The sequence below is a fragment of the Megalobrama amblycephala genome, linkage group LG14 (genome assembly GCF_018812025.1).
Source record: "Megalobrama amblycephala isolate DHTTF-2021 linkage group LG14, ASM1881202v1, whole genome shotgun sequence".
Lineage (NCBI taxonomy): Eukaryota > Metazoa > Chordata > Actinopteri > Cypriniformes > Xenocyprididae > Megalobrama > Megalobrama amblycephala.
Window position 1 is genome coordinate 36,403,175 of NC_063057.1, and position 144,179 is coordinate 36,547,353.

The 144,179-nt window shown below is 37.9% G+C and overlaps 3 protein-coding genes across 5 annotated transcripts; all 3 read left to right on the forward strand.

The window, feature by feature from the left end:
* The first annotated feature begins 13,296 nt into the window (after positions 1-13,296).
* Positions 13,297-25,892, forward strand: LOC125245027 (nuclear factor 7, ovary-like). The gene is made up of 3 exons (XM_048155456.1): positions 13,297-13,873; positions 14,020-14,115; positions 25,597-25,892. The coding sequence occupies exons 1-3, from the start codon at positions 13,499-13,501 to the stop codon at positions 25,627-25,629; spliced, it is 504 nt and encodes a 167-aa protein (XP_048011413.1). The 5' UTR covers positions 13,297-13,498; the 3' UTR covers positions 25,630-25,892.
* A 1,934-nt stretch (positions 25,893-27,826) lies between these two features.
* LOC125245029 (zinc-binding protein A33-like) lies at positions 27,827-29,679 on the forward strand. The gene is made up of 2 exons (XM_048155458.1): positions 27,827-27,929; positions 28,498-29,679. The coding sequence occupies exons 1-2, from the start codon at positions 27,839-27,841 to the stop codon at positions 28,824-28,826; spliced, it is 420 nt and encodes a 139-aa protein (XP_048011415.1). The 5' UTR covers positions 27,827-27,838; the 3' UTR covers positions 28,827-29,679.
* Positions 29,680-30,049: 370 nt separating this feature from the next.
* Positions 30,050-103,991, forward strand: nup210 (nucleoporin 210). 3 transcript variants are annotated; one of them, XM_048155381.1, is made up of 41 exons: positions 30,061-30,133; positions 30,616-30,666; positions 31,470-31,606; positions 34,959-35,090; positions 36,186-36,282; positions 37,726-37,876; positions 38,034-38,166; positions 39,517-39,675; positions 39,870-39,938; positions 40,088-40,194; positions 40,968-41,108; positions 41,258-41,395; positions 41,510-41,665; positions 41,839-42,028; positions 45,834-45,979; positions 46,069-46,287; positions 46,813-46,986; positions 47,062-47,254; positions 51,276-51,382; positions 54,382-54,486; positions 54,639-54,740; positions 61,493-61,621; positions 61,804-61,931; positions 62,010-62,145; positions 67,292-67,354; positions 81,589-81,768; positions 82,330-82,410; positions 82,491-82,622; positions 89,349-89,507; positions 89,584-89,675; positions 92,001-92,175; positions 92,503-92,678; positions 94,543-94,763; positions 94,892-95,028; positions 95,207-95,315; positions 96,943-97,089; positions 97,187-97,437; positions 97,572-97,776; positions 99,883-99,999; positions 100,117-100,191; positions 102,779-103,991. In XM_048155381.1, the coding sequence occupies exons 1-41, from the start codon at positions 30,111-30,113 to the stop codon at positions 102,880-102,882; spliced, it is 5,547 nt and encodes a 1,848-aa protein (XP_048011338.1). In that variant the 5' UTR covers positions 30,061-30,110; the 3' UTR covers positions 102,883-103,991. The 3 variants fall into 3 exon arrangements, with proteins under 3 accessions (XP_048011339.1, XP_048011337.1, XP_048011338.1); XM_048155382.1 differs by lacking the exon at positions 30,616-30,666 and having other exon boundaries at positions 30,050-30,133; XM_048155380.1 differs by having other exon boundaries at positions 30,059-30,666.
* The last annotated feature ends 40,188 nt before the right edge of the window (positions 103,992-144,179 follow it).

Here is a 144,179-nt window from a genome sequence, read left to right on the forward strand (position 1 = left end):
CTAGTTTTCTATCCAACATGAACATATAGTCAATCAAAGCACAGTGACTCTCAAAATACTAACAGTTGATGGCATTATGAAAACTGCATTACTTGTCATGTTTCAGTTCTACCTGCAGAAAATATGAAATCCATTGTTTTTATAATTCAGTTTCCTTGTACTACAGTAATAGTATAATGCATGTAAGCCATTCTACATGTTTGGTTGAGTGTTGAATGTGTGCATTCTTGGCAACAGAAGTGAGTCATTACTTTATAGAATGTGCAGTAGAAAAAAGAAGAAGAAAGTAACAGAATTGCTCAGGGCAGCTACTGGTCAGATGAGTCCCCTATGCAGAACTTCAGTTGCCCCCTTGGTTGAAATCTCTTTCTGGGTTGGGTGTGTGGTGTTGATGTTGCCCTCATCGAGGTTGGGATGGTGTCCCCTTGGTAGCTAGTGCCCTGCGCAGACCACATATTCTGCATACATGGAACAGTGGTAGAGGAATTGTTGTAGTAAAAGCTTTACATGAAGCTTTTACTGAAATGAAAACATGAAATTGCTGCCATTGATCAACAAAAATCCAACATACATGGCCTTTGGTTACTGTTGAAGCTTTTTTCCACCACAGAATAAAAAAAGTATAAAAGGTAATTGTGACTTTTTATCTCACAATTCAATTTTTTTATTTTTTTATTTTGCAATTGTGAATATACATCTCACAATTCTGACTTTTTCCCCTCAGAATTGTGATATGTAAACTATAGGAATTGAGTTTAAAAAGTCAGAATTGTGAGATAAAAAGACATAATTACCTTTTTTATTTTCTATTCATGGCAGAAATAAGCTTTCATAGGTTCTACATATGTAAGTGAAAAAAACAGAGATGCACAGTCCAGCACACATTCTTCCTCCTCTCCTCTACCTCTTCTTCTCCCTTGTCCTGATCCAACTTCTCCTTTCCTCCTTCATCTATTCTTCTCCCTTACCCAGATATTATTTTCTCTCTGCTCCTCTGTGTTGTTCTTCATCCACACTGAACAAATCCGATTCAAAGAGTCCTATTTTACTGTGTATGTCCATGTAATGGAAAGAAGTTCAACCCCTGACTATTCCTCCAACTGAGATTGGGATCTGCTATTTCTCAACATTTCAGTGATCTGCTAATTAAAAATGCTTATCAATTGTTTCAGTATTTGTTTGATATATTTTTTCAAATACTTTTGAGCTGCTGTTGTTGCAAAAGTATATGTTTTATCCTATATTTAAAGATTGGAACATTGGGTCTTCATTTCTGACTTGCTGTGTTTAAGCATTTGCAAATAAGATGAGAAAGATCCATGATTTTGGTATGAGGTAAGCTTATATGAAAAGAAAATTGAAGCATTTAAGAAATGTGTTACAGTTTTTCTTGATTGTTTACACACATTTTCTGAAAGCATGCCTCATACTCTCAGAACTCTACACACAAATCAAAAAACACACACACAATGGGCAAAACCCCTCAATTCTCCTGCAAAATGAAACTTTACATTCAAAACAATGTTCTTTCTTCTCAAAATGGTATTTTGTTTTCAAATGACACACACAAACCATCATATGAATAGACATTTATAAGAACCAGTTGAACACTGATGTGCTCTATGTAAAACACTTCTCCATTCATCATAATGACTTTGGTCTTTATTTGGTTCAGTGTTACACTTACTACAGACAGTACATACATAAGTGTGTTGTAAAATATTTGTAGTAGTATATATATATATATATATATATATATATATATATACATACATATACATACATATATATATATATATATATATATATATATATATATGTATATGTATATGTATATGTATGTATATATAGTCAGAACACACAAATACACGGTAACAAATATATTTTATTTTTCCAACAAAAACAATGTACAGTGCACATCCCAACCAATGCAAAGTTGCACATACCGTACAAAACAACAGAAGAATTTACTGTATACAGTTACAGTAATAAAAAAAAAAAAAACTATGCTGTTCTGCCTCTGTTTCCATTGTTGGCATCCATTGCTCCAAAACAGAAGAGCTCACCAGTTGCCCTTTTATGCTAAAGCTCTGTTTGCTAATTGTAAAAATGTGTGACAGGTGTTTGCCCATGTGATGAGTCAGTGTGCATATTTGAATGGCAGTGTGTTCCTTGTGAAAACAAGAGATTTTTCTGCCCGAAAATTGTGCCAAATGCAGAGAATTGTGTGTAGTGTTTTGAAAAAAGTGTGTTTTAGAACTGCAATGTGAGTGTAAAGCAGGAATTGTGCTTGTAGTTTAGCAGAATTGGTTCAGGGGGTTGGTGCATGAGTTACATGTTGAGGTCATTGTGTCTCAAGTACCAATATTTGTGTGTAAACAATTGAGAAAAACTGTAATTGACTGCATTTTGTGTGAAAACGACATGAATTGTGTTAATGGTATGGCCACAACAGACAGATGTTCTGCTAAATGTGTTTAGAGTTTTGAAAATGTGACTACAGAATGGACAAAAGTATGTTAGCAATTGAAAAAAACTGTAGTTTAAAAAGTCAGAATTGTGAGATAAAAAGACATAATTACCTTTTTTATTTTCTATTCATGGCAGAAATAAGCTTTCATAGGTTCCACGTGTAAGTGAAAAAAACAGAGATGCACAATCCAGCACACATTCTTCCTCCTCTCCCATACCTCTTCTTCTCCCTTGTCCTGATCCAACTTCTCCTTTCCTCCTTCATCTATTCCTCTCCCTTACCCAGATATTATTTTCTCTCTGCTCCTCTGTGTTGTTCTTCATCCACACTGAACGAATCCGATTCAAAGAGTCCTATTTTACTGTGTATGTCCATGTAATGGAAAGAAGTTCAACCCCTGACTATACTTCCAACTGAGACTGGAATCTGCTCAATATTTCAGTGATCTGCTAATTAAAAATGCTTATCAATTGTTTCAGTATTTGTTTTATATATTTTTTTCAATACTTTTGAGCTGCTGTTGTTGCAGAATTAGAGGTTTTATCCTATATTTAAAGATTGGAACATTGGGTCTTCATTTCTGACTTGCTGTGTTTAAGCATTTGCAAATAAGATGAGAAAGATCCATGATTTTGGTATGAGGTAAGCTTATATGAAAAGAAAATTTAAGCATTTAAAAAATGTGTTAATTGATTGCATTTTGTGTGAAAACGACATGAATTGTGTTAATGGTATGGCCACAACAGATGGATGTTCTGCTAAATGTGTTTAGAGTTTTGAAAATGTGACTACAGAATGGACAAATGTATGTTAGCAATTGAAAAAAACTGTAACATCTGTAAAAAACTGTAATATCACAACAGATCATCAAAAGTGCACTTTTTTCAAACATTTTAGCATATTGTCAATTGTGTTAGTACAATACACAAAATCAGAAAGTATCCTTTTTACAACACAAAATTAGTGTTTCATCTATATAAATGTTTCATTCACAGTAACTGCCTTTCATAATGCTATTACTATCAAACTTTTGATTTGCATCTCTTTTCGTTCAGTTTAATACATTTATCTATTATTTAATCCAACTGGACTTAATGGTTAATCAATGAATCATTTGGTACACCTATAGATTTCTATAGATATTGATTTTATAGGCATAGTTTTATAGAACATATTTGCAATTTACGTTATGGATAACCAAATGTAACAAATTCTTTTCACATTATAAGCAATTTATCTCAGATTTGCCTAGATGATAACCACAATTTTCAAAGTGTGTGTGTGTGTGTTTATGCGTGTGCATCTGTGGTCCTGGTAAACACTGCGTTGTGAACCAAATGTCCCCATGAGGAAAACAGCTTATAAATCTTATGAAATAAAATTTTTATAAAATGTAAAAATGCAGAAAGTTTTCGGTGATAGGTTGTGTTTCGGTGATTAAACCAAATGTTCCTGTTATATATTACAATAATCTTGTGTTTGAAACAATGATTATGTGGACTGAAAACATGTGCAACTGACTGAAAGCATTCCATCAAGTTTTGAAAGAATGACTAGCTGCATTACAAGTGTGATCAGTTTGGATTTTTGTACTAAGAGTTTTGAAAATGTACACCTTACTTGTGAAAATAGTACCAAAGCGAATAAAAATAACTATAAATTACAGTGATGGTTCTAGTCTAATCTCTCTCCTGCATTTGGCCACAAGTTCTCATCAACATCAAATCAATAATCAAAAATATTATTAGTTTTTTTTTTTTTTCATTTTTGGCTATACAATTGAGAATATTTTAAAATAATTACTGCATAAATGCTTGGAATTTGCCATCATTCTGTTTTGAATGTGTTTTTAATCATTTTGAATGCAGTGTGTTAGCATTAGAAAAATGTGCTGAAAATACATAGTATTTTGCATGTTGTGGAGTACGAATGGGAAAAGAGTTCCTGAATTTTGAAAAGTGTGGTCACTGAATGCATTTTGTCTGAAAGCAATGAAAAATGGTTCACAGTTTGGTCTGCATTGACTTCTGTTTCGCTGACTGTGTGAAGAGTTTTGAAAATGTGGTTTCGGTATTGAAAAATGCTTGTTAGCAACTGAAAAAAACTGTAATAGCTAGAGATAATGCTAGTTAGCTATGAAAACTGAGACTTTATAAGAAATAGTATAAAGTTTGATTTAAAAGAAATGATATAAAGACATGATTTTTCTGAAGTCTGAGCTTATCTTGTAGTTTATATTAAAAACAAATCTAAATCACAAGTGAGCCTTCCGTGCAATGCAGTGAGCCAGTTGACTGACAGGAAGGCTAAGTCTGTCAAAATTAGACAGAGCTAAACCGACTCATCTTTGCAGGTGTTTTGATTGCATGTCATCTAATTGCTCATTTATATATTTCTCCTGAAATCAAAAATAAGCTCTTTTGTCTTTGAAATGTTCAGGGACAGGTTATTTTTAGAACACCATATTACTAGTTTCTGAACTTCATCTCTGTAGGCTGATTCGTCTTCACCTGAGATGAGTCCAATCACTGTGGTGTCATCAGCAAATTTAATGATTTTGTTGGTAGAATGAATGGAATTACAGTCCACTGTGTACAGGGCGTACAGTAAAGGGCTCAGTACACACCCTTGTGGAGAGCCGGTACTAAGCGTAATGATGGATGAGAGGTGAGAGCCAGTCTTCACCATTTGTGGGCGATTTGTCAGAAAATCCTTGATCCAGTAGCAGATGGAAGGGGAGAAGCCCAATTTAGTCAGTTTATTGACTAAAATATCTGGTACCATTGTGTTGAACGCTGAGCTGTAATCTATGAAGAGCATTCTTACATAGGTCCCATGCTGCTCAAGATGGTTAAGTGCCGTGTAAAGTGCTATATTGATAGCATCCTCTGTAGACTGGTTTGGTCTATATGCAAACTGGTATGGATCAAGGGTGGAGGACAGACTGGATCTGATGTGCTGTGAGACCAGTTTCTCAAAGCACTTCATGATAATTGGTGTTAGTGCAATTGGTCTATAATCATTCAAGTTATTTGTGGATGCTTTTTTAGGAACAGGGATGATGATAGCCGATTTTAAACAGAGTGGGACGATGGCTGATGTCAGTGAAAGGTTAAAGATCTTTGTAAAGACCCCACCAAGCTGATTGGCACAGGCTCGGAGTACTTTGCCAGATACTCCATCCGGGCCAGCAGCCTTCCTTGTGTTTATTGTTTTAAGCACTCGCCTCACCTCGTATTCCTGTAGAGTGAAATGGCAGGTGCTAGAGGTTAGTGGAAGTCCTGGGGATGTAATGGGTTTCTTAACCTCAAAACAGGCAAAAAAAACGGTTAAGTTCCTCAGCCAGTGTAGCATCAGCATAGAAAGAGCTGTGGATGTTGTTCTTATAGTTGGTAATGTTTTGAATTCCTTGCCACACTCTCCTCGGATTTTTGTCTGTGAGATGATCTTCAATTTTCTTTTTATATGCCTCTTTGGCACGTTTGATACCTCTTCTCAAATTTGCTCTAGCGGCACTGTACAAAGCCTTGTCACCAGATCTGTAGGCGGAGTCGCGTTTTTTGAGTAATGACTGGACTTCATATGTCATCCAGGGTTTCCGATTTGGAAACACCCGAATATTTTTGTTGACAGTAACGTTGTCTATGCAGACTTTAATATAAAACAAAACAGTTTCTGTGTATTGTTCCAAGTCCTGATGTGCAAATACTTCCCAGTCCGTTTGCTCAAAGCAGTCCTGCAATTGTTCAAGGGCTCCCTCCGGCCAGGTTTTTATGATCTTTGTGATCACCTTGCTTTTCCTCCTAAGTGGGGTATATGCTGGGAGAAGCAACAGTGAAGAGTGGTCTGATTTCCCCAGATGAGGGAGGGAAACAGCCCTATAGGCATTCTTTATGTTGGAATACACACAATCCAGTGTATTTTCCCCTCTAGTAGCAAACTAAACATATTGGGTGAATTTAGGTAGTACTGTTTTCAGACACGTCTGATTAAAGTCACCCGCTATGATGTGTACCTCATCTGGATGATTCCGTTGATGTTTATTTACAGTGGTGTGTAGCTGAGTGAGAGCTGCGCTAGCGTTGGCATCTGGTGGAATGTACACAGCAGTCACTATTACTGCTGTTAGCTCTCTTGGTAAATAAAACGGTCTACATAACACAGACAACGCTTCTAAATCAGGTGTGCAGTACGTGTCTATAATATTGGAGTTGCTACACCAGTCATTGTGCACAAAGATGCAAAGTCCACCTCCTCTACTCTTACCTGTGTCTTTGCTTCTATCCTGTCGGTGAATTGTATGTCCTGTAAGTTGAACAGCAGCGTCAGGAATTTGCTTGTGCAGCCATGTTTCGGTTATTACCATCACACAACAATCACGAACAAGACGATTTGTTGCAATTTGCAGCTCCAATTCTTCCATTTTGTGAGTTATTGATCTGGCATTGGTGAGAAAGATGCTCGGAAACGGTGGTTTAAACGGTTGTTTGCGTAGCTGAATGAATAGACCTGCCCGGCATCCTCGTTTCTGTTTCCTCTCCTTCCGCCGCCTGCGTCGTCTGCTGGATCCGACGACAATCCATGGAGATCCCGGTGATCTTGCTACGTCCTCCGGTATGTTGTGAAGTCGCTGAAAATCAGTTGTAACAGTTTGCTTGCACTGAAATCCATATGCAATTAAGTCCTGTCGTCCGTAGGCAATATGTGCGTTGCATATCTCAACAAATAAAGACGAAAACAAACATAAAACCACCCAAACAAAACACCAAACAGGAGAGCAAAAAGCCGCTGCGACCATGCGCGCCGCCATCAATTAGGGATCGAAGTTGTGATATTAATGTTGCCCACTAGAGGGAGCCACAGGATAAGGATTATTTTAAGCCCAATCCCTTTTCTATCTGTTTGTATCCATTTAAATGGAAATAAATGCATTTAGTTCATTTGTATATCTGTGTAAATCTGTGAAATGCTTATAGATAATTAGATGTTTTTTAGACCCCTATAATTCAAGTTGCCAGACACAATGCTGTCCATTTAAAATGAAGAGACAATTTTATGTCTTTTTTTTACTATAATATAACATTTCTATAAAGACATTTATTGTTGTGGTATGAGTAATAAAACAAACATTTATGTGTTAAAATGCAAGCATAAGGTAAGGAGGCAATACATATAGAAATAAATTATAAAAACGAAAAGGTGAAGATAAATGCTTCATAAAAATGTTTTGAGCTGCAATTTATCTTCACATTCTTTTGAAATTGTGAATCCTATGATGTGATTCAAGAGAAAAAGCTAAAATGATGGCACATCCCTCTGATCCCTCTGATAAATTATATTACCATAATGAAACATTTTCTTACAAACCAATGTGATTTCTTTTGATAAAATACATCATGAAATATAATCGTATATAGGTAACAGAGAAATTATAGCTATAATTAGCTTCAAGCTACACAATTAATAAGATTAATACAACACTTTTACTTAAAAGTCACTATCAGTCACCATTGAGTGTTTGTAATAACTTCTGACTGCGATCCAGTGTGGATTTTGGTCAAATGATGAGGCAGAAATATGTTGTTAGTAAAATTTTAGAAGAATTTTATGGGGAAGATACACAATTAACTTCTGTGAGGTGTGAAGGAAAAGTAATAGTAGTGTAACTAATTACTGTTGCCAGAAAGTAATAAGTAAAGTAATAATATTACTTTTGAAAGGAGTAACTAGTAACAAGTAATAAATTACATTTTTTGAGTAATGAGCCCAACACTGACTATAAGTGTAACGGTAGTAAACTTTAAGTGCACAGCCTGTTCACAGATATGTTTCTCTACATTAGACATATCAGTCAAAACTAACAGCTCTTGTGTTTCATTTGAGAAACACTGCCATTTAAATACCACACTCATTTCCTGATTAACTACACCGAGAGATCATGTGTGAAAACTCTTATACATAATTTGTTCTCTTGGAAATCAAAACTCAATGTTTTGAGAAAGAAAGAAATTATCCTTACCCCTTGCATTTCTGTTTAAAGTGTGTGTGTAACGAATGCGGACTCATGGTAAGATCCATTTGCAGCTTTTATTAAAGTGAGAGTGGTCGTACAGGCATGGTCAATCAGGAGCGAACAGGAACAGCAAGGAACAGGCAGAATCGTGGTCAAGGAACAGGCAATGATCAGGACAGGCAGATATCACTCACAGGTCGGTATACAAGCAAGAGGTCGAGGCAGGCGGCAGACAGGGATAAACAGGGTAACAGGCAGAACAGACAGGGAATAAACGCTCAGAAATGACACACAAGGTAATCAAGACTTCGCAGTAAGGTGGTGTATGTGACAGTCCTTTATAGTCCTGTAAATGAGCTGCACCTGGGTGTGGTGATCAGTGTGGTGTGCAAGGGTGGATGTGGCAGATGATGATTGGAGAGGAGTGTGAGCATGTGACTGGCAGGGGGGATGATGGGAAATGTAGTCCGAAACTTGACAGGGGCAGACGGTGATCGTGACAGTGTGTGTGTGTGTGTGTGTGTGTGTGTGTATACTATATATATATGTACCGTAGTTACAGGTTGTTGTTTTTTTGCCTTTGCCTTTGCAGTTCAGCACAGTATTCCATTTTTTTTACAGCATTAATTAGCATATGGGGCTAACTGGCTAACACAACAATGTTTTAAAGACTATGTTTTGAATCACACACACAGCACACATGGTCACCTGTAAATTCCATAATATGTTTGGAGGAAAATTTTGTCAGCAGGAATCACACATACATAGTGCAAACAGTTCAGGGGCTAGTTTCCTTCTACACAGAGACCAACATCTCAGAAGTCACTGCTGTGCAAGATAACAAACGTGAGTGTCAAACGACTTATATTGTTGACATAAGGCCAGTGACTGTGAAAGACACGAATGTGGGACTCGCAGGTTTCTTATCAGTGTTTGAGCACAATCTTATGCATAACAGAAGCAATGAAGATGAACTCCGATCAGTCTGTCCTCTCCAGATCCTAGACAGAAAAGACACAGAACTGTTCTGGGATCAGCACACAGGGCAGATGGCTGATAGTGAGCAGCGGGATGTGAGTGAATGGGAAAACTGCTCTGAGATCAGCCCACAGTGTAAGCGAATGAGGTAAAGCTACACAGTGATGCAGCTACATTCCATGAGCGTTATGATGTGAAACAGCAAAGCGGAGGGAAACAATGATCACATTCATTACATTCATCCGTCATTTTCCTCTCCTTTTATCTCACGCTTTCTCTCCTCCCTTTTCAAAAGATTTTACCTGCACCTCAACCAAAAAGTGGCCCTTTGAAGAGGCAGTGCTGACATCTGACCTCAGTTTGAGCTGCCAAACATGCCAGCCTGTAATGTCATGTCGTTTAAACATGTACAGTGGCCCCCCAAAACCTTTAGTTGCACTTTAAAATATCTGAATGTCGTTGTATTAAGATAACAAAATATCTATCATTTATTTTAAAGAAACATGATGTCAAGCAAAAACATTTGACAAAAAGATACTGAGTTTTAAAACAATAGATAAGTGAAGTGAAGTGAAGACAAAAACACTTTGTGTATGTCAGATGTCACTGGAATAAGATCATAGTTAATAAGACAAACTACACTGGTGGTTATTCTGCTAGGATGTCTGTGTGAACATGAGGAGAACTGGTTTCTTACATCCACTAACCCTGTCACCTTGATACCTGGTCATTAAAATAATTTGCAAATGCAAAAGCAAAACTAGTTCTGATGAAAGCACTAGCAGCATTTGATTTATAAGACAACACTTGGTTTGATATTTTGATGTCATGAAACGTAGGCCTAAAGTACATGAAAATGAGAAGATGAAATCAATTTTGAATTCTGTCATATCATAAAGCAGCGTTCCACAGGTGAAGTTTATGTTTCAGATCCTTTATAGAACTTGCAGATCTTCAAAGAGGTGCTAAAAATTACATGAAAATTTTTCAAAGTGTAACTAGTCATAAAAAAAAAAAAAAAAATCTGCATTGTCCTTTCCTGAAGCACAGCACCACCTGGTGGTATCTTAGCACACGTGCATGCAGTTTTGTGCAAGCTAGTTTTTCCCAATATTACACTAATTCTTCAGTTCCGGAACAAATCAGACGACAAAACTACCATCATTCCAACATATTCACCTATATTTGGATGCAACCTTCCTGCTTGCAATATGCTGAGTAGAAAAAGCCCTTGCCTATTACTCATTATATGACACCACAGAAACAGTATTAATATAAATATGATAGAACATATATATAACATAAATATTGAAAAGTCCCACATGTACTAATATTCTTAGCCTTTTTTTCTGGATTGCTGAGACAAAAATCTCAAATAATTATATTGCTGCCAGTTTTGGTTGGGACACAGTATAAGCGCATAAGTTATCGGATTAAAGTTATGTTGTCCCACGTCTCAAGAATTAGAGAAGGATAAAAGTACTGCAGTATCATAGGCATATAATTCAAGCCTCATCAAGTAGATCTTTGCTCTGTATAGCTGACTTCTTGCAATGGGAGACACTTCATGCATTTGCTCTAGGGAAAACAAATGTTTCTGTGTATCCTGCAGAAGCTGTGATCTTTTTGGAAGGAGTACACAGGATATTGTCACCTAACCTGTAGGGGAAAGATGAAGAAAATAATAGTTAGAATGTGGTTTCTGTGGTATGCAGCATGAAAGATCTGCCTGTTGTGTCTTGCAAAAGTCAGTTTCTGAAATATGACAGTTTGTATAATATATGTAATCCTGCCCGGCCTGTATGTGCAGGACTAGAACAATTATTGCCATAATTTGGTGTCAAAATTTTTGATAGTAATGTATAGGGAAAATGGAACATTGAAAAGGACTTTAATTTATTAACCCTTCCTTCCTTCTCTTGAATGTTACTGACATCAACAGGAACTCAAACAAAACTGCTCAGAGCTGCTGTTACCACACACACACACACACACACAGACATACAGACACACACACGCAAAATGTACTTATAATCTAAAGCTGTGTCTTGGTTGCTTGAAGGTACTTTAGCAAAGTAGCGTGCCAAGCACATCAATAACAGATATTTGCTGTGTTCCAGTACTATGTCATTAAAAGTATGTAGGTCTACTTTTTTTCTGATTGAAAAGTATATTTACTTTTGAGTGTGTCCACACTCCACATTTCATTTCATCTACACTATTCATTAATTCTTCCTATCATATTATTGCAGAGTAAATAAGTAGCACATTGATCTGCTATTCAAGGGCCAAACATGTTTTGCTATTGTACTATTCATACAGTATCTTCATAAAAGTTCACAATTTTGTTGCAGATGTATTAAAACACGGATAACATTCAATAAATCTTTTTGATTAAAACAGATATTGATTATTAATTATTCTAACTCTTTTTATGTTTTTTATACCACAGAGTCAAATTAACAGCACAAGATCATCATTTCTTCATTAAATGCAGAAGATATTGATTACAACTTCAACACCCTCGGACAGAACCATCAAGAATTTATCCAGAGACTGCATATCTGGACGCTCTTCAATAGCTAAGGCATTTGAAAGTATCGTATATATGAACAATAAACGGTGATTAAGTTGTGAACCCCTTTGTTAACAAAGGTGCTTTATAGTGAGAAACTGATGGTTCTTCCAGCTCGTTAAATGACTCTTTTCATAGCTCCACTCCTCTGTTATGCTACAGGTTTCATTCACTTCTACTTTCTCATTTCCTATGTATGCGTGATTTGTGTGTTTGCTTGTGTCTGTTAGTTTAGTTATGTGTTCGTGATTTAGTTAAATAAAACGAGTATAACAAGTTATGATTAATTATTCATATTTCCCTTTTTGAGCTAATTTGCTACAAAAATCTAGCAACCAGACAGAACACACTAACAACCAAAATATGATTTGATATTTGGTAAGCTTCCAGAGGGTCCTGCACCAGCCGGGCAACTACCATTTAATGCTAACGTATAGTTAAGACCTCCTTGGGTCATACAGTATATGTATTGCCTCTTTCACTTGTCTGCTCCCCAGGTCCATCTCCAATCTTTTAATGGATAAGACATTATTTGATATCTTTACATTTCTATTGTTTCATCAATTGTTTTATGTTTTATTATTGTTTTACAGTTTGAATTTGGTTTAAACACCATGGTCCATATATGCTATTTATTACAAGTCCTTCTATGAAAACTTATCCCATACCAAAGGTCAAAGGTGTGCGTGTTCACTATATCTTTCCAACAATGGTTGGACAGTAATGAAGGACATGTTAAAAAGCTTCTCTTTTTTTTGGTAGTCAAAACTTTAATTAAAGGTTTAGTTCACCCAAAAATGAAAATTATGTAATTAATGACTCACCCTCATGTCGTTCCAAACCCGTAAGACCTCCGAGGGTGAGACATTAATGACATAATTTTCATTTTTGGGTGAACTAACCCTTTAAGGTTTGTGTCTGAACAGAAACTGATTTGCAAAAATAAATATGGAGTACAAAAAGGTTTGACAACAGTCTCCCCTGAATGTAAATTATATGGAAATCCTAACTTGGTATAAAAAAAATTCTCAAATTATTTAGTATCTACTTTAGTTTAAAGTGTGCATGTGTCTCAATTCTTCATTCCCTGCATCAGGTTTCCTTTGAAAGAAGTTTAAATATACCAAAGAAATGAGAACCAAATGATAATAAATCACACCTGGCCAGTAAATCCATGTCAGACATCAGAAGCTCCACCTTCTCTGCACACGTAGCAGGAAGCAACTGTCATATTATGTTTCTCTTTTATATCACACTTATTGCTTTCTCAAATCCTGGACAAAATCATAAGGAAATGAAGAGAAAAACTTTGAAGAAAGGACTATTTCTGAAAGGACTCAGAATAGAGCAGACAGCACAGCTTTGGTGATTTTTTTGAATTTTTTGAAACCAACATTCAGAAAGTGAAAAAACAGTTTTGATTGTCTGAACTTTTACAAACAGTCCAAATGGATTCACTATGTGGAAGATCTTTCCTGTCCCGTGTGCTTGGAAATCTTCAAGATTCCTGTTCTTCTGTCCGTGTAGTCACAGTGTCTGTAAAGAGTGTCTTCAACAATTCTGGAGAACCAGGAACAATCAGGAGTGTCCTGTCTTCAGGAGAAGATCCTCAAAACAGGAACCGCCTTATAATCTTGCTTTAAATAACTTATGTGAGTCTTTCCTGAAGGAGAGAAGCGAGAGTTCATCTGAGAAAGTCTGCTATTCTCACAATGAGAAACTCAAACTTTTCTGTCTGGAGGATAAAGAGCCTGTGTGTTTAGTGTGCAGAGATTCACAAAAACATGCTAATCACACATTTCAACCCATCAGCGAAGTTGTTCCATCTTACAAGGTAGGACAATTTTTTCTTCTTTCATATGCGTAGGGCAACAAATAATATTTATGTATGCTTCTATTTCTCTGCACTATTGTGCTCGCTATGTGTAACATATATGAGCTCACTGATTTTCACATATTTTCAATTGTTAAATTCTATAGGAGGAACTTAAAACAGCACTGAAGTCCTTACAAGAGAAACTTAAATGCAAAGAAGAAATGAAAGGAGAGTGCAGTAAAACTGTTCAGCACATCAAGGTAAAGACACACACGCACACACACACACCTTATGAAAAAAAGGTGCATGGTCTCACTTTATATCCCACATAGCAAATGTTTTCTGGCCCAGCTCCGGGCCACACGATCACGTTTCCCTCGGCCCAAGTACCGCAAAGAATGACGGCCCTGAAGTGGCCCAGAACTGGATTAAAGACAGGGGTCACACATGGGCCATAACCGGCCCAAATCTCAGCCAGTTAATAACCCTTAACTGGCCCTGAAGTGGGCCAATACAGGTTTTATTATTGGTACCAATTCTCAGCCATATGTTAACCATATCACCACCACCCTTTAACCAGAAACCCCAAAAATGAGCCATAACCCAGCCTAATCTTACCCAAACCATGTGAACAAATGAGTCACAAGAAAATTCAATTCTCAAAATTAGTTTATTTAACAATATTGCACAAGCCAATAATAATAATAATAATAACCACATTCAGAATTGTGTAACTGTGTGAAGGCTATTTTATTTAGTACAATCAAAGCATATCTTATTACCACCTCATGAATATATGAATGAATCTAGCACTGAAATGTAAAGATATTATAATGTAATTTTACTCTCAACAAATATAGAGCAAATTAAAAAAAAAAATACTTTACAAACAAATTTACACATCAGAATGTTTGTATGTGTGAGGGAGAACGTGATCCTATTTAGGACTGTCTTCAGACAATTTTTTCCTCACAGCAGCTAAAAGACAAAATAATAATACAAAATTAATAAATACATATACAAACATTCATCCATCTACTGTAAATAAATGTAGGTAACAAATGAAAAATAAGGTTGCTTTGGTGTTTTTTACAGGAAATGATTGCCAATAATATGGCACTATTGAATGACTAACTGGCTTGTCAGAGTTTGACAACAGTATTATGACAAATAAGACCATTTTAGCAAACAAAAACCTTAAAAATGTTGAGATATGGAAACTGTGGTGTAAACAGAGTAACCAATGCACTGTTGAAGTACTGATAATGTAACGCATTCAAAGCATAACATCTTATTTCCACCTCAAAAAAAGTGCATTTAATTTCAAAATGTACTGGTCTGTCTTAAACAGTTACTTATTGCATAGGTTAATGTAAACTAACAATGACCTCCTACAAATACCAAAAACATGTCTTTGTTTATGTGACACAATGATTATTCCAGATTTGATTCTACATGACTGATGCAAATGCTTACGAAATAACAAATTGCTTTCTTATTGTTTTAAGAATGTCTACTAGCTAAAACAAAAATATCAGACATAGACCTATCCTGATTATCAAAGTCAGAGATTAGGTTTAGATATAATTAAATCTGATTGTACAACCTTTGAATCACTTTCAGTTAAAAAAAGTCAATTACTGTTGCTGATTTTGCTGTGATTTTTTAACATCAGTGGGCTACATTGTTCCGCACACTGGACAGGAAGCACCGCGCCTCGGACATCCCGCAGGCCGGTCTATCTCACCCCGGTCGCGTCAATCCTCATATCTGGGTTCTCAAGTTCAAGGGGCAGTGAATCAGCTACCTTGTAGGCAAAATTCACTTCAATAAAGAACTAAGTGGCATCCGAGTTTCATGTATTTCAAAAAGCCCCAAAAATGGGTTGTTATTCTATTTTTAAAGATAGCTGTTACGAGTGATGGAATTCATTAATCATAATAACCAAAATAATCTGCGAGTTTTAACCGCATTTGGCGGCTTTTTTGTAAACATTTTTAAGTTCAATTCTTTCCAAAAGGCCAAATATTGATTTAAAATATCTAACATAACATAACATCTAATGTTAGGTCGTACACAACATAACTTCACTTACCTAGAACAGCGGTTGTCCGACAGACGTCTTCACCCTTCAGTGGGAGAAATTTCAACCGACGCATCACGTGAACCTCATCCACCAACCAGAAAAGCTGCTGTTACCGTGGAGATCGCGCCAAAATAAACAATAGTTGACCGCCCAGTTGTAACTATAACTTTATTTTAAATAAACTGTTATGTAGGGGAAATATATATATATATATATATATATATATATATATATATATATATATATATATATATATATATATGTGTGTGTGTGTGCGTGTGTATATATATATATATAATAACTATCTTGTTAGGAAAATATATTATTTTGTTATCATATTTTGTTTGTATCATTTTTAAATCTGGACATTTTTTTTCAAATGACTCATATATATAAGTCAATTAATATTATTAATTATTAAAATCATTACATCTGTTTCAGAGAGAGGAGAGAGGGGGGGTAAATCTTGCCTTGAATATAGCAGGCCTAAATACTTACAATTGTCCAGTACACAGAGTATGGCACATAATCGCTACACTGATCTGGGCCACACACCTCACATCCACAATCGGCCCAAATGTTGTCTGCCGTCATGCATGCAGTGCCATCATTGCCACACATGGCCCACGGTTGGCTGACATGATGCATGCCAGTGCCGGCAACACGCCAGCAGTGCCATTATGAGGCCACATTTGGGCCAAGTCTGTTTGCTATGTGGGATTAAGTGTCTAACATGATCTCCTAATTAATGTACTAACATTTAAATTAATTTGATACAGTGCACTTATTGTGTACAAACACTTAATGCATTATGTTACTTTTGCCTCATTTATGAAGGAAATGCAAATTCACGTCTGTACAGTAGAGAGCGCAGCTCAAACAAACCTTTAGCTGTGCTGCCGCTGGCTAACACTTGTGTACTTATCCCCTTAACCCACCCTTAAACGCACCCATACCACCAAACCTGTCCTAACCTTACCACCTCAATAGCAGTACAAGTGTTTTGCAATACAACATCATGACAATGTATTGTGCTTAACAATTTTTTCATGTAAGTACATAGAAAAGTAAAATGAAGTGAGATCAAGTACAATTTAGCATACTTTTATAAGGTGTACTTATTACAGTAATGATATACTTAAATACTTTAAGGATTAGTCCACTTTTAAATGCACTTTTCCTGATAAATTTACTCACCCTCATGTCATCCAAGATATTCATGTCTTTCTTTCGTCAGTCGAAAAGAAATTAAGGTTTTTGAGGAAAACATTCCAGGATTATTCTCCTTACAGTGGATTTCAATGGCTACCAACAGGTTGAAGGTCAAATTTACAGTTTCAGTGCAGCTTCAAGGGCTTTAAACGATACCAGATGAGTAATAAGGGTCTTATCTAGCGAATAAACAAAATATCGCCTTGAACGTACTTTCTGCTTCCGCCTTCTTCATAACGCTTACGCTGAATGTTCTACGCCTTCCCTATTCTACTTACGGAACGAATGCGGAGCCAGTTTCGTTTTTTTCCGTAACTTGAATAGAGAAGGCATAGGACATTCAGCGTAAGCGTTATGAAGAATGCGGAAGCGGAAAGTACGTTCAAGGTGATATTTTGTTTATAAAGCATAAACGGTTGTATTTTTTTCCGAAAATGACCGATCGATTCGCTAGATAAGACCCTTATTACTCATCTGGTATCGTTTAAAGCCCTTGAAGCTGCACTGAAACTGTAATTTTGACCTTCAATCTGTTGGTAGCCATTGAAATCCATTGTAAGGAGAAAAATCCTGGAATGTTTTCCTCAAAAACCTTCATTTCTTTTCGACTGACGAAAGAAAGACATGAACATCTTGGATGACATGGGGGTGAGTAAATTTATCAGGAAAAGTGTATTTAAAAGTGGACTAATCCTTTAAGTGTGAAGTGATGTAACATTTTTGGGCACTTTTTTAAATTGCATATTATTTTTAAATAAAAACATATTGTAGTTTACATTTACATTAAATGCAGATAGCTGAGCTTTAGAGTGCTTTTTTGACCCACTTAGGACTTAAGTACATCTTTATATGTCCTTTCATACAGTAATTACTTCTATTGTCTTAAATATGAAATATGGTAAAGCATACTGGCAATGTACTGACAAGTATTTATGGTAAACTAAAATATACTTAAATATAAGTTCTTTTGAAATTCCATGTATTTAAAGCTGCTGTCCGTAACTTTTTTTGGTTAAAAATTATCCAAAATCAATTTTTTAGCAAGTACATGTCCAGCCAGTGTTCAAAACTATCTCTTTACCTTAGCCCGATTCACAACGGTAAACTTGTAATAAAGTTTTCTAATTCAAGTGGTACTGGTAGGTTTCCGCAGGAAATTTGAGCATGCTGCCATTCATCTTTGCGTCTTTACGTCACATCTGTTAAAGGGATAGTTCACCAAAAATGAAAATTTGATGTTTATCTGCTTACCCCCAGGGCATCCAAGATGTAGGTGACTTTGTTTCTTCAGTAGAACACAAATGATGATTTTTAACTCCAACCGTTGCCGTCTGTCAGCCTTATAATGCATGTCAATGAGAACTCCATCTATAAGAGTAAAAAAAAAACATGACAGACAAATCCAAATTAAACCCTGCGGCTCGTGACGGCACATTGATGTCCTAAGACACGAAACGATCGGTTGGTGTGAGAAACCGAACAGTATTTATATAATTTTTTACCTCTAAAACACCACTATCTCCAACTGCCTTCCACATCCGGTTATATATTATGTGCTATATTATGTGAGGATGCTGCAGGTGACGGATCATTTATAGCCTTTTCTCACAGCAACTGGAATAATTAAACTTATGATTTTGATGATAATTTAGTACATTTTAAATGTATTAACTTTAAATGTAATATCAAACAACACACTTCAGTTAAAATTATAATCAAGTATTTTACATGTGCTGGTCAACACATCAAATTAGGTGTTTTTCTTTAAAACACAACAAGATAATTAATAAATTAGATAATTAATGTGGTTCAGATAACATAATATTTTGAGTCTCTGTTGATTAAACCAATCGCCTTCATTGTATTAACTCACTGTATTAATTTAAATGAACTTTAAAGCAACCAGGTAACTTACTTTTTTAACCAAAAATTATTTTTTACAGTGCAGTAATACACTAAAAATATACTTTTATGGTCTGCAGTACACTAAAATGTACATTCAGTGCAACTAAGCACAATGGTAATTCTATAGGTAATTCTATAGTTGCTGTGGTTATATAACAACTATAGTAATATAAACAAATTACGTTACCCAATACTGTCCTAAGTTTTCTTTAATCTATAGGATATATTATACTACAATATACTACAGTTTACTGTAGTAAAAACTAAAGTATACCACAGTATTTATTACAGTTGATCAGTTCACTATAATTAATATTACAGTATGCTGTACCATTCATTTACAAAGTGTTGTTAAATACTATAATAAATACAGTATACTACAATTTACTATAGTATGGTTCAAAAACACTATAGTATTTACTATAAATTACTATAGTATTTTTTCACCTGGGACAACATTGGAATTCACGTTTCTACCTTCAATAGCATTTTAAGAGAATGATTCACAGTCACAAAACTGTAAAGTGTTTCTTTTCTTCTTTTTTTTTTACACATTTTTTACAAGATCCCCTTTCATGGGAACATCGACGCTGCGTACCGCATTGGGAACGCCTCTGCGTAATTACGTCTTGAAGCACTCGTGAAATCAACCAATAGTGTAGCGGGACGTCAGAGCGGGTGACGTCACTGACCAGGAAACTATAAAGCACCCCTGAGAACAAAGAACGCCAGCTTCTGTGTCTTCAGCAAGCGCTCTGTGTATTGTGTGTCTTATTTAGTGTTGTCTGTCATTATCTACAGCAAACAAAATATCTCTTCGTCCGAGGACAAGAGTATTTTAGTCACCAAGCATATATATCAGTATTATTTATATATATTGCAAAAGACACTATTATGGCGGAAAAAGAAAAGAGAGATAAGCAACAGTTTACTAAATGTGCTCCTCCCTGCCCTCGTTTCATCATGGGCGGGGATACACATGATATGTGTGTTGCTTGTATGGGAGTGGAGCATGCACAGGCAGCTCTCGAGGGATCTGTCTGCGTGCATTGTGAGAAGTTAACGCTCCGTGTACTCCGATCACGCCGCGCGTTCTTTGATAAAAAGGAGGACGCCGCGGCGAGTGTTCCCCAGGGCGCGGGTCCCGCTGCTGCCGAGGCACAGTGAAGACTTCACTCCTGGGGTTCACAAATGGATCTGGTGGAGGGGTTAGAGACGGGTCCTGTCCTATCTCGACCCTCACCTGCCAGATCTGCTGCCTCTTCTTTGGCTGCGGAAGCACGCGTAGAGGTTTCTTCCCCCAGAGCGGAGGCACCGGAGCTTCGCTTATCTGTCTCCGAAGAGATGGATGTAGCGAGCTCCGGGGCTGGAGATGAGGACCCGCCATCCGCATCTCCAGCATATGAGGAGCTTTTAAAGGTGTTGATTCAGGCGGTGGCTAAATTAAAAATCGAATGGCCAGAAGAAAGACCTGAAGCGCGAGTTAAAAGTAAATTAGATGATCGCTTTCTCCCCGCCCGAGCACAACCTCAGCCCCGGGGATTGCCGTTCTTTCCAGATCTCCACACTGAGGTGTCTCTGTATAGTAACATCATGGGAGGGAAAGAACACGGTTATACGGCGATGCCTCAGGTTGAAGAGACGCTCGCGAGCTATCTCTCGCCTTAGTCAGTATCGTCGTTAAAATCCCCGACTTTGCCCACCAGACCCCTGCGTACAACATCAGCGTTGGTGGGCAGGGCTTATACCTCAGCGGGTCAGGCGGTAGCATGTTTCCATACTATGTCGATCCTCCAGGCATACCAAGCTGACCTGCTGGGGAAATAGATCAGAGTGGTGAGGCGACTTTTGAGTGTATTCAAGAATTAAGGAAGGCAACTGACTTAGCTCTCCGGGCCACCAAGGAGACGGCAAAAACAATCGGCCGTTCTATGGCAGCCCTGGTGGCCACGGAGAGGCATTTATGGCTGAATTTATCAGATATTAAAGAACGTGATAAAGCAGTGCTCCTTGATGCGCCAGTTTCTGTTCAGGGCCTCTTTGGCGACTCCGTAACATTGGTCATCGAGAGGTTCCAGGAGGCAAAACGTCAGTCTGCGGCCTTTCAGAAGTTTTTCCCTCGCCGCTCTGCTGAGGCTGCTGAGCGGGAGCAGCCTCAGGCATCTACAAGCTCCTCATCTGCGCATAGAGCGCAGCAAAAACTTAGTGTTGCCACCCGTGCTCCCCCGAAAAGATCTTGGGGACCGGGTAGGGCAGCACAAGTGAAGCCTTCCCGGGGTAAAACAGATCTGCCGACTGTTATTATTGCCAAGAAGGCTTCGAAAAAGTCCTGACACGAGGGGTCCAGGACTTCCGAGGGCAGCCCCATCCGGAGAAGGTCCAGAAAAATTAAAATCTATAAAGTTGACCCATCTTCGGTGCCCTCAGGGGGCCATTCTGTCAACCCCGCCACCTCGTGTGTCTCGGGGCACAGCAGTCCCCCCCGATCCTCTGAGGAGGATCGGTCAGCGCTTGATTCGACTGTTCCCTGCCGGTGCGCCGCTTCAGGGCGTCGAGCCAAGTGCTCAAAAAACACCAGAGACCAGCCTCGAGAGACTGGCTCCCATAGTAGAATATTTAGAAGAATGGAAAAGTCTTCCCAATATTTCTCAATGGGTGCTGCAAATGATAAAAAAGGGTTACAAAATACAATTCGGGTTTCGCCTGCCCCAGTTCAACGGGGTCCTTGCTACAATAGTGGACCCCCAGCAGTCTCTGGTCATGGAACAAGAAGTGATGACACTTTTGCAAAAGGGAGCTATAGAGAGAGTTCCTCCCACCAGCATACAGTCAGGGTTTTACAGCCGATACTTCATAGTTCCGAAGAAGGATGGAGGGTTGCGTCCTATTCTAGATTTACGCATGTTAAATCGTTCAGTGCAAAGGCTCAAGTTCAAGATGCTAACACTCAAACAGATCACTACACAGATCAGGTCCGAGGACTGGTTTGTGACAATAGATCTGAAAGACACGTACTTCCATGTATCAATCCATCCTTCGCATTGGAAGTTCCTCAGGTTTGCTTTCGGGGGCGAAGCTTACCAATACAAGGTTCTTCCGTTTGGCCTATCCCTCTCACCCCGCACCTTCACGAAGTGCGTGGATGCAGCGCTGGCTCCTCTGAGACTCCAGGGCATCCGCGTGCTGAATTATATCGACGATTGGTTGATTCTAGCTCAATCAGAGCAACAGGCAGTTCAACATCGAGATGTAGTTCTGTCCCATATGAAGAGGTTAGGGTTGAGACTCAATGCCAAGAAAAGTGTGCTTTTACTGGCTCAGACTACCAATTACCTAGGGGTAGTTTGGGATTCCACGTCGATGCAGGCACATTTGTCCCCTGCTCGGGTGAATTCCATTCTCTCAACCGTGAAAGGGGTGAAGTTAGGCCAGTCACTCACTGTGAAACAATTTCAGAGAATGTTGGGTCTGATGGCAGCTGCATCCAACGTGATACCTTTTGGCCTGCTGCACATGAGACCCCTACAGTGGTGGCTCAGAACCAGGGGGTTTTCTCCGAGGGGAAATCCTTTTCGCACAATCAAGGTCACGCGACGATGCCTTCGTGCTTTGGCGGTGTGGAAGAAGCCCTGGTTTCTATCCCAAGGTCTTGTGCTGGGAGCTCCTTGTCGTCGCAAAATGCTAACGACGGATGCTTCTCTCACAGGGTGGGGAGCGATCATGAGTGGTCGCTCAGCTCAAGGTCTTTGGGAGGACCATCATCGATCTCGGCATATAAATCAGCTGGAGATGATGGCGGTATTTCGAGCACTCAAATACTTCCTCCCAGACCTGAGGGGCCATCACGTGTTAGTTCAGTCAGACAACATGTCGGTGGTCTCTTATATCAACCATCAGGGGGGTCTGAGGTCTCGCCAATTGTGCAAGTTAGCTCATCAGATCCTCCTGTGGTCCCAGGGCAAGCTTCTCTCTCTGAGAGCAGCTTATATCCCGGGACATCAAAATGTGGGAGCAGACATCCTGTCGAGGCAGGGGCCGAGGCCCGGGGAATGGAGGCTCCATCCCGAAGTGGTGGAGCTGATATGGAAAAAGTTCGGTCGTGCACAAGTCGACCTATTTGCCTCGAAAGAGACGTCTCACTGCCCGTTGTGGTTTTCTCTGACCCATCCAGCCCCTCTGGGGTTGGATGCTATGGTACAGACGTGGCCGAGGCTGCGTCTGTACGCATTTCCCCTGATTGATCTGCTCCCCGGAGTTCTGGAGAGGGTTCGCCAGGACGGGGTCTGTCTAATATTGGTAGCCCCGTTCTGGCCGACCCGAGTATGGTTCACGGATCTAGTATCCCTCTTAGAAGATTCCCCCATGGAGATTCCTATCAGACAAGACCTCCTGTCTCAGTTGGGCGGTGCAATAGTTCACCCGCGCCCAGAAATATGGAAACTGTGGGCTTGGCCCCTGAGGGTCTCTCAACTGAGGTTGTAGAGACCACGCTCCAACCACGAGAAAACTGTACGCGTATAAGTGGAAACTGTTTGCTACTTGGTGTAGCCACTCTCAAGTGGATCCGTTCCACTCTTCTATCAGTCAAGTACTGCAATTTCTCCAAGAGAAGTTCTCGGATGGTTTAACTCCTTCTACATTGAAGGTTTATATTGCTGCTATTTCCGCTTATCACGCAAAAATAGAAGGTCTTTCTGTTGGTAGAAACCCTTTAGTTGTACGTTTTCTCCGTGGTACTCAGAGGCTGAGGCCTGTTGTACGCACAAAAATGCCTTCCTGGGACTTAGCCATTGTGTTGGAAGGGTTAGCTGGGGCTCCCTTTGAACCTCTAGAGGAAGCATCTGAGAAGATCCTTACTCTCAAAACCTTATTTCTTCTGGCCATAAGATCCCTCAAGAGAATTGGGGACTTACAAGCACTATCGGTTGCTCCTTCATGTTTGGACTTTGCACCTGGAATGGTCAAAGCCTTTTTACATCCTAGACCTGGATATGTTCCTAAGGTCCCTACAAACGTCCCAGGGCCTATTGTGCTGCAGGCCTTCTGTCCTCCACCTTTTACGAATCCGGATCAGGAAAAACTAAATCTGCTCTGCCCGGTGAGGGCTTTAGACGCGTATGTCCACAGAGCTGCCCTGTGGCGAAAGACTGAACAACTGTTTGTGTGTTACGGTTCTCCTAATAAGGGAGGTCCTGCGTCTAAGCAGAGAATGAGTAAGTGGGTGGTCGAGGCCATCTCTTTTGCTTACAAATCGGCTGGACAGCCCCCTCCTTTAGCTGTCCGGGCACATTCTACCAGGGGTATGGCTGCCTCAAAGGCTTTGATGTCGGGGGTTCCCCTCCAAGATATATGTGATGCTGCTGGGTGGTCTTCTCAGCTTACTTTTGTTAGGTTCTATAACCTTGATTTGGGCTCCACTCCAGGGTCCTCAGTCCTGTCGTCCTGAAATAATAACACAACAGGCATTTGGTCTTATGGCCTAGTTGGGATAGCGTTCCCAATGCGGTACGCAGCGTCGATGTTCCCATGAAAGGGAACGTCTCGGGTTATGTCCGTAACCCTGGTTCCCTGAATAAGGGAACGAGACGCTGCGTAGCTTAGCCATACTCCCTGCACGCCTGTGAGAGTCTGCTTCATCCATAACAGAAGCTGCCGTTCTTTGTTCTCAGGGGTGCTTTATAGTTTCCTGGTCCGTGACGTCACCCGCTCTGACGTCCCGCTACACTATTGGTTTGATTTCACGAGTGCTTCAAGACGTAATCACGCAGAGGCGTTCCCAATGCGGTACGCAGCGTCTCGTTCCCTTATTCAGGGAACCAGGGTTACAGACGTAACCCGAGACGTTTTGTGTGAGTTCACGTGTTTATGTGTGTGTGAGAGAGAGTAGGGTGCATCACTGTTCGACTTGAGACCTAGATGAACTCTTTACAGTTGGTTTTGTGACTGTAAGTCATTCTCTTCAAATGCTATTTAAGGTAGAAACGTGGTCCCTAAATTTGCGAATATCAAACCTTCAACGTCAAACTAACTTTATGCCTGTATTTGCTTTCTTGGAGCCTATATAGTATAACTTACATCACAAAAGGTGCGAGTGTGGTCTTTTATATCACTGTACTAGTCCATTAAGCTATGTTAAGCGTTTTATATGTTCTGATGGCAGGGGAATCCTATGAAGTATGAGGGAAACCCTAGTACTACAACACAGCGCCGCAATATAAAGTTAAGAAAACTTAACAACAGAGAAAAATATATGTCTACCTCAGATTTAACATTTGATCTGTACATCAGCATCGGGGAATAACGTTATAATCTCATTCACTGGAAAGAAAGCTGCTTACATGTAGCCTACACAGGGAAAGTAACCGTAAAGGCACTGAATTAAACATAAATGCAGCTTTTGTGTCTTTATCAGCTTTTCTGCATTTATACTGGCCCTGATAATCATCACACATTCACTTACCACTTGCTCTATTTCTGTGAATCTGTTTTTATGAATGAATGATGACTTACTAGCCTTTGCTTTGGTCTTCATAAACAGCCACTAGCGGCACCTGCTGGTGAAGCCGACTAACAGCAGATGGCGATCATGCATTGGTACGTTACTGTTCTTCCTGCAGTTCCCGGATGTGAAATGTTGAATTTTCTGGTGAATTTGAACCACTGAATTTGTGGAAGCGAATTTGTAAAACGAAATAAAATGGACCGAAAATTGCTAGTTAAATATTATAGGTTGTATTTTTAAACAGAATTAATATTTTGGAAGTGAAATCTGAAAGGTGAATATAAATTACTGAATTTTTAATAATGAAAATGTGTGTGAAATGTTTTGAATTTAAATATTCATAGCTTAAATATACGACCATGTTGAATTTCAGCCCATAAAAATGCAAGCCTTAAAAATACAATGCATTTAAATGCAAGCACAGTTAATGTAATGCATATTTTTTTCAGTTAGTGCAATTCAACAAGCTTTTTATTTCAAAAACATTTGCCATTAATTTACTTCCATACACTTCTTTTTCAAAAGGGACAGTTAATCGTGGACTTGGATATCATGGAAATGCTGTCATCTCTGTGTGTTAAAGGATTAGTTCACTTTCAAATTAAAATTTCCTGATCATTTACTCACCCCCATGTCATCCAAGATGTTCATGTCTTTCTTTCTTCAGTCGAAAAGAAATTAAGGTTTTTGATGAAAACATTCCGGGATTTTTCTCCATATAGTGGACTTCAATGGAGTCCAAACGGTCAAAATTAGTTTCAATGCAGCTTCAAAATGTTCTACATGATCACATCGCTCATTTTCTAAAAAAACAAAAACAAAAAAACATGTTTTAACAACAAATGCTCATCTTGAACTAGCTCTCTTCTTCTCTATTTGAATTCCGGCAGTGTAGACATTGCTAAGTGTATTTCTGCCCTCCACAGGTTAAAGTTTGAACTAATTGTTATATACTTGCACTAGCATATTGTATATGACAATTTAGTTCAAACTTTGACCTGTGGATGGCAGTAATACCCTTAGCTGTGTCTACACTGCTGGAATTCAAATAGAGAAGAAGAAGCGAGCTAGTTCAAGATGAGCATTTATGGTTTAAACTTTTTAGAAAATGAGCGATGGTTTCTCTAGATAAGACCATTATTTCTCGTCTGGGATTGCTGTAAACTGTAATTTTGACCTTCAACCCAGAGATGGGCACTCGAGTTAGAGGCACTCGAGTCGCATTTTAACAGACTTCAGACTCGGACTCGGACTCGACCTGAAATGACTTCAGACTTGACTCGACTCGGCACAAAAGACTCTGGAATATTTTAAAAATGACTCAAGTCTTTTACCCTTAACTACTGATATAATAAATAAAGAATTTGTGTTGTGTTTAAATGGTTTTATAATATCTGCGTCACATATATTTCCTTCCGTGTCGGGGTAGATTGGACTCTTGCCATAGAATTTGATTATATATGTCTGTGCCATAGACTGTAAAAAAATATGGACGTAGTGTCCGTGACGTCAGCCATAGAGTTCTGAACAGCAGTTTTGACCATGGTCTGTGCGCATAAACTCCGAAATGTCATAATAAGAGTCCCATGCAACATGACGGGAGCCACCGTACCATATGTTCTTTCGTTTGGGTTTATTATCACGTCAGATCGACTAGATGCACAGAATGTGGGAAAACAATTAAAGACACCGGAACAACATCATCAAATTTTATGAGACATTGCATCCACAAAGGTTAGTCACATTAACTCACACAACTAGCTATTATACTGTGGTGTTGCTGCATGGCTCATTTGAATTGCCAGCCTGTTAAAATATGCACAAAAAAAATCTAGACTTTAAACCTAGCACTACATTTTATCAATCTTCGTATTATTTGCAGCTTTTCTATTTCTTAATGTGTGGCCATAAGAAAGAGAGATAGAAAGAGATGTTAATCCATTTATTACTTAAAGCTCATATTTTAACGTATCACAATCAGCATGTGTAGAGTTTTCTATTGACATTCTTAAACATTCCGAAGTTTGATATTTTCTGATAATGACTACTCATGTTGCCAGGACGACTGTTTTGTACATTGTAATGCATTATAAAGCAAAAAACTGGATGTACGTTATCCCTTACATCATAGGACCTTAATTTCAAATAAAACAGATTATAGAAAGATATCATTTTTCTATATAATACAACTAGGATAAACTAGGATTTGATTATGATAATTTTTTTTTTTTTTTTTTTTTTTTTTTTTTAATGACTCGAGACTCGACTTGACCCAGAGATGCATTGTGGAGCTTTGATTAATGTACCATATTACTTGGGCAATCTGACATTCAGAGTCTGGAAGAAGATGCAAGACATTGTCCAAAACAGTGAGTCACTAAAGATCTGTTCAGTAAATACTGGAGATATCCCACAAAAATAGACACAAAGCTAGATAGAGGGTTTGTAAACTGAAAAAAAAGTGAAACAACTGTCTCATTTATTTAAGTGCGTTTTTATATAGGTCTAATAGAAAAAATCATGGTTTCTGGTTTAAACCTGTTTTGTTCAGTTAGTCTAAAAGCAAATAACACTCCTCATCATAGAAAAAAATAAAAGAAAACAATTTTTTGTTTAAATAGTATTTTCTCTTGACACCAGAGTGTTAATGTGCAGAACATACTGACTAGAAGATATACATTTTATTATTACTAGTACATAACAGAAAATATGCATATTTTAAACATTAAGGTCTTTTGAAGTTGTCTTTATTTATAGTAAGTAAACTAAATTAAACTAAATCATCCTAATTCTGAAATATTTTATTTGAAATATATATTTAATAAATTAAAGAGATCTCAGTTGTGTTCATCTATGTAGTATTTCTTTCATGGTTCACTCTTGATGGTTCTCTTCATATCAGAATAAGAGCAGCTGCTGATTGTTTCCTCTCATCAGCTCCAGTGATTCTGGACCCAAACACTGCAAGTCCACAACTCATCCTGTCTGATGATCTGACCAGCCTGACATTCAACAAGAGCAGGCAACCGTTTCCTGATAATGCAGAGAGATTTGATTTATTTCGCTGTGTTTTGGGTTCAGAAGGGTTTAAATCAGGAAAACACAGCTGGGATGTGGAGGTGGGAAACAATTCAGCTTGGACTGTCGGAATAATCACAGCATCCTACCAAAGAAAAGGAGACAATTTCTTCAAAGCTGAGTGTTTCCCAGTGAAATACTGGCATAAAGTTGGCTTGACATTGGATGGTCCATATTTGCAAATTTAGGGACCGTCTCTAAAGTTACATACGACATTGTTGTACACGTCTAACTTTAATATCATTTGAAGATAATGACTAACAGCCATAAACTGTAATGTGCTCATGTAGGTGTCAAGCATGATGCACACCTTTAAGATTTTTTATATTTAATAAAATAAGCAAATAAAAAATATTGCTAATTTTTTACTACTGCATGAGCTTATATTTCTTTTAATATCAACAATCTAAAATTATGGTATGTGGTAGATTTTTGATATTTAATAAAATAAACTGTCAAATCATGTGTAAATATTACTATTTTTCACTACAGCATGAGTTCATATTTATTATCAACATTCTAAAAGTTGTGCATCACACCTACATGAACACTTTACAGACTGCAATTCATTCTCTTCAAACACTATAGAGCTTTAAATTATGGTATATTGTGTGTATGAGCATACAGTAGGCTAAGTGAAATATATAACGATATTTACATATGACTTGACAGTTTATTTTATTCAATATCAAAAATCTAAAAGGTGTGCATCATACCTGAAACCTACATGAACACTTTACAGTTGGTTTCATGACAGTAAAACCAACTCTACTGCTTTTTCTGCAGTTCCCAGATGTGAAATGTTGAAATTTGAACCAATGAATTTGTGGACGCAAATTTGAGGACGTGAAATAAAATGGACAGAAAATTGCCTACTGAATATTATAGGTTGTATTTTTAAACAGAAGGAATATTTTGGAAGTGAAATCTGAAAGGTGAATATGGATCATTGAATTTTTAACAATGCAAATGTGTGAGCTGTTTTGAATTGAAATATTCACAGCTTAAATATACAACCATGTTGAATTTCAACCCATAAAAATGCAAGCCCTGAAAATACAATGCATTAAAAAACAAGCATTGTTAATGCAATGCATATTTTTTTCAAGTAGTGCAATTCAAGATGCTTTTTGTTTCAAAAACATGCCATTATTTTACTTCCATATTCTTTAACATTTCTTATTAGCTACTTGAACTGTTAATACATTAAACAAAACATTAGGCTATAAGTTTGTCTGAAAATCTGTCTGTATTTCCATTTCATATATATCAATTACATTTTCATAAGGAAACACAGGCGGGATTTTTTGTTAAGAAACGATGTAAAGCCACTTCAAAACGGCAGAATAAAACTGCGTCTGCGCATCACTACACTGTGCCTTTAAGGAAACTCGTCACAGTTTCAGAATGACGGAGATCAAGTCCCAGCATGCATCATTCTGCTTCAATAGTAACCTACGGCGGGTATTTCCATGCGGCTATGTTCATTCAAAAAGTATGCTTTTTTTGTATGCTCCGTTAAAGTTTTTGCCTATTTTACTGACTTATATGTTTAATATTTACGTTTTTGTTCTTATCTGAAAATCTGAACCATTGAGTTTAGGGAGAAGCAATAATGAAAGTAACAGTCCCGGTTATAGTGACTGTGCAGCTCGCACGGCGTGAACTCTGAAATCGAGCGCCTTCTGTAGTATGATACACTGCACATCACTACCGTCACATTTTGTTCAGTGGTTTGAGGGATGTGGCGGGAAGTTGATCTTCTGCATGAAGCTACTGGAGAAACCGGCACACACACAATCTAACTACGAACAGTTTCATAACCTTAACTTGAAATATCTTGGTGAATAGTGAATCTGTGATCATGCTGAACATTCGTTCTCTCGCGGTGCTTTTCATTCTGATATCTGCATTCATCTGCAGTTTGACAAACGCTGCCAAACTCAATATACCTAAAGTTTTATTACCTCTTGCCAGAAGCACAAAAATCAATTTTACACTGGAAGCAACTGAAGGATGTTATCGCTGGTAAGTGCATTAAATGTATAGCTCTATATTTGTAAAGGTGTTAAGAAATACTGATGTATGTGTGACAATAAATGCATTGTTACTGTAACGATGAATGCAGAAAGCTCAAACACGTGGTGCTGCTGTTGTGAGGGAGGGTGTGATGCGTTTGTTCTGACTGCCATAGTTGCTTTTTAAGTTGCATTTTACTTTTTAAATTTGTGTACTTTGTAGATTAGAAAATATTTTAAGTAAATGTTTTATTTTTCATACGACAAGAGTTGCATTTTATTTTAACACTCTTATTGCACTCTTTTTTTCTTTTTTATTGCCCAGCTACCGACCTCACTCACCTCAGTTCAACTTCGGTAAAGTTGGTTTTATATTCGCACATTCGGACTTCTGATAAATTCAGACTTTCCAATAAATGTGCAATAAATTAATGTTTGCGAATTTTAAGCAGCGACATGATATTGACAACCAACGATTGTCAACTTACAACATTTTTCACAGTCGATCAAAATAGGCAAGTATTGTTTTAATGGCATATTTACTTGTGAATGTCCACTGAATGTCCAATGTAGTGTGATTAACAAGGCTATTGAATACGGATGTCCGAATGTGCGAATATAAAACCAACTTTACCGAAGTCTCAGTTCATTATTAATATCCGATTATCATTAATATCGGATCAAGTGATACTGGTACAATGTATGCCCTGAGTGCATTGTAAGATCCTGTCAAAATGCATACATTTCTAGAACCCTGTGTCACTTTCTGGAGCATTGTATATGCCAATAGGAAATCGATTGTTCTCTCCACAGGTCGTCCAACAGGCCGGAGGTGGCCAGTATAGAAGCAGTGGATGTGGATGAGCGTCAGTGCTCACATAGGGCCGTTCTGCAGGCCCGCTCCACTCAGCCATCCAGACTCACCAGCATCATACTCGCTGAAGATATTTGTGAGTGCCACCCAATGTTTTTATTATTGGTGCTGTAGCTTTGTAATTCCTTTTTAGTTTGTAATATTATTATACTTACAGAGACAATGTGCTATGCACTCTTATATCAGCTATTAACCCATCTCTCCAACACAATTACAGTGACCTGAGACTGGAGCTTTTGAGCTTCAGAAAGGATGCATAAAAGTAGTCCAAATGTGCTATCTAAAGCCATCTAAAGTGATAATATAACTTTGTGTGACCCAAATTTAAATAATTATTGATAATCATCCACTGCTATCGGATCATCAGAACTGGATCAGTCTGATTTGTGAGCAGCTCCTTCACAGGTGCATTTCCCGTACAATGATGTAACTCGCTGATTAACTACCATTGTATGATGCATCATTGGATAAACTAACCAACTAGTCATGACTGTCTCACGAAACAGTAGTAACATGGTCGTTGACACACTAAAATACACTGCCTGACCAAATGAAAAGTTGCTGTTTGGATTTAAATAGGCAAATTACTGCAATAATGACTGGATCATTATTGCAGTGATTATTATGTTTCTAGCATGTTATATGTTTGGCACCCGTCTTTCTAACCCGAATTAATGGATTGTGTAGCTTTTCATTTCTTAAGCAACCATGTAGGAAGACACATCATGGCCGTCTTCCAGGATTACAAAGCCAAGATTCATCAGGTTTAAATTGTGAAAGAATGGTTGAAGAATCATTTTCATGTATGAATTGGCATCTCTGAGTCCAGACCTTAAATTCACTGAAAGTCTTTGGGATGTGCTGGAGGAGACTTTACAGAGTGCTCACCTCTTGCATTGTCTATAGAAGATCTTGACCAAAAATTGATGCACCTCTTGTTGTGATGTTATTCCCATCAAGAGGTGCATCAATTTTTGGTCAAGATCTTGTTTTAAGATCATGTTTTTTTGTTTTTTTTTGTTGTTGTTTTTGTGGCTGGGCAGTGTATATAGATTAAATGCATAGGCCTATATATTTAAAGGGGTGGTTCATTGCGATTTCACTTTAACTTTAGTTAGTGTGTAATGTTGTTGCTTGAGCATAAACAGTATCTGCAAAGTTACAGCGCTGAAAGTTCAATGCAAAAGGAGAAATTGTCTTTTAAAGTTATGGCAGTTTAATGCCTACAAAAACGACCAGTTTGGACTACAACGAGCTTCTTCCCGGGTTGGTGACATCATAAACCCTGCAATTAACATAAACACTGCCCCCAGGAACATACAAGTCTTCTTCCTAGGGACCCTGGACTTTGGGAAAAAATGTTTAAAGTTTATATTTAATTCTGTTCCTGACAATTATAATGCTAATTTAGCTGTCTGTGCTGCACATTTTACGGAAGACAGCTTCCAGAATTTACGAGTTCAATGCTGGATTTACACGAAGGCTATTACTGAAAGATGGAGCATCTCCCACTTTAAAAGCAGAAGCTGCTGTTTATAGGCCTCAACCTGTATGTTTTATTTTTTTATAAAGTTATATATTTTCTGGGACGCAAACAAAGACCAACGCAGTTTGGCTACGCTCGCCAGTTAGTTAAATTCTATTTCAAACTTCTCCAACAAACGCCTACAAACACCAGCAAAACTTCTATGTAATCACACCAACGAACTTCTGTTGGTGCTTGTTGGCATTTCTGTTATCAGTGTACAACATTGTTTCATTATGGCTTTTATGTTGTGTTTACCCACATGCTCATTCATGCTATAAATTAAACAATACCTTTACAAAAATGCTACTACAGATGTATTCAGCTACAGTAAAGCTTTAATCAGAACACTGTGTGGCAGCAGTAACATTTACAAGTGACAGCATATCTAAACACTTTGACACAAATACAAACAAAAATACTTAACATTCATAAACGTCCATTAAAAGCTATGCTTACAGAGGTTCTGCTTGCCCCTCTTCATCATTACTGCTATCTGGGTCTGATTCGGGCTCAAATTAATACAGCAATATTGACGCCATTATTTACATTTCCACCAAGGCAAAGACTGGACTTTGACCAAAGCACATGCGACGTTTGCCCGTAATGGTAAGGGGCGTGGCGTTTCCGGACAACGTGAATCATGATAACATATTCCGGACAGTGAATCACAATACACAGGGCCAGCTAACCAATCTGAGCCCATTGCGTATTTCTGAGGGAGGGGCTTCATAGAACCAGGAGCTCAACAGAGTGTATTTAGGAGAAGGGAAACAGCGGTGTAGAACAAAGGTAAAATATATGAAAAATATGGTGTGTTTTTTTTAAAAGCGAAGCATTAAGACATGTTAAACTCGGCCCCATAAACACAGTCAAGCCTAGAAAAAAACCACTGAACCACCCCTTTAAATAAAATTATGTTTTCCGGAAACGCACCCCATGGTTTTGTGAGCTGAATCCACCAAAACTTCAAAGAACAATTTGTTCACAAGGAAGGAAAAGTTATTTTTCAGGAAAAATAACTTAAATTACGGTCCTCACACAAAGCTGCCATATACTTGAAATAGTTTTTAAAGTCCTTTAAAGCAATTCATTTCACTTGGCGACCATCTTTGCCTCTCGGGCAGCTATTTCAGTCATGCAAGTGCAGCTCCTATCTCTTTGAATGGGGAATCCAAAAATTCTCTTTGAAAAAATTCAAAGCTGTTTACCAAGCTTATGATTAAATTCCATATTTGAAATCATCAGTGAAATCTTGACAACGGTCTCAAATTTTGTTTCTAAATGCTCAAATCATGACAAAAAAAATGCATTTTTCAGGCTTCTAGCGGCTGCTTCACTGATGCAGTGACTTTACCAAGTGGCGATTGGCTCTTTTATTTAGAAGGCGGGACTTATTCCACCAGATTGCGTGTTGCACTTTCTCTCATTTATAGTAATCTGAGTGTACAGTCTTTTGTATATCTATAGTCTTTGGTTGTACGGACCACTTTAATGGTGCTCTTTTGTCATTTGAGCCTGTCCCCTTCACTTTCCTTCACTTTCATTATATTGAGATGTAAAGAAATCACCTTTTGAGTTTCACGGACAAGAGTATATTTGAGTTTCATGGACGAGTATATGCAATTTTTTTTTTGCTTTAAGTTTAGTAAACAGTGAAATTTGCATCACATTATAAAGGACAGCAAGATGGATAATGTGTTTTTAATCTAAGGCATGTTTTGGGTGAAAGGAATATTGGCAACATACCGATCAGGTTACTCTGAATGGAAATGACCTGATATCAATTTATAGTGCCTAAATAAGAGTTTATGTATAAGAGCAAATGTAGTTTCAGAGAAGTTGTCTATGTGGAAAATAGCTGTAGTTTAGTCCTCCTCAGTGTGCTGTGATCTGTGTTCAGTGACAGGACAGGTGCTGCGCTGTGATGCTATAGTGGATGTTATCAGTGAGATCCAGATAGAGTCCACCACGCGAGAGCTTCACCTGGAGGATTCTCCTCTGGAGCTGAAGATCCATGCACTCGATTCAGAGGGTGAGTGGAGCACCTCTTCACATGACGCACATACACTTCTGCTCAGTTTTGTTTTTGTTTAGCTTGCATCGCAAAGCAAAAACAATATTTTGTCTGTTTTTTAAGGTAATTGTAAATTAAAATCTAAAAGGAAGTAATTTTGTTGCATTATACCATTCCGGTTTCATTTTCAAATGAAAAAAATTATACTTAAAAAAATTAATACTTCAATTTAAATCAAGTGTGCATTATAATAATGCTGTATCTGTATCTATAATGCTGTATATTGTTGGAGGAATTAAGATTTTACAGTTCTTTCCACAGGCCAAACCTCAAGCTTTCCAAGCTGTATATTTAAGCATCTAGTTATCATTTGTATTCATCCAATTTAAGCTAAGGATGTGAACAAGTCGATTACAAAACTAACAAGCCATTCAAGATTTGAAGATTTTCTTTTTTTCTGTATGTAAATTAAGGTGCAATCTACAGTAGCTGAAACAATGCAATTACGTCTAACATCAGAATTATATAAATATTTAAGACTAATTGTGAAACGCTTATAGTATCATAATGTTTTTGACATGATTCTCATTTATTTTGTCCTGATCTCTTCATTAATTTAAAAAATGCTTGTAAATGTAACTTATATTATACATATAATGATTTGAATACACAGATTCTATGCTTTAAATTTCTTAAATTAAAATTCATTTTGATGTCATTTTTTGAGCAGGGTGATATACCTGTTTTGGTATCATAATGGAAAAGAGCATCATAATGAGAATAAAATATCTGAAAACAAAATTGTACATAGTTTGGTATAATATTTTGTTAATACAGGTGCTGGTCATTTAATTAGAATATCATCAAAAAGTTGATTTATTTCACTAATTCCATTAAAAAAAAGTGAAACTTGTATATTATATTCATTCATTACACACAGACTTTATTTTAAATTTTTATTTCTTTAAATTTTGATTATTATAACTGACAACTAAGGAAAATCCCTAGTTCAAGCTAGTTCAAGCTTCCAGAATGACTCTGACAGTGAAGATGGATTGCACACATGTAATTTGTGTTCAGTCAGGGTAAAAATATTCCTCATTTTGTCTTCAGGAAACACCTTCAGTACTCTAGCCAGTCTGTTGTTTGAGTGGACTATCGTGAAGGACGCTGAAATGGCAGGTTTCCCTGATTCCTACAACACGCTACAGTAAGAGCACATGCTTCCTGTGACCAAATAATGCTGTCTTTTACTTGGCAGTCCTGTTTTGTCCTATTTCCTCATGTTTGAATATTTAAAAGGTTTTTGTTTTTGTTTTTTTTCAGCATGACAAAATAAATATGAAATTCTTTATAAGCACCGAAGAATATACAGTACAGTCCAAAAGTTTGGAACCACTAAGATTTTTAATGTTTTTAAAAGAAGTTTCGTCTGCTCACCAAGGCTACATTTATTTAATTAAAAATACAGTAAAAAACAGTAATATTGTGACATATTATTACAATTTAAAATAACTGTTTTCTATTTGAATATATTTCACAAAGTAATTTATTCCTGTGATGGCAAAGCTGAATTTTCAGCATCATTACTCCAGTCTTCAGTGTCACATGATCCTTCAGAAATCATTCTAATATGCTGATCTGCTGCTCAAGAAACATTTAATGTGTACAATTGTACAAAATATTTGTGTACAATATTTTTTTTCAGGATTATTTGATGAATAGAAAGTTCAAAAGAACAGTGTTTATCTGAAATCTAATCTTTTGTAACATTATAAATGTCTTTACTGCCACTTTTGATTGATTTAATGCATCCTTGCTGAATAAAAGTATTCATTTCTTTAATTTCTTTTCAAAAAAATAAAAATAAAAATTCTTACTGACCCCAAACTTTTGAACGGTAGTGTATAATGCTACAGAAGCTTTGTATTTCAGATAAATGCTGTCCTTTTGAACTTTCTATTCATCAAGGAATCCTGAAAAAAAAAAAAAGTACACAACTGTTTTCAACATTGAAAATAATCATAAATGTTTATTGAGCAGCAAATCAGCATATTAGAATGATTTCTGAAGGATCATGTGACACTGAAGACTGGAGTAACGATGCTGAAAATTCAGCTTTGCATCACAGGAATAAATTACTTTGTCAAATATATTTAAATAGTACACAGTTATTTTAATTTGTAATAATATTTCACAATATTACTGTTTTTTACTGTATTTTTAATTAAATAAATGTAGCCTTGGTGAGCAGACGAAACTTCTTTTAAAAACATTAAAAATCTTAGTGGTTCCAAACTTTTGGACTGTACTGTGTATATATATTTTTTTAATCCCTTAGCTGGGGTAGACTCCATATTTATATGGACAGTTCAGCCAAAAATATAAATGGATATTTACTTGTCCTCATGTCATTCCGAAGTTGTTAGGCAACACAAAAACAGTTTTTGTCCACACAATGGAATTCGGTGGAGACAAAACATTAGACAACCATAAGATTGCCATTTATTATACCATTTATTGAAGTGACTGTAGATCTATCCTTCACATCCTCATTTTACATTCACAAAAATTTTTATATGGCATCTACCATGATTACATTCTGTTCTGACAAGCTTGACTGCACATGTAATTTTGACGTGTCTGTCTCTAGGGTCCTGAGGTTTGCGGAGTCAGCGTACACTCCTCCAGCGTATATCTCTGAGATGGAGCGAGTGGGACAACAGGGCGATATCATCCTAGTTTCAGGAATCAAAACCGGCCACGCCAAACTCAAAGCCAAATTACAAGAGACAATATATAAGGTCCATGTCTCACGTGATTAATTTTACACTTCATATGAATAGATTTTTGGCCGTTTTGAAAATAAATATGTTATGGCATAGATAAGAATATGTTAGCAAAAGTTCTGAATGTATTTTTCTGAATGTAGCATATTTTTGGTTGACTTCTGTTTTTCAGGACGTTGGTGCTGCTGAGGTCAGATTGCTGATTCTGGAAAACATTCTCTTGAGTCCCGCGTATGATGTTTATCTGCTGGCTGGCACCTCCATCAAATACAAAGTCCAGAAAATCCGTCAAGGAAAAATTACAGGTAAGCTTTTAGTAATTCATTTTGGTAAATTATTTTCTTTATTTTGTTATTTTGGCCAAAAATAACAAACTAATCAGACTGTATTCCATTACCAAAAATATTTACAAAATAAAATTATTAAAAGGGACTAAAATAATTTAAATTAAAGCTGCACTGTGGACATTTGGCCTCTGTATTGCCATCTAAACACTGTAGGAAGGCATCCCTAAAGGAGCTGGATTAAACACCCTTGCTCTGTTATCGATACATTGATAATCAATATAGTTTAAACTTAAAGGTGCCATCGAATGTTTTTTTACAAGATAATAGTAAGTAATATAAGTCTAAAGTGTCCCCTGAATGTGTCTGTGACGTTGCAGCTCAAAATACCCCATACATTTAAAAAAAAAAAAAAATTTAACTGCCTATTTTGAGGCATAATTAGAAATGCGCCGATTCATGCTGCGGCCCCTTTAAATCGCACGCTCTCCGCCCCCTCCCGAGCTCTCGACTCTATCACTGCATAAACAAGGTTTACACAGCTAATATAACCCTCAAAATGGATCTTTACAAAGTGTTCGTCGTGCAGCATGTCTAATCGCGTAAGTACAGTGTTTATTTGGATGTTTACATTTGATTCTGAATGAGTTTGATAGTGCTCCGTGGCTAACAGCTAATGCTACACTGTTGGAGAGATTTATAAAGAATGAAGTGTTTATGCATTATACAGACTGCAAGTGTTTAAAAATGAAAATAGCAACGGCTCTTGTCTCAGTGAATACAGTAAGAAACGATGGTAACTTTAACCACATTTAACAGTACATTAGCAACATGTTAACGAAACATTTAGAAAGACAATTTACAAATATCACTAAAAATATCATGTTATCATGGATTATGTCAGTTATTATCGCTCCATCTGCCATTTTTCGCTGTTGTCCTTGCTTGCTTACCTAGTCTGATGATTCAGCTGTGCACAGATCCAGACATTACTGCCTGCCCTTGTGTAATGCTTTGAACATGGGCTGGCATATGCAAATATTGGGGGCGTACATATTAATGATCCCGACTGTTACGTAACAGTCGGTGTTATGTTGAGATTCGCCTGTTCTTCGGAGGTCTTTTAAACAAATAAGATTTATATAAGAAGGAGGAAACAATGGAGTTTGAGACTCACTGTGTGTCATTTCCATGTACTGAACTCTTGTTATTCAACTATGCCAAGGTAAATTCAATTTTCAATTCGATGGCATCTTTAAATATTGGGAAAAAAGCTAATGGACCCAAAATATCCATATGGGTTGGCCATGTTGGACTTTATACCAATGGACATGCTATGTCTGTTGTTGAATGTGTCCTCCTCAATTTCAGAGCTATCCATGCCCTGTGATCAGTATGAACTTCAACTTCAGAACAGTGTAGTCACTCCTAATGGAAACTCAGAGGCCCCTGTCGCATACTTGGACCAGAGCAGCTCAACAGTCTTTGCCCTTCAACATGGACACACCAACATTGTGCTGGACCACAAGAGTATCCTTCACATCGCCTTTAAACTGGCATTTTCCCAGCTTCAATAAGAGACTGAGGTTCCACCGAACAATACCAAGTCTTTCATGAAGAAAGGGATGCTTCTGAAGCATGTTATGTTTAGAGATGATTGATTGTATTTGCAGCAGTTGATTTGATAACTTTACTTTGAGGTTTCCTTCATTCTGAATATCAAGGTCTTGGGATGCAGGGCGCTTCCCGACTTCCCAACAGCACCATCTATGTTGTGGAACCTGGATACTTGGGTTTGTCTCTTCATTAGCTTTGCATGGAGAAAAATGTCAGCATTTTTGACAACTTGTAATCTTAAGTTGATAAATTGATAAGTAAATTAATAAGACTTTTTAGTATAAATGAATCATGATTGAAACCTTTTTATCATCTTCTCTACTAGCATTCAAGATTCATCCTGAGGATCGCTGGGTCCTTGAAACGGGGAGGAAATATGAGATCTTCATTGAAGTGTTTGATAAGTCAGGCCACAAGATTTATCTGTCAGATGTAAGTTGAGTTTGGACTTTTAAAATGTGTCTTTGGTTTTAATTCTTATCAATGTGATTAAATGCATCTTCTGCTCATAACGCCCTGGATATACTTCGGTTTTTTATGTGTATGTATGCTAGTGTACACCCACAGTCGAACACACAGCCTTGGAAAGTATACTTCATTTGACTTGTACGCATACACAGGTGTTTGACACGTGTAGTTTTGAGCAATCTCTCACCACGAGTTACAACCCATGTAAACATCTTTTGCATTATTTCATGCTAGAGTTGTACAAATGAGGGTACTTTCTAACCTCTTCGCACAATCTTTCGTCTATATAGGCCTCCATTGTCACTGTAGTTTGCATGCATTCCGGTCTGTTCTGTTTATGTAGTTTTTATTTGACTGCCTTGTGAATCGACACCCCCAGGACACGGTTGCCAGCTTGTGGAAAACTGCAAAAAAAAATTAAATGCACACATGCGACCTGCACATACAAATATGTGCGGTTACAAAAATCTCTGATGCTCCCAGAAATAAGGCTTTTTCCACCGCTTTTTCCAATCGCGCAAACATGTTGTTTGTCATGGTTTAGATTGCAAATTCAAAAACCACTAAAGTAATTTATTACATTTAATTAAAAAACAGTGGTTTCCTCAATGGATACAAATGTGAAGTGATGCTTCTGTTCTTTTGAACATATCAGATGGAAATGGTTCTATATTAACAAATTGTTTTAACAATATTTTTTAGTTAATTTTTTTAAATTAAAACTCAAATTTTCACAGAATATCCGTATAGAAACCACGTTCCCTACAGAGTACTTTGAGGTTCTGGAATCATCTGTTAATGGATCTTACCACCACGTGAAAGCTTTGAAACATGGTCAGACCGTCATTGATGGCACACTGAAAGCAGTCGTTGATCAAGTAAGTTTTTGTCTCGTTACAAGGTGAACGTTTGTTTTCTTAAGCATTTAAAACTATAAAATTTACCCCAGTTACATGGATCTTCCCAGTGTTCAGTGTTGGTTTGTCGACATTATTCTAGTTTAGTGTAACCTCATTTGTGTCTTCAGACAGGAAGTGTCCATGCACTCTCTGTTCCTGTGCGTAATGAGCAGGATGTGGAGATCTACGACCCCATAGTTCTCAAACCTACCATCCTTACATTTCCATGGCAACCAAAAGAGGGAGCGTACCAGTATACCATCAAGGTATTTTTTTTTCTAAGATTAACGATTTAGCATTCTTTAGCATTCTAAAGTTTTAATCTAGTCTTCTATGCGTTGTTGAATCTGTACATTAATGTGATGTTGTGTCTGTTTCAGGCAACTGGAGGAAGTGGCAACTTCAGCTGGTCATCCACTAACTCAGCAGTCGCCACAGTTACAGTGAAAGGAGTGATGACCACCGTCAAGGATGTTGGAGTCAGTGTGATCTACGCCCATGACGTGAGAAATCCACTGCATTATGGAGACATGAAGGTGATGACAACGCTTGTGCTTCTACAAATCAATTTTTTTTTTAAATTACTGTTCTAGCTTGATCATTCTTGAATGTTTTTTTTTTTTTTTTTTTTTTTAAATAACACATTGTATTTGAGCATAGGAATATTGAGCTCTTCTCTCAGATAATTTGCTTTCTGTTGTTCCTGCAGGTGTATGTGATTGAGCCTGTGAGGATGGAGTTCAGCCCATGTGCAGTGGAGGCCCGTGTGGGCGTAAATTTGGATCTGCCGCTGCGAATCTTTGGTCAGCTAGCCGGAGAGAGAGTGATGCTCAGTGACTGCTCACACTTTGACATGCAGGTGGACATGGAGATTCATGGCATCTTTCAGTTGTTGGAGGGTGAGTTAAGTTGATGATAAAAAAATAGTTTCTTGCATGGAACCAAAGTCTCCGTTTGCATTGAACTTTCAGTGCTGTAACTTTGCAGGTACTGTTTATGCTCAAGCAGCAACATTACACACTAACTAAAGTTAAAAAAGTGAAATCGCATTGAACCACCCCTTTAATACTCTTATAGTTTTAGTTAATATTTTGAATCCGATTAGATTTTTATATTTTCTGCTTTAATTTTTCATTGTTTTAATATTTTTTAAATTTTTTTTTTTTGTCTGTTTATTTGTATACATTTTTATTTCAGTATTAACATTTATTTCAAGCAATGAAAAATGTTTTTAATGGTTTTAGTTAACTATAATAACCCTGATGCTAGTAAAATCTTTATATTGAATAATATGTGTCAAATATTGTTCTTAGTCTTTCCTTCCTGAAGCTACAAAAGTTTACATTGAATCAAATGAAAATAAATATAAATATATGGAAATAAATATATAAATATATTAAATTTGGTTTGTGTAACCAAATAACAGGTGAAATTGATATACATACTACTTGACTTTGATTAATGAACAGGCCGAAATACAGCGGGATTCTTATTTTGAAATGTGTGCGCTTTACTTTTGCTGTTCAAACAAGTTCAGATGAGGAAGATAAAAAAAATTACTTTGTTACAACCATTTACAACACATTATAATATAAGTAATATAAAGTAAACTTTGTCATAATTGATCAGCATTAGTTCATAAGCAATCGGTTGACAAATGTGCACTAATGATTTATTGCGAGCTGCTCTGAAGCACTGTTGTTGCGAGAGCCTGAAAGTGCAAAAGCGCCATCTTTTGACTTTAAAACATGCAGCGCTCACATTTATTTAATGAAATAAATTAATGTTAATAATCACATTAGGGAGTATCGTGATTCGTTTTTTCCATCCACAAAATATAAGACGCCTTTAAAATCACCATTAATACTCTTGTTATACCATTTAAGGTACTGAAGACTTTTTATGACCTTAAATTTATCTGATGAGCATGAGCGGAGTGGAATAATGAAAGTGATCAGCATGATTGATATTCAAAACGGTAAGCACGTGCTGCATTGTGTGTTTTATCTGCAGTCTGGAGAGACGGTTTCCCCTTCTGAATAATGAATATAGACAAATTTATATGAAGAAATAGGCAGTTGTCTCCTTTATGCAGGAGCAGAATGCGCAAGCTAGTTGACACTCAGCTGTAGTCCTTTCGGTGTGTTCAAATGCAGCTTTTTTGCACCAATGCGAGGCGACAACAGTCGGCTTTCATCAGCACTAGTTCTTTGGTGTCGGTTTGGTGTGTGATATTTTTCCCTACCCATTCATATTTTGGCGCTCTAACTCAGTGAAACTTTCAAATGCAGCATCTCAACACAGAAAATGATGTGATAGGCTACTGGTCACCAGTGTTGGGCACGCTACTTGAAAAAAGTAATTAGTTATAGTTACTAGTTACTTCTCACAAATAGTAACCGAGTGACATCATTATAAAAGTAACTAATTACCAGGGAAAGTAACTACTGCGTTACTTTAAAAAAAAAAAAAAAAAAGTCAAATATGTCAAATAACTTGGATGCCCTCAGTATTAAATATGTCTAAAAATAAATAATGCTTGATCCAACTCGTGACTCATGATCCACTCTTGCTCACGAAATGAAATTTCTCTGTGCTTGGTAGCCATTAAAGAAAATGCAGTTTCATATTTGTTTAAATTGGCCTATGTTAATTTTTAAATTTATCTATTTGATTATGAAAAGTGAACAGCATGAGTAAGATAGAATACATCATAAGATGCGCAATATATCGGGAGACATGGATTGGGTCAGACATGATTTTGACCACTTCATTAAGTTTTGTTTTGTAGAAAGCCTTTCTTTAAAGTGAATTAGTTTTGTAAAAATTGTATCTTAATTTTAATCAATGTTTCATCAACCAATTGCCTGGATTTAATAAATAAGAAGCAAATATAGCAGACAATATTATCATGACATGGAGGTGCCGGCGTGATCACTTGCACGTGAACTGGAGCGCGTCTTACAGGCTAAATGAACTGAAACTCAGCGTATAGGCTATTTGCCTCACAGACATGAGAAGTATATCTATAGAAAGGTTGAAATGTCTACTTTTAAACTAAATAATTAAAAACTAAAAGAAGTAGGCTACTCTCTGATTATGTAATCTGAATGAAATGTGCGTTCTCTCTCTAGGCGCGTCCACTATGTGGACATCTTTGCAGCCGACACTGATTCAGAAAACATTAGTTTATTAATAAACAATTAAAATGTCTCCTTGCTGTTTTTTGTCACGTTCATAATCATTACTTTTGCCAGTTCTTTATGGCAAGCTTTATGAGTGCGTTTGAGTGCTATATCTAGCCTATATTACATAAACACTCATTTTTATGGTTTATTCTCTCCAGTATTTAAGAAATTAAATAAATGTGATTAGTCAACTAATGGCTTAAATGAACAACTACTAGTCGACTAGAAAAAAAACTTATTTCACATATTTTTGATCCAGCATGTCACAGAGGGTATTTTGGTCGGAACTCGCACTCCGCTTGCATGCTCTGACACACACACAGAGAGAGAGACAGAGCACATCGTACATTATTATCAGTTTAAAATTATATTTGTGTATGACTAACCTGTACTATTTCTTTACAACAAAACGCTTCGCAGGTCTATCATCTCTAGTCACACACCAAGCATCATCAGTTAGCCTATGTGTCCCACTCCAACACACACCAGAGAAAAAACTTTGCAGGTCCTATGGCTGAGAGAGAGCCTACTCGGTTGAAACTGAGCTCAATTTTAGTAACGCAGCATTTTATTGTCAGTAACAGTAACGGCGTTGTAAGGGGGGAAAAAGTAATCCATTTGATTACTCGTTACTGAAAAAAGTAACGCAGTTAGTAACGCCATTTATTTATAACACCGTTATTCCCATCACTGCTGGTCACAGAACACGCAAATAACATGCAAATTTTACAGTCATAACGTGTGAATTTGTATGGTCGCCAATGGCGACCTCAGCGAAAATATCACTCGCAAATTAATATTTTTAGTCACAAATGCAACCGTTTTTGAATTTATTTATTCTGCTGAACACAAAATATCTTTTTTGTGTTCAAAACGTGACAAAAAACTGTATTTTCCAAGCTGGACCATGTGCAGTTCTAAGCACGTGTCTCAGAACACTGTTTGAACCTGAGCTTCCAACGGCTGCTGCAGTGACGCAATGACTTTACCAGCAGCTGATTGGCTCTTTTATTTAGAAGGCGGGACTTATTCTGCCATATTGCGCGTTGCACTTTCTATCATTCATAGTAATATGCACTGTCTTTGTATATTTAAAGTCTTTAATGGAACACAAAACTAGAAATTGATGAGTTTTCATACAGCATATAGTTAAATATATTTCCATATAATTAAATCTATTAAATATATGCGCTGCAAGTTTTTAATTTTTTTTTTTTTTTTTTAAACTAGTTGTTTTTACTTAAAAATTAAGACATACAGGTTATGCATAATAATGGGAACATTTTTTACAGCAGGTAATTTTGAAGTCCTAATGGTCTTCAAATGTGAATGTGGCGAAAATTACAAACACTATTTTGATACTCAGTTTGTGTTATTTAAGGGATAGAAATATGATTTCGTTGTATTAATATTTGCAGATTTATCAGAAGCAAAATGTTATGTAATTAATCCAAGTCTGTGTAGAGTTCTACTCTTGCAGTATTTTGAGCATTTGTGTGTGTTTGTATGTTTTTAGGTAGACTTCCTCCGGGTCAGGGCCACTGCAGTGGGGTTCGCGTTAAGGCCTTGACCCCCGGTTACACCAACCTGTTGGTTAGCTATACCCATAGTAATGTTCACCTCAGTGCGAAAATCACCATTGCTGCCTACCCGCCTCTCAAGGTAAGATGTTTTAAAGTAATATTTTAAAGATGGAGCAGCCATGTTGCCATGAGTACTGATCTGTAGATGACCATGCTTGTCTTTCGCAGCCGGTTGACCCTGTATCTGTGGCTGTGGTGACATTGGGCTCCTCTAAAGATATGATGTTTGAAGGAGGCCCCAGACCGTGGGTGCTAGAACCATCCAAGTTCTTCAGAAACCTGACCGCTGAGGACCATAGCAGCGTTACACTGTCTCTGCATGGACCCACCTCACGATCCTATTCCAGACATTTGGTCAGAGCCACATGCAGAGCTCTGGGAGAACAGGTAGAGATGTCTATGATGTAATATCCTTTAGGCTACGTTCACACAGCAGCAGAATGGTTGTCAGTCCTGTATTTGAGTCCTTAATACTGTTACGTTCACACACAATACGGTTATTTACGGGAGTGACAACCGCATTCTATAACCAAACTCACACCTGTAAATTTTCAAACTGATGATGGTTAATGAAGATTTTATGGATGATCTCATGGCTCAATTGAACTCTATTGTGTCAAAAGTGATAAGACGTTCAGTTTTATGGATATCACTATCTTTGAAATGACTTTGGTCACTTTCGCTATGGTTACTAGAAAGAGAATACGGGCTTGACTCTTGTTGCACGTTCGTACAGACGGTATTCGAGACGCTGCTGTAAGTTGCTGTTTGAAAGAGACATTTCAGGACTCACACCTGGAAGTAAATGCGGTTGTCAGTCCCAAAAACTGACAGTGTGAACGTGACCTTAGACTATCCACTAGGAATGTGGACTTGGAATATGTTTGAAATGCTCAAATTGTGTCTTCGCAGGTCTTAGCAGTGACTGTTGGAAACCAGCCCACCATGACGAACCCCTTCCCTGCTGTGGAACCAGCTGTTGTGAAATTTGTGTGTGCACATCCGTCACGTCTCACACTGACCCCCATTTACCTGAACCCACAGCTGGACGTGTCCTGCCCTCTGCTGCAGCAGAACAAACAAGTGGTGAGCAGTCAAACTCTCACTATCTGTAGTCTTAACATGACAGGAAGTTCAGTAGTGTTTGTACTTGTTCTGTAGGTGCCAGTTTCAAATTATCACAACCCAGAGCTGGATGTGGCGGCTTTTGACCAGCAGGGCAGGAAGTTTGATAACTTCAGCTCTTTGAGTATGATCTGGGAATCCTCCAAAGTTTCCCTTGCAAGCATCGAACCGACCATGCCCATGAAACTACACATACACGAGGATGACAGCAAGCAGAAAAAACTTCATGGTACCTTTTTATAATGAATAATCAGACCACTGATAATTATGAAATGCACATATGTATTAGGGATGGACGGTATGTCAAAAATCCTAACACTGAGTAATTTTATATTGCGTTTCTAGCATATCACAATTTATTAGGGATGAACCAATACCATTTTTTAAGGACCGAGTACGAGTACCGATACTTTTTTTCTAGTACTCGCTGATACCGATACCGATGCCCGATTTATTAATTTCTTTTTTTTTTTCTTTTTTTTTGATGTTGCAGTTTTCCAAGCACAACACAGTGAAACTAATGAATGTAGGACATTCTTTATTATTACTCTAATGAAAAAGTAATTATTTTTATGTGCTTGTCACAAACTTAAAGAACAGAAATTTCACAGTGTCCAATAACCTTCAAAGGGCGCATATATTACACTGTGTGCAGAATTATTAGGCAAGTTGATTTTCTGATCATATTTTTTTTTCCAAGCACATTTTACCAATTCCAATCCACATCAATCTTAATAACTACTATTAATATTGTTTTTAATAATTTATAAGTGATATATAATTGTTCATGAAGGCTGGAAATGAAAAATGCCTTATATTCAGGTGTGCAGAATTATTAGGCAGCTTTTACAGGCAAAAATGAGCCAAAAAAAGATATTTAACTCAGACTGAAAAGTCAAAAATTATTAAATACTCATGAGAAGGACGCAATACTAATGCAATACTAGAAATTGCAAAGTTAAAGCATGACCAAGGGACAGCAAAATGTTCATTGGGTCAGCGGGGTCATACAAAAACAGGTGGAAAAAAAAAGACACATGTTAACTGCAAAAGAATTAAGTTGAAGAATTAAGTGTGAAACCATCAGGAACCCTTTAGTGTCCAGTGCCACCATTTTCCAGAACTGCAATCTACCTGGAGTCTCCAGAAGTGCAAGGTTTCAGGATCTCAGAGACTTAGGTTAGCTAAAGAATCCTAAAAAATGACCCACACTTAATAAGAATCACAAGCTGAAGTGTTATAAAATACATGAAGACTGGGTTTTTATAGGCCTTATAGACAGACAGCTTGAGAGTGACTCTTGAAGGACCAGCACCACATCCTCTTGTACCACTGTTTGAAGAATTTATCTTCTAGATTCTGGAAGATAAATTCTTCAAACAGTGGTACAAGAGGATGTGATGCTGGTCCTTCAAGAGTCACTCTCAAGCTGTCTGTCTATAAGGCCTATAAAAACCCAGTCTTCATGTATTTTATAACACTTCAGCTTGTGATTCTTATTAAGAGCGGGTCATTTTTTAGAATTCTTTATCTAACCTAAGTCTTTGAGATCCCTACACCTTGCCCTTCTGGAGACTCCAGGTAGGTTGCAGTTCTGGAAAATGGTGGCGCTGGAGACTAAAGGGTCTCTTAATTCTAAAGACTTAATTCTTAATTCTTTTGCAGTTAACATGTGTCTTTTCTTTTCCACCTGTTTTTGTATGACCCCTCTGACCCAATGAGCATTTTGCTGTCCTTTGGTCATGCTTTAACTTTGCAATTTGTAGTATTGCATTAGTATTGCATCCTTCTCATGAGTATTTAATAATTTTTGACTTTTCAGTCTGAGTTAAATATCTTTTTTGGCTCATTTTGCCTGTAAAAGAAAATCCTGCCTAATAATTCTGCACACAGTGTATGTGTTATAATATAAAGTTGTGAATAAAAACAGAATGCAATGATGTGGAAGTTTCAAATTTCAATATTTTATTCAGAATACAACATAGATGACATATCAAATGTTTAAACTGAGAAAATATATCATTTTAAGGGAAAAATAAGTTGATTTTAAATTTCATGGCATCAACACATCTCAAAAAAGTTGGGTCAAGGCCATGTTGGCATCCCCTCTTCTTTTTATAACAGTCTGCAAACGTCTGGGGACTGAGGAGACAAGTTGCTCAAGTTTAGGAATAGGAATGTTGTCCCATTCTTGTCTAATACAGGCTTCTAGTTGCTCAACTGTCTTAGGTCTTCTTTGTCGCATTTTCCTCTTTATGATGCGCCAAATGTTTTCTATGGGTGAAAGATCTGGACTGCAGGCTGGCCATTTCAGTACCCTGATCCTTCTTCTACGCAGCCATGATGTTGTAATTGATGCAGTATGTGGTCTGGCATTGTCATGTTGGAAAATGCAAGGTCTTCCCTGAAAGATAGAACGTCTGGATGGGAGCATATGATGTTCTATAACTTGGATATACCTTTCAGCATTGATGGTGCCTTTCCAGATGTGTAAGCTGCCCATGCCACATGTACTCATGCAACCCCATACCATCAGAGATGCAAGGCTTCTGAACTGAGCGCTGATAAAAACTTGGGTTGTCCTTGTCCTCTTTAGTCCGGTTGACATGGCATCCCAGTTTTCCAAAAAGAACTTCAAATTTTGATTTCGTCTGACCACAGAACAGTTTTCCACTTTGACACGGTCCATTTTAAATGACCCTTGGCCCAGAGAAAACGGCTGCGCTTCTGGATCATGTTTAGATATGGCTTCTTTTTTGACCTATAGAGTTTTAGCCGGCAACGGCGAATGGCACGGTGGATTGTGTTCACCAATAATGTTTTCTGGAAGTATTCCTGAGCCCATGTTGTGATTTCCATTACAGTAGCATTCCTGTATTTGATGCAGTGCTGTCTAAGGGCCCGAAGATCACGGGCATCCAGTATGGTTTTCCGGCCTTGACCCTTACGCACAGAGATTGTTCCAGATTCTCTGAATCTTTGGATGATATTATGCACTGTAGATGATGATAACTTGATGATAATCCACAATTTTTTGCCGCAGCATTGGGGGAATTGGTGATCCTCTGCCCATCTTGACTTCTGAGAGACACTGCCAACTCTGAGAGGCTCTTTTTATACCCAATCATGTTGCCAATTGACCTAATAAGTTGTAAATTGGTCCTCCAGCTGTTCCTTATATGTACATTTAACTTTTCTGGCCTCTTATTGCTACCTGTCCCAACTTTTTTGGAATGTGTATCTCTCATGAAATCCAAAATGAGCCAATATTTGGCATGACAAAATTAACATTAATGACAAATATAGGCTATGGTCCCTTTAAGACCGAATCCATGGATACTGACACACATCCTGTTTTTACCCAAATGTTTACGACCACTTAAGCCATTACGAACTGTATTTACGTGAGATACTCCACACGATGGACATTTTGACAACTATGTGTGCATTTGACCATTCAGGCGCAAGGAGAACTGATCGTGCACAAGAAAGAGAGAGCGCGTGCAAGAGAGAGAGCGCTTCTGGTCTGTGTCATTCAGCACGATTCCGCCTATCCCACCTTCACTAATCGATAACGAATTGTGATTGAAAACATGCAGTTCGCAATTTGTGGGTTGTCATCATTAATTTTGAAGTATTTCCACACCTCTGAGGCTGACATTGTTTCTGCTGCTGCCGTCGGTATCTCTGTGCATGGAAAATTGTGTCAGTTACATCACGTGAGGTATCGGTCTTTGGTATCAGGGGTATTTTTATGAGTACAAGTACATGAGCTTGGTATCGGTCTGATACTGGTATCGGTATCGGTGCGTCCCTACAATTTATCAATTTAAACATTAATCCATAAGCATAAGATTACAGCTGAAATGAATAGTTGACAGTATTAACAAAAAATTGCCAGAAAGCCGAAAATGTTGATGATAGTATCAAAAATATCAGAGAATGAGAATAAGCATAATTTTATAGATAAAGTATCAGTTTTGACATGCCTATAAAAGTACATATCCATTATGAATTCAGTGGTACTGAATTCTATTTTCTACATATTTAATCTACTGGTTCACACATTTCTGCTGTCACACAATAATATACCGTCATACCGCTCAGCCCTAATATATATATATATATATATATATATATATATATATATATATATATATATATATATATATATATATATATATATATATATATATATATATATATATATATATATATATATATAAATGTATGTGTGATGTTTTCCGCAGGTCTTCAGATGGTTCTTGTCCATCATGAATCGGGCGTTGCAGCCATCACTGTAACCGCAGTCGGCTATCAGACATCTCATCTAGAAGCAGCAGCGGTTTTGAGTGGAGTGAGTTCCTCTGTAGTATTTTGATATGAAAGAGTGTTTTTTTTTTTTTTTTAAATCCCTACCAAATCCACAATAAATCGACTCCATTTACTTCAAATCAAAACATGGTCAGGAATAGAATACAGGATTGCAGTTGTTCGTTGTTCTTTACATGTATTCTTTTTTTTCTTTTTTTTTGACACAAAGCCTTAGATGCCAGTTCAGACAACACATTTTTGTGGAATGACTCATTTTAAAAAGTTAAATTTTTTACTCCAGGTTTGCGCCAGGTTTTTAGAGCGCTGTGTCATGCAGTAGATGTGAGCTCAGCTGTCAAACACATCTGTCTGGCTAATGTAACAAGAGAAAAAGGTGACAAATTCTTGAATTGAATGAATTTAACTAATTATAATGGTCAGGTTCAGGCTAATAAGCGCCCATTGTCATCTCTTGAATTAGTGCAAAAAGCTGCTCGGACAGCAGAGTTCAAGATAAAAATAACTAAAACAATGATGCTTGCTTATTATAATGCGTTTATTTTTGTTGGCATTTTTTTTTCCCAAATATTTATTGTATTAATATTACATCAGTGAAATTACAAAGCTGGCACAGAGGTGTATTATTACAATGTAAAGTTACTATGGCTTTCGTTTTTAAGTGAGCTACATGTAGGATAAAAGTATGTGACTGTGAGGTTATTTCTGTGACAGCTCCAGCTCTCTGATGAATGGTGTAGTACGTCAGTGTCCGAAATTCTCACTTCAAAAAATGCAGCGGATATAGTTCACTTCTGGTGGATATAGTGCACCAAACTACCATGTGCTTTCCAAGGATTAGAGAGTGAGTGAGCATGTGAGTGATTTCGGACACAGCAACGGAGTCAACAATGAGAGTCCGTTCCTTTTCTAGAGTCGAACCCTGAAACTAGGGCTGTTCAGAGCTGTGTGGGGGCAGGAGGGCATGGGTTTAATGGATCTCTGGTTTAGATTGAGCAATCAACATCCTGAGGATCAGAGAAAGGCTGAATCGCCATTTCTAGGAGAACATGAGCCGTTTCGTTTCCTCAGCAGGAAATGACTGACTCTCTCTAACCACACACATCACCCCACAACATCACTTCAGTTACTGTTGCCAACAACAAACCTAACCAGCACAGGAAGCTGAAATGGCAAAAGGCTAGCTCTGTTTTAACACCTAGCCAGCAGTGACTGCCAGATACTTTCCTAACTGAAAAGGAGCTTCAGGTTCATTTGAAAGATTCTTCTTGGGCAGCAACTCATTTAATAGTCACACATTAGCATATGACACATTAGCGCATTTGTATGAGTTTCCTAAGCATTTATATAATTTAAACAAGTCTTTAAATACCTGTTAAACATGTAATTCCACAAACCTCCCAAACTTTGGCAAATCCAGCTGAAGAGCTCATTGAAACCCATATACAAATGCATGTACTCTGTCTGTGCGAATGATTCAACCTGTGTAAATTAGCTTCACTTGACACGCTTTTCTTTTTTCTTTTTTTTAAAATGCCATTATAAGATTACAGAATCAAGTAGTTGCTATCTAAATTATAAATCAGGGGCCATATTCACAAAACATCTTAAGGCTAAAAGTAGCTCCTAACTTGCCGATTTAGGAGAAACTCTTAAAAATAATGGGCGTGTCAGTCCTAATTTTAGGAGTCCTAAATTTTTGCTCTAAGAGTATTTCACAAAGCATTTTAGCGCTAAAACTAGCTCCTAAATTTGTGAAACGTTAGGAGTAGTCAAGAGGACTCCTAGGTCACTAAGACCAAATCACAAACAGTCCTAATCCACCCAAACACACCATTGAGGCAATAGCGTTAGAGCCTTGGGTGCTGAACCTTTTCTTCATAAATGCAATACTTTTTGATTTACAGATTTGAATCTACGATGAGACGCCAAAAATAAATCTTTAACAAATAAATATTGTCCAATTACCTGTTCCAGTGTTTTCATGAGTTCACATTTACAAATGATTGAGTAGAGTTAAAACAATTTAAAAAATAAACACATTTGGTGTGCTGTCCAAGGGGATCGAGGGCTCCGAGCTTGGAATTTAGCCCAAACCCAAAGTTCTCCCTGTATCCCCAGCCGAGAGTGGAGCGGGGTGGCGGAGGGATGCAGAAAACTGTCTAAATAACTGTAGGCGAGTCAGCTCTCGTCTGTGTGTATATTTCTCCTCTCGAGCTGATTATAAAGACCGTTTGAATGTGTTCCTTTTATAAACTTTGTTTATAAAACATAATTTGTTGCTTGAATTCTGCATTCTCTTGAGATGAAGACATCCAAGAGGCGATCCACAATTAACTGTATAATTTAATTAGTGACACTTAGCCTACATTCTAAAACCTTTATTTGAATATGGCAACATTTTTATTAAAATATATTTGTTTAAATAGGGCAACATTTGTATTTTAAAACCTTTATTTTAATATGGAAACATGACACCTCATTCTACAATATTTCTAAGATTAAATCGCTGACTCCTCCCCCATCAGCCAATCACTGTGTGTATACTCCATAGCAACGAGGTCAACCCCGCCCTTATTCCCCTATACCTTAGTAAAAGTTTGTCTCAGCAGCTTTGTGAATAGGTTTTAAGAGAAAACTCTTAGCTAGGAATTTTTACTGCTATTTAGGAGAACTCTTAGTGGTAAGATGAAAATGTTTTGTGAATATGGCCCGATGGTTTTTTCCCTCCAAATTGATACATTTTCAAATAAATATTATGTAGTAAATATTAAGTAAAATAAATCTAAATATAATTGCAATAATTATGCTTGTGTTATTAACTATTGTTAAATTAAATAGTCTGATGTCACATATATTGGCTTTTGTTGGGCTGTCGTGCTCTCTAAGATATCGGCATCAGCCAGCAAAGAATCCATATCGGTGGACCACTGCCAATTTACTCATACATATTGAATCATTATTGAACTTCACTCTAAATCGGAGCTCTGATTCATGTGTGTTTTGTTTACATGTGTGCGTTAGTTTGATCCTTTGAGTGCTGTCTCGGCCATGCTTGACCTGCTGTTAGTAGAGGACGTGAGGGTGACCCCTGACACCATCACCATATACAACCATCCCGATGTGGCGGTAAGACACACTCACTCACTCACTCACTCACTCACTCACTCACTCACTCACTCACTCACTCACTCACTCACTCACTCACTCACTCACTCACTCACTCACTCACTGTGTCTGAAAGAGCTTGTACAGTGTGCCTGACATCCGCTTCTCTGCAGGCGGATCTGACTCTGCAGCAGGGCTCCGGTTATTTCTACGTCAATGCAAGCATTGGGGGAATCGCAGAGGTCACATTTCAAGAGTCCCAGGGAATTGCTCAGGTAACGTTTTAAAGGCCTGTTCCAGGTTCAATAGAAGATAAGCCCTGTCAGTGGGTATTGGTGGTATTTTGTTTACTGCAAAAAAAAGTTTCAACTAAGCATGATGTGATACAAATGACCTTTATTTAATAAGAAAAACAGAAATTCCAGGGTTTTTCCTGGGTCAAAAATGGTCTTCGGTAGTGGCTGACAGACACAAACAGTAAAAAGTACCTGCCACACTTAAAAGTACACGTGACAATAAAGTACCCGCCATTCTCACTGTAATCCTTTCTTGCCCTCTTTGCAAAAAAATCTGTGATTTCATAGCTTTGTAAGAGAAGATGCTTCTTTGCTAGACCTGAAAATTATTTTGGTATATATAATAATAATAATAATAATAATAATAATAATAATAATAATAATAATAATAATAATAATAAAAAATATAGCTGCAAGCAGCAATTACGTGGCCAAGCACAAAAACGGCACAAGAAGCCAGCCAACATGGCCGTGAGCATCAGACCAACAGCAGCAGTGAGCAATTAGAAAAAAAAGTTATTAGCATTTTTGTCAAGTTTGTTATAACTTTTGAGCACGAGGTGGCGCTGGTCCGAAACTTCTCAGGCTGCTTCAGGGCATTGTCCTGATGACCCATACCAAATTAATGAATTTTGGTCAAACCCATCAGAAGTTATAAGCAAAAATAGCCATTTTTCATATCTCCACTCCAGTAGGTGGCGCTGCGCCGAAACACTGTATGATTCCTCAGGTCATGCTTGTGATGACACGTACCAAGTTTGGTCTGAATATGTCAAAGCATTGTAGAGATACAGCTTCAAGAGTAATTTTTGCATCATCTCTCAAATTCTTTGCTCCGGTATACGAAAACGGTTTGACTTATCAACTTGAAATCCATAACTTTTTGTCGGCATGGTCTGAAGATGATACGGTTCAATTTTGGTGAAAATCGGAGCAAAGGTCTAGGAGGAGTTTGAAAAAGTAGGTTTTTAAAGAAAAACAATATGGCGGACAGGAAGTTCAGCTGAATATGGCAAATTTGATATCTATGTTCTCAGCATGACCCAAGGAATCTATTGAGACCAGTTTCATTACAATCGGTAGATATAATCAAAAGTTATTAGCATTTTTGTCAATTTTGTTATAACTTTTGACCACAAGGTGGTGCTGGTCCGAAACTTCTCAGGCTCCTTCAGGGCATTGTCCTGATGAACCATACCAAATTTATGAATTTTGGTCAAACCCATCAGAAGTTATAAGCAAAAACAGCCATTTTTCATATCTCCACTCCAGTAGGTGGTGCTGCGTCGAAACACTGTATGATTCCTCAGGTCATGCTTGTGATGACACGTACCAAGTTTGGTCTGAATATGTCAAAGCATTGTAGAGATACAGCTTCAAGAGTAATTTTTGCATCATCTCTCAAATTCGTTGCTCTGGTATACGAAAACGGTTTGACTTATCGACTTGAAATCCATAACTTTTTGTCGGCATGGTCTGAAGATGATACGGTTCAATTTTGGTGAAAATCGGAGCAACGGTCTAGGAGGAGTTCGAAAAAGTAGTTTTTTAAAGAAAAACAATATGGCGGACAGGAAGTTCAGCTGACTATGGAAAGTTTGATATCTATGTTCTCAGCATGACCCAAGGAATCTATTGAGACCAGTTTCATTACAATCGGTAGATATAATCAAAAGTTATTAGCATTTTTGTAAATTTTGTTATAACTTTTGACCACAAGGTGGCGCTGGTCCTAAACTTGGTATGCTCCTTCAGGGCATTGTGCTGATGACCCATACCAAGTTTCATAACGATACGCTAATGCCCCTAATAAATAATCAGTATTAAAAAGTAGCATTAAAAGTTAATTTAATAATCTAATTTTCTACCATAGCTAACAACAACTTGCTTTGTTCTGGTTTCACCTCACTCCAGTCTAAATTAACTGATTTTATAGGTAGGCCTAATTACTGCACATTGTTATATAAATAACCTGAAAATACCGTGGATAATTAAGGCTAAATCTTACTAAACACTCTTGGGGTAAGCACACTCATGTTCTCATTTGTTCTCTTAGTTGTTCTGAGTAAATGATTTGTTATAGGGGTACAACGGGGCTAAAGGCACACCTTAAGAAAAATGTGCTATTCACTACTCTCAGTGTGTATGATTGCAGAAAAATATATATGTTTGTATTGAACATTGATGGATAAACAGATTTTGTGTGAAAATAAATCATAGAAGTGGTTAATTCTGTTTAAAAATCTTATAAATATATGAGGTGTTGAGGGGGCCTTTTACCCCACACACAGGGTAAAAGGCTCCCCAGCATGGGGTAAAAGGCACACAGTATTGATACAAATACTTTAGCTAAAATAATGTTTTTAATAATGTCTAGGTTAATACTTGTTCAGAAAAATCACTTTAGCAAAGTTTGCACTATTTTCTGTTTATTTTTATAAATAAAATAATTAATTTTTGTTTAATAAATATACTGTCATTAAAATGTTAATATAAAAATATATTTTAAAAATACAGAAACAAAATTATTTTTGAAAGTAAAGATTCTGAAAGCATTGAAGGAGATCCCATAATATTTAATATAGATTTACAGTAGTAACAATAAGTGATATTTTATTATATGATTAATATATTTTTAAATATGATTGCTTCGTTATAAATATGGGTATTATCTCTAAGGTGGATACACAATTTGATATATGATATTTACCATCTGAATCTAACTGTTATGTCAACAAATGGAAAAGTCAGCCAGCTGTTTATTACCATGTTAATTATTGTGCCTTTTGCCCCAACAGCAGGTGCGCTTTTTACCCCAAATACCATACTTTTACACATTCTTCCGTTATTGAAAAACTGTTGCTTTAATTACCTTGTACAAAACTGAAAATCATTAAGACCTTTGTCTGAAAATATAAACATTAATTTAATTGATTCTCATTTGCTACTTAAATCAACAACATTTTAAAAACATCAAATATTAGATCAAACTACCTCAGAATTACCTTTGCACTGCTGCCCGCGATCGCTTCAAAGATCAGATAAATTTACACGTGCATTTTGAAAAGCGGGTATTTAGGAAAGTGCTACGGCAAGTTTTTGCCACCTAGTGGTTCAGAGGAAAATAAAATCAAAGGCGCCTTTAGCCCCGTTGTACCCTGACTGTTACACCGATTCAGACAGTGAGTTCAGTGTTGGACAGATCAGTTGTTTTCACGATTTATTAAAATGAATCAGTTCAAATGAGTCATTAGGTTGCGAATCGGACATTAGTGGACGTGTTTGCGTGCAAATCGCAGCTGTTGGACATCGCAAAAAGATTGGATCACTGGATAGAATTTTTTTTATTGAATCGTTTATTGAAAGTGTGGTTTATGTCAGCTGCATGTGCGGGACGCCTGTCAGAGAGGTAACGTTCTTTTGAGCACTATTCACACCCAGCGTTATACAGGAAAAAAAAATTCAGAATGCGCCACGTGAAACATGGATTCGGTCTTCCGAACTTTTAGCATCGTGCCCATTTACTTAGATTATTATGTGCGAGGGAGAGAGAGCAAATACAGTGCTTAGTTTGAAGACGGAGAGAGTTCGAGCGCACGAGGGAGGAGCTCTCTGCTCGTTCTCTCCGTCAGTTAACATGCGCCCTATCACAAGTGCAGCAGTCATCTGTGTCATTCATAAATCACAATAACTGATCAAATAAGGCTTTGGCGGGACAAAAATTAGTTTTGGCAGCCTGAATTCTATTCTATTCCCATTAAACAAGTTTGTTCTTTATAAGTGTTATTGACAGTGTCTTAACCAGGAAAGCCTATACTGAACATCTCCGCTCTAGACGACAGTAGGGATGTGACGGTGAGAAAATTTTCCCACTGGTTAACTGACATGAGGCAACACCGGTATCACCGGTAATACTGGTATCGCCGGGATGTTGACATTCAGATTTTAATAATTGTGTCTGTTCTCTAACTGAATTAAATTACTACTATTACTAAAACAATGGTTAGGGTTGGGCAAGTGATGTAATCGGTATTTGGCTAAACACCATGTAACACCGGTAACGGCCAACTATTGCAGCAAGCCTAGACAACAGCAAAGGTTACTTATTCAGTAGACTCAGAGTCTTTGGTGTGAGTGAAAAAAAATGTACGATTTTACTCTTCAAGCAGTCCTGTGTAGCCTTATGAGGTACAAGCCTGGTATGGGAATATTTCGAATTAAATTTCAGATTGAGTTTTGTGAAAACCGCTGTTAAAATCGTGGAAGTGTATAAAATGGCAGACAGTAACCACTGAAAAAGTTAAGATTGATCAGTAACATTTTTAAGGTGATTTTAAGGCGATCAGAGGGAAGGGGTTAGTTTACATGATTGGATTTTTCTTTATGAAAAACAATGGCTTTCTGGTATCCTTCCCTTGTGAAAAATAAGGGAAGGATACCAGAAACATCAACAGAACATTAGGATTCACACATCATGCACCTGCAATGCAATTTTGCAATTGCAATTTTTTTTTTTTTTTTTTTTTTTTTTGTCACATTAGCCACATGCCCCACCCACGAATGTTGACAGACACTGCCGTTTTAACAGAGAACCACCCTGTGCGAGTTCACAGCCAGTTGTACAGTCCGCCATTGCTGCACTGACGAGAATGTCTCCCAAGCTTTTTAGGTGTTCTATAGCTGGATGGATTAATCCACATACAGTAGCTCTCTCCATTTACTCCCTAAATCTGAGCTGCTAAAGACTAGGTGGATTAATTTGGTTTTTTGAAGAAAATGCTCCCTCAAATCTACTGAAATTCATTTATGTCTGCGCTGTTGGAAACTTTTTCCTTGTCAAAGCAGAGACCAGGAGACGTTGGGATATCATTCAAGCAAAGTTACTCTTTATTAAGAAACACGCTGTACGTAGCTGTAGTCATCCAAGTCTAACTAAGGCAGTGTACTTGGTAGTTCATATACATTCAAGGGGGAGGGATACATAGAGTAAAGGAGGAGACAATATAAACAAAGCATGCAAATGCAGTGCAGGAATCAGCCCATTCCCTACATTTCCCAGCCATGATCTAATCAAACATTAATGTGTCATTCAAATGCATAGGTGCTAATCCAATCAGTCTGACAGTATCGCCCATACCTTTACATTATCCTAGAGACAAAGGCAACGCTGGATCTTGAGCTTGTCATGCCAAATGGTCAAAAAGAGCATGAAGACAAAAGGTTAATTTCACAGACCCCTGGGCTGCCTGTCTTAATCTCCTTATTATCTTTACCTCAAAATGTAAAATACAATGTACATAACCTTTTCAGTTCATATACTATTACATTGAAACCTAGATATAACAGTACAAATTTGTAATCCCACAATTCCCCCTTTGAGAGTTCTAATAACTCTCACATAATGCAAATTTAAATCTTCTTAAATCCCTTCTGTAACCTATGTTTGTTATCATAAGTCCCATTTTCCAGTCATGCAACTTGTAACAGCTACAGGCACATACATCTTATTCTGTGTCGTGTCCAACATTACATAAGTGTTGTTCTTTAACTTGAGTATACTGTTGACACATATACAACGATAAGCCACGCAAATATCGCGTTCATTATCGAAGGCGATTCATCTGCGATATGAACGTGGCTTTTCAGTGAACTACGGCTCTGGCTATTAAATGGCGCTCCATTTGAAAGCAGGTGATGGCGATTTAGCGGTAATCAGGGAACCGGCTTTACTGACGAAATGCGCGTGAGAATCGCATGCGATATATCGCCCAGCCCTAATTCGTACAGGCCAGCTTGTCCTGTCCTTTTAAACATCAAGTGCAAGAAGACTGGAAGTCGCACACTGTTTTCTGTGCACACATCCGCGCGCGCAGCACATGAACACCAAATTCTCTTTCTCTTCTTTTTGAGTTTGAACGGACACGTGCATGCAAAATTAAGTCCAAAATGCCCGTCTCATTGAGTATCCTCGTAAACACTGTCAGTTATGTGTTATAAACAATTGAGAAAGAAAACAGATGTATCATTATATTGGATCCATGCTTTCACCTTGAACCTAGGTGAGCAGCCTAATGTACCTACAGCTGTTTGTCACCAATTGTTAATCAAACATTGAATGAGGAAGAGTAAATCACTTTTGTAGCTTTAACAAAGATATATTTTATTGATTAATTAATTATATTAATTTTATTTAATTTATACAGTGAGGACTATGCAGTGTCATTTTACAATTGATTGTCTGTATCTGAATACAGATAGATTTACCTCATAAACATACAGCACTGCTTATATCATTTGTATCTGTGTTCTATTGTATTTATCTATGCTTGTAATTTATGTTCTATGCAGATTCACTCCCCTACAAAATCACCACAATCATCCTAGAATGGTTTTATTTACAAATAGAGCTATTCAAATGTGGTGAAATTGTTTTCATATCACAATATATATTTGCAGAAAAACAAAATTTCGCAATGTCCGGTTTTTTTTTTTTCGAAATCATGCATCCCTAGTTCAAGGCTGACAATTGCTGTCTGATTTTTGGGTGTTTAAAATGCTTTGAAAAAAAAAAAATATTTCATTAATATTGCTTTCAATGACATTAGTGGACTTCTGTTGGTGAGCTCTACAGCTGACTACACAATATAAATTGGTAATAACTTGTTCATTCTGCACACTGTAAAATCAATTTTAATTTAATTTGAATCTAATCTCATTTCATTATAACTCAGGTGGTCCCAGTTCAAGCGGGGGTCTTGCAGGTGATGGTTCATGACCTTTGTTTGACCTTTCCTTCCCCCGCTACGGCTACAGTTCACATATCTGATATCCTGGAGGTTTATGTTCGTGTGGTCGACAAGGTTGGTGACATCCACTCAAAAAAGAAAAAGAAACTTGAATGTGTTAAAATAAATTAAGGAATTTCACAAACAAATCCTTTTTGAAATTATAAAAGCCTCATTTCATGCATGTGCACTTTATGATCTTTTATAAAGTGGTTTTGAAATCGGCTGGTGAAATTCAGATGAAACAATCATTTCAGGTTGAGATTGGCAAGTCAGTCAAAGCATACGTTCGGGTTTTGGATGGCAACAAGAAGCCTTTCCTGTCCAAATATTTCTCTGTCATGAACCTGAAGCTGAGGGCAGCGTCATCCATTATATCTCTGCAGTGAGTGACCGATTCCATATCATCTTTACTTGATGTTGTGGCATCTGTGAAAGCTAATAAACTTCTGTTGTTTGTCAGATCTCTGCCCGATTCATCAGAAGAAGATACGGACACATTTCTGGTCAAAGGACTGGTGATCGGACAAACCAGTGTGTCTGCTGACGTCATTGACAAAAATGGCAGAAAAATCACCTCTGCACCCCAACAAATTGAAGTAAGCCTCTTCTGTGCATTATTTAATGGATGCTTCAAACATAGCATGTATGCATTATTTGTAGTTATACTACAGGGCTGCTTAGTTGATTAATGTTCATAGGTGTGTAATTATTTTCCAGTAAATGCATGGCTAAAGTAGTTCCAGGCAGTTTTTGACTGCATTACAGTTCCATATCACTTCGCCAAATGATTTCATTTACAGTCATGTGAAAAAGTTAGGACACCCTTTTGAATTCCATGGTTTTCCGTATTAAGACATAATAAAAAATAATCTGGTCCTTGGCAGGTCTTAAAATTTAGAAAATAAAACCATCACACTGTGTCATTATTTATTTAACAAAAATAAAGCCAAAATGCAAAAGCCATGGGTGACAAACTGAGGATACCCTATGATTCAATTGCTTATAGATCCAGTTTTAGCAGCAATAACTTGAAGTAATAATTTTCTGTATGACTTTACCAGTCTCTCACATCATTCTGGAAGAATTTTGGCCCGTTCTTCTTTACAATGTTGCTTCAGTTTATTGAGGTTTTGGGCATTTGTCTATGCACAGCCCTCACCACACCTTTTTAGTCGGGATGAGGTCTGGACTTGACCTTCCCACTGCATCGCCTTTATTTTTTTATTTTTCAGCCATTCTGTTATAGATTTGATGGTGATCTTCAGATCATTGTCCAGTTGCATGGCCTAATTTTGACCAAGCTTTAGCTGTCCTATGGATGGCCTCACATTTGACTCTTGAATACTTTAGTATACAGAGGAGTTCATGGTCAACTCAATGACTGTGAGATGCCCAGGACCTGTGGCTACAAAACAAGCCCAAAATCATCACCCCTCCACCAGCATGCTTTCCTTTTGGTATGAAGTGTTTGTGCTGATATGCTGTTTAGTTTTCACCAAACTTGGCTCTGTGCATTATGGCCAAACATCTCCACTTTGGTCTTGTCTGTCCAAAGGACATTGTTTTAGAAGTCTTGTGGTTTGTTCAGATGCAACTTTGCAACACTTCCAAACATGCCATACTTGTCCTGTCTTTTTCTAATTGTACTGTCATGAACTTTATCATTTAACATGTTAACTGAGGCCTGTAGAGTCTGAGGTGTAGTTCTTGGGTTGCCTGCAATTTCTCTGAGCATTACACAGTCTGATCTTGGGGTGAATTTGCTGGGACGTCCACTCCTGGAAAGGTTGGTGTCTGTTTTGGGTATCTTCCACTTGTGAATAATCTTCCTCACTTTAGAATGATGGACTTCAAATTATTTGGAAATGGCTGTGTAACCCTTCCCAGATTGATGGCAGCAACAATTGCTTCTCTAAGACCATTGCTGATGTCTTTCCAACTTGACATTGTGTTAACACACACCTGAAAGCTCCAGACCAAACTTCTGCTTTTATAGAATTGGTCACACTTGCTGATGATCAATTAATCAAAGGCATTTGATTATCAGTGTTAATGACGGCTGCTTACCCTCTTAATTCCTAAGGAAACAGTAAGGGTGTCCTTAGTTTGTCACCCATGGCTTTTCTTTTTTGGCCTAGTTTTTGTTACATATTTAATGACACTGTGTGATATTTCAGGTGGTGATGTTCATCTGAGGTTTTTTTTTTTTTCCAAATTTTAAGACCTGCCAAGGACCAGATGATTTTTTATTATGTCCTGATATGGAAAACCGTGGAATTCAATAGAGTGTCCTAACTTTTTCACATGACTGTATTTCAAATGTCCTCACAGCCTACAATAGCAAAAGAACCAAAACTGACAAATATACAGACCAAGCAAATAAATATAAAAATAAAAATGACAAACTATTCCCGTTTTCCCCACAAAATCAATTTTCAATTAAAAATGGTTAGTATAGAAATATAGGGCTATCAAGCAATTACATTTTTTAATCTAATTAATTACATGATTTGGCGATTAATTAATCGCAATTAAATTTTTTTTATTAAATCACAAAGCAATTAATGTAAAGCATCAAATATTCATTACAAAAAGTAGCTTCAGATTTTTTTTTTTTTTTTTTTTTTTTTTTTTTTGATTCAACAGAGAAATTTGTACTCATGAACTTTTGGACCATAAGGGTGAGTAAATGATGACTGAATTTTGGGTGAACTATATCTTTATTTTTTTTTTTTAATGGAAATGGAAATATGGAAATATTTTTTTTTTAAATAAAATTAGACTCTAAATAAGAAACTAAAACTGCCAGTAGGTGGTGGTAAATGTCTTGATGATTAAGTCATTCATTCATTCATTCGATTCATTCAAACGGCTGGATTTGTTCATGAGTAAAATAAATGGTTCTCTTCAGGCATCTTGAACTTGAAGCGGCACTACACAGACTAATGACATGTATGACATCAAAGTAGTAAAGTATCGCGAGAGCGAATAGAGAGCAGACGGCTCTGTATGCTGTTCGCTCTCAGTGTACTTTGATATTGTTGGAAATCTCAGAAGCATAGACCAGGAGACTTTGGGATCTCTTGAAGCAGAAGTTACTCTTTGAGAAACACGCTGTGCGTCGCTGTGGTCATCCAAAGTCTAACTAAGGCAGTGACTTGGTAGTTCATATACATTCAAGGGGGAGGGATACATAGAGTAGAGGTGTGGACAATCTAAACAAAGCATGCAAATGAAATACAGGAATCAGCCCATTCCCTACATTTCCCAGCCATGATCTAATCAGCATAACTGTGTCATTCAAATGCATAGGTGCTAATCCAATCAGTCTGGCAGTATCACCTATACCTTTACATTATCATAGAGACAAAAGCACTGCTGTATCTTGAGCTTGTCCTGCCAAATGGTCAGGATGTAGGATCCGCAGATTTTAAACAGATTCTTAAATTTGTAATTCCCACAATATCATACAACCAGTCTGATATCAGTCTGGTAGCTCCGCTTCAAGTTCAACAAGTCTTTTATGAATGGTTCACTGAATCGTTGATTTTTACTCGGTTCATTCAAAACGCAATATTAAATTATTTACTAAACTGTTGTATAAAATCAGTATTGCATTTGCACCAGTTATATAGGGGACAACATAAATATTATATAAATGAGACAAAAACAGCACTCAAGCAATACTGCACTCATTATCATGTGATATTGCTTAACTCATATGATCTAAATATGAGACGACAACACAAATAGGGGCATTTTTGCCCCTATACAGTGCATCCGGAAAGTATTCACAGCGCTTCACTTTTTCCACATTTTATGTTACAGCCTTATTCCAAAAGGGATTAAATAAATTTTTTTCCTCAAAATGCTACAAACAATACCCCTTAATGACAACGTGAAAGAAGTTTGTTTGAAATCTTTGCAAATTTATAAAAAATAAAAAAACGAAAAAATCACATGTACATAAGTATTCACAGCCTTTTAGCCTGGTAATACCAGACTCTGCTACTTCACTTTGCTTCGTAGACAGAGTCTGGAATGGCATAATAGAGAAGTGTTTTCTCTCTCGCTAGGGGACGCTTGTCTGAAGTTTAAAATCATTGGTTACCCGTAAGCCAATCAGATACGTTTAGTTATGACGTATGTTATCCGCCTGTACAGCCGCATCGAAGCACAGACATCATGCATCGAACTCAAATCTATGATTGAACTTCCACTGTAAACCTGTTGTAAACACATGATGATGTGAGCAAAATACCGGAGTGAACATGGCTGTAAACGACTTTTGCAGATTATGCAAAGTTAATGCATCCCGAAGTTTGCATCCCGTGTCTCGTTTCCCATTTCCGCGGTCGTTTCGGTTTTCGATTTCTCTAACCTACAATGTAAAACTCGGCGCTTAGCATCTACGTCACGGCTCTCAGCCCGCCCTCTGTTCGTTGATTGGCCCGGCTGTTTCCAGACCGGTGGCAAACACAAAGCTCTGACGCTGTATCAGACTGAGTACAGAAGCGAAATGAAATTGAGCGGAAGTAGGAAGTCTGACGTAGTCAGGCTAACAGCCTTTGCCATGACACTCAAAATTGAGCTCAGGTGCATCCAGTTTCCATTGAGCGTCCTTGATGTTTCTACAACTTGATTGTAGTCCCCCTGTGGTAAATTCAGTTGACTGGACATAATTTGGAAAGGCATACACCTGTCTATATAAGGTCCCATAGTTAACTGCATGTCAGAGCACAAACCAAGCCATGAAGTCCAAGGAATTGTCTGTAGACCTCCGAGATGCAGTGTATCGAGGCACAGATCTGGGGAAGGGTACAGAAAAATTTCTGCAGCATTGAAGGTCCCAATGAGCACAGTGGCCTTCCGTAAATGGAAGAAGTTTGGAACCAACAGGACTCTTCCTAGAGCAGACAGCCCGGCCAAACTGAGTGACTGGGGGAGAAGGGCCTTAGTCAGGGAGGTGACCAAGAACCCGATGGTCACTCTCACTGAGCTCCAGAGAAACGACCATCTCTGCAGCACTCCACCAATCAGGCCTGTATGGTAGAGTGGCCAGACGGAAGCCACTCCTCAGTAAAAGGCACATAACAACCTGCCTGAGGTCCTGCAAAGAAGAATGAGAGAATCTGCCCAAAAATAGCTGTGCCAAGCTTGTAGCATCATACTCACTCAAAAAGTCTTGAAGCTGTAATTGGTGCCAAAAGTGCTTCAACAAAGTATTGAGCTGTATTGAGGCTGTGAATACTTATGTACATGTGTTTGTTTTGTTTTTTTTGTTTGTTTTTTTTTATATAAATTTGCAAAGATTTCAAACTACTACTTGTCATTATGGGGTATTGATTATAGAATTTTGAGGGGGAAAAATTATTTAATCACTTTTGGAATAAGGCTGTAACAACAAAATGTGGAAGAAGTGAAGACTTTCTGACTGCATCGCGCAGTGAGTTGTTGCCCTGCATCGTATTTGTCATCAATCAACTGTATGAAATGTCAGATGAACTATAGTTTTGGGGCGAGGCAAGCGCGTTAATTGCATTAATTTTAATGCATTGTTTTTTTACCATAACTAATTAATCTAATTGACACATTAAATAGACAGCCCTTATAAAATATATAAATAATATGATTAAATGATAATGGATGATAAATAGTAAAAACGATTGAATTGAATATAAATTATTGAATAAATGATTGACTGTAAATAATATCTAAAGAAATTGTTTTTATGATCTGTAGGTCTTTCCCCCCTTCAGACTGCTGCCCAGGAAAGTCACTCTAATAGTTGGAGCAATGATGCAGGTAAATCTTTTTCTCAAATTTTTATTTATTCCAGTACATTTCACTTTCCACTTGTCTAATGCACTCAGATCTTATGAGTAAATGAGCCGTTGAATGAACAAAACGCAAGCTAATGCTGCAGTCTAGAGTTGCAAAACATAAGTGCATTAACTATGTTTACATGGACACCTTTTTTTTTTTAGTTCAACATTAAATCATTCTGGTTAAAAATCTAATTTGCGTGTGAAATTTGTGTACATTTTCACGAACAAATAATTATTCACCAGTTACTTTTGTACTGTATGTTGTATATTTGATGCAAATTACTAACCTCAAGCATGCAGTCACTCATTTAGAATATACTGCAAATTCAATATGACTAAATTGTGCATACGTGTATATTTTCATGTAAAAATTTCCATGAGAAGTTCTCCTGTGCATTTAAAAATGAACAGTCCACGTAATAATTAGTGATTGAGACCCAGTGACTGTCTTGTCCTGGATGAATGGATAAAATGATGGTCAAAAATACCACTGGCAAACATCTCAGGCTATGACATGGATGTCTGCTTCCAGTATGATAACTGTCAGGACAACTTGCCATACTCATTTTCCTCAGCATTGCTAAAACCACTGCACTCAAGCGCATAATTAACTTGGAAGCCAGCATGATTTGCGATATTTGCCAATGGTCCTCCAACCTGTTTTTTTTTTTTTTTTTTTTTTTTTTTTTTTAATCTCGTAATGTTATAGAACAACAAGAGCTACGTCTGTGCATAAAACTTCATGACGCCATTACTGTGTCAGTGATGAACATGCACAGAACATCCCTATTTCATTTCAGAAAGTAAAAGAAATATACCACCACTTTCAGTCCGAATTCAATTTAAATTTTGCTAATTTTTGGACTGGGCTAATATCCCAAATTATTAGGGCCCAAGTAAATGTACTGTCAGTTAGGGCTGTGCAATTAAGCGTAATTGATTATCGATTTCAAGTTGACTATTAATTTTGGATTCCATGAAAAGTGAGTGTTATAAAATGCAGTACTATTGCTAAACTGCGGAACATGTCTTATATTAAACAGTGTCATTAAAAGCACATTAAGCTGCAAAAGAGACACTGTTCCCATGTGGCTTTCTGTGCACAGGCTTTGAGTCGGAGCCGAACGTGGATAAGCACATGGGCTTCGGATAGGCAGCTAAACATGTACACAAAAATGTCCGAATGCCTTTTTGGAGAGTATTTATGTAGACACAGTGGGTTATGTCTTAAGTAAACATACGCAGTTGAGAAAGAAAATGCATGACCGTACCCACGCCATACGGAGAGGCGTCACAGGCAAGTAGGAGAGGTTTTCCTTGGATCATAATGCGCAAGGCACTTACTGTTCAGTAGCCGTTGTTTGCTGGCTTTGAATGCCTCTTCACAATTTGGTGACCAATTCCGTTTTGTGTCTGCTTGCAAAAGCTGGTGCAGAGGGTGCAACAAAGTTGAAAGGTTGGCCACAAACTTTCCATAATAATTTAGCAATCCTTAAGAATGACTCTGAGCTCTGACTTTGTGAGTTTCATCCTCAGTCCGTGATTCTCTAGCCTGGCAATCACCTGATCCAGTACTGCTAGATGTGCTTCTTCAGTAGATGCTGATACTAAAATGTCATCCATAAAACAGACCACATTATCTATGCCTTGCAGTATCTGGTCCATTGTGTGCTGAAAAAAAACAGCTGGAGCTGTCGAAACACCGTAGGCCAGGCGGTGTCAGATACTGTTCTGACTCAAGATCTAGAGGTAACTGTTGATATGCGAATGACAGATCAAGTTTGCTAAACACTTTACCTCCTGCTAGGGTGGCAAATAGATCCTCAGTATTTGGCAGTGGATATTCTTCAGGGAGTATACAACGATTCACAGTCACTTTGTAATCACCGCACACTCTGACAGAGCCATCCTTCTTGGGAACCACTACTATAGGCGCTGCCCAATCTCTTCGTTCCACCTGAGTGATGATTCCATTGCTTTGCAGTCGCTGCAACTCTTTCTCCACAGCATCCCTCAGAGCATATGGTACAGGTCGCGGCTTATGGAATATTGGTTTACTATCACGCTGAACTCGGATTCTAGCCTGGAATTCTCTAATCTTTCCATAACCGTCTTTGAAAAGATCCTTATGCTTGTCCAGTATGGCTTTGTTCAGTTCTTGTCTCTTGATTTAGGCTGAAAATTTTATCCCAGTCAAGCTTGATCTTCTGTAGCCAATTTCGTCCTAGTAATGGTGTTTTGTCACCCTTGACTACCATCAATGGCAGTCTCCATTCAATTTCCGTTATACTGGACTGGAACTTGAATTTCTCCCAGAACTGGTATTGTATCCCCTGTATATGACGAGAGACGAATTTCAGCTGGCTGCAAGGGGCAGTCGTTCAGAAGCTCTTTGTATACGGATTCTGGAATTAGAGAGACGCATGCGCCAGTGTCAGTCTGCATGGTTACTATCTTCCCTGAGAGGTCCAGTTGCAGAAATAGTCAATTTTTTTGTCCTTGTGCAGTGTAAACTGCAAAAAGTTCAAATTCATCAACAGGAGCACTTAATTCGTCAGCTGTAGCTGTCACTAACTGGGCTTTACGTGCTCGTTTACTGCTTTTGCAGACCTTTTTCAAATGGCCTGTTTTACCACATGCATGACATACTGTAGTGCGGAAATGGCATTCATGTGGCTGATGGCCCTCTCTGCCACAACGATGACATGCAATTTTACATCTGGCCGAAGAGCTCTGTGCCGAATCTGCTCGATGCAGAGAAACCTGAATGCGAAGATCCTTTCTGTGGTTTGTTCATCTGTCTTCCTCGTGAAAAACTGGCAACCTTGTGAAACACCAGCACTGGAATGGTCATCACGCTCTGTCAGCTCCTTTGTATCCTTGTATGCCAGTTCAAGGCCAAGAGCAATTTCACAGGCTTGTTTGAAAGTCAAATCCTTTTCAGATAAGAGACGCTTGGGGTAAGCTTTACCTGACATACCACAGACAAACTGATCCCTCAGTGCATCATTGAGGAACTGGCCAAACTCGCATATGCTAGCAAGTCTTTTCAGGTCAACACTATAGTCTGTTAACGTTTCACCTTCTCTCTGGTTTCGTCTGTGAAATCTGAAGCGTTCAGCGATCATTATTGGCTTTGGCTTAAAATGCAGCGACAACATTTCAGTCATTTCTTTAAATGTTAGTTCTGTCACTTTCCTTGGTTGACTCAAATTCTTCAGTAGTCCATACTCTGTGGGACCCAAGACACTTAGGAACACGTCAGCTTTCTTTTCTGCTGCAATCTCATTTGCTGCAAGCCATCTTTCAAATCTTTCTAAGTAAGTTTCAAAATCTTCTTTCTTTCTTTCAAATTCAGGAACGTTGCCAATCATTGCCATGTTGCTGTCACTTTAATTTCCGTTTATCACCTCCATGCAATTCTGATTTTTTTTATTTATTTTTTTTACTCCAGTTTATCTTCTCCCATATGTTTTGTTGTACTTGCAATCTCTCCATGAAGTACTAACGATGGCCACTTTTTTTTTCTAGAGCTGCTGACTGATTAGTTTCCTCCATCACGCAGTGCGATAGGCTTGAAACTTTCGATTTCTAGTTGCTTCAATAACTGACAAACTGTTACTCTAGTATTGCAAATTCACTTGCACACTTACTTTCATTCGCTGTGGAATCCAAGTCCTCATCTCCACTGTAGTGTTTTTATGGGAAAAGAAAGAGAGAGACACGGAGGTATAACGTTTGCAGTCTTTACTGTTTTACCAACTTCCCGGTCTGCTACTGAAACAACCCACAGCGCATGTGCGCTATGAAAATAGCGTAATGTAACACAGTTGCACCAATGTACCACAGTGTTTCTCAACGGGGGCGTTCAGAGAACAACAAGGGGCATTGGTAGCAAGATTTTTGAAAGGGGGGCGTTCAGGTGTTCTTGGAGAGCGTTCACGAGTTTACACCAAAGATCCAGGCAAGACAAGAATAAACTTGTAATTACTTGCAAAAGAATTGCCTACAACATTCTAAAATCTGCCAGTTCAATGCGACATGTAAGCTATGTATCGTTTCTTTTGCAACAATTATTTTTCCAGTCATAGACCAGCGCTAAAGCACTGAAAAGAATTTACGTGCACAAAAATGTTTCGCACTGACAACAATCCGGTGGTGGCTAGAATCCAGCACTGACTAGAACCACGCAGCAGAGGAATTGAAAGTTGACAAGCCATTAAAAAAGTATTGACTTAAGAACCACTTATATTTTCAATAAATCATGTTCCCATTCACTCCAGTGACGAATTTTAAAATTAAACTAAATTCTATTTATTAGGTAAAACTTTTACATTTTTAGCTATTAACTAATGCCAATGCCTAATGCCAAAATGTTTTCTTTGTTCATCAAGGAATTTACTGGTCAGGCATTATTGTTAACTCGCAAGACTGTAAGGAGAAAACGACAATTTGATGGATAATTTAAATATATTCTGTAATCACATATAGATAATGTATTAATTCCGCCGTCACATCTGAGCACGGAACGCTGCTTGGATAGTTTCATAGTTAAAATAATTAATAATAATAATAATTTCTAATTGTTCATGTTTTATTCTTGTTAGAAGAGGTTTTTTTTTTTTTTTTTTTTATCTGATTATGAAGTCAAGTCAAATTTATTTATATAGCGCTTTTTACAATTGGTAATTGTTTCAAAGCAGCTTTACATATTAGAAGCACAGAAAAAAGAGAAGTGGTTAAAAATAAGCTGTACAAGCAAGCGTGGTAATATGTAACATATACAAGATGGTGCTACATTAAGCCAATGTCGGCTGACTCCCAGGGGTGGAAAAACCCCCTAGGAGAAAAACCCAGCGTGCTAACACTGGGAAAAAAGTCCTAGGAGGGAAAAAACCCCTTGGAAGATATATAAAATATATGTAAATGGATATGGAGATCAAAATCTGAATTATACATTTTTATTATAGAGATTAAAAATAGATTACATATAAATATATGTAAGCGGATACGGAGATTAAAAATCTGAATTATAGATGCAGCCAGAACTGGATCTGTAGGCCCATTGTCTCCTGGGCTACGTTGTAGTCAGGTCCAGACACAGGTTCTCCATCTGATCTGGATACGGCCTGGATCCAGCACCCGGCAAACCTCAGGATAAGCAGAGAGACTGATATTAGCGTAGATGCCATTCTTATTCTGATGTACAGGTATATCTAGTGTTATAGGAAATGTTCTCGGTTCCGGCCGACCTAATTATTGCAGCGTAACAATCCTTTAACGGATTTGAAAAATGTTAATGTATTGATAATGTGTTATGTGTATGCAAGAGCAAAGAGATGTGTTTTTAGTCTAGATTTAAACTGACAGAGTGTGTCTGCTTCCCGAACAATGCTAGGAAGATTGTTCCAGAGTTTAGGTGCTAAATAGGAAAAGGATCTGCCGCCTTCAGTTGATTTTGATATTCTGGGTATTATCAACTGGCCTGAATTCTGAGATCGCAATAGACGTGAAGGACTATAATGCACCAAGAGCTCGCTTAGATATTGGGGAGCTAAACCATTTAGAGCTTTATAAGTAAGTAGCAAGATTTTAAAATCTATACGATGTTTAATAGGGAGCCAATGTAATGTTGACAGAACTGGGCTAATATGGTCATACTTTCTGGTTCTAGTAAGAACTCTAGCTGCCGCATTTTGGACCAACTGTAGTCTGTTTAAAAGCCGAGCAGAACAACCACCCAGTAGAGCGTTACAGTAATCTAGTCTTGAGGTCATGAATGCATGAACCAACTGTGCCGCATTTGTCATTGAGAGCATATGTCGTAATTTAGATATATTTTTTAGATGGAAGAAGGCGGTTTTACAGATACTAGAAACATGACTTTCAAATGAAAGATTGGTATCAAAGAGCACACCCAGGTTCCTAACTGAGGACGAAGATTTAATGGAGCACCCGTCAAGTGTTAGAGAGTATTCAAGGTTTTTTCGTGAGGAAGTTTTTGGTCCAAAGATTAGGATATCAGTTTTTTCTGAATTTAATAATAAGAAATTTCTTGTCATCCAGTTTTTAATGTCAGCTATGCATTCTGTTGGTTTTGTGAATTTGTAGGTTTCGTCAGGGCGCGAGGAAATATAGAGCTGAGTATCGTCAGCGTAGCAGTGAAAACTAACACCATGCTTCCTAATTATCTCTCCTAAGGGCAGCATGTACAGAGTGAAAAGCAACGGTCCTAGTACTGAGCCTTGTGGTACTCCATATTGAACTTGTGATCGATACGACATCTCTTCATTAACTACTACAGACTGATAACGGTCAGATAAGTACGATTTGAACCATGCCAAAGCAATTCCACTAATGCCAATATAGTTTTCAAGTCTTTTTAAAAGAATGTTGTGATCGATAGTGTCAAAAGCAGCACTGAGATCTAATAACACTAATAGAGAAATACAGCCACGATCGGATGATAAGAGTAGATCGTTTGTAACTCTAACGAGAGCAGTCTCAGTACTATGGTATGGTCTAAATCCTGACTGGAAATCCTCACAGATTCCATTTCTTTCTAAAAAGGAGCACAGTTGTGTTGAAACTGCCTTTTCTAGTATCTTTGACAGAAAAGGTAGATTCGAGATTGGCCTGTAATTTACTAAATCTCTCGGATCTAGTTGAGGTTTTTTAATAAGAGGTTTAATAATAGCCTGCTTAAAAGTTTTTGGCACGTATCCTAGTGTTAAAGATGAATTAATTATATCAAGAAGTGGACCTACGACCTCTGGAAGCATTTCTTTCAGTAGTTTAGTCGGCATTGGGTCTAACATACATGTTGTTGATTTTGATGATTTGATAAGTTTAGATAATTCTTCCTCCTCCTATAGCGGCGAATGATTCTAGTTTTACCTCAGGGACACTACAGTGCACTGTCTGAAGCAAAACTGTAGACGGTTGCATGTTTATAATTTTCTCTCTAATATTGTCAATCTTGCAAGTAAAGAAGTTCATAAAGTCATTACTGCTGTGCTCTTTGGAAACGTCAGCAGTTGAATCTCTGTTTCTAGTTAATTTAGCCACTGTGTCAAATAAATACCTAGGATTATGTTTGTTTTCTATTAAGAGATTTGAAAAATAAGTAGATCTAGCATTCCTTATAGCCGTTCTGTACTCAATCATTTTTTCTTTCCACGAAAGACGAAAAACTTCTAGTTTTGTTTTCTTCCAACTACGTTCAGCTTTTCTCACAGCTCGTTTTAGAGCCCGAGTGTGCTCATCATACCACGGCGTTGGATTAGTTTCCTTAATCTTCTTTAGACGTAAAGGAGCGACTGCATCTAATGTGCTGGAAAACAGAGAGCCAATAGTTTCTGTTGCAGCATCGAGTTCTTCTAAGTTGTCAGGTATACTAAGGCGATGAAACTGCTCGGGGAGATTATTTATAAAGCAGTCTTTAGTGGTAGAAGTGATGGTTCTACCATATTTATGGCTGGGTGGTGGTTTTGTAGCCTTGGCTAACTGTATTATACACGAGACTAAATAATGATCTGATATATCATCGCTCTGCTGTAGAATTTCAACAGCATCAATATCAATTCCATGCGACAGTATTAGATCTAGGGTATGATTACGACAATGAGTGGGTCCTGACACGTGTTGTCTAACTCCAATAGAGTTTAAAATGTCTGCAAATGCCAATCCAAATGCGTCTTTATTATTATCTACATGGATATTAAAATCACCAACAACAAGGACTTTATCCGCAGCCAGTACTAACTCTGATAGAAAATCAGCAAATTCTTTGATAAAGTCAGTATGGTGCCCTGGTGGCCTGTATACAGTAGCCAGCACAAATGTCAACTTACATAATGTTACATAAAGCACCATCACTTCAAAGGAATTATATTTGAAATTCTTTTGAATGATTCTGAATATATTACTATAAATTACAGCAACACCTCCCCCTTTGCCTTTCTGTCGAGGATTGTGTCGATAGTCATAACCTTGAGGACTAGACTCATTTAAAGTAATGTGAACACAAATTAATCATGACAAACCAAATAAATTTGAATTGAATTAATTATACCAATGACAAACACAAGCTGATAACAATTTAGACCTATAATTATAACATAATTTTTCATGAAAAATCATGATTGTATTTATTTTTTTCGAAAGTAAGATTAATGTAAGCAGCTTCTTGCAATACTCTCCTAAATGCGTAATAAAACCTAAGTGCAAACATTACCGCTTTAATGACCGTATACGGTCGTTTTTACTGCCCAATGACAGCCCATATTATACTTATAACAGTATATTTTAACTATATTTTCAAATGGATAAAGAAAAAAAAACATGTGAATAAACAGTCTCATGTCTATTTTTTATATAGGCGTACTATTTATTTATTCTATTTTATTTAACATTTTTACATTTAACATGAATAATCAAACATTTAACAAACATTTAACATTGCACAACAATTTTAAATGTCTACTCATTTGTCCATTTTAAAATGATTTATTCATTTACATGTTTGTTTTAATTAAATTGATTTATGCTATTCTTTATTCTTTCAGTTTATAAGGTGTCACAACAAATCCTGCATTCCTATTCTTCCATACATAATATAATAGCCATAATAATGTAATAAGGCCCATCAAAGTCTGACAAACACAGCCCTCAACATAGAACTCGGATGTTTAAACTTGTAGTCATTTTGTTCATGTGGAGGCTGCCAGTGTACGGGAATATACACGTTTAATCATCCATATTTCATCAGTTCTTCTGCGTCTCCTCACAGCATTTTAATAAAACGATGTCCAACAACACAAAGAGTTCTCTCTGAAGTCCCAAGTTCCCTTCAAGATATAATGCGAAGCATGCGACTTGCACGCTTAAGTTTCAGAAAACTTCGTCATCGAAGTTATGTCTATAGTTTATATAAAACATTGAAGTTTATATGTATTCTTTATATCACAGGTTTTCAAACCCTGTGTCACGAGACTGTAACAATTTATTAGCTCAAAAGGGGAAATATTAATAATTAGTCCATAACTCGTTATGATTAATTATAAATATTTCAGTTAATCAAATTAACTTAATGTAGCTGAATTAATATTACAATCAATTAATCTGTTCGGCCAGTGAACACTCACTATTAATTGTCTATCAACTCTTATAGAAAGGATATTTTCTGTGGCCACAGAGTATCGCTTTCTTAGCATGTAGCTGTGATCGAATCGTTATCAGGGACAGAATCAACTCGCAAGAGTGTGCACACAAGTTTTATTTAACTACATCACAAACGCATAACTAAACTAAAAAACACAAACATACCATTCACACAGTGAGAGAGTGGAAAATGAATTTGAACCATATCATAACAGGGGAATGAAACAATGGAAAGAGTAAATTAACAATTGCTGGACGACCCATCAGTTTCAATATTATAAAGCACCTTTGTTAAAAGGAGTTGACAGTCTTAATACTAAATTGCCATTTAGTGTTCAAACGATACTTGCAAATGCCTTAGCTGTCCGGATCTGCAGGCTCATGAGAAAATCCTTGATGGTTTGGTCCGCTGGCGTGGAAGTTTTAATCAACATCTTTGGCGTTGATGAAGAAAATGAAGACAAACTTTGCACTGTTAATTTGACTCTTTTGTGGTCGCTGCAGTTGTGCATGGCTTGAAGTGAAATGGAGGCCTACCATCCTGGCTTGGGCCGGGTGGCCCTCGTTGTTACCAACAGGAACAGAGCGAAGAATTAGAAGTCCATAAACACTAAAACTAAACTCAACTGAGTGTGATTTTTGTGGGGGCTTTTGAACTCTCCAGACAGTCAACACCTTCAAATCTTGGCTTGACCAATGAGAAAGGTGCCATTTTTCTGGCGGGGGATTTCATTTGTTTGAAAGTGAGTTCATTTGCCTGGGTTTGTATGTTTGTGTCCATTTATACTCTGATAAATATAACAAGCATACAATGCATTCTATGATATTTCGATGTCCACCAACATGTGAGTCATTAAACAAGGAATAATTTGATAGTAAACATCACCTAGATGAAATACATTATCTCATAGTTCCAACTTTCAGGCATGCCTAACACTATACAACATACGAAAGAACAACATACAAACAGTAATAATAGACACAATGTACTGGGGAAATGCATGTTTATTCATTTAGACAAGGTTGTTAATGGCAAAGAGTCCATTTTATAGACAATGTCTGGTTCTAGTGGCCTGTCTCATAAGGGTCTTTAAAAAGTGTGTAAAGAGCGCATGGTGCAGATGGGGTGATAGCGCTCAGTGGGGGAGCCAGACCTTATGGGGCCTGCATGGCTGATTGCCTTTTACAATTGTGTTTGATTGCTCCAGACGCTACAAGACTTAAAAAATGGGTGTACAGGAATCATATAGTTTGTGTAAGTTAAAAATAAAATAAAAATAACAAAATTTGTTTTCATAAAATCATAGTCTAAAATGAATAAATAAGCAAAATATATTTGACTTAATTGATTAACAAAGCGAAAGAAAAAACTGTGACAAATAGTAGCCTATGGTTATTGATTCATTTTTGAGAGGTGCAGCACTCCACAAACAAATTCACGGAAAGGGAACCGAGATGACAAAAAGCGCATCCTGTTTTATTTATTTTGCAAAAGCACAAAGTTCTGTTTTTAGTGTGAGTGTATAAAAGTAAACTTCGCAGTATCGAATAATGTCTTACTCATATCTGTATTTTTACTTGTTTCTGCTGGTATAAGGAAACAGTTGAAGTGATCGCTCCGGCGCCTGCGCACACAACATATTCTAGCACTGCAAACTTGACATTGCAGCCTGTTCATTATCAAAATAAAATAGTCAGCCAAACATAAAAAGTTACACTGCTCATTTTAAATACTTCCGTAGTATCCTATCTGTGCTGTTCAGTATGGCCACCACTGAAACTGGTCTGCCAAGCACATTTTTTGCTCATGTGAAGAGGATGATTTTTTTTTCATCGATATTGAAACGGGAGTGAAGTACAAATCCTAGTTTATCCTATCCATAATAAATGATAGTTCAGCATCCAAATACATTGCTAATATGGAAACATTTGAATTCGTGCTGAACAAGAGGCTGCATAAGAACACCGGTTTTTACTTTTGGTTTCGCTTCAAATTAATTTGTTTTGGCTTGGTTTATTTCTACTTAAGTTTTTATTCTTGTTCTGTATATGTATAATATATACAGTTGCAAGAAAAAGTATGTGAACCACTTGCAGAATCTGTGAAAATGTGAATAATTTTAACAAAATAAAGGAGATGATACAAAACCATGTTATTTTTTATTTAGTACTCTCCTGAGTAAGATATTATACATAAAAGATGTTTACATATAATCCACAAGACAAAAAATAGCTGAATTTATTAAACCCCATTCAGAAGAAAACAGATGAAAACTTTTGAACAAGATGAAGATGTCTAAATTTTTCTTATTTTGTTTAAATATACATTTTTTTTTTTCATTTAATACTGCCCTTCAGAAGCAACAGAAGATACTTTCATGTTTCCCAGAAGAGAAATTAAATACAATTTACCTTGATCTTCAAAGTCCAAATGTTTTCAAACAAGAGACTCATGAAGAACCATCACAAAACAAACAAACAGTCGTAGATCATCCAGGTAAACACACACAGTATTAAGAATCACATACTTATGAATTTTAAATGTTTATGAAAGAAATAATGTTTTTAATAATGTTTCAAATAATGTTTTTATATTTAGCTTACAAATCGATTAATTTTAACCTTTTAATAATATAATGATGTACCAACTGTCGCTCCTGTTTACAGCATTAGTTGAGAGATATGTTTTTCTTTAAGGAATTTGCCATGTACTTATCCTTATAGGCCCCAAATTAATCAATATTGAATCGAAGGTAAATTAAATTGCAAGCTCCTGAATCGAAAGCAAATTCAATTGTGAAATTTGTAAATGCCCAGCCCTATATATATATATTCTTTTTTTTTTTTTTTTTTTTTTTTTTTTTTTTTTTTACTTGAATCAAATGTTGTTGTTGTTTTTGTTTGTTTTTTTCATTTATTTTGTGCATTTTATATTTCAGAGTCCAAAATGCTTCATTTAAATGTTAAAATCACCAAAAAAATTCTGATTGGGGGAGGATGCCCCCAGACCCCTCAAACAATTTAGTTTGTACACGTCACCTTTTTAACCTCTTTTGAGTTTGCAGGTATGTAGTTAGTTTGAAGGAAAATCATTTTCAGATAACTTTCAGGCTCAGGAAAAGTTCAGGCTCAGGATTTATTTTGCCTTTAACCCCATATTGCATGAGAACTGTGACTTGCTTAATAACAACCTCTAAGTAGGATTTCCATTTACCTAAGTAGACCTGGCAAATTATTTTGTCTGAGATTGATACCAGTTATCTAAAAAGACATGGATAAATAAACGAACAAACACTTTCTTAGAAAAACTAAAATCTCTAAAATCTGAATGTTTATTGTACTGAAATCCTACTGATGTGTCACTTGCATAATAATTTGGAACACAGTGTAAATTGGCAAAACTAACACATTGGCTGAAAGATCATCATTCTGCACATGCTAAACTTATATCTAAATATGTTACAGTTTAAAAAGTAAATCCACATAGTTCTTAAGGGGGCATCTTCCACCATCCTGTGCCTAATCAAACAACAAATGACAAAGGAAAATCACTCGCTGATCTTGACTAATTTAAGTAGCTTTAATGATTAATCTACATTTAATGAGTTCAGGAAGATTATGCAGTGTTATTTTACATTTGATTATTCTGTTTTTTTTTTTTTTTTTGTTTTTGTTGTAGGCCATTACTTACCTGTTGGTGCATCTTCCTGAAAAATTTAAAACATTGTTTATTTGATTTATATATTTGTTCTGTTGTATGTATTTGTCCCTTTTGTTTGTAATTAGTTTCTTTGATCTTATTGAACTGCTGATTTTTTTTTTTACTTGTCTTTTTACTACATTAGCTAATCTAGTATTCGTTTTTGCTAAAGCATCAATAATTTTGAAATTTCAAAAAACAAATTAAAATTAAAATTACTCATACCGTGAAATAAGACTGATTATATCACCCACCAATAGTCGTGTTAATAGTCGTGATTTCAATATTGACCAAAATAATCATGATTATGATTTTTTTGCCATAATCGAGTAGCCCTACTGTCAGTTATTTCTCAGTATTGTAATCACAATAATTAATTGGTTATTAGAATTTACATGACATTTCAGCTTTTCCATTCACTTTGAGGTTTCTTTTTTTTATGCAAAATTGTGACATTTACATGTGACACGCAATAGACAAGGCAAACAAACAGACATGAGAGTAATCTGACAATTCTTGTGTAGGATATGTATGTATATAATATATATATATATATATATATATATATATATATATATATATATATATATATATATATATATATATATATATATATATATATATATATATTAAAAGTGTGTGTGCGCGTGCGTGCGTGCATGTTTATGTTAGTGTTTCTGGGTGTTGGAGTGGGACCATATACAAAGGAACATCTAGAAATGTTTAACGGACATAGCAATAGTAAAAACAAATGATGACATTAATAATAAAATTTATAATAACAATAACATTGAAAGCTAATTTCATCAAGAATGAGGGGGAGGATGGAGGAAGAGGACAAATAATAATATTAATCACAACAGTAGTAGTAATATTAGTAGTGATAACAGTAAAAATATTAATAATAGTAATAGTTATATGTAATAGTTATAATAGTTATATGACTGCCTCTGATCCCCCCCATGGCCACGGCACAAGTCCCCTGCTCAGTCCTGGACAACAAGGAGAGATGCTGAGTGGTACAGGGCCAAAGTCCAACACCCACCTCCCATCCCACAGAGCACTCCCCACCCCAGGCTGCAACACACATGCTGTGCTTACCCTGTTGTTGTTTTTTTTTTTTTTTCCCTTGTTTATTTTTAAAACTCATAGTAGATATGTGTGTCAACTAGTGTGTTTTCTTTATGAGGTGTTTCTTTAACACTTTTCATGTGCCACCTCAAACAAGTGAAAGTGAAACCGCACACATCTAACTGGCTCATTAGGACAAGAGGTTTGTCTGTCATGTAAATGGCATGTCTATGATTGATCTTCTGATGTCTGGATGAATTGCACCTGTTCATTTGTAGATCACATCAGAGGGAGGACCACAGCCCCAGTCAAACATCCTCTTCTCTCTCTCCCATGACCACATTGCCTCTGTCAACAGTTTGGGTCACATTCAGGGCCTTTCGGTGGGCAACATGACTGTAACTGGCGTGGTTCAGGCCGTCGACACGGAAACAGGCAAACTAGTGGTGGTGTCAAAGGTGATGCTCTACAAACAGATGTGGACATATTGATCTGTGTGGTAAATGAGTTAAAGGGATAGTTCACACAAAAGTGAAAATTGTCATCAGATACTCTCCCTCATGTTGTTCCAAACCCAAAAGACTTTCATTCATGTCTGATTGAAACAAGAGTGAAGATTCATTGTAATCTGAGAAATTTCTGTCCTCCATTGAAAGTCCATTGTAAAATAAATCCCCCAAAAATGAGCTGTTTAATCCAAGTCTTCTGAAGAGACACAATCATTTTACATGATGAACAGAGTTTTGGACTTTTTGGACAGACTTTCTTTTTTTTTCTTTCTTTTTTTCTTTCTTTTTGTTTGAGTTTTTAAAAATAATCTGCATAAACAGAAGTGAATAAGTGAATCATTAAAGGGTGAACAGACTTTCAAAGGAAGGGCAGAAATCTCTCAGATTTCATTAAAAATATCTTCATTTGTGTTTTGAAGAGGAACAAAAGTTTGGAATTTCATGAGTGAGTAGTTGATGACAGAATTTTCAGTGTGGGTGAACTAACCTTTTAAATATTGTTATTGACAGGATCAAGTGGATGTTGAGGTTGTGCAGCTAAAGGCCATTAGAATCAGAGCTCCCATCACCAGAATGAAGACTGGAACGTTGGTAAACACATTATGATTTGCTCAAAGTTTTTGTCTAAAGAGTATTTTGGCTTGTTACGAAGTTATAGTTTTTTGCTGTAGATGCCGGTGTATGTGATGGGCCTGAGCAGCAGTCAGACGCCCTTCTCTTTCGGAAACGCTCTTCCTGGACTGACGTTTCACTGGTCTGTGACTAAGAGAGACATTCTGGATGTTCACACACGCCACGCAGAGGTCAGAATAAAACTTTCTCTGCTGCACAGTGCTTGTTTTCACTATTCGTATGTTGATTTTAGTGCCCCTATTATGCTTTTTTGAATATTACCTTTCACACAATGTGTAATATAGCTGTCTGTCAATTGGCCCTTTGCCGGGAGTTTGATTGACAAGCGATCTAACCAATCAGAACACCGAATCCGCCATTTTGTCCGACAAAGCAGTCAGCAGTTAGATTAACCTTGGTGGAGTTAAACATGAAAAATTGTGTATAGTGACATTTTTCCCCATTTGAAACAACATTCATTCTCATGTTCATTCATGTTTGTTTGATGCTATAAATGGACTAGTAGGAAGAGATGATCGATGTACGAAGCCTCTTGAGCTGAGGCGCTACAGCAATCTGTCACGACTATGGTCACGACACATTAAAGAGCCACAAAACGGTTTTTATTGTTTGAATTTCTGAAATTAAATTTTAGTTATCAAAAAGCATGTCTAATTAATTGAAATAATGAAACGTATCCAATTTACCAAAATTGGATTAAGTTTAGCAAAAAATTACATTTTTTTTTATTACAGGGCCCTATGATATGTTTCATTCTTTCCCCTCAAATTCTTTTTTATTTTTACCAAATTCTGTTTTAACTTTTCAGGATTAATGGTTTAATTACATTTTAATTAGTAGTCAAAAATAATCAAAAAGAATGTCTAATTAATTGAATTCTTAAAAACAACAAAATTTATTAATTAAAAAATTAGTTTTTTCAGAAATTCTGTTGCATATTTTAATTTTTCTGGGAATCAAATGAACGCATACCAATTAATTTATCTTTTAATCATGAAATTAAACCTTTTTTGTCAAACAGTGTGCTGCACAACAGAGCTTTACTGTTAAAATTAAAACATGAAGAAAAACTTTTTTTATTCCTTAAAAATATAGTTTTAATAATTTATTATTAAATAAATTTATCTAAATTCTACTTTACAACACTAATATGTTTCTGTCAAGTTAAATCAAACTTTTATTTTGACGGGTTGCCGAGATCTTTGAGTTTCTGTTTGATGATAGTTTTCTCAAACGAAGCGGTTAAATGCTGATGAAGTGACTTTCAGAGCAGCTCTGGAGATGAATTTCGTGCATTCATTTCCTCGTATAGTGAGGCGACAGAGGATGAAAACACAGTGTGCGTGCGTGTGTATGAGTTAAATGAAACCGTGCTTCCATGTCATTCATTTCAGAGGCACACAGACATGCAGGACTCATATTTCAATAGTCTTTTTGCGCTTTAATATTCACGGACACTAGTCTATATCGCAATTTGATTTAAGTGTACTGACCTGCTTTTTATTCATTCATCAAAAATTTTATTAATTCCGTGACATTCCGTGTTATATACTAAATTCCGTTTTTAAGACTGGATTCTGCTATTCCATCCGCTTTTTCTGCATTGTGGGACATTGTGGAAAATAGAATAATAGAACCAAAATGTAGCCTTTTTACCCATTATTTTCAATCTAAATAAATCTACGAAATATAGGAGATTGTTAAAACTCAAACGTGAGATTTTACTGGGACGTCACATATAAGGCCTGCCTGCGTGAGGTGTGCCGCTTCTGACTCACGCTGTTTTGTAGTTTATCAAAAGTTTATTAATTCTGAACGTGTCGCTTGTCCATATTGCACCAAATACGGCACTCCCTTGGGTCCGCAGCAACACATCCGCCACGTGTGAAGTCGATTAGATGAACGGTTCTCAACATGATCAAAATGCAAACAGACAGACACACAGACACTTCTGCCTTTATTAGTCAGAAGAATGTTCAGCCACCTCTCTCCAAAGCTTCGAAGCTCAAAAAATGATATTCAGACCAGCTCTACAAATTACCTGTAGGCCACTATTACCTAAAACTGTGTCCATTAAAAGGGACCTATTATGCCCCCTTTTACAAGATGTAAAATAAGTCTCTGATGTCCCCAGAGTGTGTATGAGAAGTTTTAGCTAAAAATACCCCTCAGATAATATTTTATAGCATGTTAAAATTGCCACTTTTTGGGGGTGAGCAAAAACAGAGCTCATTCTCTGGTGTCAGGAGTCCCTCAGGACGCACTATATTGTCAGAAACTGCAAATATATGCTGCATGGAGATAGAACAGGTATAGTTTAGTTTAATTACAGTTATAACTTATATTGTCTTGTTTTTTATCCACTATATTAGCACAAGCCTGTTTCCCGATGAGTTTTATAACGTTTATTGTACTTCACACAAAATATGAAGCATCTGTTTTCAGAAATTATCTGAAAATCACTGTAAGAGCTTAATCAAACACAGTGCAAGTGTGCATTAAAATATTATATAAAAACTGTCTCTCTCTCCCTTGCATTATGATCAACATACATAGCGAAGTACACAGAAACACCTGTTACAACTAACAGTAAACAATAAAGGCCTTATGCCTTTTCGGGTCGTGCTTAATAAACTGGTAAACTTTATATCTGTAAATCAACTCCGATGAACTGTAATAAAGTGCTCTTACCTTCATTACTGCCGTATCCAGTATCACTCTGGAGACTGTAAGCTGGATCACAAACAGTTTGTACTGATCTGTTCTTGAGTAACAAATTTTTAGCACAACCTCTGTTTTGTATTGACATTCGTTCACAAAGCAATCCAGTGTGAAATGATTCGCGCAGACATAAATGAATTTTGGTAGAGTTAAGGGAGCATTTTCTTCGAAAACAAAATGAATCCACCTCATCTTCAGTGGCTCAGATTTTGGGAGTAAATTGAGAGAGCTATCTGGATTAATCCATCCAGCTACAGAACACCTAAAACGCTTGGGAGACATTTTCGTCAGTGCAGCAATGGCGGACAGTGTGGACAACTCGCTGTGAACTTACACGCGGTTCTATGTTAAAACGGCAGTGTCTGTCAACATTCGTGGGCGGGGCCTGTGGCTAATGTGACGTGACATTGCCAGGAACCTGCAAATGGCTTGTTCTGAGAGACTGCTTATGATTTATGTGGATTAAAAAAAAAAGGAGTGGTTGGATTTTTATCATTATAGGGTGGTTGTGCACACACTGCCAACACACATTTATGTCCAAACACCATGCAAAAGTGATTTTTGCATAATAGGTCCCCTTTAACTGTGTCTGTCTGTTCTGACTAATATGAGTAATGATAAAGGATGGAGAAAGATTTGATTGACAAACTTTGTTACATCAGTCATTCACATTAGTGCTTGGCTAACATATGCTGTTTTTGATACTGTTAATATTACACTTCCCACATGTGCACCGCAATGAATTATACACATTGGTTTATTGATAGACATACACTTGTTAATGCTGATGTAGAGGAATTACAGTTGCAACATATCATGTATGTAAAACTGAGTAGAGTATCACTGAGAAACATCCTGCTGAAGTCGTCCTTTTGATGGAGGCTTGGGTTGAATAAGTAGTTCTTACAATGTTTCATCATCAGTCGGTCTGTCTGACCAATCAGAGCAGAGAAGCTCATGGAAAAGGAGGGGTTTAGAGAGACTGAATCTTTGGGTGAGTTAATTTAGAATCATTGTGGTGATGTGTGTAATGTATAATATGAAAAAGTGAAAGTGTTTTTTGACCCCCAAAACAAAATTAGGAACATTTAAAATGGCATAATAGGGGCACTTTAGGGCATCCACCAAAGCGTTTTTAGCCAGCTGAAAATGCCTAGCTGTGAGCGCTTAAAAGCATTTCGGCAGCACAGCATTTTTTTTTTTTCTTTCTATTGAGACGCTTTGTTGCTATGATACGGAATATCCGCAGCACTGTTACTTGTAACCGATTTCGCAGATAATTTGTTTCAGACTAAAAATGTCAACACAATGTAGAGTACTTGCTATGTATGTTCGGAGAACAGCAATATTAAAGGACACCTATTATGCCCCTTTTTACAAGATGGTCTTGGGTGTCCCCAGAATGTATTTGTGAAGTTTCAGCACAAAATACCCCACAGTTAATTTATTATAACCATTTGAAAATGTCATTTTTGGGGCCTGTTTTAAAAAGAGCTGTTTTGGTGTGTACCACCTTAAATATAAATGAGCTGCATATCCCCGCCCTGCCTTTAAGTGAGGGCGTAACTTGCATACCTATGGCAATAAACAGTCGGTAAAAGCAGAATGGCTGAGAGTGAGAGACCCGCTGTTTTGTATGGCATTCATCCGTACATGTTTGAACCGGAATCAGACCCAGATGATGAAGAGACTCCGGCAGAAGAAACACAATTGAGAATGGAATGGTTATTTGATACATTTATGTACTTATAGAGTTTTAATCGCGTCCCCTTTGCAATTATGGATGTGCAACAGACACACACACACACACACACACACACACACACACACACACACACACACACACACACACACACACACACACACACACACACACACACACACTGTGATAACGTTCGCGCAATTTTTTGAAGCTACAAACACAAATACTGTGATAACGTTTGCTAAGTAAACATACAGTTTTTAATACAATATCTTTAAAAAATATATATATATACCTGTGGATACACACTATACAAACAAGGTTTAAATTATATACACAGACATTCTACGACGACAACAACTTTAGACGCATTTGTTATTGAATTGGCTGACATCGACTGAAATGACTATTTGCTCAAAAAACATTAAATACACTTACTTCTTCTAGAGGTGACGTTGGATCGCGAACAGTAGGCAACGATCCACACTTGAGGATTAACTTTGAAGCAAGACCTGCTTTGAATTGACCCTCGTTCTCAAAACAGTCAGTCAAAAAATGATTCGCGCAAACATTTTGGAATTTTGAGTGGCGCCTTTCCTTCGTAAATAAAATCCATCCACTGCGTTTTCAGTGGCTCTGATGTCGGAAATAAGTGAAAACTACTATGTTCATTATTACATCCCACAACAGAACACTTATGTTTCTTAGGAGACATTACCGGCTGTCGTTGAAACAATGGAGGATGGTTGACATATCACCGAGGGCGGGGTCTATGCCAAAACCAGATTTTCAATCAAACCACGTGGGTGGGGCTTAGCGCAATTCTACGTCACAGTGAGAGCAATCTTAGAACAGGGCGTTCTGAGACAGTGCTTATGAATTATTGAGATTGTAAAAAAAACCCTGGGTGGATTTTTCTCATTCTAGGGTGGTTTTGCTCACACACTGCCAACACACATTTATGGTCAAACACCATGTAAAAGTGAATTTTGCATAATAGGTGCCCTTTAATTTCTCATCCATTTTGTTCTGTTCTCTGCTTGAAGAATGTTGTAACAATCGGTCGGTGTTGTATTTGTCCCATCCCTTCTCCACTCTGATTGGACTGCTGGCTAAAAAGTGACAGCTGCTATGTTTCCATCCACTTATTTTTATGCGCATTTTGGGATATTGTGTCAAAAACTGCTGGATGGAAACGCCAAGATGCGCATTCTAAAAATGCACATAAAAAAACTTGTGCGCTCAGTTTGAGTCTGATAAATTTTCTATCTGATAAGAAAACATGCGACTTTTCACAATGGGAAGGCATAATTGTACTAACAAGTGGAAAAATCGTGTTGCAAAGCATCTGAAATGCTGTTTTGGTCATTCAGAAATCTGTCCTCAATGTGGTTCAGTATAATTCCTCCCAGAACTGTCTTGAACATGACTTCGTTCCCAAACAGCAGCATCTGCCTCTGAAAGCAAGTTTAAAAGAAAGAAAGTAGGTTTATTGCGTTTCTTCTGCATGCTCTGAAACACAAATAATTTATTATATACTAAAATTATTATATACAGTGGCTTCTCCTACGTTTCTTAGTGATATTTAGCACCAGTTTATCAGGAAGTGATGATTTTGTTCTCTTTGACTCACTGGATGGAAACAGTGCTTTATTCGCAAATGTTTTATGCGATATTGCAATTTTAAGCATAAGCTAAATTCTCAACTTTGGATGGAAATAGCTAGTGATGAACGAAGCGTTTTGCTCAAAGTTGAACATTCTTCAACTCAAGGCAACCGGTAAAAAAACGTTGAGCGCTCAGTGCTTGAGCGTGAAAAATACCCTCAGCGCCTCATTACGCTCCTGGCCTTTAAAAAAAAAATGTGGTGAAACAATTGGAAAAGTACGCTAGCTGCTGGAAAAAAAACGCTTTGGTGGGGACACAGCTTAACTTCATCAGAGTTAGGGCTGGTAACTCAGTATTTTTACTTTGGTTTTGATTTGGTATCTAAGTATTGAAGATATTTATTATACATCTCAATTTTTACATTTGCTCTCGATACATTTAAAAGAGTGAAGTGAAAGGAAAGGAAAAAGACATGATCTGGATAAAACAGCTGTTCTTACAATGAACATACAAATTACAAAATCAACACGAGTTAAAAAAATGAATAATCTAGACTTTTTTTTTTTAAATAAATAAACACGAAAGGAACATTTATAATTAAATGTACTTAAAGGTACCAATATAAAAAAATATTAAATTTAAAAATGTGAAAATTGTACAAACATTTGTGATTGTCGCAACAATAAAGGCGAGTTCTTTGAAGAACAAAGAAACACATGAAGTTCAATGAAACACATCACGCATTACCTGGAACAAGTGGCAGGTCTTAGTTTGCATTTACTCATTTCTGTGGTGAACCTTCACCCCAGTGTCTGGCAGAATTTGTGCTTCAGTTTAAGCAGTGTTTGTGTGATCTCTCCTGCAGGCATCTGTAAAGCTCAGTGCTGAGCACAACTTTGCCATGAGTGTGTTTGGCAGGAGTAAAGGCCGCACTGGATTGAGGGTGGTGATGAAGGCCAGTGTTCCTCTGGCTGGACATCTGGAGGACAATGCCCTTGAATTCCATGATGAGATACAGATTCAGGTAGACTGAAACTCATTCTGTCATTCATTTGCTAAACAGAGAGCAAAGATTGACTCTACCATCCTTCGATTTTCAGGTCTATGAGAAATTGCAGCTGTTGAACCCAGAAGTTCAAGCGGAGGAGATACTGATGTCCCCAAACTCCCTGCTGAAGCTCCAAACTAACAGGTACTTCAGTTCAGATGAACACACACAGCCACAGCTGACATGGGCTGTGTCTGGACTGGATAACATTACACATCTGTTGTTTTGTCATGAATGTGAGCTGCACTGCTCTACAACAACAAAATACAATAAAGGTGTTTTGTTATGACTCTAGTTATGACCAGCATACCAGTAAAAACCTAGTGTGAAATACAATACAGGCCACAGTTTAATTAAATTCATTATGGATTCGCAGTTTCCAATCGTGTTTTCAACTAAATTAACGTGTGTGTGTGTTTAAAGAAAGTTATAAAAAAAAAAGTCAATTATACAGTGTTTCCCTGGACAACAGTTTCTCATTATTTAGAAATATTTTACCTAAATATATTAGAATTAAATATATTAATTAGAATTAAATAGATTTGAGTATTCCAGATCCATTAAATAATATTGAGTAACTTGTTAGACAAAATTGGATCAGTTTGTATTATTATACTGTATACACCGATCAGGCATAACATTATGACCACCTTCCTAATATCGTGTTGGTCCTCCTTTTGTTGCCAAAACAGCCCAGACCCATCGAGGCATGGACTCCACTAGACCCCTGAAGGTGTGCTGTGGTATCTGGCACCAAGATGTTAGCAGCAGATCCTTTAAGTCCTGTAAGTTGCGAGGTGGGGCCTCCATGGATCGGACTTGTTTGTTCAGCACATCCCACAGATGCTCGATTGGATTGAGATCTGGGGATTTGGAGGCCAAGTCAACACCTCAAACTCATTGTTGTGCTCCTCAAACCATTCCTGAACCATTTTTGCTTTATGGCAGGGTGCATTATCCTGCTGAAAGAGGCCACAACTACCAGGGAATACCGTTTCCATGAAAGGGTGTACATGGTCTTCAACAACGCTTAGGTAGGTGGTATGTGTCAAAGTAACATCTGCATGGATGGCAGGACCCAAGGTTTCCTAGCAGAACATTGCCCAAAGCATCACACTGCCTCCGTTACCTTACCTTCTTCCCATTGTGCATCCTGGTGCCATGTGTTCCCCAGGTAAGCGAGACACACACACGGCATTCACGTGATGTAAAAGAAAACGTGATTCATCAGACCAGGCCACCTTCTTCCATTACTCCGTGGTCCAGTTCTGATGCTCACTTGCCCACTGTTGGCAATTTCAGCGGTGGACAGGGGTCAGCATGGGCACCCTGACTGGCCTGCGACTATGCAGCCCCATACGCAACAAACTGTGATGCACTGTGTATTCTGACACCTTTCTATCAGAACCAGCATTAACTTCTTGAGCAATTTGAGCTACAGCAGCTCGTCTGTTGGGTCAGAACACACGGGCCATCCTTCGCTCCCTATGTGCATCAATGAGCCTTGGCAGCCCATGATCCTGTCGCCGGTTCACCACTGTTCCTTCCTTGTAACACTTTTGATAAATACTGACCACTGCAGACCGGGAACACCCCACAAGAACTGCAGTTTTGGAGATGCTCTGACTCAGTCATTTAGCCATCACAATTTGGCCCTTGTCAAACTCGCTCAAATCCTTACGCTTGCCTGCTTCTAGCACATCAACTTTGAGGACAAAATGTTCACTTGCTGCCTAATATATCCCACCCACTAACAGGTGCCGTGATGAAGAGATAATCAGTGTTATTCACTTTACCTGTCAGTGGTCATAATGTTATGCCTGATCGGGATATATATATCTATATCTAACATGGCGGTTCTTTGAAGCGAGGGAGTTTGTTTTTGCTCAGTCTTCAAAATGAGTGCTTTAAACTCTATTAACACTTTTGATGGCCTGGATGAGCCAGTGAGACCTACACCTGGGGGCCGGAGTCCGAAGCGCCAACTCGGCTCGGTTCCTGAGATAGGTTCGTTTGAATATAAGGGTGTCTCTGCTCGCCTCGCCTTGCCGTGTGTGCAAGTGTGTGACATCGTATCAGGCGATCAAACAGTTCAGTAAACTGTTTGAAACACCCTTTCAATACAGAGATTCTAGATGTTTTTATATAAAAAGGCTAAAAAAAGGATGGATTTGTAGCATTTTTAAACAAAAAAAAAAAAACTTTGAATTTATAATCAACAAAATTGTTGTTTCATTTAACAATCATTGTTTAACATGTTCAGACTGAGCCAATAGACCATTTTAACAGGATAAATTGAATATTAACAAAATGTATAGGTCTAGGTAAAAAAAATGTCATTTTCATGAAAACTATTAAAATGGATTTATAGCGTTTTGGAAAAGAGCTCTTCTTTATTTTTATATATATATATATATATAATCGAGCAACATGCATTATTAACCATATAGTATGTGTTATTTCCTGTAGAGATGGGCAGGGGTCCCTGTCATACCGTGTGCTGGATTGTCCAGACAGAGCTGCTCTCATTCAAGTGGATGATAAAGGTCATCTGACATCTGGATCTCTGACAGGAACAGCATCCCTACAGATTAGCTCGCAGGAAACATTTGGTGTCAATCAAACCATCACCATTGCTGTGAAGGTAACACCGACATATAAAGATAGGATGCTATGCAAGTACAATTCAGTCTTCAAACATAAGATCTTTTTAGCAAATTGTAAGTTCATTTTACAGAACCTAATAAATTTACTTAATAGAGAACAAAATAGAGGATAAGTAACTTGAATTGCAGATAAATAATATTGCTTATTAAACGTCTCATGATTAATTTTTAGTGACTAATGACTGGCTGACTGTACATTATCAAACATATTTATATTTTATAATTCACAGTTGTTCTTAACTGTAAGTGAATGTTTTAGTAATTACAAATCAGAATCAGTAGTGTTTATGTTTTGTTGTATTAAGGTGGTGACTGTATCATACCTACGTCTGAGCACCAGTCCAGTAATGTACACGTCGAACAGAGAGGTTGTGTCCGCCATCCCGCTGGGAGCCATTTTGACCTTCACTGTTCATTACCACGACAGCACAGGCGAAACCTTACACAGCCACAACTCAATGCTTAGCTTCTCCACCAACAGGTGCTGCAAAATCAGGAAATGAAACCATATACATGACATGCAACACTTACTCAGTCCCTACACTTCAAGCCAGCATCATTTCAAAGTGACAATGCCCACCCTGCTGGCCCACTTGTCTGCCACAACCAATTATAACGGTTTATATTTAATGCAGAATATTATTTTAATGTCTACACACATTATTAACACATTAATATTTTGCATCAAAAAACATTTGTTGCACAAGCAAGCATAAATGCAACATATTTCACCATGTTTTATTTCTCTTGTAAAAGAGATTAATATTGGGACTGTTCTCCCCAGGTCATCGCAAACTCTGTAACACGAAATAGGAAATCTGATATTTTATGAAGTGTATTTCTTCCATTTATAATCTGGATTATTTTCAAATGAATTAAAATGCTTAAACTCATGAATCTTTGCACATGCATCAGAAGTGGTGAAAATTTACTTCTGATATAGGTTTCAGAATTAGGTGTGGCAAAAGTTCAATGTTAAGCCATGAAACAGGAAGTTGTTGTAAGTCAGGCATACAATGTCCGATCTGCCCAAAACTTCACGTTTTATTAGAGTTCTGGCCTGAAAACATCTACCATGCTATATTCAGTTACATTCATAGTGCCACCTGCGGGCAACACAAAATGTCATGTATTACACTGTGATTAGCACCTCATAGAGATTTATCCAGATCAACATCATATGTTGTCTGTCTAATGTTAAGGCCTTAGCGATTGTTAAAATGCGAAGATCTTAGATTTTCGTTGAAGGGTGTGTTCGTGGCAGCCTGACAAATTTTGATGTTTTGCCATGAAACAGGAAGCTGTTGTAACTTCACACATTTGATAAGAGTCCTGGCCTGAAGACATTCTACATTCAGTTAGTCATAGCGCCACCTACTGGCAACAGGAAATGGCATGCTTTGCACTGTAATTCACTTCCACAAACACATTTAAATATGCCAAACATGCTAGAAACATGTTAAATCATGCAACACTTCGCTAAGTGCTAAAGTATGCGATTAACTCCAAAAAACAGGAAGTTGTTGTAACTCAGGCATACAATGTCTGATCTGCTCCAAACTTCACGTTTGATAATAGTCCTGGCCTGAATACATCTACATGGCAATATTCAGTTAGTCAAAGCTCCACCTTTTGGCAGCAGGAAGTGTGGCACGTTGAAATGACTTTGCCATATTTCTCCTATATTTACTCGCTCGCCCACTGTTCACTGTTTTCCTAAAGCCTGAATGGAATGGTGGCCCTGGGTGCGAGGGCCCTTTCAACGCTGCTTGCAGCTTTAATGTTTTTTTTATTTTTGCAGTTCATACTATGTTTTTTTTTTTTTGATAACCTAATTAATGTACTTTGTGAGAACATCTAAATTAACTAATTTCATGCATGTCAAAAATGTCATTTAAACTTATCAACTTACAAAGTGCATCAAAGGAAGTCATTTTTATGGGTTAGATCAAGTACAAATAGATCCTTGAAATAAGTTGCAGGTTACCACTTTTTCAGTGTATTCAGTGGATTTTGAATTTTGAATACAGTGATGATGCTTGCTGTGTAGACATTTTGCTTGAATTTAATAGTAATCTAAACATATGTATTATATGGCCTGTGGTAAATGTGGAAGAAGCAACACAGAGGAGATCTGGAGGCCTAATGGTTATTCACAAATTAATGAATGTTTATTTGCAAATGCGTAGGCATCAGAACATTATAATATACTACTATGTTAAAGTGGTAATTGCAGACAATTAAAATATATTTATGCAAGAATATTAAGAAAAATCAGTGGGTATGCTTTTTTTTGTTTGATCAGTGTGTATTAATGATTTTAACCATCTATATTATGTGTGCAGGGATGATTTGGTGCAGGTTGGTAAGGGTTCAAGTAACGGCACGCTGATGGTGCGAACAGTCAATGTGGGTCTGACTCTACTAGGAGTTTGGGACTCGGAGCAGACCGGATTAGCTGATTTCATTGCACTACCTGTTCAAAATGCCATTCATCCAGCCGAAGCCCAACGGCTGGTCGTGGGTGATGTTGTGTGTTTTTCTGCACAGATTATTAATCAGGAGGGTAAGAGCGAACACAGACACCTAAAAAATACTAGACAGGGAAAAACGGAGTGCATATGTTTTTCAGCCCAAACTGAGCATTTACACAGTCAATTTCACCAAGTATGAGTGTCATGTTGTCATTGTCAGGTGCTTCAGGTGTGTGGAGCTCATCATCCAGTGCTGTGCTGGAGGTTGAACCCAGGACTGGAGCCGCAGTGGCCAGAGACAAGGGCACAGTCACCGTCTACTACAACATACCAGGCCAACTCCGCACTTACAGAGAGGTGAGCGCCTGTACGCTAGTTCAGACATCAAAACTCATCACAATGAGTTCCTTCAGAGATATTTCAAATAAGATATTTAGGAAAAATCATGAAAAGATAGTGGTCTAAATGTGTGATCCCTTGTTAAACTGAAGACGCACATTTTTGTATTTGTATTGTAACATTGTGTTTTCTTTAGGTTTTTATTGAAGGTGCAACTCAGACATCTGTCATGACTCCCTCAGTGAAGAAAGGCAGAGACTCTAAAGTCTTGATGTCAACCAGGGACACAGGAAGCAACCTCATTGGTACAGATCACTCCTTGAATTGCTGTAATCCTCACACTGACTTCATGCTCATTGAGGATCATGCTTATGTGCTGTGTTTGTGTCCTGCCTTATTGCATTAACCCTCTGATGTGTATGATCAGTGTGATTAGAACGTTAAGTGCATGACGCAATTCAAATCTGTTATCATGCTTTGGCCAGATTGAGACTCTCTCCATGCTCATCATATAATGCAACTTATCAGTGTTTGTTGCAATCCTCATTAGCTACAGTAAATGTTACATCAGCTTAGTGCAGAATCAGGCAAGCTGATACATTGATTATTGCAATATTATCTAAATAATATTAAAAGTTTAGCTTGGGTTTCTAAAAGACATCAAGCCAGTTTCACTTCTCTTTTTCATTTTTGGCTGATTGTGTGAGAGTGAAGTTTGGGTCTGTATTTGTGTGAGAATGAAGAGTGTTAAAGATTACTCATGTTTTAGGCATTGTAGTCATTCCAGCCAATCACATATATATCTGTTGAAGGTGTGAGATCAAAGGTGTTTTGTGTTTGTTTAGCTAAGCTCATTTAGCTTAACATTAGTTCGAAAATAACTGTCACATTAAAAAAAACTCACACAGAGGGACCAGACGTAATATTTTCAGTTAAATCAAAGGGGTAATATTCTATAATGGCCCCAAAAGTAACATGCAAGTCACACTAAATGTATGATTGTCATATTTTCTCAATTGTGGAAGTTTATAATGGTAATACAATAGATAGAATACTGCAATGCTGCCAATAAAATGAAATCCAGAAAAAATAAAACAGAAAACACAGAAATTGGAGAAAAAATAAAACACAGTGATAAAAATAAAATGGATTTCAATGGGACTAGCAACACTAAAGTCATGGGTTTGATTCCTAAGAATAACAAATGCTGAATTATTGTATACTATAGCCTTATTCGGACAGTAATTGTTTCTCACATGGTTGTCTGTAAAAATAAATTTGCATGGCACCTCAGTGTTAAAACTAATGCTTTTAGATGGCATTCAGATTTAATATGTATAATTATAATACTAACATTGTATTACTGTAATGCCCCATTTCAAATGTTTACATGCTTTTTTTTTCTCTCTTCTTTCACTGAGGTGGAGCGGTAATGAAATATTGTTCTTGTAAATACTTCCCAGTATTTCAGAAATAAAATTGTACATATTTAAAATGCATGCAAATTACTGTGAAACACAAATAATCGTACGGTGTTCCTCAATGGGCAAAAAGAATTTCAACTGTGAATTTTGAATTGACCGTTGTGAGTTTGAGAGCTTGTGGATTCAGACAGCGATTAAATTACCACACGACCATGGCGTTTGTCAAAAAACAGTAGGTAATTCGGCCTGGGCTTTTTACATGGGTGATGGGAGAAAAATACTGACATTCTGGATTTGGACAGCAATAAAATCATTCACTGACTAGCCCCTGTAAATGTTGAAAAATACCTTTATGAGAAACAATTACTGTCCGAATAGGGCTTATGAATGCACTGGAAGTGTCTGCCAAATGAACATGGAAATGTATAAGTTTCTTATAATAGGTCTTGTGTTCTTTTTATTTGATCACAATACTTTTCCACACAGCATTGTTTTCTTGTGTCCACAGGAAGCTGCTCCTCATCCCAATCAGATAGCATTGCTCTGCTCCACCCAGAGTCCTCCATCAGCTGTCACCTCCACTTCACTAGCAGCGCTGTGGATTTCTCAGCTCATGACGTCTACCACACTCGCACAGCTTTTGATGCCAGCACAGGTCTCTCAGATTAAGCTACGCAGCCACTTGACTTCAGGCATTTAAATGAATAAATAAACGTTTTAAACCTGTCATCTTTATCTCCTGTGAATGTCAGGTTTCTACAGCTGTGTGTTGAGCTTTAAGCCCATGAGTGACCAGCAGGTGAAGGTGTTGAGTGTGTCTATGACTGACGTGGAGGTCACGGCCGGTGTGCAGGGCGGTCACTTCACCGGACAGCAGATCAGCGCTAGGCTGCCCGTCAATCCAGGGATCTACACTGATCAGACGGACATCATCCTGAGTAATCAGCACACATCTGCTGATCTGACCATCTATGGGACACCAGGCGCTCTGCAGAAGCTAGATGTAATGTTTGCACCTTTGTCTATTTGTGTCTGAAAAGTGAAATGACAATAATTGTGTTGATGTGTCTGAGATTGCTCAAATAAGCATTAGTGTATTCACCAAACATGTGCATGTGGATCTGATCTGATGTTTAGGCGAAGAGCAGCTCTCCTGCAGTTGTGATCGAGCAGAAGGAGGTTTCCCGGAGCTTTCCAAGCTATATCACATACACTGTTAGTGTGGTGAACCCACAGGGAGCTCTGACGACATCTGTGTCTATAAGCAGCACGTCCAGTGATCAGGTGCTGCTCATCCCAGTGTCTGTCATGCATCTAGCAGCCAGCGGCAATTCTGTGCAAGGTTTGTTCCTCCACATCAGTCTGATAGCATAGTAGGAAATATTTTTATGGTTAAGACTACATTAACAAGTAATATATTCTTTTTATATCTTATATATTTATTTACGCAATTGAATGCCCAAAAGCAGCTGTTTCAGAAGATATAATTATGTAGTAGCCATGTAGTTACCATGTAGTTAAAGGGGTCATGACATGAGAAATCTAATTATCCTTGATCCTTTAACATATGCAAGGTCTTTGTACCAATAAAACATCCTACATCCTAAAACATCCTAAAAACATCATAGATTCTTAGCTTAAAACATCCTACTCATAAAACAGCATTTATTAAACCAAGCTCCAAAAATGGCTTGTTAGGTTGTTGTGGGATTTGTGATGTCACACAAGCAAATACATTTGCATATGACTGTCTCTATGGCAATACATTGATGAATAGTTATAGATCATGGGTGTCAAACTCATTTTAGGTTGAGGGCCGGATTGGAGAAAAATAACCATGTGCGGGCTGAATTAATTAATTAATTAATTAATTAATTAGATTAATTAATAAAAAACCTTAGTGCACTGACGGTTTCATTAATATTATCCATATAAACAACAAATTAATTTGCAAGAAAACTATGACACTGCTCTTTAAAACTGCATTTGTTTTTACAGCGAAAAAACTATTAGATTTTCAAAATAATGCTTTATTTAATTTTTTTTTTATTAGTGATGCACCTATTTTGATTTTTCAGGGCCAATTCCAATTTTTTTAGAAGCAAATTTATTTTGTTTATTTGTTCAAAAAATATGTGTAGCTCTTTGATATTAGAGGCAAACACTACATTTTTATCACAGTCCAAATAAAGATGTTATGCACATGAGCATGAGCAGTTGTTTTTAATTTAAATTATTGTATAATTTAAAGATTAACAGCAAAAACAGCATGGTCTGACTTTAGCCTTTGTGAAATTATGCTACATAAGACACCTGCACAAAACAAAATCAGCAGACGGACTGAATGAAAATGCAAATTCACTCTCTGGCAATAGGTGGCGGTTATGGAACAGCAGTGATATAGTGTTTCCATGGATACCGCTATACACAAACCAGCGCTGCATCGATAAATAGTCTACTACTTTATACGGAGATAAGACGAAAAGCCATCAACTTTTCTGAAGACAGTTCCCTTCAGAGATACATTCATATCAACCCCAATTTAATATTTATATTATTCTTCCTAAACAGTGAGCTTGTGCATGGTAGAGTATTTTCTCTGCTGGTGTGTCTGTTCTCCTCTTTGTGTCCGTATTCAGCATGTGCCTGTATTAATGTCCTGTTTACAGACTTTGTAATAACTTCCCAAAATTTCATTTGTGTGGAAATATTTACAAAGCACTTTGTTTGCAAGCCCGTAATAAAGATTGACCAAAATAAAACTAAAAAATGTTTGGATTTATGACAGGTGGACTAGTGTATCTCTATTTTTTTTATTATTATTATAGTTCAAATCATCCCCCGGGCTGGATTGGACACCTTTCTGGTCCGTATGTTTGACAGCCCTGTTATAGATCATTGCACTATAGTGCCCCATCCACTAGCATTCAGTATTATAATGGCTGTCACCTGTTTACACCAGACACAAGCTTCTCTATACAGCCTTCAGAAGGACAAGTGAATTGTTTATTTTTTACTGGCATCCCAAAGCGTTCGAGGATTATATGTTTGTTTCGAAGCACTTGATTGCATTATTAAATAAGGCATAATGTAATGCATTGTTCACAAAGAAAATTATGAAAAATGAAACCGCCAGCTGTATTGGATCTGACATTACAAAGTGTAAGTAAGCAGTTTGATAATGCTTTGCCTGTAAATCATGGTTTTATATGGATAATGTTTTTAAAACACTGTACAATAGCAAGATAACGTTGGATAGTTTCCCCATGCAGTGACATTAGCCAGTCATAACAGTGGCCAAGCCTTAAGGGAGAAGGCCCCTAAAATGCATTGTTCAGACAGAGGATCAGAATGAGGGTTGAAAATGACCATTTTTGTAAAAATATGACACTTTGGTTGTTTTGAATTTTTTGCTCATAAATGCATGCTTCTTCACCTTTTCTTGCAGCACATATGGTAGATGGAGCAGATGGGCCCAATATTCTTCAGCAGTTTATTGACTCCTATCAAGTGATGTTCTTCACTTTATTTGCTCTCTTGGCTGCCACTGCTGTTGTCATCATTGGTAAATGCTTTAATAAACACTTAATATCATGAATAATGGGTTTTAGGACAGTGATTATTTCTTCTTTAGTATCTTTTTATATTTCTTTTTATAACAATTTTCTATCTTTTTCTATAGTGTGCCATGTGCTGTTTTCTCCAAGAGATCCTGTTAATCATCCTGCATTCATCCAGAAGTCTCCGCCTCCCACAGGTACATGCATCTGGAAAATACTCCTGCAAGAATGTAACCAAATATAAACCAAATAAATGCTGCTCCATTAACACCTGACCTCTTTTTTGCAGTGCAAAATGTGTAATACAATTATTTTGTGTGCTAAAGGTAGTAAAGGGATGTTTATTATTTCAGTTAAAGCCGTCATATCATTTATTATAAATGGACCCTTTTTCCACCCTCTCCTTAGATGTCTTAAAGGGGTCATGAAATGCAGTTTCAGATTTTTTTATTATGTTTCTCGAGGTTAGTTTATAGCATTTGCAAAATATTTTTGCACCAAAAAAGGAAAATGGTTCACTTCTCTGCATCGATCCACCAGGCTTCTTACAAAACCTCTGCATTAGCCTTCAGAGCTCTTTATGTCTCCCTACTCTGTTTACCAGCCGAAGGAGCAACAGTGGAGGCCGATCAAGCCCTCTTCTCCAGTCGCCCTGATGTAGCAGCATAATGATGACAAAAAGAAAGAGTACGAGGTGTTTAAGTTCTGTGTTCCCCGGAAATCTGGCACACGAGGTTCCCCCTTAACGCCCAACTAACCCTCCCGCCATGGGTCAAATTTCCAGGGTCTAAACAGAGCTAAACCTCGCAGCAAGTCACCAATGCAAGACGATAACCTCCCTCCTACAAAACATTTGGGAAAAACATTCTTTGCTGCGGCCGTGGCCAAGAAACCCCCTAATTTCACTTCCTCCAATCCACTGGATGCCTGTTCTACTCTTCTAATTCTACTGTTCAAAAAAATGAGGGTATCTGTTGGCAAGGTCAGCCTCCCCTTGCTAGTGGGTGCCCACCTGAAGTTCAAAGAGGCTTCACTTTTCCTAGAGTGCCCCCTTCCTACACGTGTTGGGGATTTCCCTGTTCTAAAGGGAAAACCGGTGAGAAGGTGTGCACAAGCAGTTACCACACAGCTCCGTACATCTCACAAATTCAATAGGGCATCGGCCCCAGTGTTCCCCAACACAAAAAAAATCTAACGAATCCAATATGTTAGTTAAAAAGAGAGAACATCTCTCAGCAATCCCACGTCACCCAACAAAAGTTGTCCACATAATGCGCCATTGTATCACAAATGAAAGAACCAACTGCATCAGCAGTTCTGAGCTATTCTCTGGTTTCTGTGGGAAGTCTTGCGAGTGTCATGTCTGTGTCAGCCGCCGAATGGGTGATTCATGCTGTAAAGAAGGGCTTCAGAAGACTTCAGTTTGCCCGAAAACCCCAGTGTTTCAGCTGACTTATCTCTTTTCACACAGAGGAGAGATATTCTGACAGCTCATATTCTGAAAGATGAAATCTCCCTTCTCGAGAAGGGGGCGGTAAGGTGCCAACAGAGGTTTTATTCCCGTTATTTCCTGGTTCCAAAAAAGGATGACTCTCTTCGTCCCATTTGGATCTTTTGAACAAACATTGCAGGAAACACAACTTCAGAAAGTTAACACTCTTCAAGTTTCTCTCTCACGCTCAATACATCAGAACGATGATTCACATCATTTGATCTGAAGGATGCTTTCTTCCACATAAGAATCTATCCTCAACACAGGAAATTACTTCGTTTCGCCTACCAAAGCATATGTTACGAATTCCCAGTTCTTCATTTCGTGCTTTCTCTGAGTCCAAGAGTGTTCTGTATGTGCGGAGGCGGGCTTAGCCCATGCTAAGAATAGCAGGTTCTAGATCCTGATATAGCTTTTTGCAAGACCTTATGTATGTTGGTAAGTGTTTGTCCACTAAGGTTTATTTGCCGTCTATCATTGCATGTCATGTTGGGTTTGATGGCACAACAGTGGGGCAACACCCCCTCATTCGTAGATTCATGAAGGGGGCTCACCGTTCCCTTCCTGTGTCTAGAAAATCTGTGCTGGAATGGGACCTCTCCATGGTGCTAGAGGCTCTGTCACAACAGCTTTTTGAGTCCCTGGGAAACATTTCCCTTAAGCTGCTGTCTTTCAAGACAGCCCTGCTCCTGGATCTGGCCTCAGTCAAATGTGTCAGTGATTTGCAAGCACTCTGATTTGCATTCCTCGTGCGAAATTCTTTCTCAGTGGTGATAAGGTTTTTCTTAGGCCTAACCCAGCCCTAAATGCTTCCCAGCTTTTATGTGTGATGTGATTGATCCTCCTTTCACCCACCCCCTTTCTCCTCCACAGAGAATCAGAGGTTGAATTCTTTGTGTCCTGTGCATGCCCTGCGGGCTTTCATGGACAGAGCCAGTTCTTTCAGAAGGAGTGGCCTTCAGGGGGCCTCACTCTGGGCTGGCTGCCGCTTGGGCTCTAAGTAGGGGAGTTTCAATGCAGGACGTTTGTTCTGCTGTAAGCTGGGATTCCCCACACACATTTGTCAGAAACTACTGGCTTGATGTTGCTAGAACAACATTAGCTCATTCTGTCCTGGGGGTGGGTTCATCATAACCCCGTCCCCCTAATAACATGCAAATTATCTGATAGACTTTACCACATTTTTCTTGTATTATTATTTCTTCTGGTGTTCAGGAAGATTTGTAACCTCCTGTAGATTTTGATTACTGACTTAGAATTGTAAATGTTGCTGTTTTTTTTTTTTTTTGCAGGTGTAGCTAAGCTGACTGAGAGCCCCTTCAACAACAGCGCGTCTTCAGACATGAAGGGAAGCCCAAGATTACGTCTGTATTCACCAGACTACAACTCCAGATAAACCTTCTCCACTTGAAGACCGCAGAAAGTGCCTTACCATTGGATACAGGAGTATAAGCATGCTGGAAAATACTTGTGCAAGAGTATTGCTTACATGCTTAAAATAGCTTTTTCATTTAAATCCAAGTTTGCTGAAATGCTGCATATCTGATTAAATATGTCAGGGCTGCATAGTTTTGTCTGCTTTTATTTGATTATTTAAATGTTTGATGTGTGCTTTCATTTATAATTATTGCTATTATTATTTTCAGTAGCCTTTTTCCAATAGTTTTCATAGCTTGATATTCTAAGTTTTAGTGAGTTGTGATGTTAAATGTTTGTCTTTTTTTCTTTGAAGCTCAGGACAACCTTTGAAAACTAATGTGAGACTGCAGCTTGATTATGTAGCATGTAATTGTGTGAATAGTGCAACCACTGATTCCGTCCAAAGTGCTCTTACAAGTGTTTGATCTGCAAAAATATAAATGGCCAGTTTAATTTCATGAACAATATTATACTGATTTTAAATATTTTGAAGAATTCTTGAGTTTAGTGCAGGTACTTTCAGTTATTGATGTGAATGTTAAAAATGTTTAAGGGCTTAGTTAAGTTCAATTGCTTTAGCAGATGTAAAATGGCTGTGAAAGGACAGGCTAGTAATCTATGAAGTAGCATTCTCTTGAACCTACAGCAGCATTTGACATGGTTATTTGCTGTTCAAAAGTCCTACAATAGATACTGATAATTCTGTAACTGTGAGTTTGAGTCATATTCAAGATTGTGACCGTTTTGACCGAATAAATGCCTCTGCCTTGTGAGCCTGTTAAAGTGAGACAGAAATGCTGTTATAATAATGTTTTCTTCTGGTATCTGCCTTTAAGCAAGAGCCATAATGTGACTCATAGAACTTCTGCACTGAATAAATTGAGGAATTGTGATATCTGTCATAATCTGAGTTTAATCTGTATATGTAACCACTTCTGAGCCTTTGTCATTGTTTGCTCTTCTGTCCATCATACCTCCCTCAAAAAAAAAAAATAATAGCTTGTGCATTGAGAACAGTCTGTATTTACAATGTGCTTTTTTCTGCATGAGATCTATAAACATTAAATATGCTCTTTTTAAGTATCACCTAACTGCATTTTTTTATACTTATATTATATTAACATGAACAAATATAAAAAGATTTTGTTTTTACATTAAAAAATTATGCATAAATAATCAAGTAAACCAAAGTTGCTTCAGTCCAGTAAATGTTTATCTTACATTTACTTCATAAAAATAAAGATTTATGAATAAAGCATTTTTTCAATTGATTTATACCCCCAAACTGGCGACATATCCTGTGGGATACAAACATTTACAGGCAGATTATGAAAAAGTAAAAATTATATTCATACATTTTCAACATTAATGCTAACACTCATTTAACAACTTATTTACAAATAAGTTGTAAATTATGTGAAATATATTAACTTTTATCTGAAGGTTAGTAGATTTCACACTACAGGGGGTCATGCTGTTTTTAAATGCTGCCCGTGAGCTAAACAAAAAAATTACCTATATTCACAACAAACACCCTTTCAACATGAAACCAAGAAATGAGACCTAAACTTTCCCTGACACTCCCAACAGCCTCTCAAATGTTTGTATCCTCCAGGATATGCTGCCAACTAAAGTAGAACGGCCTGGTAAGCTGGCAACACAGCCATAGTGTTTAAAGCTCCACTGGCCTGGCCTGAAGCCGCATACACCCCGTCTTTAACATCGATGCATCACCCATTGAGAAATGGCCACGAACGTCTCTTCAATAGGAGGCAGCAATGCATATCTATGCTCATGCGAGCCAAATATGGTTTCTTCCAAGACCTCTCAACCTCGGCATGGAGTTCCGGAAGAAACGGAAGACTCACTAGAGTAAATAACACACATATCGTGTATCGTCCGGTGTCAGATAGCGCTGACACGGGGGAACACACTTCCTAAAGTGCTTGTCAGAGAAGGACGTCATGGTAACAAACACCTAAACACACTTCAAACAAGGGTCACCTGAAGACAAAAAGCTGATGATGTCTTCTTCTTCTTTTGATTTGATTGGCGGTTGGCAACCAGCTTTTAGGAGGATTACCGCCACCTACTAGACTGGAGTGTGGATCAGAAGATTAGCAGATTGCTAAAATTAAAACAAATAATAATAAATAAAAATAAAATAATAATAATAAAAAAAATTTAAAAACTATATTCTCTCTATTAGTCCTGTCTCCTTCAGATAAGATGATGATGTGTACTCCAGGGGTGCTTCTCAATTCTTATTTGTGCATCCTCGTTTCCTTTCCTTGCTTCCTTTCCTCGCGTCTTAGCTCCACCCCTTCAGGATGCGAGGGAAGGACGCAAGGAAAATATGCGAGACGGAGGAATTGAATCAAGTGAAATGATAGGTGTGTTCGACATCGGCTGCGGCTGGATGCAACCGATCGGCGAGAGTAATCCGTGTGCAGGCGGGGAGGAGCTGAAAACGGAGACATGAAGTCGGATACTTTCTGCTTCCCGTAGCGACGCTCGCGCTGCGTTTGCATACTTTATCACAGCTGAAGTGAAATAAATGCAATATTTGACTAATACACTGATGTTTCAGAGACATTTTCATTCAATACTTTATGTACTGCTTTACAGCGTCTGTTTTTACAAGAATAAAGTTCAACATAAGCATATATTATTTAAATGCCAATGTAGTGGGGTCTACGTTTTTTATCAGTTTTATTTTGATAAACATGACACAATATAACATCGCGACTACATGAAAAGAGCTTTAACTGTTATAAAAACACAGATTTTTGAGCATTACTGGAACTGAAGGTGTGACAATAAACACGAAACACACGTGATCTTTGTCATGCGGTGAATCCGGCCAATCGTGAAACAGCTGTGTCGTCATCAGAGCTCGTGCAGCTCCTCTTGAGAAACTTGCGCTGGCTGCCTCAGGTGGCTGATCTCGAATCGCTCTCGAGGTGGTACTTTGAAGCTATACGTCACAGTCACATGGTGTCGGCGCTGTCTCAAGTCGGACAAAATTTCTTACCGGCAATGCACTGCTTCAAGTCAGCCGCCGATCGGTCTGTGCGGCGCTGCATGAGCTCGAACACACCTAATATATCCTCGCTCCCTTTAGCGTCACTTTTATGGCGGCATTTTAATGCCATTAATGACCGAGCGCACAACTGATGCTTGCGCGCGCAGTAAATCACTTCCGCGAGAGGATAACAGATCTACACGCGAGGAAACGGGAGCCCGCGAGCTCATTTTAAACCCGCGCGCGCGCATGACATCTGCTTTGCGCGCAGATCAAGCCCTGCGTGCTCGGACAAGATTCGCAGCACCCGCGTCATCATTCCCCACACTCGCGCTCAATCTTCTATTTCGCTCGCGCGAACACTTTTGATTTTTGTCAGTCGTGGGGCGGGACTTTACTTATTTCAGTGTAACCTCAAATGTCATTGGTCAATTCAGTTTTTCGGAAGTCTGTTGTGATTGGATGCCTGTTGTAAAACGATTAGACATGGCTTGGACCAGATGAAAAAATACTATAGTAATTTATAGTAAATACTATAGTGTTTTTGAACCATACTAAAGTAAAGTACTTTAATTTGCTGTGGTAATTCTATAGTTGTTGAGGGTAATATAAACAAATTGACTTTACCCAAATACTGTAATTTTCTACAACTATAGGGTATATTACTACAATATACACTAGAGTTTACTGTAGTAAAAACTAAAGTAGCCTAAACAGTATTTATTACAGTTTATCAGTTCATCATAGTTAATACACTGTATACAGAAGCATTCATTAACAAAGTGTTGTAAATAGTATAATGTATACAGTATACTACACTTTACTATAGTATGGTCCAAAACACTATAGTATTTACTATTATTATGCAAGTGAGTTAAACTTTATTTATTGACTGATTGATTGCATTATTATTATTATATGTCCTTATTAGATACTATATTAACTTGTTTCTCGATGAGAATAGGTGTGTTCGACATCGGCTGCGGCTGGATGCAACCGATCGGCGAGAGTAGCCGTGTGCAGGCGGGGAGGAGCTGAAAACGGAGACGTGAAGTCGGACACGCTGTGGTTCACGTAGTTTGCTGCATTTAAGTCAGTCATGGCTGATCGTGTGGCGTTTGCTGTAAACTTATGCTTAATACTGTAAAAGTTTGTATGAAAGTCCAAAATAAACCTATACACAAAACCTTTATAAACAAATGAATCAAATAATAATAATGTAAAAAAAAAAAAAAAAAAGATGAAAACGACATGAAATATGAATTGTAGGCTACTGTTTTGAAAGTGCGTGTATGAGCATGAGTGGAACTGAAGAGGCTTACACTTACAGCATCTGTTTTTACAAGAATAAAGTTCAATATAAGCATATATTATTTAAATACCAATGTTGTGGGGTCTACGTTTCTTATCAGTTTTATTTTGATAAACATGACACAATAACATCGTGACTTCATGAAAAGAGCTTTAACTGTTATAAAAGTACAGATTTGTAAGCATTCGTGGAACTGAAGGCGTGAAAATAAACACGAAACACACGTGATCGTTGTCATGCGGTGAATCCGGCCAATCGTGAAACAGCTGTGTCGTCATCACAGCTCGTGCAGCTCCTCTTGAGAAACTGCGCTGGCTGCCTCAGGCGGCTGATCTCGAATCGCTCTCGTGGTACTTTGAAGCCATACGTCACAGTCACATGGTGTCGGCGCTGTCTCAAGTCGGACAAAATTTCTTACCGGCATGCACTGCTTCAAGTCAGCCGCCGATCGGCCTTTGCGGCGCTGCATGAGCTCGAACACACCTAAAGACTTCCGCAAAGGATGCACCTGTGTATCCTCGCTCATGACTCATGACACTCCTCACTCCTCGATCCTCGACTCCTCTCGGTGCAATTAGAGAATTGAGATGTCCTTCAAGATGGCTGAGCTCGATCGTTTTCCGGGTCATGGAGGACGGAGGAGCGAGGAGACGAGGAGGGATATTGAGAAGCACCCCAGGTGCTCCTTTTATACTCACGGTCACACTAGAGTGACGTCATGGGCTGTCGCAGGCCAATGTTCTTTCTTCAGACATCGTCACGCCAAGGCATTTCCCGAAGTGTCTTTGACAGTGCGAGTTCACATTCGAAAGGGAACATTTTATTTCATGATGGGTTAGTGTTGCATGAGCAAAGGAAACAACTTCATTGCATTGTTAGGAAAAGAAACAAGTGTTTTCGAAATTCTCTTTTCATTACATTCTCGCAAACACACTTTCCACATAAGATGCATGTCAACCTAATTTGCTCACAATATTACAAAAAAACAAAAAATCATCCATTTATTGCTTATATCACTATTGAAGTCTATCTTTACTATACTATTAAATGTCTAATTTTATGTATATAATATTATGAGTTGTGCATTGACCAACATTAAATGGTAACACTTTACAATAAGATCTTATTTGTTGACATTAGTTAATGTATTAACTAACATGAACTAACAATAATCAATACATTTGTTACAGTATTTATTAATCTTTGTTAATGTTAGTTAATAAAAATGCAGTCTGTCATTGTTCATGTTGGTTGACAGTGCATTAACTAATGTTAACAAATTCAAATTTTGATTTTAATAATGTATTAGTAAATGTTGAAATGAACATTAACTAAGATTAATAAATGCTGTAGAAGTATCCCTAGTGAAAAAAAAAGTATACTTAAGCCGAGTTCAGACTGCACGATTTTCAAAGTAGTAGGGTCACTGTTCTTTTCACACTGCGTGACTATCTTGGCCAGCATTCAGTCGCTGCTGTGTTCACACTGCACGATGGATCGGCGATAGAAGGTTTCACACTGCATGACTTTACAATAGACTCAGATGGCGTCTTTACTCATTCACACTGCGTGATTGTCACTCGCGTGAACGAGCACCGATTTGCCTGTGATTTCGGGCATTTGTCGGCGATTTCTCAAAACCTGTCGGCGAGCCAAAATCGGGGCTAAAATCGTGCAGTCTGAACTCGGCTTAAGTATACTTGCAGCAAGACTAATTATTAGTATATTTCAAGTGTGTTAATGATTAGTTCATTTAAAGTGTGCTATTTTGAAACAACTAATTTTGTACTAAGTATATTTGTACAAGTACACACAAATCTGGCAACCAGCTTGATCTCATTTACACACGCAACTGCATCACCGACAACATTCTGGTAAAACCTCTGCACTTTTCTGATCATTTTTTCATTACTTTTAATCTTCAACTCCCCATTTGTTCACCACCAACCCCGCTACCAGTTACCTTCAGACGAAACCTGCTATCTCTTTCTTCTTCTGATCTTTCCTCTACTGTATCATCCTCCCTTCCCTCACCCACACAATTCTCATCTCTGGATGTGAATACAGCAACAGACACTTTATGTTCCACATTAACTTTCAGTATCAGGTCAGTATCTGTCCTCTGTCATCCAGGCCTGCACGTGCCACTCCCTCTAATCCCTGGTTATCTGATGTTCTTCGTGGCATCGGACCAAACTCAGGGCTGCAGAGAGGAAGTGGCACAAATCAAAAGATCAATTTGACCTATGTAGCTATCAGTCTCTGCTCTCATCCTTTTCTGCTGAAATTCATGCTGCTAAATCCTCCTATTTCCACAACAAAATCAACAGCGCTTCAAACACACGTACACTTTTCAAAACATTCAACTCTCTCCTCTGTCCCCCTCCACCACCACCCACCTCATCCCTTACTGCTGATAATTTTGCTACATTTTTCACTGACAAAACATCTACCATCAGCAGTCAGTTCTCCGCTCGACACACACAGGAACACAGACCAACCACACACACAGCCACATACCTCCTCTCTTCATTCTCCCCCCTCACTGAGACAGAAGTATCCAAACTTCTCCTCTCCAATCATCCTACTACCTGCCCTCTAGATCCCATCCCCACACACCTTCTACAAGCCATCGCTCCCACACTTTTACCAGCACTGACACACATCATCAACACATCTCTCCACACTGGCACTTTCCCTAACACATTCAAGCAGGCTCGGGTAACCCCACTGCTTAAGAAACCCACATTAAACACGTCTCTTGTAGACAGCTACAGACCTGTTTCTCTCCTACCATTCATAGGAAAAACACATGAACGAGTTGTTTTCAACCAGGTGTCATCTTTCCTCTCACAGAGCAACCAATTGGATGTCAATCAATCTGGTTTCAAGAGTGGCCACTCGACTGAGACTGCACTGCTGTCGGTCACTGAATCCTTGCGGATTGCAAAGGCTGATTCCAAATCATCAGTTCTCATTCTGCTCGATCTATCTGCTGCCTTTGACACGGTGAATCATCAGATCCTCCTGTCCACCCTCTCATCACTGGGCATCACAGGTACTCCACTTCTCTGGTTTGAATCCTATCTCACAGGAAGGTCTTTCAGGGTTGCCTGGAGAGGGGAGGTATCCAAAGCTCATCAACTGACCACGGGTGTTCCTCAGGGTTCAGTTCTTGGACCCCTCCTCTTCTCCATTTACACTACATCACTTGGTCCCATCATTCAGGCACATGGTTTCTCCTACCATTGCTATGCTGATGACACACAACTCTTCCTTTCATTCCAACCAGATGATCCCACAGTAGCTGCACGAATCTCAAGCTGTCTGGCGGACATCTTGGCATGGATGAAAGAACATCATCTACAGCTCAACCTGGCTAAGACTGAGCTTCTCGTCTTCCCTGCCAATCCGACTCTAAATCACGATTTCAGCATCCAGCTAGGCACATCCTCAATTACCCCATCAAATTCGGCCAGAAATCTTGGAGTAATCCTTGATGATCAACTGACCTTCAAAGACCACATTGCAAAGACAGCTCGGTCATGCAGATTTGCACTTTACAACATCAGGAAAATCAGGCCCTTTCTAACAGAACATGCAACACAACTTCTGGTCCAGGCTCTGGTCATTTCTAGGCTTGATTACTGCAATGCTCTTCTGGCTGGACTGCCATCATGCACAATCAAGCCTCTACAAATGATTCAGAACGCAGCAGCACGTCTCGTCTTCAACGAGCCCAAAAGAGCCCATGTCACGCCTCTCTTCATCTCTCTTCACTGGCTACCACTTGCTGCTCGCATCAAATTCAAGGCGTTGACGCTTGCTTATAGATCCACCACAGGCTCAGCACCCTCCTACTTCCACTCACTCTTACGAGTCTACACTCCTACCAGAAACCTGCGCTCATTAAAGGAGCAAAGGCTTGTGGTACCATCACAGAGAGGCACGAAATCACTTTCCAGAACATTCTCATTCACTGTCCCTTGCTGGTGGAATGATCTTCCTGCCTTCATCCGGAATGCGGAATCCCTGGCAATATTCAAAAGACAGCTGAAAACCCATCTCTTTCGTGAGCACTTAACCTCATCTTAAAAAAAAAAAAAAAAAAAAAAACCTTCTTATTCCTTTCCTTTCACTTCCTCTAATCCCTCTCTATTGTATCTTAGGATAATCTGAGCACTGCCTATAACTTGTATTATGAGCACTTCTTGTCTATTTGCCTCGTCATGACGACTCGCTTGTTGTATTCCTCACTTGTAAGTCGCTTTGGATAAAAGCGTCTGCCAAATGAATAAATGTAAATGTAAATGTAAATATTTAAATTGAAATTAAGTAGTATTAAAATACAACTTTAAGTATATTTAGTATACTTATGTGTGCTAAATTGGAACAACTTCAAGTATACTTAGTACACTTTAAGTATATGTCTGTGTAGGGACTAATTACATGCTTGATTAGTGATATTAAAGTGTACTTAATTTGTGTTATAAGTATACTTTATTTGTGTTAAAAGTATATATTTTTTGTTATAATATACGTTGTATTATAAGTATACTTTATTTCTGTTATAAGTATACTTTTATTTGTGTTATAAGTATACTTTATTTCTGTTATGAGTACACTTTGTGTTATAAGTACACTTTATTTGTGATTTAAGTACATTACAAAATAATTACGAGTGTCTTCAGAAAACACAAGCAATATACACTGAATATATTATTTTACAGGTAATAGTATATACTGTATGCTCAGTACTCTCACTAATCTAATCTTCATAATCTCACACAATACAGTTGTGCTACTATTTAAATACAGTTTAACACATTTTCCCAAAGTTGAATGCATTTGTTTTCAAGGCCATTAAAATAAATAAAATGTAACAACATCACTAATGAAGAGACATATTTCATTGACAAATCCAATAGTTTTTATTTAAACTTAGATTCAGCAAAACTTACCATGTTTTTCATTAAAGAAAAAAAAAAAAATTGAATCATGGTGACCCTCTATACACAAATACAAATTACACATATTCCATTTTCTGATGAGCTTCTCATTGTGTCTAATGGCACAATGATGACCACAGAGACTCGTGAAGAACAGCATCTGCTGACAGAATATACCAAAGATATAAGACAGCATGTACAACTCTTTATTCACGTTTTCAATAGTCTGTCTAAATCCTACATTGAACCAATACTATTTTTGAACAGTAAATAAGGATTAGCAGCAGGGAACTGTATCAGAATGGCATGTCGATATTGTTTTCGGTACATAGTCAAGCATAAAACACTTATGAATTAATATCGTACAGAATACGGGCCGATTTGACCAATCATATGAATGTTTTGGTGCTGCATACAAACATGTGCCATAAACCACCACACAAAAACTCAAAAAGGAGATATCAAGCCGAAATATCGCTCTCCGTTTGTTAAAGAAAATAAAATAAAGTTTGTTAACTGGTAGACTACAACTCACCTCACAATAGCAGCACTTTTCTACTTCGGTAAAGTTGGTTTTATATTCGCACATTCGGACATCCGTATTCAATAGCCTTGTTAATCACACTACATTGGACATTCAGTGGACATTCACAAGTAAATATGCCATTAAAACAATACTTGCCTATTTTGATCGACTGTGAAAAATGTTGTAAGTTGACAATCGTTGGTTGTCAATATCATGTCGCTGCTTAAAATTCGCAAACATTCATTTATTGCACATTTATTGGAAAGTCTGAATTTATCAGAAGTCCGAATGTGCGAATATAAAACCAACTTTACCGAAGTCACTTTTCTCCGGTTCTTTCGGGATCGCGTAGGCCATTAGATTAGCCGGTTGTCGTCGCCATCACGGTCAGGCTGCGATGTCACTTGATTGAACTGGTCAGAATCCCCAAGATCGAGTGATGTATTGCGCTTTCAGTGTTTTATTAAATAAATTATACATTGCGACATGATATTATACTTCACCTGAGTGACTGAGCGAGGGGATTCAGACGACGACCATGACGTCAGTAGCTCTGATTGGCTGAAGGCAGTGAGCAACAAAATCTGATTGGTCACAGACCAAGTTGAAGAGACATTTGAATTCCGATAAGTTTAACCACTCTACATATTTTTTCGCATTACTTGTGCTGCTGGTGTGTTGTTTATAGATTTGTGTGTAAGATTGTAAAATGATTCTGCCAGTGTAAACTTAAAGGATGAGTTCACTTTTAAATAAACTTTTGCTGATAATTTACTCACCCCCATGTCATCACTTCGGTAAAGTTGGTTTTATATTCACACATTCGGACTTCTGATAAATTCAGACTTTCCAATAAATGTGCAATAAATTAATGTTTGCGAATTTTAAGCACCGACATGATATTGACAACCAACGATTGTCAACTTACAACATTTTTCACAGTCGATCAAAATAGGCAAGTATTGTTTTAATGGCATATTTACTTGTGAATGTCCACTGAATGTCCAATGTAGTGTGATTAACAAGGCTATTGAATACGGATGGCCGAATGTGCGAATATAAAACCAACTTTACCGAAGTCATGTCATCCAAGATGTCCATGTCTTTCTTTCTTCAGTCGAAAAGAAATGAAGGTTTTTGATGTAAACATTCTAGGATTTTTCTCCATATCATTCATTTCAATGGGCACCAAACGGTTGAAGGTCCAAATGGCAGCTCCAATGCAGCTTCAAAGGGCTTTAAACGACACCAGACAATGAATAGGGTCTTATCTAGCGAAACGATCGGTCATTTTTTTTTAAAAAAATTAAAAAGTTTAAGTTTTATAAGCACAAATGCTGGCTTTGCTCTTTTCTCCGATGCGCGTTCGTGACGTCACGTAATACGCAATTACGTTGAAAAGGTCACAGTTGACGTAGGCGTAGCCATAGGAAATCTCTGAAAAGTCACAAATTTCTGTCCTGACAAAAATTCTCTTTTAGGCTTTCTAATATTAAAACACCCAGGATACGCACACCTTTCAAGCGTGAGTTTAAAATATTCTAACTGACCGCCAGAGTGAGTTTTTTTTTTTAAGGCGACCCTTATTTTAGAACGTTTGCCCTTATTGTTTCCATGGCGACGCGTGCAAGAAACTTGGAAGAAGGAGGAAGAACGTTTCCCATCCACCAAATCCAAATTCTTTTCTGTTCCACATAAAATACCTGCTCCCCAAAAAGAGGATCAAGAAGGATGTGGAAGTGGAAACTTCAAGTTCTGATGCATGTCAGCCTCCTGCAGATGGACTCCATGTAGATGAACAGGTAATGAAGTCATTAGAACAAAACTTTAAACTATTAATTGCATATATGAAGTTATACTATTATTTACTCTATGAACTTCATATCATTACAGATCCAGATGCTATTGAAGAAGAAGGAACATACAGAGCTGCTAGTAGCCATTGTTCAGTCTCCTAGCCAGGATCTCGAGTTCCTTTTACATCACAAGGAATTCAATGCACTGAGGCCACATGAATGGTTATTTGGAGAGGTACACATTACAGAACAAAAATCTAAATGCATAATTACAATTATATTTGTATGTAACAGTACATGTTGTCCTCAATGTCAGGCACGTGCACAGGTAGGGCTCAACCTGTGCAGATCACATGCCCTTTTTGTCCTTACACTCCGAAGTGCCCTTTTTTTGGAGGTGTTTTATTTTATTTATTCATTTTCTTCAATAAATCAATGCTATTGGTCACCCTTTAAGCATGTCTGGCTGATTTACAAATATATTTAGCCTAATAAAAGGTATTACAAAGAGTTTGTGACAAAATCGTTTTGGTTCCGCTCAAACTGTCAGTCAAACCTCTTAACTCCGCGCCCTGAGTGCCGCGAACTGAAGTTCCACAGCAGAGCAGCTGAACGTCTTGCAACGGTAAATAAATATCTTGTTGTTTGAATAATTAGGCTACAAGTCGTTGTCTTTACGAAAGAAACACTAGTATGTCTATAAAGTTTCATATTTTATGCATTTTGAAGCCTGAGACCGGCGGCGGAGAGAGAGAGAGAGAGAGGGGGCTAGCATTTGCCATCTAAGTTAGTCATAGCCAATAGCATACAAATAGCCTTAAATAGCCTGTGCATACAGTAGTATTACATCTTTTATAAATTGAGATTTTGGCCAAACGTATTTTACAACAGGACAAACTGAGCGCTCATAACCTATTGATGATGACGTAGCCTAATGTGATGATGTTTTTGCACATTGCACATTTCCACACATATAACTGCATTTGACTTTGACACAAAGTGAGTGATCCTCGTCAGCTAGGTAAAATATATTTCTAAGAAATTTCTTATTTGATTTATGATGGCTATCTGCTGATACACTTAATTCATTAACATTTAATCATATTATATATGGTCACACAGTATGGTTAATGTTTACGATGTTAAGCATTTGCTCGCTAGATATTTTTTTTAATCTTGTATTGTATACTACTCCCCGCTTGTCTTCACATGTATAAACATAGAAAAACATGGTTTTACTACAGTAATGTTGTAGTAACTAAAAATATTACAGAATCATCAGGTCACTGTGCTTCTTTATATTTTATCATGCAGAATGTAGTCTGTGTATTAATGTGTGTTGAGAGGGACATCCCAGTGGATCACACTGAAGTCATAAACGTCTTCAAGCACATGGCTCACAGAAGATTGCTGTTGTAATTAGTTTTAAAGAAGCCCTGCAACCCTGTGTGTGTGTATATATATATATATATATATATATATATATATACATATACATACACACACACATACATATATATATATATATATATATATATAAAATCTATATAACTGTCATTAATAGTGAATAAATATAAAGCTTTTGATACTATTATTTTGTGTTATTTATTGGGGTTGGGGGGGGGGGGTGCCCTTTTTTAGTTTCGGCACATGCCCCTCAAAAGGTCTGTGCACGGCCCTGCTCAATGTATTAATATCTTTTGAAAAAAGCATCATATCAGTCTAAAAGAAGTTGCAAAATATTTATCTCAATGTAAAGAACATAGTCATAGTGTTTAATGTACAAATATTGCCTGGAAAAGGATACTTTTTACTCTTAAACTGTAATAAAGCTATTTTGTATTGACACACTTCTAAAATTAATATCTTTTGAAAAAAGCTTCATATCAGTCTAAAAGAAGTTGCAAAATATGTATCTCAATGTAAAGAACACACTAATAGTGTTTAATATAGTAATATTGACTGTAAAAGTGGTTTGTACCCTTAATGTGTAGTAAAGCTATTTTGTATTGACATTTCTAAAATTAATATCTTTGGAAAAAAGCATCAGAACAGTCTAAAAGAAGTTGCAAAATATTTATCTCAATGTAAAGAACACACTAATAGTGTTTAATATAATAATATTTACTGTAAAAGTATAGTTTGTACCCTTAAAGTCTAATTAAACAGTCGGTAGAAGCAGAATGGCTGAGAGTGAGAGACCCGCTGTTTTGTATGGCATTCAGCCGTACATGTTTGAACCGGAATCAGACCCAGATGATGAAGAGACTCCGGCAGAAGAAACACAATTGAGAATGGAGCAGGACGTCTCTGAATGGTTATTTGATACATTTATGTACTTATAGAGTTTTAATCGCGTCCCCTTTGCAATTATGGATGTGCAACACACACACACACACACACACACACTGTGATAACGTTCGCGCAATTTTTTGAAACTACAAATACTGTGATAACGTTTGCTAAGTACAAACGAAATTATATTTATGCGAGGGAACGGTTGCGTCATGTTGACATTACTTGTCGTACAGGTGCTTATGTGGCAAATGTGAGAAGATGGCTACAGAACCAGAAAATATATGCTGCAGGGAGATAGAACAGGTATTAATTTATTTACATTTGTAATTGTTGCAAAAAATAATACGTGACATAAAACTGTCTGACGCTGTTTGTTGCATCAAAGGTTACAAGACGGATGAAACAACTTCAAGTCACTCCATCATGTATGGTAGACCATCCCGGAAAACATACACAGTTTTTAATACAATATCTTTAAAAATATATATATATACGTGTGGATACACACTATACAAACAAGGTTTAAATTATATACACAGACATTCTACGACGACAACAACAACTTTAGACGCATTTGTTATTGAACTGGCTGACATCGACTGAAATGACTATTTGCTCAAAAAACATTAAATACACTTACTTCTTCTGGAGGTGACGTTGGATCGCGAACAGTAGGCAACGATCCACACTTGAGGATTAACTTTGAAGCAAGACCTGCTTTGAATTGACCCTCGTTCTCAAAACAGTCAAAAAATGATTCGCGCAAACATAAACGTATTTTGGAATTTTGAGTGGCGCCTTTCCTTCGTAAATAAAATCCATCCACTGCGTTTTCAGTGGCTCTGATGTCGGAAGTAAGTGAAAACTACTATGTTCATTATTACATCCCACAACAGAACACTTATGTTTCTTAGGAGACATTGCCGGCTGTCGTTGAAACAATGGAGGATGGTTGACCGATCACCGAGGGCGGGGTCTATGCCAAAACCAGATTGTCAATCAAACCACGTGGGTGGGGCTTAGCGCAATTCTACATCACAGTGAGAGCAATCTTAGAACAGGGCGTTCTGAGACAGTGCTTATGAATTATTGAGATTGTAAAAAAACCACTGGGTGGATTTTTCTCATTCTAGGGTGGTTTTGCTCACACACTGCCAACACACATTTATGGTCAAACACCATGTAAAAGTGAATTTTGCATAATAGGTGCCCTTTAAGGGCATATTCATTCACAGTCATTGAGCCTTGTTTTAAATGATATGCATCTCCAGTACCAGCAAACATTATGTCAGGAATCCGTTGCAATCCTCTGCCGAACCAGAGAAGGGCGCCGGTTTGGCAATGGGACTGGCGTACACAGGCGGTGAAGGAGTAACGACGGTGTTGACGAAGGTGATTGCTGGTGGAGGTGCTGGCGGATTGGTGGTGAGTGCTCGGCGTAATATTTCAACAAGCTCTTGAAAGGGATCCGGGGTGCTCATGCTGGTGTTCTGCGGTTTTGGTCTGGTCTTCTGTTACAGTACAGAAGGGTCAGAGACAACGGGAAACAGGTAAGTGATGTTTATTGAAGAACTAGCAGGGTAAACAGGAATGCAGGTGAGTGAATGGCAGTTATGCAGGTGAATGGTGAATATTGAAGTGCTAATACTGTCCTTTGTGTTGTAGAGATGGAGATCGTGGATTGCAGATGAATGGTGTTTGTAGCAGAGCAGAGAAAACACTTGGGAACTCACACGAAGACAGGAACACAGAAGGAGACAATGGAACACGCTAGAGACGAGACAGTAGGTATACTGGAGTCCTTGAGGTAAGCATAGAGGTAAGTCTAGGTGCAAACGAGACAGGACACTGACTGGGTGTGAGTGAGTGTCTTTAATACAATGACTGAATGGGGTGCTGATTGAGTGCAGGTGTGTGTGATCAGTACTCTGGTGAGGGAGTGCGCTGTGATTGTTTGATGTTGGAGCCTTTGGCCTGTCAATTCAGAAGACAAACCAATGGGTTGCTGTCCCTGCGTGATGGGCCAGTCAAAGCCAAAAAAATAAATAAATAATTAACCTTGAATCAGCCCCAAAGTGCGTTGGCCCACCGGGAAAATGCCCGGGATGCCCGATTACCAGGCCAGCCCTGTTAGTGAGAAAAAAACATAAATATTTACCAAGATGGGCTGCTATTATTAAACTATGTATAGATAAGAGAATAACATCCAATGGGGCGGCACATCAGCTCCACATAAATAATTATGAGTCTTGTTGGTTCTTACATGTCGCGTGCCTATTTGTTATATCTTATGTTGTGTCACGATTCAGTCACAAGAACGAAAGAACCAGTGGGATTCAAAGTGATTAAAGTGGAGTTGACGTGGTAGCATTTTGAATGTTCTTTAGTCATCAGTAATGTTGACATTCAAAATCATTACAAAGCTTGGAAGGATTATTATTAAATATAACTCAGATTGTGTTCAACTGAAAAAAGGAAGTCATACATGACTAGGTTGGTTTGTTGGTGAGTAAATTATGGGGTAATTTTAAGTCTATTTGATGACTTCTGTTAATTGTAATTGTAAATGACTTCTGTTAATTGGTGAAAAGCACTCAAAAGGTGTAATGTTTGTTTTACAGGAACCCAAAGGTCCTGCACCAACCATAGTGCTTAACGGCTCCCCTGATCCTCTCAAACCTAAAAGCATCAATATTACTATGGACAATGTAACCATTTTAAGAGAGGCAGACATTGACATCCCACAGACTGTGGAATGTCTGTTTGCAACGTACTTTCTTTTCAACGTTCAGTACCCACTTGGCATTAAAAACACAATGATTTTCATTCAGAAATACATGCTGAAACTAAGATCTCGTCATGACAAAAAAACACCAATACCAGTACTAAAAATGTATAGTCAATTAGTGTAAATAGTGCTATTTAATAAATATTTAAATGTATTATTTTTATTAGCATTGTAAGTAGTTTTTTCCTCATTTCGGAGACATTTTAAAGTACTGTATATGTATATAAACAAGCTGATGTATATTAAAAATTGAAAATGTGCAAATGTTTATTAAATTTAAAAAAAAAAGTAAATGTTTAATTACAATTTAAAAAAATGTACAATTACAGTGTATTTAAAATTAAATGCTTGAATGTAATTAAACATTTTAAGTTTAAAGTTTAGCTGTGTAATACAGATACAAAGACACAATTTTAAATGTTTATGTTTAGTAAAAAGTGAAAATGCTTGGTCTAATACAGATTTAAAATTATAATATTCTAATATTTTTGTATAATAAATTGAATAAATAAACTTTTTGAATTGTCTGGATTGGTTATATTTTCTTATTCAATAATAAATAACTCTTAATATCTCTGTTAAAACGGTTGTGGACTGATCAATAAGAGGCGAGAGTTCATGTTATATCTTAATACACATGTTACATTCTTCTAGTCATTCTTATTACTATTAGATTAGGCTACTTTTATTATTAAATCAATATTAATAAATTTGCCCCGCAATAATTTCATAGTGCATCACCACGTAACTGACGTGCTGTGAGGATAATAAAAGATTAAAAGACCTCTTTGAAAATGTTTGAAACATTTTTTTAGGTCTATTATACAATGAATTTTAGGCCTATAATTAAAATTATTAATGGTCTATAATATTTCCTAACACTGACTGCAGTCATCGATGAAAATTAAGAGCTAACTACTTCAAGCACCGACTTAAAAAAATACAACCTAACACAAAATACTATTATTCTCATTTGTTTGATATACGGGCCACAAGAAAAACAATGGAATAAATTAAGACAGTTATATACCGTTATCAGCATATTATGTTGAAATTAGTCTCTGAGAGAATATGGTCCGTTAATGCAGCGCCAGACAGCTCCGTCACTTTTACTTTCACTTTGAATAGCCTACTGACCGAGGTTAGCTTTCACCGGCATAACTCTTGCACATAGTTTTCACGTTGCTTTTTGTGTGATATCCATTGGCTCCCCTTCTTGGTTTAAAACGGAAAGATTTACAATATTGTCAAAAGTATCTGTTGGCTGTCTACTTTTTGTTCAATATGGAGCATCTAAAAGCCAGTTTCTCTCATTCAGCACTATTTAGCCCTTCTCAGTATACTGAATTTGCCATGGGTCATTTGTTTTTATTGTTTAAATGCTTATCTGCAGTTGAAGGTCTCTTCTTCATCTTCATTTCATAATGCATCTTCAAGAACCAAATGCAGTGTTTAGCATAAATTAGGCCTTCAATTAATTCTGAAAAAATTGTGCTATAACTGCAAACACCAAATACTCACAGCTATATCCACAGAAGATCCACATCTTCATCAGCTCCTCTCTTTGTTCTTCGGGGTTTCTCTTGAATTCATGTTTATAACAGTGCGGTCTGGCTGTGATCACGTGATTTGACTGCTCCTGACATCGTTTTATGCGTTTTCTAGGTCCAATACAATCTACAGTAGGCTACAAAGTGTATTAGGACATGAACTCTCACCACCATTATTGATCAGTCCACAACCGTTTTTTAACAGATTTTAGGAATTCATGTAAGAAATGACAAACTTCCTGGCGGAGAATAGCGCAGGCCCGGACAGCACCGTAAACCACATTTCTTCTTTTTGAAAAAACATTTAAGGTGTGTAAATATATCAAGGATTTAGCCAAATGTAAATAACATAAGAGATATTAATTTTCTCACTTTTTTCATGGGTCATTTGTTTTTATAATTAAATGCTTATCTGAATGTTAAATTATCATTTAACGCTTATGAATTTTGAAAACAATTCTACTAGCTAGTCTTTTAGTTCATTTTTTTTTAGAAACGTTTATTTATGTTAACTTCTAACTATTGCTATGAATTGCAGTGTTTTATATTTCTTGAGTCGTAAATGCTAATAAAAATGTATTAAATGATTACATATTATTTTGTTGTGTTATGCCTATGGGTATATAAGTTTTTCTAGTGATAAAGTAACTATATAAGCAGGTTAATTCATAAAATTTAATTAAAATAAATGAAAAACTAAATCAGTAAAATGAACCCCTAAAAGGTTCTATATAGAACCCTTTTTTTCTGGCAATAAAGAACCCTAAAGGGTTCTTTTGATTGAACCCTTAAAAAGGGTTCCATATAGAACCTTTTAGGGGTTCCATATATGAAGCGCCTGATAGAACCTTTTTAGGTTCTATACCTTTCAGATCTCTTACAGCCCTACATTCCTTCTCGAACTCTCCGCTCTTCTTCTTTGGGTTTCCTCCATATAACCTTCTGCTTGTCTAACCACCAAGACCACCTTTAGCCGTGCTTCTCCAGGCCTTTGGAATTCTCTCCCAGTCAACATCCATGATTCAGACTCATTATCTCAATTTAAAGTTAAACTTAAGACTCATTTATTCAGAATAGCTTATTTTTTTATGATTACTGTGTGCACTCAAGTCTAGCACTTTTGTGTTTTGTTGTTCTATAGTTGTCATGTTGGTAATTGTTGCTTATTGGCATTGTTATTTACTGTTATTTAATATTTTAATATTGTTCTTGTTGCTATTTCTTCTTGATGTATGGTGACCTTGAGCGATTTGAAAGGTGCCTAAAATAAAATGTATTATTATTATTATTATTATTATTATTTATTCCTGTGATCAAAGCTGAATTTTCAGCATCATTACTCCAGTCTTCTGTAGTGATTTTTACTTTGTCCATCCAAGGACGTGAAGTAAAATAGGGATTGGTACTCACGTCACCGCTGATGTTGTGATTTTTGGATCACACGTCTCTTAAGGTGTGGTTATGAGTACATTAGATGACCACTTCCCCCCTTTTTCCCTTGTTCAGGGGCACCAGTCAAGGTCTTTTACTTTGGCAGTATGAGAACACTCCCAACAGGGGCTTTCATTCATTTAGAACAGTGGATCTCAACCTTTTTTGGGCCAACGCCCCCCTGTCCATTATCCAGGTCCTTTACCGCCCCCCAAACACCATTAGCCTACATCATGAATCCATTTTCCAAACCATGTTTTTGTCTTATCCTGAATCACTATGGCACACCTATAATAAGAGTTTATATATTATATTTATATTGGGACTATTAGACTGGTTCGAGTCAGCACCGCTGCGGAGTACAGTACAAGACGCCTGCAATTTTGATTATTTACCGCTAGAGCTCCAAAAGTTACGGACTGCAGCTTTCATAATTAAAAAGCATGTCACTGAAAGCCAAATAACAGATTTGATTTAACTGAACAGTGGCAGGCAGCCTGGACAAGCTGGAACCGGAACCTCCGAAATCTGATCCGGCACCTCATTTGGGGGATCCCCCTCTCATATAACACCAAAAGTGGTCCATGCCGGGTTTTGTGTTTTCAAACACATAAGCAACATTTAAAGCAGTGGTTGTCAAACTTTTTTTTAAAGAATGACCTTTTTTTTTTTTTTTTAATTGAGTCAAGCATAAGAATACTAAAATATATAATATACATATACAGAACAAGAATAAAAACTTGTAAGTAGCTATAAACAAGCCCAAACGAATTAATTTGAAGCGAAACTGAAAGTAAAAACCGGTGTTCTCAAGCAGCCTCTCGTTCGGCACGAATTCAAATGTTTCCATATTAGCAATGTATTTGGATGCAGAACTTTTATTTATTGTGTCAAATAGGATTTGTACTTCACTCCCGTTTCAGTATCAATGAAAAAAAATCATCCTCTTCAAATGAGCAAAAATGTCTTTGGCAGAACCAGTTTCAGCAGTGGTCACGCTGAACGGCACAGATAGGATACTACGGAGTATGTACGAGCAGTGTAATTTTTTATATGTTTGGCTGACGGTATTTTATTTTGATAATGAACAGTCTGCAAGTTTGCAATGAATATGTTGAGTGCGCACGCGAGGCGCCGGCGCGATCACTTCAACTGTTTTCTTATACCAGCAGAAACAACTTAAATACTCGTAATTTACAGATATGAGTAAGACATTATTCGATACTCCGAAGTTTACTTTTATACACTCACACTAAAAACAGAACATGTGCTTTTGCAAAATAAAGATGCGCTTTTTTTCCTTGAACTTGTTTGTGGAGCGCCGCGCCTCACAAAAATGAATCAAACTCAGCAGTATATAGGCTACTATTGGGCACAGTTTTTTCTTTCGCTTTGTTAATCAATTAAGTCAAATATATTTGTTTATTTATTCATTTTAGACTATGCTTTTATGAAAATGCCAACCCATTTTTTTAAGTCTCGTGACACAGGGTTTGAAAACCTGTGATATAAAGAATACATATAAATTATATAATTACATAAATTATAGACATATAAACTTCGATGACGATGTTTTCTGAAACTTAAGCGTGCAAGTCGCATGTTTTGAATTATGAAGGGAACTTGTGACTACAGAGAGAGCTATTTGTGTTGTTGGATATCGTTTTATTGAAATGCTGTGAGGAGACGCAGAAGAACTGATGAAATACTGGTTAAACGCGTATATGCCATACACTGGTCTCCACATGAACGCGCTTGCGCACAAAATAACTACGAGTTTAAACATCTGATTTCTATGTCGAGGGCTGTTTGTCAGACTTTGTTGGGCCTAATACATAATGCCATGGTGTTTTACGCACAAATGGTCACTACACACCATGAGTATGCCAATGGTTTCCATCACCTTAACGCGCAGTTGAACTACCGCAAAACTCAAGATAATCTGCGTCTGCCTATTGAATTTCTTTGATTATTCTGGACAGTAAAAACGACCATAGGCTGCTATACGGTCATTTCAGCACTAATGTGTGCACTTAGGATTTATTACGCATTTAGGAGAGTATTTCAAGAAACTGCTTACATTAATCTTACTTTGGAAAAAAATAAATAAATGCAATCATGATTTTTCATAAATTATGTTATAATTATAGGCTTAAATACCTTGGTATCAGCTTAATGTTATCATCAATGGTATAATTAATTCAATTCAAATTTATTTGGTTTGTCATGATTAATTTGTGTCCATAATAAGTAAAATTAAAAAAAAATTAAAAAATCTTCTAACAAGAATAAACACATATGAACAATTATTAAATTATTAATGTATTATTAATTATTTTTAACTAGCCTATCTTGAAATTATCCAAGCAGCGTTTTGCGCTCAGATGTGACGGCGAAATTACCTAAATGTGATTACAGAATATATTTAAATTAATTATCCATCAAATTGTCATTTTCTCCTTACAGTCTTGCGAGTTAACAATAATGCCCAGTAAATTACTTTGTGAACAAAGAAATCATTTTGGCATTAGGCATTAAAAATGTAAAAGTTTTACCTTACAAATAGAATTTAGTTTCATTCATTTTAAAATTCGTCACCGGAGTGAATGGGAACATTATTTATTGAAAATATTTGAAAATACAAGTGGTTCTTAAGTCAGTACTTTTTAATGGCTTGTCAACTTTCCATTCCTCCGCTGCGTGGTTCTAGTCAGCGCTGGATTCAAGCCACCACCGGATTGTTGTCAGCGCGAAACACATTTTTGTGCACGTGAATTCTTGTCAGCGCTTGAGCGCTGGTCTATGACTTGAAAAATAATCGTTGCAAAAGAAACGATACATAGCCTAGCTTACATTTTGCGTTAAACTGGAGGATTTTAGAATGTTGTAGGCAATTCTTTTGCAAGCAATTACACGTTTAATCTTGTCTTGCCTGGATCTTTGGTGTAAACTCGTGAACGCCCCCAGTTTAAAAATCTTGCTTCCAACGCCCCCCGTTGTTCTCTGAACGCCCCCGTTGAGAAACACTAAACTAGACAGTCCTCGGCACAGATTCTCAGCATAGACCATAAGAACCAGACAAGTCCTCTGCATAGACTTGACTGACTTCAATCTCTGATTTTGACTTTAATCTTTATGAAACTAGAATGAATTTCCATGCGTTTTTTTTACTAGAAGTCAACCTATCGAAATATTTACATAGATTTTAAACTGAGACCAAGATAATTGTTATTATGTGCTTCCCTCTGGTGGGCAATATTAGTATTACAGCCACCTCTCACTCTAGCCCAGTGGTTCCCAAACTCTCTCAACCCCCCCCCCCCCCCCCCCCCTTATAGTGTGTGTAGAGAAAAATACTTTGTTATATATTTTATCTCTATGTATAATATTTTGTTTTTGAAAGTCTTTTCTGAGTAATTGTCTTGACCATATTACAGTTCCATATCCAATCCATTAATGAATTATTTCTGCTATTTCTTCTGTAAGACCCTAAACATAAAGACATATGACACATTAAAATCTATGCTCTCTCTCTCTCTCTCTCTCTCTCTCTCTCTCTCTCTCTCTCTCTCTCTCTCTTAACATTGTTAGTTTGAATTGTTTAGTGTAGGATGTGAGAGAAGAATGTTTGCTCATTTTTCACCAAAGCAAGCAAGAATGAATGTGTTGAATGTCAGCTCACTTAAATTAATTAATTAATTAATTGTGTGTGTGTGTGTGTGTGTGTGTGTGTGTGTGTGTGTGTGTGTGTGTGTGTGTCAGGTAAACCCTATGGGAACAAAATGTCTGTACAATGATGGCAATATCTTAAATCCTTGTCCTTGTGGGGACATTTTTGGTCCCCATGAGGAAAGCAGCTTATAAATCATAAGTAATGTTTTTTGAAAATATAACAATGCAGACAGTTTTCCGTGATGGGTAGGTTTAGGGGTAGGGGATAGAATATACAGGTTATACAGTATAAAAACCTTTATGTCTATGGAAATTCCCATAAAACATGAAAACTCAAGTGTGTGTTTGTTTGTGTGTGTGCTTACAGTAAATTTCACACACACACACACACACACACACACACACACACACACACACACACACACACACACACACACACACACACACACACACACACACAAAAAATCTTCCTCATGATGGCATCTGCATCAGAAAATGCTGGCATCACAGTTCTCTCCTGGAATATTAATGGCCTGAAAGCTAAACTTGACAAGAGTAAAACTCGACTACTAGAAATCTTTGGAAAATATGATGTGCTTCTGCAAAAGACTCACGTTGGTGAAATTAATAATGAAGATAACTGTTAAGGTATATTTAAAGTTGTCAGTTTTTAAAGGCATTTTAGTAGATAAACAATGAATTTATATTAATGCCTTATTTTGAAACTTGTGTATGCATATGCTAGATCTTATACATTCACATTATCCATATTATTTTATTAATATGGATGTCACAGAACCCTTTTTTCCCTGGACTTCATATCCCATGTTCCTCCTGTTCTCCACACCTGCACTCACTTCCCTCGTCATCTCCCCATCATCACTCATCACCTGCACCTGGACTTGATTATCCTCACTACCTTTATATTGCACTCACTCCATTCACTCCTCGTTGGTTCTCTGCTGTGTTTAGTGTATGTTTGGTGTTCCTGCCCTGTGTTGATTAAAGAGTCTTTAAGTGGAAATCCGTATCTGCCTCATCTCTACACCACCATACCATAACAGAGAACCGACCTTACGCCTTTTCCACAAGGAAAAAAAAAAAAAAAAAAGGAAAAAAAAAAAAAACATGGACTCGTGGATTATTTCCCTGGCTCCAGCTTCCACTCCTCCAACACCTCTAACAGCCGGCGATCGTCTCATTGGGCTTCTTCAGGTGGGTCGTTCGCTGGAGAGGTATGTGGAGGAGTTCGTTGAGCTCGCTTATTTGTCTGACTGGCCTGAAGCAGTTTTGATCTCCCTGTTTTTGGATGGATTGGATGACGACACTATCCGTTTTGATAAACCAGATTATCGTTTCTCCTTAAGCGAAACTATCAATTTAATTTTGTGTTTAAATGGCTCCAAATTCTGCGTGGATAGGGTTCAGGATAAGTGTTGTCGTCCAGTCCATCCAGAAACACGGTGGGCCGGGCCAGTCAGTCAATCTCCGTCTTCCTCCGCATACCCTTCCAGCGAACTCCCTGCCTGCCCCATGCTGGACCCACATTCCTCTACTGGGCCCAGAAAGCGGAGGAGGAGGAAGAAAGCCGCTCCAGTCTCTCCCGAGCCCGCTCCAGTCTCTCCCGAGCCCGCTCCAGTGAGGAGTCTTGGCCCGCTCCACCAGCCCGCTCCAGTCTCTCCCGAATGTGTTCAGCCGCTCCAGTCTCTCCCGAGCCCGCTCCAGTCTCTCCCGAGCCCGCTCCAGTCTCTCCCGAGCCCGCTCCAGTCTCTCCCGAGCCCGCTCCAGTCTCTCCCGAGCCCGCTCCAGTCTCTCCCGAGCCCGCTCCAGTCTCTCCCGAGCCCGCTCCAGTCTCTCCCGAGCCCGCTCCAGTCTCTCCCGAGCCCGCTCCAGTCTCTCCCGAGCCCGCTCCAGTCTCTCCCGCCGCCAGCTCCAGTGCCTGTGGGGATTTTAATTGTATTTGAGGGGATGAACTGCCCTCAACCCCAGTCTCCGCCGAGCCAGCGCCAGTTCCGCCGAGCCAAGTCCAGTCTCCGCCGAGCCAGCAGCGCCAGTCTCTGCCGCCGAGCAAGCAGCGCCAGTCTCCGCCGCCGAGCAAGCAGCGCCAGTCTCCGCCGCCGAGCAAGCAGCGCCAGTCTCCGCCGCCGAGCAAGCAGCGCCAGTCTCTGCCGCCGAGCCAAGTTCTCCAGTCTCCGCCGAGCCAAGTTCTCCAGTCTCCGCCGAGCCAAGTTCTCCAGTCTCCGCCGAGCCAAGTTCTCCAGTCTCCGCCGAGCCAAGTTCTCCAGTCTCCGCCGAGCCAAGTTCTCCAGTCTCCGCCGAGCCAAGTTCTCCAGTCTCCGCCGAGCCAGCAGCGCCAGTCTCCGTCGCCGAGCCAGTATCCCCTGTCTCAGCCGCCGAACCAGTATCCCCTGTCTCAGCCGCCGAGCCAGTATCTCCAGTCTCAGCCGCCGAACCAGTATCTCCAGTCTCAGCCGCCGAGCCCTCCGCTCCAGCCGCCGCCGAGCCAGCCGCTATTATGAACTGTGTTATAGAAGTCTCCAGCCCTAAGACTGTTTACCCTCCCTGCCTCCCTCTCCCACCTCCATCCTTTTGTGTTTGCACTGAACCTCCACCTCAAGCCCCCTCGTCCAGATCTCCACCTCAGACCTCTGGGCAATTACCTTCACCACGGCTCCAACCTCCCTCTGCTCCACCGTTGCCCATCAGTCCACCAGCTTCACCAGTATCCATCCTGCCTCCACTCACACCTTGTTCACTCGTCAGCCTGCCCTCCCCTCTGGACTACACTCCTCCGTCTCCGCTCCGTCACTCCGTCCCTCGGTTTCAGTTGGCTTCCTCACTCCCCCCGGTGTTCGTTTTGTTGGCTGTCCTCCTGCTTCCACTGCGGCCTTCTGGAGCCCCGGCTGCGCTTCGGTCGGCGGAGCCTACGGTTCCCGCCAGTCCTTCAGCGACGCCTGGGCTCAACGCCTCGAAGGCTTCGGCCCCTGACCCGCCATGGCTGCCTTCGGCCCCTGACCCGCCATGGCTGCCTTCGGCCCCTGACCCGCCATGGCTGCCTTCGGCCCCTGACCCGCCATGGCTGCCTTCGGCCCCTGACCCGCCATGGCTACCCGCCAGGCTGCCTTCGGCCCCTGACCCGCCATGGCTGCCTTCGGCCCCTGACCCGCCATGGCTGCCTTCGGCCCCTGACCCGCCATGGCTGCCTTCGGCCCCTGACCCGCCATGGCTGCCTTCAGCCCCTGACCCGCCATGGCTGCCTTCAGCCCCTGACCCGCCATGGCTGCCTTCAGCCCCTGACCCGCCATGGCTGCCTTCAGTACCCGCCACTGCCTCAGCCCCTAAGGCTGCCTTCAGCCCCTGACCCGCCATTGCCTTCACTGTGGCTGCCTTCAGCCCCTGACCCGCCATGGCTGCCTTCAGCCCCTAGTGGTGCCCATGACCCGCCATGGCTGCCTTCAGCCCCTGACCCGCCATGGCTGCCTTCAGCCCCTGACCCGCCATGGCTGCCTTCAGCCCCTGACCCGCCATGGCTGCCTAGCCCCTCCCGCCACGGCTCCTCCCCCTGCACCCGCCAAGTGGGCGCCCGCCCCCCTCCCGGACACAGGACGCGCCTACCCTGGACTTCATATCCCATGGACACTTACTTAACTACTGTGACTTGAACCTCACTACCTTTATATTGCACTCACTCCATTCACTCCTCGTCAGTTCTCTGCTGTGTTTAGTGTATGTTTGGTGTTCCTGCCCTGTGTTGATTAAAGTAGTCTTTATATATTGTGGAAATCCGTATCTGCCTCATCTCTACACCACCATACCATACAATGGACACTTATTCATAGAAGTCAATGTTAATAGAAAGTTCAAAATTAGGACACTTTGGCAGAAATATGTAGAGTCAAATATAGACTTTTAAGCAAGGTAGAGAATGTTCAAGATTTTGACATAAATGTGTTCAGAAGGTCAAATATGACAAGTATGGCTGAGTATAAGTAATTACAGTTGTGCTTTTTCCAGTGTCTTGCTGAATGTGTGAAGAGTTTTCAGTATTGAAAATGATAGTAAACCAACGTGATCTAACTTACTCATAGTGTCCGTATATGGTAACTAACAGACACATTACTGTACTTACAATGGTATGTACATGGTAACTATGTAGTACTTACAGACAACTGTGAATAATAACAGGACTTATGTGTGGTAACTAGTAAGACACATTACTGTACTTACTAGTGGTATATACATGTAACTATGTTGTATCACGGACAAGTGTGGACACATAACGGACACTTACTTAACTACTGTAAACAAATGTGCTTACGAAAATGATACAGTAACTATACAGCACTTCATAGTTTAATACTTATCAAGTAGTACTTTTAAGCAAGCTTTTGAACATACAACTGAGTATAAGTACAGTTGTAGTGTCACTGATCTGTATGTATGTATGTCATCAGAATACCTCTATTGACCAATCGTAAGTTAATCTTGTCCAGTAAAGATTAGGCAAGTGAACCGCAATAGTATACATCCAGTACTCAAGAAGTATCTTGTAAATGCTTATACCCCATAAAAAGCAATTTAGCATTAACAGTTCAAAAAACACTACATAAAGTACATACATAGTGCAGCAAAACAATTACTTTATTTCTTGAGAATTTTGTTTTTTAAATGGCATCAGTGAGAAAACAACACTATTTGGTAAGCCTCTGTTTTGTACTGTTGTTAACATGCACACACTGTAAGTAAGTGTCCGTTATGTGTGTCCACACTTGTCCGTGAGTGCAACATAGTTTCATGTACATACCACTAGTAAGTACAGTAATGTGTCTTACAAGTTACCATAAATAAGTAAGTACAGTAAAGAGTCTGTTAGTTACCATATACAGACACTATAAGTAAGTGCCTGTTATTACTTGTGATGGAATTTTTGAACTAATTAATAATGAACTAACATTTCTTTTCTTTACAGGCCTAATAATAATCTAACTTTGAAATAGAGAAATAGTCACTAGGACTGATGTGATTCAGAAAAATTCTGCTGTGCTGGCTAGACAGCATCCTTCTGAGGATAAAAAATAGTATTTGAGGAATTGTTTTAACCTATTGAGTAATCTGAACTATTAACCCTGAGACATTTTTTTGATGATCTTGTGATTCAGTTGTTCTAAATCTAAATTTATGCAGGACAGAGGAACTGAGATGTTTTTCTTAAATCTAAACCAATCGTATTAAGACTGATGATAATGAGTAATAGATCATGCCATACTGATTGTGAAGTGTACCTGAAATCCTATAAAACCTGTTGTATTCCTTTGTTCGGAGAGAGATTCTCTGGAATTGATAAGAACTCTCCCGGCCGTGATTAAAGCATATTCTGAGGCATAGTCTGGAGTCTGTTTGGTTTTTAGGCTGCAGCAAACTAAGCACTAGAGATCTTACTTCTATACTATAGTGATAGTGTTTAGTGGCGGTGAGGAGCACTAAAGAGCTTAGTATCAGGTGATAGTGCCCCAAAACAGGCCGAGATGTCGGCCGACTCGAACAGGTATTGAAGTACGCTTAGTAGAGTATAAATTTATAGATTAATGGGTGTCTGGGACACCCAGTTTAACTAAGTCAGGTGCGTAGGGAAAAATCTACCACATACTCAACACTTGTCCATAGGTACAAAGTAGTTACCATGTATGTATACCATTGGAAATTATAGCAGTGTTTCTTGTTAGTTTCCATGTACATACATGTCAGGTAAGTACCTTGTGTTACCACTCTTTTACCTGTATGAACAACATAATTACTATATATGTACCAGGAAAGTACACGTACTGTAAAATAAAGTGCTACCACTTATTCATTTGTGTATTGAAGAAATAACAGATAAGACATAACATCACATTGAAGCATGTAATCTATTCACTCATTTCATTGCATTATATACAAGAACTAACTTATTCCGTTGTGCAGTTAAGAGATAACTACTATGGAGTCAATATAATGCCGCATATATATGCAAAAAAATGAAGTTTTGCAGAAGAAAATAAAGTTTTGCAAACGAAATATCATGATCTAGGACTCTTGGTGCAGAAATGTGTTCTGAAGATTAAAAATGGACTACTCTATCGCTGATTTTACATTAGTAGAAGTCAATGAGTATATATAGAAAGTTCATGATCAGGGACTCTTTTGGCCATAAATATGTTCAGAAGGTCAAATACGGAATTCCACTTCGGTGATGAAACATCAGAAGGAGTCAATGACAATTTATAGAAAGATCAAGGTCTAGGACTCTTTGGCCAGAAATATGTTCTCAATGTAAAAATGGACTAATGTCTGGCATATGTAATATCAGAAGTCAATTAGTATGTATAGAATGTTTAAGATCGAGGACCCTTTGGCCAGAAATCTGTTTAGTAGGTCAAATATGGATTACACTATTGCTGATTTTTCATCAGGAGATGTCAATAAGTGTATATAGAAAGTTCATGATCGAGGCCTCTTGGGCCATAAATATGTTTATGAGGTCAAATTTGGACTAGCATCAGGCTGATTTAACATCAAAAGGAGTCAATGACAATTTATAGAAAGATCATGGTCTAGAACTCTTTGGCCAGAAATATGTTCTCAATGTAAAAATGGACTAATGTCTGGCATATGTAATATCAGAAGTCAATTATTATGTGTAGAATGTTTAAAATCGAGTCTCCCTTTTGCAAGACAATGAATAAAAATATTATGATCTAGGATTCTTGGTGCAGAAATGTGTTCTGAAGATCAAAAATGGACTACTCTATCACTGATTTTATATTAGTAGAAGTCAAAGAGTATATATAGAAAGTTCATGATCGTGGACTCTTGGGCCATAAATATGTTCAGAAGGTCAAATACGGCATTCTACTTCAGTAATGAAACATCAGAAGGAGTCAATGACAATGTATAGAAAGATCATGGTCTAGGACTCTTTGGCCAGAAATATGTTCTCCAGTAAAAATGGCTAATGTCTGGCATATGATATAAGAAGTCAATTAGATGTAAGAATGTTTAAGTCGAGGACCCTTTGAACAGAAATCTGTTTAGTAGGTCAAATATGGATTACTCTGTTGCTGATTTTTCATAATGTCAATAAGTGTATATAGAAAGTTCTACGAGGCCTCTTGGGCCATAAATGTTCAGAAGGTCAAATTTGATACTTCTGGCTAAGGTAACTTCCGAAGAAGTCTATTATGTATAAAAAATCTTTGTCCAAATATTTGTTCAGTTGGTGAAATATGGACTAATCAATTGCCGATTTAACATCAATAGAAGTCAAAGAGTATATATAGAAAGTTCATGATTGTGGAACCTTGGGCCATAAATGTGTTCAGAATGTCAAATATGGACTACTGCTAGTCTGATTTAAGATCAGAAAGAGTCTATGACAATGTTTAGAAAGATTATGGTCTAGGGCTCTTGATGCAGAAATGTGTTCTGAAGATCAATAATGGACTACTCTATTGCTGATTTAACATTAGTAGGAGTCAATGAGACATGTAGAAAGTTCACAATCGAGGACTCTTTGGCCCGGAATATGTTCTATTGGTCAAATATGGACTACTCTATTGCTGATTTAACATCAGTAGAAGTCCATAAGTGTATATAGAAAGTTCATGATCGAGGACTCTTGGGCCATAAATATGTTCAGAAGGTCAAATATGGACTACTGTCAGGCTGATTTAACATCAGAAGGAGTCAATGACAGTGTATAGAAAGTTCATGATCGAGGACTCTTGGGCCATAAATATGTTTATAAGGTCAAATTTGGACTAGCGTCAGGCTGATTTAACATCAAAAGGAGTCAATGACAATTTATAGAAAGATCATGGTCTAGGACTCTTTGGCCAGAAATATGTTCTCCATGTAAAAATGGACCAATGTCTGGCATATGTAATATCAGAAGTCAATTAGTATGTATAGAATGTTTAAGATCGAGGACCCTTTGGCCAGACATCTGTTTAGTAGGTCAAATATAGATTACTCTATTGCTGATTTTTCATCAGGAGATGTCAATAAGTGTATATAGAAAGTTCATGATCGAGGCCTCTTGGGACATAAATATGTTTATAAGGTCAAATTTGGAATAGCGTCAGGCTGATTTACCATCAAAAGGAGTCAATGACAATTTATAGAAAGATCATGGTCTAGGACTGTTTGGCCAGAAATATGTTCTCAATGTAAAAATGGACTAATGTCTGGCATATGTAATATCAGAAGTCAATTAGTATGTATAGAATGTCTTAAGATCGAGGATCCCTTTGGCCAGAAATCTGTTTAGTAGGTTAAATATGGATTACTCTATTGCTGATTTTTCATCAGGAGATGTCAATAAGTGTATATAGAAAGATCATGGTCTAGGACTCTTGGGCCATAAATATGTTCAGAAGGTCAAATTTGGACTACTGTCTGGCTAAGGTAACTTCCGAAGAAGTCTATTATGTATAAAAAATCTTTGTCCAAATATTTGTTCAGTTGCTGAAATATGGACTAATCAATTGCCGATTTAACATCAATAGAAGTCAAAGAGTATATATAGAAAGTTCATGATTGTGGACCTTTGGGCCATAAATGTGTTCAGAATGTCAAATATGGACTACTGTAGTCTGATTTAAGATCAGAAGGAGTCAATGACAGTTTAGAAAGTTCATGATCAGGACTCTTGGGCCAAAATATGTTTATAAGGTCAAATTTGGACTAGCGTCAGGCTGATTTAACATCAAAAGAGTCAATGACAATTATAGAAAGATCATGGTCTAGGACTCTTTGGCCAGAAATATGTTCTCAATGTAAAAATGGACTAATGTCTGGCATATGTAATATCAGAAGTCAATTACTATGTATAGAATGTTTAAGATCGAGGACCCTTTGAACAGAAATCTGTTTAGTACGTCAAATGTGGATTACTCTATTGCTGATTTAACATCAGTAGAAGTCCATAAGTGTATATAGAAAGTTCATGATCGAGGACTCTTGGGCCATAAATATGTTCAGAAGGTCAAATATGGACTACTGTCAGGCTGATTTAACATCAGAAGGAGTCAATGACAATGTATAGAAAGTTCATGATCGAGGACTCTTGGGCCATAAATATGTTTATAAGGTCAAATTTGGACTAGCGTCAGGCTGATTTAACATCAAAAGGAGTCAATGACAATTTATAGAAAGATCATGGTCTAGGACTCTTTGGCCAGAAATATGTTCTCAATGTAAAAATGGACTAATGTCTGGCATATATAATATCAGAAGTCAATTAGTATGTATAGAATGTTTAAGATCGAGGACCCTTTGGCCAGAAATCTGTTTAGGTTAAATATGGATTACTCTATTGCTGATTTTTCATCAGGAGATGTCAATAAGTGTATATAGAAAGATCATGGTCTAGGATTCTTGGGCCATAAATATTTTCAGAAGGTCAAATTTGGACTACTGTCTGGCTAAGGTAACTTCCGACGAAGTCTATTATGTATAAAAAATCTTTGTGATATGTTCTGAAGATCAAAAATTTGACTACTCTATTGCTGATTTAACATCAGTAGAAGTCAATGAGTACAGATAGAAAGTTCTTGATAGAGGACTCTTGGGCCATAAATATGTTCAGAACGTCAAATATGAACTGCTGCCAGTCTGATATAAAATCTGTTTAGTGGGTTAAATATGGATTACTCTATTGCTGATTTAACATCAGTAGAAGTCAATGAGTATATAGAATGTTCATGATCGAGGACTCTTGGGCCATAAATATGTTCAAAAGTTCGAACTTTAACTTGATTTAACAACAAGAGGAGTCAATTATAATTTATAGAAAGATCACGATCTAGGACTCTTGGGAGAGAAATATGTTCAGTTTGTCAAATGTGGGCTAATGTCTAGCTTATGTAATATTAGAAGTCAAATACTTATATAATGCTTAAGATCGAGTACGCTTTGGCCAGAAATCTGTTTATTATTTCAAATATGGACTATATTTCTGATTTAACATCAGTAGAAGTCAAGGAGTATACATAGAAAGTTAATGATTGAGGACTCTTGGGCCATACATTTGTTCAAAATGTCAAATATGGACTACTGTAAGGCTGATTTAACATCAGAAGGAGTTAATTACTATGCATAGAAAGGTCATGATCTAGGACTCTCGGACCATAAATATGTTTACAAAGTCAAAAATGGACTACTCTCTGGCTGATGTCTCATCAGACGGATGAGTATAATATAGGAGTATATATATAATAAGTTAATGTTGTATTCTTAACAACAGCACATATGTTATCTCTTCAATACACAATGGAATGAGTTAGTTCTTGTATACATTACAATGCATCAAGTGCATAAGCTAATGAGCTTATGCACTTGATGCATATAACACAAATGTGTTATTCTTCAGTGCACAGCAAAAGGCCGTGTTTGCAATGCAATTCAGCAGCATGCTATTTAACTGCACTGCACAACTGAATAAGTTAGTTCCTGTATACACAACGCAATAAAATAAGTGCATAGATTATATGCTATTTTTCAATGTGATGATATATATTATATGTGATCTGTTTTCTCTTCACTGCAAAACGGAATGAGTTAGTTCTGTATGCATTACAATGCAACAAGTGCATACATAGCTTCTGTGTTACTCTTCAAGGCACACTGAAAGGTCATGCGTGCGATGCAATGAAACAGTATATCTTATCTCCTCAATGCAATAAGGAATTAGTTAGTTTTTGTATGCATTACAATTACAACAAGTAAATAAATGTGTAATAAACAAATGTGTAATAATTTAGATCTTGTATACAATGCATTGAAATGAGTGAATAGATTATATGCTATTCTTAAATGTGCAAGGGATTAAGTTAGTTTCTTGTATGCAATGAAATGAAGCATTGCATATATCATATTTTATTCTTAAATATACAACAGAATATGTTAGATATTTTATGCAATGCAATGCAGCAGCACATATGTTATGACTTTATTGTAAAACGGGACGAGTTAGTGCATTACAATGTAACATGTTCTTCCACGCACAGCGAAAGGTCGTGTGCGCAATGCAATGCAGCGGCACATGTGTTATCTCTTCACTGCACAAGGGAATAAATTAGTTCCTGTATAAGTATACAGGAACACGCCTAAGTATGCACGACCTGTATAAGTTAGGTCGTGTGTCGTGTACCTCTTCACTTCACAACAGAATAATTTATTTCTTGTACACAATACAATGAAATGAGTGCATATGATTATATGATATTTTTTAATGTGATGTTATGTCTTAAAGTGATAACTTTAATACACAGCTGGATAAGTTAGTTGTTGCTTGCAATGCAACAGCACATATCTCTCCAATGTACAACGAAACGAGTTAGTTCTTGAATGCATTGTAATGCAACAAGTGCATATTTTATATGTTTTTCTTCAATGCACAGCGAGAGGTCGTGTGTGCCATGCAATGCTAGAGCACATATGCTATTTCTCCATTACACAACAGACATAAGTTGGTTCTTGTATACACGGCAATGATATGAGTGCGGAATGAGTTAGTTCTTGTATGCATTGTGATGCAACAGCTCAACTTATGTTATGTGTTGTCTCTTCATGGCACAAAAAAATTAGTTAGATCTTGTGTGCTGTGCAATGCAACAGCATATGTTATTGTCTTCATTGTAACACTTTCCGAAAACACTTTATGTGTTGTCTTTGCAATGCACACAGCAAGAAGTTACACCTTGAATGCATTGCAACACAACAACACGTTACCTCTCCAATGCACAACGGAATGAAGTTAGTTCTTGTATGCATTAAAATTCAACAATTTCATAGCTTTAATACTGTTTTTCAATGCGCACTGAAAGGTCGTGTGTGCAAGTGCAATGCCCCAGGACATGTATCTTTTCACTGCACAACAGGAATAATTCAGTTCTTGTATACAATCCAGTGAAATGAGTGCATAGATTATATGCTTATCTTCAATGTGCCGTTATGTCTCATATGTTATCTCTTCAATAGACAGCTGGATAAGTTAGTTGTTGCTTGAATTTAATTATTCTTAAATGTGCAACGGATTAAGTTAGTTTCTTGCATGCAATGAAATGTTTTATTCTTACATACACAACAGAATAAGTTATTTTATGCAATGCAATGCAACAGCAAATATGTTATATATTCAATGCACAACGGAATGAGTTAGTAGTTGTATGAATTACAACAGAATAATTTATTTCTTGTACACAATGAAATGAAATGAGTGCATAGATTATATGCTTTTCTTCTGTGACGTTATGTCTCATATGTTATCTCTTCAATAGACAGCTGGATAAGTTAGTTGTTGCTTGAATTTAATTATTCTTAAATGTGCAACGGATTAAGTTAGTTTCTTTGCATGCAATGAAATGAAACATTGCATATGTCATGCTTTATTCTTAAATACACTACAGTATGTAATAAGTTATTTTATGCAATGCAATGCAACAGCAACTATCTCTTCACTGCACAACGGAATAAATTAGCGCCTGTATACAATGCAATAAAATGAGTGCATATGCACATTGTAAAACTTCAGTGTGCAACGGATATTGTATGCAAAGCAAATGCAACAGCACATATGTTATTGTCTTCATTGTAAAACGGGACTAGTTCTTATATGCATTACACCTCAACAAGTGCATAGCTTATATGTTGTTCTTCAAAGCACAGCGAAAGGTCGTGAGTTCAACGCAATGCAGTGGCACATGCGTTATCTCTTCATTGCACAAGGGAATAAATTATCTCCTGTTTACAATGCAATAAAATGAGTGCATAGATTATATGCTATTCTTCAAAGTGCAACGGATTAAGATATTTTATGCAATGCAAGTGCAACAGCACATAGGTTATGTCTTTAATGCACGGCAGAATGAGTTAGTTTTTGTATACATTTACAATGCAACAAGTGTATTCTTGAATGGACATCGCATAGATTACATGATATTCTTTAATGTGATGTTATGTCTCAAAGTGATAACTTTAACACAGAGCTGGATACGTTAGTTGTTGCTTGCAATTCAACAGCATATATCTAGGCACATCAGAGATTCAATGCACATCTGCCGGACGTGCCCTTAACTTCTTTGTTTATGGATTAAACGAACCACTAAAGTTACTCACCCATGTTCTTGGAATGCTTTGCCCTGCTCGCATTGTAATTTCACTGTGGGTGTCAACAAGTGCATGGCTGCCATGCCCGAGAACACGCACAAAATGGCGGCCGCAACAACAAGTCACGCCTTCGTTGATCGCCCAGGCCACGTCACGTCTCCGTTCCCAGAGCCACGTCACGTTCCGCTGATCGCCCAGAGCCACGTGCTCCGCTGACGCCCAGCGAGTCTCCGCTGAGCCCAGAGCCAAGTAGTCTCCGTGTGCCAGAGCCAAGTACGTCTCCGCTGATCGCCCAGAGCCAAGTGCTCCGCTGATCGCCCAGAGCCACGTATCTCCGCACGCCCAGAGCAATGTCACGTCTCCGCTATTCACGTCTCCATAAGTCACGTCTCCGGTCGCCCAGAGACACGTCACGTCTCTAGATATGGGAGCGGAGAGGGTGCGTTCCAGTGTGGCTGATCCAGCAACAGCACAGCGGCTGGAATTCCAAAACCCACGCCGGCCGCTTTGCATTCAAGTGCCGGTGGCAACGCACTCATTGCAACGCACTAATTCGCCGGTTGCCACGCACTCAAATTCGCCGGTTGCCACGCTAGTTCTAGTATGCATTCAGATTGCAACAAGTGCCGTATGCTCAAGGATACATGTTATTCCGCTTGAGTCCGCTCCAAAGTCCGCTCCAGGCCTGCTCTCCTGGTCTGTCCTGTCTTGGCCCAGAGGGCTGTGCTCACTTTTTATGTCTTGGCTGTCCTGCGTGCGTTGAGATCGAGCTCTATTGACGTGGAGCAGTGCAAGCAGCCCGAGCCCGCTGCGACACATGCAGCCCCGGAGCAGCCCGAGCCCGCTGCAGCCCCGGAGCAGCCCGAGCCCGCTGAGCCCCGGAGCAGCCCGAGCCCGCTATCTCTTCAATGCACGTTGATACGGCCAAGGCCGTACCGAGTGCCCGCTCTCCCTGAGACGGAGGCCGTGTTTTCTCCCTGACACAATGCAGCCCTGCCGCCGCCATGCAACAGCACATAAGTTATGTCCTCAGTGCACGGCGGAATGAGTTAGTTCTTGTATGCATTGTGATGCAACAGCTCAGCTTATGTTATGTTGTGTGTTGTCTCTTCACTGCACAAAAAATTAGTTAGATCTTGCACATGCAGCAGCACATGTTATGTCTTCATTGTAAAAGCTGACTAGTTCTTGTATGCATTACACCGCAACAAGTGCTTAGCTTATATGTTGTTCTTCAATGCACAGCGAAAGGTCGTGTGTTCAATGCAATGCAGTGGCACACGTGTTATCTCTTCATTGCACAACGGAATTAATTAGCTCCTGTATACAATGCAATAAAATGAGTGCATAGATTATTGTGCAACAGATTAAGATATTTTATGCAGTGCAAATGCAACAGCACATAGGTTATGTCTTTAATGCACGGCAGAATGAGTTAGTTCTTTATATGCATTGTGATGCAACAGCTCAGCTTATGTTATGTGTTGTCTCTTCAATGCACAAAGAAATGAGTTAGATCTTGTGTGCAATGCAGTGCAACAGCACATATGTTTTGTCTTCATTGTAAAACGGGACGAGTTAGTTTTTGTATGCATTACAATGCAACAAGTGCATACTTCAAAGGACATCGTAGATCGCCTGCAATGCAATGCGAAAACATGTTATGTGTTGTCTTTGCAATGCATAAAGCAATAAGTTACATCTTGAATGCATTGCAATGCAACGACACGTTACCTCTCCAATGCACAACAGAATGAGAGAGTTTCAAGTATTGCATAGCTTTTATATTTTTCTTCAACGCTCAGTGAAAGGTTTTGTGTGCAAGTGCAATGCCACAGCACATATATCTCTTCACTGCACAATGGAATGAGTTAGTAGTTGTATGAATTTCAATGCAAAAAGTGCATAGTTTAAATGCTGTTCTTCAATGCACAGCAAGAGGTCGTGCGTGCCATGCAATGCAAGAGCACATGTTATCTATTAACGGAATGAATTAGTTCTTGAATACAAAGCAATGAAATGAGCGCATAGATTACATGCTATTCTTCAATGAGCAAATGATTTAAGTTAGTGTTGAGTGTTTTCAGAAATTGTGTGGCAAGTAAGGATTTTGTGTGTAAGCAGTGGAATAAAACTGCAATATGTTATTCTTCAAAGGACCTCGTTTAGATCGTGTGTGCATTGGCAATGCGAAAGTACATCATGCGTTGTCTTTGCAATGCACAAAGAAATAAATTACATTTAAATTAAATTACATACATCTTGTATGTAATGCAATACAACAGCACATATGTTCTCTCTCCAATGCACAGCTGAATGAGTTAGTTCTTGTGTGCATTACAATGCAACAAGTGCATAGCTTATATGTTGTTTTTTAATGCACAGCGATGTAACGATGTAGCGGTTATTAATCAATTTATGGGTGGAATATGAATATAATAATTCATAAGGTTTTATGAATTATTATGCACATATTGACCCAAGGGGGAATTAAACATATATTGTGAATCAATTACAACGAATTATAATTAATTACATATATGATTAGTTCAGGTTCAATAATTATTTAGAGAAACTACCAGTTCGTCCAGCAAACCGTTGCTTCTCATAGAATATTATGAACGGAGTTATTCTCTGGCCATGAAAATAACTTGCTATTATAGCATCAAAGCATAAAGCGATCGAAAAACGTTAAAGTGACTTGGTCTTCAGTTGAAAGAACAAACAGAACAATCGAAGCGTGAATAACGTTTTAATATATGCAAACTACGAATACAGAGGTTATACGTCTAAATATATATACAAGAATATACACACCTATGTACAAGAGTGGAAGTAGAGAAGGAAAGAGAGAAGGCAAGTAGCAAACTTACAAACAGTCCTAAGCCAGCACGGAAATCAGTTTCATCATCTAAGATTGAGAAACGGCAGTATACTTGCATTGGTTGTGCGTGTCAAATTTCAGTTTAGCGCTGGTGCGGTTCGTTAGCTTCTTCCGTTCCGCGGGAAGGTTTGAACTGAAGACTTGAGAGTGAGTTTCGCTGGAAGATGGCGGTCCCGAAGCTGAGCGCGATGGCAGCGCGTGGTCACCGGAGACGTCCGGGAGAAACGTGCACGAGGTGCTCGTGAGACAATCGGGAGAACCCGCGTGAATGATTCAGGGCCGTTGGGAGCACACACAGGAGAATCCTGGTGTTCCTTTTTATGACAGATAGGCCGACACACCTCCTTGAGGTGGAATGGCCAATGACAGTGATGCAAAGTTGGCGGGCAAGCTCTTTCTTTGTTTGGTCTCCTAGATGAATTTGCATACTTTACGACTATCAGATCGGATTTCGAGATGGAGTGCTTTCTTCACAATATCATTAAACACATCGAAAAATGCATTTGTCAGCTATGTGACATCTCTCAGTGAATAGCTCGAGTCCGGAGCTTTAAAACGAGATCAAACTCGAGATCAGATCAGAAAGACATATACAAGAAGTTATGGTTTACAGACAAAATTCCCATATTACAACTAACACTAGCACAAATACACTCATTTAAACACTAGAAAACATGCATACGCTTCAAAATACAGGATGGGTATATGTTGGCATAGTTGTATTTTACATATACAGTCAAAAATGTATGTTTGTGTGTTTCTGTATGTGTCTGTGTGTGTGTTTTTGTGTGTGCCTGTGTGTGTGGGTGTTGGAATGTGGATCTGGTCAGTCTCTGGGGGGGGGTGCTCCTTTTGAAGTCACCAAAGTGAGGAAGTTTCTGTTTACCCTCACGGGTCCACAAAGGTGTCAAGTGGGCTCATCTTATGCAGACTGGTCGGGGCCAAGTTAGTGATTAACGAACACAGTTCATCAGGTTAAAACCGTTCTGAAAACTCCAAAGTTTATTGATTATCCTGATACATGTGCATATGCTACAGCGAAACAGTGTGTGCAATGCAATGCAGTAAGCACATAAGTATCTTTATCAGAAGATAACTCTCTTTACTGCACAACGGAATAATTTATACGTTTTTGAATGAGATGCAATGAAATGAGTGCATAAATGATTTGCTGTTCTTGTTCCAATGTTATTGTTATGCAGCGGGATAAGTTAGTTGTTGCTTGCAATACAACAGCACATACGTTATCTCATAGATTATACGACATTTTTCAATGTGCAACGGATTAACTTAGTTTCTTGCATGCAATGAAATGAAACATTGCCCATATCATGCAACATTGTATCTCTTCAATGCACGTGAATGAGTTAGTTTATATGTTATTCTTCCACAAATTAATAAGTTAGCTGTTGTATGCTATGCAATGCAACCGCATATATTTTATCTCTTCACTGCAACAGCACATATATCTCTCCAATGCACAACGGAATGAGTTAGTTCTTGTGTGCAATGTAATGCAACAAGTGCATAGCTTACATGTTGTTCTTCTATGCAGAGTGAGAGGTCGTGTGTGCAATCCAATGCAACAGTACATAAGTTATCTCTTCAGTGCAAGTCGGAATGAGTTAGTTCTTGTATAAATTGCAATGCAACAAGTTGTATAGCTGTTGCTTTTCAGTACACAGCGAAAGGTTATAATTTGTGTAGGTCACTACACTAAATGTTATCTCTTTGCTGCACAACCAAATGAGTTCTTGTTTGCATTGCAATGCAACAGCAGATAGATTCTTGAGTATATAAAATATGAGCATATAAAATAAGTTAATGTACAGGGACTATTTGGCCAGAAATATATAATCAAATATGGACTACTTTATAGCTGATTTAACATCAGAAG

Excerpts from the sequence above, each read along its gene's own strand:
- LOC125245029 (XM_048155458.1), top strand. The coding sequence starts at position 27,839 with ATGCATTGTGGAGCTTTGATTAATGTACCATATTACTTGGGCAATCTG. Across the intron at positions 27,930-28,497 it reads GCAAGACATTGTCCAAAACA|CTCCAGTGATTCTGGACCCA; the intron begins GTGAGTCACTAA and ends TCCTCTCATCAG.
- nup210 (XM_048155380.1), top strand. The coding sequence starts at position 30,503 with ATGCTGAACATTCGTTCTCTCGCGGTGCTTTTCATTCTGATATCTGCA. Across the intron at positions 51,383-54,381 it reads CAGCAGCGGTTTTGAGTGGA|TTTGATCCTTTGAGTGCTGT; the intron begins GTGAGTTCCTCT and ends TGTGTGCGTTAG. Across the intron at positions 95,029-95,206 it reads AACTCCGCACTTACAGAGAG|GTTTTTATTGAAGGTGCAAC; the intron begins GTGAGCGCCTGT and ends TGTTTTCTTTAG.
- LOC125245027 (XM_048155456.1), top strand. The coding sequence starts at position 13,499 with ATGTGGAAGATCTTTCCTGTCCCGTGTGCTTGGAAATCTTCAAGATTC. Across the intron at positions 13,874-14,019 it reads AAGTTGTTCCATCTTACAAG|GAGGAACTTAAAACAGCACT; the intron begins GTAGGACAATTT and ends TAAATTCTATAG. Across the intron at positions 14,116-25,596 it reads AAACTGTTCAGCACATCAAG|CCACTAGCGGCACCTGCTGG; the intron begins GTAAAGACACAC and ends CTTCATAAACAG.